The sequence below is a fragment of the Hypomesus nipponensis genome, chromosome 14 (assembly GCF_054491055.1).
Source record: "Hypomesus nipponensis isolate SF chromosome 14, ASM5449105v1, whole genome shotgun sequence".
Lineage (NCBI taxonomy): Eukaryota > Metazoa > Chordata > Actinopteri > Osmeriformes > Osmeridae > Hypomesus > Hypomesus nipponensis.
In genome coordinates, this window is record NC_140374.1 from 12,255,208 (window position 1) to 12,385,450 (window position 130,243).

Below are 130,243 nucleotides of genomic sequence, written 5' to 3' on the forward strand. Positions count from 1 at the left end.
CTAGGATCCACCCTCACCCCCTCTCCGTCCCCCTCCCCCTCCCCTCCCCCTCCCCCGTCCCTCTCCCCCACCCCAGCCCGCTCCCAAGCCGTGTTCCAGTGCCTGGTGTGCTTCTGCTTCTCCTCTGACCGCATGGAGGCGTTGGAGCAGCACCTGAGCGCCCCCCGCTCTCTGCCCCAGTCTGACTGGTGCTCCCTAGTGGCTGGAGGCTGCCACTGCAGGCTGTGTGGCTACACCACCCCTCTCAGGGCTAACTTCAGCCTGCACTGCCAGACAGACAGACACCGCAGCAGGTACCAGCTAGCTGCTCACATCCGAGAGGGCGGAGCCACCAGCCAGGAGGAGGCCAACCTGGTTGCCAAGGGAAACCCCGTCCAGCTTAGGTGTAACCTTTGTGACCATGTGACTACTAGCGTGGAAAAGCTCCGGGCGCACTGCCTCGGCGCCCACCATGAGGCCAGTCAGCGAGTATACAAGGTCAGTACACACATCCACTCACTGACTGCCAGGGGATGTAGCACGAGTGCTCATTGTCTGTATAACATATTTCTGGTGTTTTATGTTCTAGGAGCACATTCATATGCTAACCCTTCACATGCTAACCCCAGAAGTAGGCCCTATGAGGTTTAGAACTCTGTAGGCGTTATTTTTTATTAGCGACTTGGAAGTGTAAAAATGTTCCCCCCCTCCCCCCCTTTCCGCTTGCTGTCGATGACATAACATTGTTCGGCTTGCCACTTTTGCTCCACGTGTCGGCTAGGTGCGCCGCATGTTTAACGAGGCCTGTGTATCCCGTTCTCTCCTCCTCCTGTAGTTTCTGCAGAAGTATGACAGTGCTGTAGAGGAAGGCTCCTGGCTCCTCCACTGTCTGCCCTGTAACTTCTCCTCCCCCTCCAAGCTCCATCTGACCAGACACACCCACTCTGCCGCTCACCAGCAGAAGGAGGGGCTCCTGGGGCGGCCGCCACCCACGGAGGGAGGTCTGATGGAAGGGGAGGAGCTGGCGGCCATCTTTACCATAAGAAAGTGTTCTACACCTGATGCAGGTATACAGTGGGGACGCGTCCGTGTTAAGTGTGTGCGGAGGGGGGGTGGGGGGGGGGGCGGGTGAAGTGTGTTTTGATTTCAAATGGCAATTGGCTGGAGAGTCCTGCCCGCATTGTGTTTTCCCCACATTCTAATGAGGATGTAAGTCTTGTAGGAGACACGTTTCCACAAGGGTCCCGTGGGCCACAGAGCCTCCCCCAGCCTCCCCCAAGCTAAGCCAGGCGGATCAGAGCTGGGACGTGGAGAGAGAGCGGAGAAACGGGCCATGTTGGTCAAATATTGATTGCATCAATTGATTAGTCAATATACATCCTTGTTACATCCCCAATCACCTCTGAAAACGGTCAACTAGCACCTGTTAATCAATGGTCCAATAACATCAGTGTATACTAATGAACAAAGAGGGATCAATTCTTGCCGTAAGCCTATCACAATTGAGCTGATCTTTGTATCCATTGAAGCTATAAAACCCACCCCAAATGTGTCAGTGTTTTTAAACTGTCATATTGTATACAATGCCGTGATTATGGATCGGATGCAAATTCACCCATCAAACAACTTTCCTTAAATACTACTCTGTCTCAATCTAATCTGGATTAAGCGATCTGTGTCAAGTCTGTATTAACTTCTTTCGACCCGAGACGGGCTTCTAATAGAGAATCAATACCTGATCAATAGTGTCAGTAAAAGAGAGTGCTGTCTCATTGAGGCCTATTATCTGGTTTAAAGTGAGTCCGAAGAGTGAGACTCAATGTCAGACCAGTGTTCTATGTCACCAAGACTTGTTCTATAACATTAGGTTCCTCTTTGATTTCCCCTCAGGAGATCTTAATGATCTGGAAGATTCCAGTGAGGACTCCAACTGTCTATCCGACAAAACCAAAGACACGGACACCTGGGGGGAGAGATGGGCCGCTAAAGAGACAGGTAAGATGGATCCTGCCACAGAAAGACCTGCCACCATAACGTTCTTTTAACAGGCACGCCAACGGTTAAAACCCCTTTCTCCATATGTTCGACTGAAGTTTCTCCTTTCCCCCCGGCTTGTACAGACTTCTGAATGTGTTGTCACTTTGTAGATGATACCAGTGGAGAGGACAGGGAGAGGAGAGACTCAATGCCCCCAGCTAAGCGTCCGTCCCCTGGGTCGGAAGAGATGGAGAGCCCCTTCCTATCGAAACGCCCCAGAACACACCAGCACACTGCCCACCAGCAGGTGCGTGGCTTCTTTAGAGAAACTCATTCCTTTTGTGTCAGACGACTTTCCTCTAGAGCGAACCATGCGAGAGGGCTGGAAAACGTGTATGGGCTCGAGGCCTTTCGTGAATTGGATGATTGACATCCCCCGCACCACCTTCTCTCTCTCTCTCTCTCTCTCTCTCTCTCTCTCTCTGTCTCTGTCTCTGTCTCTGTCTCTGTCTCTGTCTCTGTCTCTGTCTCTGTCTCTGTCTCTCTCTGTCTCTCTCTCTCCTCAGCTTGTCCAGTGTCCTCTGTGCCAGGTCAAGTTGGCCCACACACACTTGAGACACCACCTCACACACCTCCACAGTGTGGCCCAGGACTGTGTGGATAAGCTCATCAGCACGGTCAGTTTGTGCGTGTGTGTGTGTGGGTGTGATTAAAGACAGGCAAGCCGGAAGGATGGGGGGTGGGGTATTGTTAGATACACCGAGACAATTACATTAAGAAAGCACTAGAGAAGAAGGTAGCGCATGTTTAAGCAGCTGCCCACTGTCGCCTTTGAAGCCGTTGAGCATTGAGGATGTGTATATGTGTATGCATTGTATGAAATATATAAATATGTGACAAACGGTTTGCCAGAGGATGTGAGTGTGCTTGAGTGAGAGAAAGGCAGTGCTTTCATAATGCATGTTTAAGTAGCCCCTCTATTAGCAGAAGTGCAGTCAAGCTCAAATGGGCCCCGTGCTTTTTTCGCCTGCGTCTCTCCAGGAAACAAAGAGTGGTCATCTATCCACATCACCGCGCTCCATCTCGCTAGCCCGTATGCTAAGTGGCCTTTGTCTCTCTCTGCCTCTGCCTCCACTTCACTGCCTCCTTCTTTTCACCCTTTTTACTCTTGCCCCTCCCCTCCCCCTCTTTTGACTCTCATCCCTCCCTCCGCTTGCACAGCCCCCCCCCCCCCACACCGCCCGCTTGCTTGCTGTCGCTTGCCCTCTCTCCCTCTTGTTCTTAACCCCTCCCTTCCCCTCTCCAGGTTGGCTCCCCTGCGTCCCCCCCCCTCATCCTTTTCTTTCTCCCTTTCTTGGTCTTACCCCTCCCTCCCTCCTTTTCCATCTCCCCTTGCTGTCTCATTCTCTTTTTCTTATGCACCTTCTCTTCTCTTCTCCTCCCCCCCCCCCTCTCTCTCTAATAGTAATTGAGGTTCATTAATTCAGACTGAGGTGATGATGGCCATTATGTACCTTGCTTTCCAATTACGCTCTCTAGATTAAGCCTGACCTTCAGTCTCTCTGCAACGGCTGTGTGTGTGTGTGTGTGTGTGTGTGTGTGTGTGTGGTGTGTGTCGCTTCTGTCTCTTATAAAGCTGTTATGCCGAGAATACTCTTGTCATGTAAATCCCTGTGTTACTTCTCCTCAGGCTAGCTTTTCTGGTTTATATGTGTTTAGTGCTTTGGAACCGGAAACCTGGCTGTTCCTATAAGAACAGATCATTTATTTCTTCAGAATTCATTATTGAGTTCAATAAAGTTTTATTAAATCCCCAGGGTTTTTTAGAGGGCAACGTTAGAGCTCAAGGGCAGAGTTATACCTCCTGCACCTATAAATATTGGCCTCCATACATGCAGGTTCTTGGTATTGCATCCATATATTCATACACTTTTACTAGGTGCTTTCACATATTGTACAAGGGTCTAGAATCAGAAGAAGCATCTCTCATTTAGTACAATTTATCACAATGATCAGGAATCAGAAAAAAGTTGAATTAGTGTCCACCCATTTAACAATTTTTTATTCCAATTCAGCCTCCATAAATGATTCAAAATAACAAAACTGAAAGGAAACCGTAGTTTCATCATGATTTTCATCATTGGCATGTGAGGGAGAGAGGTGACCAGGACAGATTCTGATTGACATTTACAGTTTTTTACAGTCGCTAGGACACATTTCTCAATACTTAGGTCACTTTTTCAAAATTCTTCACACAGTTCTCCTAACCAACTTTCAGCTCGGCACAGCAGTTAATTTCACATTCAAAATGCACTAAAACTACCAAATCACTTCATACATGTCTCAAATCAACTCATTCTTTCATAACACTAGCAAAGGTTGACAGCCAACAAACATACTTTGTCACCCACAAAACAATGACCTAAAAATCACTAACAACCGGTAGCATTATACAAAGTTTTCTTAAGTAAAACAAGGACACCTCTACTGTTTTGAATTCACTGCAATATATGTTACTGGAATGAATCAGACATGATGCAGTATGCTTCAATATGTTGTATATCTTTCTTTCTTTTCTCACTCATTCCAGAATACAAGAATTTGTATACACACTGATACAGATACAATAGGAATGGTACTGTAATCTTCTGCATTTAGCCATAGGTTCTCATCCACATCACATCTTATGTCATCTAGGGCAATACACCTAGGAAAGAATCTTTTGGCATGCCAGGCATTCAGCATTCATTGCATCCAGGAGGGACATTTGATCATGTGGATGGTGGTCATACTTTCCACCTCCATGAGGAAAATGATTATTCTATGGGGTTGAGGAATGGAGAGTAAGGTGGGAAGAAAAGTGACACTTTTCTGGGATGGGCTGCAAACCACTCAGTGACTGCACGGGAGTAATTAAATGCCACACTGTCCCATACAAATGTTGACTGATATCTTCTCTCTGCAGCCCTTTCCTCACGTAGCACAACCCTTCCATAGAGCTCATTTTATAGCATTTTATTTTTTGATTTGAAATATCTTTCATTACAATATTATTGTAGAATTTTAGCAAATTTCTGTCTCATTCAGTTTTGGATTATGTTATTGTTTTGAACTGAAGTTTAACAGTCTTGAAAACAGTATGTTAGCATGTGCAAATTGGCCTGTAGGTACATAGAGTTTTGGCAGTTGTTGTCGAAGTGAGAAAAGAATGAATGTAATTTGAAATGTAGTCATTGAATGCATTTCGTGCCAAAGCAATGATAAATAATCCACAGTTTAGCCCACATGTACTTCTGTTGTGCTCACTGTGTGAAGAGTTTTGAAAACGTGAAGTATTGAGAAATGTGTCCTAGCGACTGAAAAATACTGTAACGTCTCCGACCGTTTGTTCTCCAGGTGTTGCCATCGTCTGAGCAGTCAGAGGGTCCCTTCCTCCCAGAACCGGATCCACAACAACAGAATCCTCAGAATGCCTCCAGCATCAAGGATTCTTCCCTCCAAAATAATGGTTAGCGGTTCCGCTTGACCTAAAAAATTATTTTGTTTGAATTTATATTATTTAATGGCTTACTTAAATGTATTATTTTGGAATACAGTAAAACTCTCCTGTTCTTATTGTGTGTTCAAGGCACGTTAATGGAGGATCTCGAACGAGACTCGACCACACCTAAACATGTGCCAGCCCTCCTCACCCCCCCGCTCGAGGAACAACTCTCAGCCGAACCTGACACCCCCAACGGCCACGCTCAGTCCCTCAGCCCCCTCCTCCCCCACTCGCCCCCCTCCCCGCCCGGCGACCTCGCCCTGTCCGATCGCCACGGCTACAAGTTCCGTTGCAGCAAGTGCAGCCTGGCGTTCCCCACCCGGGAGAAGCTCCAGGTGCACTGGCAGTACCACGCCATGAGGGCGGCGACAGAGTGCCCCCTCTGCTCCAGGCAGTGCCGCAGCCAAGAAGCCCTTCAGAGGCACCTGAACAACACACACACCCCACAGGAGACCTCGGCCCTCGGGCAGAACGCCCTCCTGGAAAGAGGCCAGGCAGACCAGGGGAAGAGTACAGCCTCACTCCAACCCCCTGCCACAGCTCAGGACCAAGGCGAGGACGAGGCCCTGGAAGACGCAGGAGAGGGGATGAGTGGGGAGGGAACCGTGGAGCCCAATAGAGAGGGCGGAGGGGACGAAACGATGGACGGCGAAGTGGAGAAAGAGGACCGTCCTCTGGAGCTGGCTGGAAAGCCTGGTCTGGGAGCGAGCGAGCCAGGTCCGCTAGCACCACAGCAGGAGGAGAGCGGGTCGGAACCCAGCCACAGCCTTCCTCCTCGAAGGAGCTCCAGTTCCACCATGGAGCGCTACATGGACCCCACCCGGCCCTACAAGTGCTCCGTGTGCTCCGAGTCGTTCACCCAGAAGACCATCCTCCTGGTCCACTACAACTCCGTCTCCCACCTCCACCGGGCCAGACGGGCCCAGCAGGACTCGGGCCCGCTGCCGACCGATGCTCCCCGCGGCGCCGACCCCAGACCTTACCGCTGTAAGGTGTGCGGGGTGGGTTACAGCCAGAGCTCCACCCTGGACATTCACCTCCGCTCGGTCCTCCACCAGTCCCGTGCCCGCGCAGCCCAGACCCAGGCGCCGCAGTCCTCGGCCCAAACCCCTGCCCCGCCCTCGGCCCGGGCCGCGACCTCCAGCCCCCTGCCCAGGGGAGGAGAAGAGTCTTCCAGGGGGCTCGGCCCAGCCAGCCCCTCCCTGTCCTCCCCAGCAGGCCCCAGCTCACGGTGTGACGGCCACGGGAAGCTCTCGGGTCAGGCGGAGAGCCTCCAAGCCAAGAGGAGAGTGGCGGACCTCATAGCGACCAGAGGCCAGCAGACGTTGATGCTGCTGCAGCAGCAGCAGCAGCTAGCGCAGGCTCAGGCCCAGCTCCAGCAGCACACCAGCCTGCTCCAGTCCCAGCTCTTCAACCCAGCCCTGCTCCAGCATTTCTCCCTGGGCCCGGAGGCGCTCATGAAGCAGCACTTCAGCATCACTCCAGACAGCCTCCTGTCACTGCAGCAGCAGCTGCTTCTGCCCTTCTACCTCTCTGGCGAGCTGAACCTCAGCCCGGAGTACACCCCTAAAGGCCCGGAGACGAGGCAGACTGCCTCTGCCCCCTCCCCGGACTCGGAGCAGCCTCGCGGTGAAGCCAACAGAGATGGCCCAGTCCCAAACCCAACCGAACCTCCTCAGGAGCCCCCCTGTGAAACAGCAGACGGCTACTCCCGCACGGACCAGAGACACGGAGCGCCGAGCCCAGGGGAAGAGGGCGAAGAAGGAGTGAAAGTCATGACTGAGAGAGAGCCAGAAGAGGGAGAGGCACGTGTCGGCCATCTTGGCTCCTCGGTCAGCCACGGTGACTGTAGCTGTCCTCCTCCCAGGGTGCCCTATGCTGCTGTGAGCGGAGGGGCCTTCAGAGCTCTGCTGGGGAGCTTCGGCTATGAGCTGGCCCTGCAGTACACCCAGGGCACGCAGAGGAGTGCTGCACAGCCGCAAGCCGGGGGGCAGGAGGACTGTGAGAACGCACGGCTGGAGCGACAACCGGAGGTCGACTTGAGGAACGGCAAACTGGAAAACGGAGAGACGGAACGTTGCCCGGAGGACAACGGGAAGGAAGCGGAGAGCGGCGAGGCGACAGGATGTCCGGAGGAGAGGGAGTGCGGAGAATGCGGGAAGCTTTTCTCTGATTTCCTGGTGCTAAAGAGCCACCAGGAGTATGTGCACAAGCTGCTTCTGCCTCCCACTATGCTGGAAAGCTTTTCCAGGCAGTACAGAATCAAGTATGACCGTCTTTACCCGCTCACACAAACCACCATGTCTGTGGAGAAGGCTGCCCCTGCGGCAAGTCCAACTCCAGACCCGGAGACAGCCGCTTCCCCGCCCAAGCTTCTGCCCCACCCTGCCCCAGCCTCCACCCCATCTCCAGCCAAAGCCCTCACTCCAGCTCCTGCGCCAGCCACACCCTCTCCTCCTCCATCACCTTCCCACCCGGAAAGCTCTCCGCAGCAGGAGGCTGCGGTCCCGAGCACCCCTTCACCAGACTCCTCTCCCCCTGCCCCCCAGCCCAAAGCTTCCGTACCTCTACCCCTCCTCCCCCTACCCAGTCTCCCCATACCCCCTATGCCCTTCCCCATAGACCTCCCTCTGCTCTCCCCTGCTATGATGCAGTCCATGGCACTCCAGTCCCAAGCCATGCTCTCCAACATGGACCCGGGCCTGAACTCTGACCTCACCAAGTTCTACCAATCTCAGCTCAGCCCCGTGTTGCTCGGGCAACAACCCCAGCTAAGTCCAGCGTTGCTGGGACAACAACCCCAACTCAGCCCTGCGCTGCTAGGTCAACAAGCCCAGCTGAGCCCAGGACTGTCAGGCCAAAATAAAAGGGCGCGGACGCGCATCTCGGAGGAGCAGTTGAACGTCCTGCGGCAGCACTTCAACATCAGCAGCCTGCCCAGTGACGAACAGATCAACAAGATGGCCGCCCTGTCCGGCCTCCCTCACAAAGTCATCAAACACTGGTTCCGCAACACCCTGTTCAAGGAGCGCCAGCGTGACAAGGACTCGCCCTACAACTTCAGCAACCCCCCCATCACTCCCCTGGAGAAGACCGCAGAGGAACCACCGGCTCTTTCTCAGTCAGACCCCCCACTGTGCCAGTCTCCAGCCCCCCCAGCCCAACACCCCTTCCAGCCCCAGAGACAGGAGACCCCCAGGGGGGAGCACCACAGGAGCCGGCGGTCCTCTCGTACCCGCTTCACTGAGCAACAACTGGAAACCCTGCAGGGGGTGTTTGAGGCCAGCCCCTACCCCAGAGAGGAGGAGTACGACAAGCTCTCCGCGCTGCTCTCCCTCCCCAACAGGGTCATCGTCGTGTGGTTCCAAAACGCCCGGCAGAGAGCCCGCAAAACCCAGGAGAGGGGGAGTGACGGAGGGAGAGAGGAAAGACCCGAAGAGGGGGCGAACAGGAACCGTGGAGACGGCACCCAGAGAGGCCGCCGACGCAAGCGGGACCAGAGCGACGACGACGACGAAGGCCAGTGCGACAGCCAGAACGAGAACTCGATGGACCTCGCCTACGAGTATTACGCCCACTCCGACTCCCCCGGCATCACTCCCATTCCCTTTGACCCCCACGCCATCCCTCACCACACCGACAAGGAATGCACTCGAGACGAAGTCGAGTCGAGCCATCCCGGAGATGCGGATTTCAAAACCCCATCGACATCTGAGAAGACCCGAGAGGCGGAGGGTGAGGCCCTAGACTCTGAGATCCGGTCACAGAGAAGAGAGACCCCGTCCCAAAAACACCCAAAGACTCCTCAGCTCAGCTCCGACTTCTCTCCCCCAAAGCCCAGCACCACCTCCCACTCTGGCTCTCAGTCCAGCCCCGCAGCTCTACAGAGGTCCATCCCTGCTCCAGCCCCAGTTAGCCCCCACTCTCCCCCACCTCCAGCCCCAGCCAAGTTCTTCCCCCCTCCAGGGTCTCCCACAGATTCCCACCAGCCACAGTCCAAGGCCCAACCCCAGACCAAGGCACAAGCCCAGCCCCAGTTCCAGTGCTCTCTCTGCCCTATATCCCTGCCCTCCTTCCAGCTGTGGCAGGAGCACCAGACCAGGCACCTCCTGGCAGCCCAGTCCCAAGTCCAGCTCCTCCACCCGGGCTTCACCGACCGTCCTCCCCTGCCCTACATGCTGCTCCACCCCAGTCAAAACCTCCTGACCAGCCAACTGCTCTCAGGGGCCATGTCCCAGATGCATCCCGGCCACACGCACCACATGATGTCTCACATGAGCAACGCGCACGCCAACCTCGCCCACGGCAACCACGCCCTCGCCAACCTGTCCCACCCCTCGCTTCCCTCGCCCAAGCAAGGTTCCAAAGTGGCGCCGGAGGTCCGACAGGGGTGCGAGGCGGGTTCGAGAGAGAGGGAGGAAGAGCAGAGGAGAGACAAGCGCCAGCGGACCACCATCACTCCCGAGCAGCTGGAGGTGCTGTACCAGCGCTACAGCCTGGACTCCAACCCCACCCGAGGGGTCCTGGAGGGCATAGCCCGCGACGTGGGCCTGGGGAGACGCGTGGTTCAGGTAGCTGCACTTGCGCTTACTCCCGTCTACGTAGAATAGAGACTTCCAGTCTTATGTCGTAGTAGCTACAAGTCTCATCAGTCTCGTCTTCGATACACTGCATGGGTGTTATTTCTATGACGACATGCAGTGTGGGGAAAATGAAGGCGTTTGTGTGTTTGCTTGTTTGCTTCTGTACAGGTGTGGTTCCAGAACACCCGAGCCAGAGAGAGGAAGGGCCAGTTCCGGTCTCTAGGCGCTGGTGCGGGGCTGAGTTTGAGTCACAGCCACCTCCGCTGCCCCTTCTGCAGGGCTCTCTTCAAGGTCAGGAGTGCCTTGGACGCCCACATACGGTCACGTCACGGGGCAGAGGCCGAGAGAGTTGGATACAGCCTGCCCATGGGTGCTGCGCCCCTGGGTAACTTTGGAGATCTGTCTAGCTATGCCTACAAGGAAAGGCAGTGTTCCTCCATGTCCCCCTTTCTCCCCCCAGCTCTGGGGCCATCACCAACACCAGAGATCTAGAGTCTGGCAATGCAGCCCTGACCTCTGACTCTCTAGCCTTTGACCTGAGCAACCAAGAGGGCGAGGACGAAGATGAGGAGGAGGTGGAAGAGGGGGTGGAGGAGGAGTACGGCTGTGAGGAGGGCTCCAGCCTGGCGGACCCTGCCTCCCCGAGTCCCGAGGCCTCGGGTGCGGCCACTTCCGCCTGGGGAGACAAGCCGGCCCAGCGGCACCACCACCACAACCAGCAGCAGCGCCAGAGGACCCACATGAGCCACCTCCAAGTGCTCCAGCTCCGGGCCTTCTACAGGAACCACCGCACGCCCAGCAGACTGGAGTGCGAGGCCCTGGGCCAGGACCTGGGCCTGGCACGCCGAGTGGTCCAGGTGAGGGTCCACTCCCATAACGACATGGGTTGAGAGAATGGTTATCCTATGAAAATAGAAACCATTGAAACCAAAAAAAATGTTGGGGGGGGGGGGGGGGGAAAGTCCTTGACTGTGTTCGCCATAGTACAGCCAATGTTTATTGTAAGCATGCCTCTCCTCCAGGTGTGGTTCCAGAATGCCCGTGCCAAGGAGAAGAGGGCCCGGAGCCTGAGCAACGAGCCGCCCACAGGAGAGAGGGATCAGATGGAGCTGACTGCCCGGGCTGGGGAGAGAGACAGAGCCTAGGTAGGGTGCAGCACTGCCCCACACGAACAAGGCTGTCCCTCCTAACTCCCCCCCCTTCCCCCCTGCCGGTAGGAACGACTTCCATCCATGCTGCCAAACCTCCATCCTCAGCACCCCAAAGACACAAAACCCCAGAGGCCCAAAGAGAAGCGCTTTGAGCCAGCAGCAGGCACTTTCCCAACTCCCCCCACCCCCCTTTTCCAAAACCTTATGGAGAATGTGCCAGCCCAGCCCGACTCCCCTACCAAGTACCATTGTCACCAGCCCTCTCCCTACCCCGCCAACTCCGCTGTTCAACCAAACCGACCGACCGGATGCCTCCGAGGCCAAAGACCATTGTACCAGTGTTTGACCTCGCTCCGCTAGCCCCAAGCCATCCTCTCTACCTCTTCGTCTGCATGGCAGACTTCCCTCTCTCACCCCCCTTTCCTTCCCTCCCCCCCCCCCCCCCCCCCCACCCCACTTTTCAAAGACGGCATTGTCAGGTCGCTGTGTAGCATTTAGGAGCAGTCCCCACAAAGGCTGTCAAAGAGATTGTCAAAGAGATTTTAATGTAAATATTTGACATTGTTTTAAAGAAAAAAAGAGAACTCCCAAGAGTCAAAACTTGAGAAAAGCAAAGCAGTTAAAAGAAAAAGAACCTTGAAAATGGACTGATGTATTCACAAAAAGAGCTTTTGTAAAGACTGACTCCAATTCCAAAGCTCGTAACCAAAATTGTACATGTCCGAGGATTGTTTTTCAACATGCTGGTTTATTAATATCAAGCTGCAGCGCATATGTCTGTCCAGTGATTGGGCGAGAGCTGAAGCTGGCATAGCCGAGCACCAATAGACTGTCATGGTGCTTAAATGTAGCTCCGCCCTCTCAAGCCAATGATAAGTCTTCTACTGTACATGTACACTGTCTGTTCCTCCAGTCGATCCTCCCAACCCAAATAGCACAGAAAGCAAAGGCCAGTTTGTCTTGTACAGGGCAAGCTATTTTTTTAAAGCACTCAACCATATACATTGAAACTTTAACCAAACTCTACCCAAAATTGTGTGTATTTCGTATTTGTTTCTTGTTATAGATCTTATTGATTGAGATTAACTGTCATGCTTCAATGATCCTTCGAGTCTGAATATGATGACAGCTTTATGATATGTCGAGGCAAGGGTTTGCCTGTTACTCCTGTTTGACTACCAATGGCTTACTGATGTAATGTGATTTAGTGTAATGTCTTCTATTCTCAGGTCAACAGCTCACCTGGTCTCTGTCTCAAGTATGTGGTCCTAATAATATACAGCCTTCTGTTCAACAGCTGAGATGTGACGAGTCCTTAGACTACGCAAGTTCTATTACCTCTGCAGAACCACCTCTGCATGCCAGAGATCAGGGCTTTGGACCTCTGAGAAATGGGCTGTTACCTGAAAAGTGATTCACTGAATGGATTCCACGGTGTGACGAGGGGGTTAATGTACAGTATTTAGCTTTTGTATGCTTGACTCGAGACTTGGATGTTTTGAACATTGGGCGTTTTTCTACTGTCTCCGCAGACAGACTTGCCTCTCAGAAAAACTTTGGATGTTATTGATGTTTATGTGCATTTAAAACTTCTCTCTCCCTCTATCTTTCATTTCTCTCTCCTCCTCTGTCATCTGTTGCCAGTATTATAATGACTGTAATAATGATAACAATAATACTGTAGCTAATACAATAATTAATGCTTTAAGACAAGATCCAAAGACGTAATAATACTTTAACCATATAGGTGCATACGACCTACAAGAAAGCTATTGTTTACTTGATGATGTACTGCTGTTTCTGGTGAAGGCTGGAGTCCCTGTATCTGAGCTACTGTTAATGCCTCTCAATAAGCACACTGGAGACTGTGTAACCAAAACCCCCCAACCCAGACCCCAGACCAAATCCCAAACCCACAGCCAAACCCCCACCCAGCCAAACCCCCTCAAGAGCCATTAAGGTCTGTAAAATAGCGGTTTACCTCCCTAATATTAATGTAATGTTTTCAAACTTTTGCGATTCAGCCCTTAATAAGGAAGTCCAGTTTGCTGCTAATGTACTGTAGTTAATACTGATACTGTAGAGAGATGCATGCTCTGTTGGCTTTTACCACTAGGCTTTAATGACGACAAACTGTAGTAATATAACTGTGACACTGTCAATAACCTGCCCTTCTGTTCCGGTAGGCCTCAACTTAGTCAAACCTGCAGTTATGCCATCTGTCCTGTGGTAGAGATGTGTTTGAGCTCGTCAAAAGACCAGTATGTTGGAGAAAGATGCTTCCAGTTTTCAGGATAACTTGTGTCGAAGCAGCAGATTAGAAACTGCATAGTCACTGCTGTGACAGGTTTGACCGAGTCCGGCCCTCCTCCTTCCACTAGGCTGCTGTACATGTGTTGTAGCTTCCATGTCTCCATGCTGGAAGCCCAAACAGACAGCCATGGGGTACTAGCAGAATGCAGAGATGGTCTGGCACCACTGCTAGCCTTCCAAAGGTTGTTGACTGACTGACTCTGTTCTGTTTTTGCTCCTTAACAAACCAATGTTTACTACAATACCAATGATCTTACTTCTGTACAGAAATGTGCATTCCAAATACCACAAGACAGTTTTTGTATACAAATTATTTTCTATTTCCTTTTCATCTGCATTCCCGGGGGTCTTAGTGACGTGTAAGATGTAAATATTGGGTCCTCTAGATGAAGAGTCTCTGTTATACTACTGTAGACCCAGCTATTAACTATGATTTTCTTTTTTCTGGAGATGTTGTTGCCATAGTGATGATGACCAAAAAGATACCTGTGATGTGCACCTGTCCCTATGTCTTGCTCCCGTGGTTTTGTGCGTTTCCCCCCCCCCCCCCGTACCCCACTGGTGTGTGTTTCTCCTCTCCCCTCCCCCCCTATGCCACAGAGCTCAAATAAAGTCTGGTTTGGTGCATGTCTGCTTCATCTATCTGTGTCTGAGAGGCAGAGGGACTTGTGTTTGTGGGAGGGTGCACGCCAAGATCTTCTGTGCGCTTATGTGACCGCTCTTATATGTGGCTTTGTGTGTCTTGATTTAGGGGTATACTGGTTGTGCATGCATGTGTGTGTGTGTGTGTGTGTGAGAAGCTCATGTTGTGCAGCGTGTGTGTGTGTGTAACTCGCTGATGTGTGTAAGGCGTTTGGTGAATGGATCCCTGACCTCTGGGGTCACTTCATTAATTACGTGTGTGACATTCAGCCAGATGAGTTTCCTTTGTGACTAAATGATATGATGAATATTAACGACCTCGGATGAATTACACTACTGCTCCTGCCGCTGATGATGATGGTGTGTTTTACGACCCTGCCCGAGCTGATGAAAATTGCACCATGCAGCACATTTAAGGGAGCGAGAGAAGAGAGAAAGACATTTTCATCCTTCACATCTCTGGAGTGGAAAGCCCCACGGGGCCCGGTGCAGGTTTGGTCAGTCACATGTGAAAGGAGTCCTCGCACACGGAGGTGCACGCTAGTCATCCGTGAACGTCTGTCTCATCTCCTCTCGGATCGCCAGCCCGTTATCTCTCAGCCACAGTGAGGACCCTGCTAGCTGGTAGGAGCCTGTGCCGATAGTACTACGGGGGGGGGGGGGTACGAGCATGGGGCCTAGTTGGTTGTACGAGGGGGGGGGAGTTGGAGAGAATGGTGAGGCTCTTAACTGAACTGAGAACAAAAGCAAAAGTGAATGTGTGGAGGGGGCAAAGGGACAGAGATGGTCATGTGGCTGATAGCCATCTTGGAAAGTCACCCTGATAAAGTGATCCCCCCCCCCCTCCCCCTCTTAATCAAATGAGTACTCTGCAGCTGGTGGGGCTGCGGCAAAAAGGGGGGTACAGGGGGTGGGCTTGAGGGATGGCGTGAAATTATTGCCTGCTGGTGTATATGTGACGCTGGGGGTTGGTGGGGGGATGGGAGGGGGGTGTGGAGGGGGGTGTAATATCATTGCCTGCTGGTGTATCTGTGATGTGGGGGTGGGAGGGGCGGGGTGGGGGCTCATTTAGATTTAGATTGGTTATGTGAGGAGAGAGCTGAAAGGCCAGCTCATGTTTATGCATGAGTCCCAGAGCGTAGTTCCTCAGCTGAGCTCCCAGTTAAAGGGACAGGGCAGAAATTGCACACGCACACTTCTGTTTCACATGATAAGACTCCAGACCCAGTATTACACGGTGTGCTATCAGATTTCAATCTCTGTGTGTGCTATGCATATGCATGTCTGGTCAGGTAGTATGGCTTGGTAGACATCAACAGTGACCATTTGTACTCGTTGACGCCTCTGTTCAACAAAGGTATGATTTTTAATCATGACAGGTCACATCTGCCGAGAATGCTCTGTGTCTGATTACTCTGCTGTTATACTTTCAGAATATACACACTCTCAAACATACACACAGACACACACACTCACATATTATACTGTAGGACAGTAATCAGTAAATGTCTTTGAAGGAGAGTTTGTTCAGCACTTCATCAGGTATAAAGTGGTTTTTATTTGGAGATGTGGTCCCTATCCATCTTTTAAATGACTTTTTAATGGTCGTCAGGCCATACTAATCAATCATCAGAGAGAGCTTCCCTGGTAGCTTCAAATAGAGTCCATTTATAATAGGAACTTTCTGGAGCAGAAACAGATTCTCAGCACATGATTCCAGGGCTATATACTATATATCCATGCAGTTAAACAGTAAGAATGTGCTTTTGAACGGAACATTCTCATATACTGTATGTATTGCCTTTCCCCAACGTCCTACATCGAGCTGGACGACAAGAGCTGTAAAACCCCTTTGGATTCTCTCTCTTTGTCCTCCAGTCTGTGTATCCCCCCACACAGAGTAGATACAATCAGTCCATAAAGATGGTGTTTTCATTCCCCTTTGTCACAACACTCATTTTTATGGTTCTGTTCTGTGCTTTTCATGACCCCCCTTCCATACAAGCACACCCACACATCTGACCCCCCCCAACACCCACTCAGTACTTTACATCCATAATGAGATCCAAATAAGCATCCGCGGGGCCGATACTATGCCACGCGTCACTGTGTGAATATGACTCACACTTATTAGCTGAATTATGTTAATCTTTACACCCTCTGCCCACAGACAACAGAATCACCATCACGGGGGGTGCAGTCGCGTGCGCAAGTGTGTGTGTGTGTGTGCGCGCGCGCGTGTCAGCTTTGAGCGACTGTCATGTCGTTCAACCGATCTGCATGTGAAAGGCGTCGCTAATGACATCACTTATGCTAAAGGGAATCGCACACACCTTCACGTACACACGCGTAGACGAGGTAGGGTCACAAAGGCAACGTGAGATATGCCTTGCCTGAATCACATATCTTCCACTCCGGCACCAACCAAAGGAGGCATCACCTCTAGTCACTCAGGAAGACATTTGAAAAGTCCCATTACATTATTCATTTAGGTCAATGGAAGGTTTCGATAATCACAACCAGGTAATGAACATAGTGAATAGGTTATTGGTGAGTTTTCAGCCCTTCATACAATGCTTGTCCTCCCTTAGCCTGAGACATTGATGTCTCAGGCTGTTGGAATGACTGATTGAGTCTGACACATTTTAATTACGCCCAAATTAAATGAATCGGCTGGCAGACTATAAAACATTGCTGTTTAATAACGAGTCCTTGCCTTTTTCTCTCTCCTCATCCAATCCCATTTCAGCGGCCCGCACCACATAACCTCTCTCTGTTTAATGATATGCAAATGAATTTGCATGAACCCCGTGATCCCGTGCGATGATTAAACTGAGATGACATTAGCTCCCTGCCGTGCTCAGGCTCCAGTCAGTGTGTCTGTCTGGCCCCATATCTCCCCTATCTCCCCCCCATCCACACACAGCTGAAAATGAGTCTTTATGTCTCCAGTCCATCAAGGTATTTTTCATGCTACAGGCTCCACATCCAGCCGGAGAAACAGGCTTGGTCTCATGTGAGCCTCTTGTTGGACTCTTCCATAGATGGTGGTGAATGTTGAGACCTATAGAGTGTAACTCAAATGAAGGTTTCGCTCCTTCCTTATTGATCGGAGATACGTAGCATACTACAACACACACTTTTGTGAACGGTTTGATGTTAAACAGAGGCAACACCACTCTCCTGGTAGAAGCATCGTGTCACCCCCCCCCACCCCCGCCTTCTCTGTTTTCCCTCCTCCAATGCTCTCTTCATTGCAGTGTGAATCTGGCTCCGCCTCCTCCGTCGTTTATTGTACTCCATTTGCATAATGAAGCCCGCTCTTAATTAAGATCCCACTGGAGTCTGGAGCCAAGGATGAAGGGAGGACGAATAGGGGGACAGAATGAGGGGAGGGAGGGCGGGGCTGGATGCTCCTTGGTTGCCAGAAAGATAGAATTAGCATATCCGCTCGTATCCAACTATGAGGCGCGATTAAAAAGAATAAAAAAAATAAAAGCGTTGACGAGCGATTAAATCACTAATTATGATGGGCTGTTGAAATTAGTGTGTGTCTGTTAATTAGGCGTCGATGGGATGCCCAGACACGCGCCCGCCCCTGGTGCCTGCAGCCGTCTGACTGGCAGGAGACACCCTCAACCTGACAAACCCCCCCCCCCCTCTCCCTTTAAGTCTGGCAAGTCTGTAGAGTATCCCTTTAAGACCCATTCATTCCTGTCAGTGTGCATCGGTGCTAACTCCTCTTCCTCTTCTATCTCCACAGCCTCCCTGTTCTCTCCTTCCCTCTCACATCTCCTCTCCTGGAAACATGCAGTTGATGGCCCAGATGACCATCCATCTCCTTCCTGCTCCAGCTGTGCCCGGCTGTGCCATAGCATGAACAGCCGCGGGCTAGCTAGCCACGTTGGCACAGCGGAGACACATGTCTCATCCCGCTTGCCCGCCGTGGACTTCGGTCGCATTCGCCAGCCTGTTCCGAAACGTTCTGCGACCATGTGGTGTGTGTGTGTGGCACCGTTTTCTATATGCATCTGGTCGTGCCTGTGGCTGTCTGCTAGCTTGACGTTGGCACACTGCCATATCTCTGTCAGCTTGTTTTTCACCCCCGGAAGAAATGCCATCGCGGAATCCATCGAAAGCGCCTTGGGAGCTCCAGCCACCGTATGGGTATGGAAGAGTGTGTTATCTCGGTTTGGCACGATGCCATCCTTCTCTGTCCTCGCCGATCCTGAAAAGATGCCATAGCTGAGGCGCTGGCAACGGTTGCCCGGGCACCTTCTTGTGGCTCAGCGTACAAACAAACAAATGTTGAATGGTGCCAAGTCCTCCAAGGTGAGTCCGCTGTCTCTGCCGTCAGCTCTGAGGGCTCTGGTTGGCAACAGCACCCACAAGCTGGCACACGATGTGGGCAAGAAGAGGGACGGAGAAAGGGGAACGGCGGCGGAGGACCCGTCTACATTGGCACCGTTCCCGGTTGGCATCAACGGTCTTCGCCGTACCCGACCACAAGCCTCATATGATTTCGCCGTTTGTCATTCCATTCATCCCTCCATCCACATTCTTCTCCTTCTCCGTCCTCCCCCAGCTCAACCTCGGGTCTCTCTCCCTCTCTGAGTGGCCAGTCTGTCTGTGTGAGGATCCTAGTGTAGCAGCATGGAGGTTCTGTCTATGGTCCTCCCCGTTCCTCTTCCTCTCTTATCCGCCTCGCCCCCTCGGCCGTGCCCATGCCCGCCCCTGCTCCAGCCCTGACTGGATGGCACTGTGCCAACCTGCAGCTGCCATAGCTCTCATTTGTAGCTCATCCCTCGTTCGCCCTTCCCCCTGTCTCCATACCTCCCTGTTTGCTCTCCCTCCCTCTCCTCGCTCTCTATGGGTTTCTTGCTCTCTCTCTCTCTCTTTCTCTCTCTCTCTACTCCCTAACTATCTCTCGCTTCTGGACTCCCCTTAACTACTGCATTTTCCTCTGACATCTTTGCAAGATTACCCCGGGCTTCTGACCCCACTCTGAAATCCTCTGCTCGGTCTTCTTCATCACCTAGCCTCTACGTCTCTAATCTGCTGGCTGAGGGAATGTCCTGTGTGTGCAGGTAATTACAGTAGAGCTGCCACAGCTCCAATGTGACTATTCTTATTCCACAGAGAGATGGAGCCCTGAGTTGGTAGAAAACCCTTATGTTGTTTTAATTAACCAATCCCAGTCCCCCATCCCCCATGTCCCCACTCCACTCCTGAGCTCCAGCTGTAGCTGGAACGCAGAATGCTGTGATCACGGGCTAATCTCCCAGCAAAATCTTTGCACAACGCGCTCTTCCGCCTGACGATACACGATCTCGTGTTTTTCCACGAAAGCGCTCTTTTGACAGCAAACAAAGACCCCTACCCATGTTGGCAATAACGGGAACACTTTCATTAGTATACTGCATAATGCTGTGGGTATGCAAATGAGATGTGAAATGTATGCAGGGAATGAGGGGAGCGGCGAAATCCCCCATTCTGCTCTCTGTTATCCCTCTCCAGCCCTTAACCCTCTCCACTCAGCGTCCTCGTCTTATTCACGGCTTCTTCCTCACTCTCCTTATCCACTAGACTTTTTCTCCACCTCGCCCCCCAAGCTTTCAGGGTTGCCACTTGGTCTCCAGCCGGGCTTTTCAGCTGGCTTCGTCCTCAGCTCCTCTCCTTTTGTCTTGGGTGTCTGTCTGAGCTCAGGAGTGTCCTTTGCAAACACGTTTTCCCATTGCCTGCAGACACACACTGTATAAACAGTCGAGTGTTTGAACAAGGTTATGAACACGGAATTATCTACCCGCGTGCATGAGTGCGCATGTGTATGTTTGTGTGCGTGTGTGCATTTGTGGACTGTTAACAAAACCCCTCTGGTTCCGGCCTTTATGTATTTCTCTCTGTTCCTGTGTTTGTGTGTTTGAGTGTGCTATCATGTGTGGCCCTCATTTACCGCTGATACAAATTCTGTGTGTGATGGGACCATGTCAAGACACCCTATGAGAAGCCTTACTGCTGTCTAAGATAAACACCTTTATTACCACCGGCTCCCTTGGCAATCACCATAGCAACACACCATGGCACCCACGTGAGGTGCATAGTAAGAATCTTTCCCGAGTCAGACTGAGAGACAGCCACACACGACATTTAACTGAATCAGAACCTTGCAACGCACAACGTCCTCCAATAATGTAGAAAACAGTGGCCACATCTGACTTGTTTAGATAGCTTTTCAACCACCGGGTACCCCCAACACTCTCCTTCTCTCTCTCTCTCTCTCTCTCTCTCTCTCTCTCTCTGGTCTTGACTTTAACAGGTCCTGATGAACCACAGTCAATGATTCTAATGAGCTATCGATCACTGTGGGAAAACACAGCGACACAGAAAGAATGAGAGGACAGAGAGAGAGAGAGAGAGAGAGAGAGAGAGAGAGAGAGAGAGAGAGAGAGAGAGAGAGAGAGAGAGAGAGAGAGAGTGAGGGAGTGAGGGATAGACAGACAGACAGACAGACAGACAGAGACAGGAAGACAGAAAAATGGAGGGAGAGTATAACAGAGAGAAAGAGATAATCAGACAGGAATGAATACTGCAACGGTGGACATGCAAGACATTATGTGCAGGACAGTTTATTAAAATCTGCCTGCATTTATATGACACTTTTCCATTCTCTCAAATATACTTCCACGGGCTGGAATGAGGACTGTGCTTTAACCCCGACCCGAAAGAAAGAGGAAAAGCTATCAACGGCCTCTGAACAAATGTCCGACTGCAGTTTGGTCTTGACAAAGCCCAGATGCCATGAGAGTAGCAGTGACGTTGTGTCTCTATTCCTCTCGCTGTCCTAATGTGGTACATGAGGAGGCAGCCGGCTGGGAGGGGGAGGTTCGCGTGTGTGTCGTGTGTGTGGTGTGGTGTGCGGTGTGTGTTGTGTGCATGTGGTGTGAGCGGTGTGGGCTGCTGTTGCTGATAATGAAATGCAGCGGGGAACAAAGAGCTTGGGCCTCTATTCTCCTCTCTGCTGCCTCATTTCAGTCAGTCTGAGGGACTGTGTGTGCATGTGTGTGCGTGTGTGTGTGTGTGTGTGTGTGTGTGCATTAGTCCTCTCCCCTCCTCCTGTTAGTATTCTGCATGGTAGATCCCCCTAATGTAATAACTGTGTCTGCATGTCTAATTTACAGCAGGAGAGAGTAAATAGCCTGTGGTTAATTACAGTATGTTTGTGTGCATGTGTGTATGCTCCTCTGTATGTGTGTGTATGCATGCGTGTTCTTGGGCGAGGGGGGGGGGGTTGGCATGTATATTTGTGTGTCTTCATGCGCGTGGGTGTGTCAGAATGATTTATGAGTTGCAAATAGCTACACCAGTGGCCGTTTCTCCTCGCTTAGTTTTTAATCTGTCTTTCCATTAATTTTCCTTGAGACGTTATTATGGTTTTATAGGTGCGCGCACAAGTGTGTGCATGCGAGTGCACGTGCACGTGTTAATGAGACATTGCTGTGGACATGTGCACCTTTTGGAAGAATTGAGGTTTGGATTGGACATTGTGTGCTGTCTTCCTCTTTTCTCTCCTATCCTCTCCACTCCACTCCTCTCCACTCTCCTTTCCTCTCTTCTTCTCTCCTCTCGACATCCTTTCTCCCCATCTCTTCTCTTGTCTCCCCTCTCCACAACTCTCTTTTTTCCTCTCCCCAATGAGAACCTCTCTGAGGACAGATCTTTATTGACAGTACATGGCAGCACATGGAAACAGCAGGTCAATCCGTTTAGCCCGGAGGCCGATTCACCAATTCACCAATTTGTCAGTGTTAGTTTGAGAAAGAAAAGCAGCTAATCTCTCCTCTCTGCTCTCTATTGATCACACACTTAGACTCCACTTCACTGTCTAAACACTATCGATCCCTTGCTCTCTCTCTCTTTTTTAACCTTCTACAGCTCACTCTCTCATACATTTCTTCACATAGACTGGGATTCTCAGACAGTGCGAAGGTCTATGGTAGAGCTGAGAGATTCACTGCCTATAGTACACTGGAATTGGAAATGGAGTCTGCTTACTGCAATGCAGTAGGCCTATGTAATACAGATTGTTTTATAATACTGTTTTATGAAACTGGTTCATGAAAGGATGAGCAGGGAATTTAAAAGACTGGAAAGGGAATGTTGGCATGACATGAAATATTTTCAGTTTTATGACTTGAATATGACGAGAATTCTCCACAATCTTTCGAAGTCATGAAGCCTTTTTTCCAACGATGAAACAGGTTTTTGATAAGATCCAAATGTTTGACTTGTGAGACCCCTACTGGTAAAACATTGTAGGTGGAGATGCATTTATTTCTACAAGAAAGTATCGTCAACAGTCGATTATCTTGTTGCTATTGGAACATCTTCGCGTTCAACGAATCTACCTCCTTGATTGGCCAGTGAATTCGTTGTTTTGGATGTGTGCACATGCTTTCGATAATTGCGTGAAAATTCGACAAAACATGTTCAGTACCTACCAGTAAAATAACCGGAGTTCTCAAAACATTGCTGGTATTTCTGGCACGGTCCAGATAGAAATAGTCGAACAAACTCTAGACGGTTCTGACGCAAATAGCAGTCTCGTTGTAGAAGAACATCTTTGTCGCTTACAAAACCCGTATGTGAAGGGCTTGTGTAACTGAATCAGCTGTTGAATAACACAAAATGTGTGTTATGTTCAGTGGGAAGAACAGTGAAGTATCTGACGTTTTCCCCCGATATTATGAGCAGCATATGATTAGGTTTTTTCCGGCTAAGAAAACATCGGAGACTTCGTGAAAAGCTGATCTTGAAAAATGTCTTCAGCAGACAGCGGTGAAGACACTCAGACCTTGGTTCGGCAGATGCTGAGAGAGCTCTTGTTGGGTAGAGAGGATCCGCAGGGCTTCTTCGGTCTGTGCGTGTCCCTGATGGGACACCACGACACCCGGGCACAGTTCCTGTCCCTCATCCAGCCACTGTCCTCGGCACACAACGCCCTACACTCCAACCTCACCTCCATGTATTTGGAGTACTTCTCTGTGGTAGGACCAACGTGTGTGTGTGTGTGTGTGTGTGTGTGAAAGAGAGAAAATTACTGTTAGAATTGTGATGTTATAGACATTGGCTGTCCTTTCGTGAACTATTCTTTCTCCCATCACAGGATGAGAACGACGTGTTAGAAGCTACTCTGGCTCTCTCATTACTGGAGCACAAAGACCGCCAGCAGAGGCCGGCCAAACCTCCTTCATCCCAGCCTGGAGCTCAGGGTTATAGACATTCCCAGACACAGCCAGTAGCCCGGGGTCACACCAGCCCGAACTCAGTGCCCCAGCCTCTGGTGGGGAGCTATGCAAAGGTGGTAGTGGCAGGCAGCCATGCACAGATTCTGGGCTCTTTGATAACTCCACACAATGTAGCATATTGTTCTGCTGACTCACTAGAGTCTAAGCATGAAAAATCCAAAGATGATGTCACGACAGAAGAGGGACACATGAACCAATCAGAGAAGCCAAAGCGCTCCAGGAACCGGCGGCGGCGTAAAGGGTGTGGTCAGCAGGTTGTGGGTTTAGCCCACAACCCATCACCCCCTCCCCCTGTGCTGCTCTGGTTCCGCAGGGATCTTCGTCTCTGTGACAACCCGGCTCTGATTGGCTCACTGGAGGTAGGCGCTCCTGTCATTCCTGTTTTCATCTGGAGCCCTGAGGAGGAGGAGGGGCCAGGGGTTACTGTTGCGATGGGAGGAGCCTGTAAGTACAATTGTCAATTATAGACATCATGTTTGTGTTTCCCTAGCCTCAGACTCTCGCTGTATGTATGTCCTTTGTCTCTCGCCCCTTCCAGCTAAATTCTGGCTCCACCAAGCGCTGGCCTGTCTCAGTTCCTCTCTGGAGAACATCGGCAGCCATCTTGTCTTCCGGGAGGAGGCAGGAGAGGGGTCGTCTCTGAAGGCAATCAGGGGACTCCTTAAGGAAACAGGGGCGAGGACGGTGGTGGCCAGCGCCCTGTACGAGCCCTGGCTGAAGGAGCGGGATGAGGAGCTGGTGTCCACTCTGTTGAAGGAGAAGGTGGAGTGTAGGATGGTCCATTCCTACTGTCTGAGGGAGCCCTACTCTGTCAGCACTCAGGGGGTGGGCCTACGAGGTTGGTCGACACTTCACACACGGGTCGACTGGAGAGCTCCACGTTGTGGTGTCGCAGCCAAAGGGCTAAGGTCTCAAATAGTTAGCCGATGATGTCTTGCTCCTCTGACCTCTCCTGGTTCCTGCTGTGCCCGTAGGAATTGGTTCAGTGTCCCACTTCATGAGCTGCTGTCAGCAGAACCCGAGTTCTGGTCTGGGTGCTCCCCTGGACCCGCCCTCCTCGCTGCCCTCCCCCTCCCTCTGGCCTCAGGGCTGCCCCCTGGACAAGCTGGGACTAGCACGCATGCCGCACAGGAAGGATGGCACTATGGTCAGTAACCAGATCCCCCCCCCCTCACACACACACATTAAAAAAGCATACGCACCATAACAGTGAGCATATGGTGAGGACTGTGTTGTGTGTGTGTGTGTGTTCAGATTGACTGGGCAGCTAACATCCGTACCTCTTGGGACTTCAGTGAGGCGGGGGCCCAGGCACGACTAGAGGCTTTCTTACAGGACGGTGAGGCACCCTTACGCGAGTGAGCAGTGCACACTCGCATGCCCTCCAAATGTGTTATCACTGTGCCATTGACCTGCGTTCACGAGTCGGCACTGTGGATCCAAATGAGCGTGTATGTGTTGGCGTCTGTCTCAGGTGTATACAGGTATGAGAAGGAGTCCGGCCGGGCGGACGCCCCCAACACCAGCTGTTTGTCTCCCTACCTCCATTTTGGCCAGCTCAGCCCACGCTGGTTGCTGTGGGACACCAAGGAAGCCCGCTGCAGAACCCCCAAGTTCCAACGCAAGCTGGCCTGGAGGGACCTGGCCTACTGGCAGCTTACCCTGTTCCCAGACCTGCCCTGGGAGTCCCTGAGGCCTCCATACAAGGCAAGGACAACCCATAATACTAATGAAGGAATACGATTCTCAAGGCCTTTCTCGAAACATTGAACTGAAGGGGAACTCACGTTTCACACCTATTATCTGTTATTACCTGTTATCTCTATAAAATCCCTGCAGTTGGTCAGTCGTGCACTTCAGGTCTGCAGTTGGTCTGTCACAAACGTACTTCCTGGTTTCTGCCCTATCAGGCTTTGCGCTGGAGTAGTGACCGTGGCCACCTGAAGGCGTGGCAGCGAGGGAGAACAGGCTACCCTCTGGTGGATGCAGCCATGAGACAGTTGTGGGCGACCGGCTGGATGAACAACTACATGAGACACGTGGTGGCCTCCTTCCTTATAGCCTACCTCCACCTTCCCTGGCAAGAGGGCTACCGCTGGTTCCAGGTGAATTGTCGCCTCCTAGTGGTAATGTAGTGTCACTACAAGCCAATCCCCACGAAGGGTATAGATCGTGTATAAACGGTGTATAAACAGAGGTGTGTTTGTGTAGGACACCCTAGTGGATGCAGATGTTGCTATAGATGCCATGATGTGGCAGAATGGAGGCATGTGCGGGCTGGACCACTGGAACTTTGTCATGCACCCTGTTTCCGCGGCGATGACCTGCGACCCCAGGGGCACCTACGTGAGAAAGTGGTGTCCTGAGCTGGCAAGGCTGCCTGATGAGTTCATCCACAAACCCTGGGTGTGTCCCGCTTCCATGCTGCGACGCGCGGGTGAGACACGTCAACACGGCCGTCGTCATAATGTTCCATTGCATCCACATGGGGCAGAACTCCATCCGATCTTTCATATCATGTACGAAATATGTCTATTTTCTCTCTGACCAAGAACATTATTTTTCTTCCTGACCCGAGCAGGCGCCGTGTTGGGCCAGTCTTACCCAGAGCGTGTGGTAGAAGACCTGGAGGACAGGAGGAACCGCTCACTCCAAGATGTGGCCGTGGTGCGGAAGCGCTTCGGCGAATACGTAGACCCCCATTCAGGGTGTGACCTCATCCCTCTGCCCCAGCGCCTGCTCTCCGAGGCCCTCGGTGTTTCTGAGGGTGGGGTGGTCAACCCCGGGAAGCAGTTCCTCCTGCCGGTCATCACACGAATGGAGTTCAAGCACCAATCAGATGATCCCGATTCGGACGCCGCCTCAAACCCCTACAACGCCGTTCTGAAGGGATATGTGAGCCGCAAGCGGGACGAAACCATTGCTTTCCTCAACCAAAGAGATTTCATGGCCAGTGTGATGAACGAGGGCGCAGAGAGGAGGGAGAGGCTTGAGAGGGACCATCGGAAGATGGAGGGGCTCCCTCCCCCCCCAGTCGCCCGGGGAAGGGCCAGGCCGACCCCCACAGCCAAGGACAGGTCCTCCACAGGGCCAGGGGGGGTCGGCACCGCACACAGATGACCCCCCAAAGTCAGGAGTGAAAGCTCACATCTGCAGGTTGGGTTCAGAGACTTACCGAGAGTTTGGGGGCATAGGTCTGTTTTCAAATGTGGGCGGAACAGCTTTCGTTTATGACTCAGGGTGCGGCTGTTAATTAAAGCTTTCTTATTCAAAAGTGTGTGGGGGTGGGGGCAGATAAGCTTTTTTCAATGCTGTGACGTCTCATGTATAATGAAACCCGTGCTCCTGCTATAGGTCTTTACTATCTTTTTTTTCAAGTTTATGTAAGGGCTGCATGTTACGGGAAAAGTTGTTAAATCTATGACCATGTTATCCTGCTACAGGAACAAGTTGCTGCACACACATTTGTTTACACAGGGACTTGTGTCCTTAAAAATGTTTTTATTCAAACTGTCCGTCAGTGAAGACTTAATGCTGAAACTACAATACCTCAATACCTCTTGTTCTAAGGGAAATTAAATCTGAATTACGAAAGATGATGTGTTTAATGGAAGTTTATTTTCATTGTACTGGTCTCATGTCCCAACTGTTGTGACAGTACGTGCAGTATCAGCCCAGTTAGCAACAAGATCCAAAGTGCTTTCACAGTTTTTACCCCCCTCCAACCCCCAGACGGTCAGACAGGTAATACTAAGAACTCAAGTCCTAAATCATACATCAGTGATATGGACACTGCATCACTCCTCTCCTTGCGCAACATCTGGACCCATTCATGTAGTCATTGGCATCCCTTTACTGTATTAACTATAGAGTGAGGATCGCTAACATTCATAAAACTATCATACTGCTCAAGTCCATGATGAGGAGCTCTGCTGTAGTTCCTGTGAGAGACCCAGCTTCTCTTTCTTGTCCAGACGAGACAGAAGGTGGAGGGAGGAACGACCAGGGGAGGGCCAGGCTAGTCCTCGATGGAGCGGATGTATCTCTCGTACGCTTTCTCATCCATCAGAGCGTCCAGCTCAGCTGGGTTGTCAATGGTCATCTTCATCAACCAGCCTATAATAACGATAATAATAATCATACGAGATGGGTTAAGTCAGGGGGTCAAGACTACAGCTCCAATACACAGGACGGAGACAGCCAGTCTGAGTGAAATCCAAGACTGTGTGCCGTGTGTGCCACCTCACCGTCTTTGTAACAGGACTTATTCACGAGGCCAGGACGGTCTGCCAGCAGTGTGTTGACCTCAGTCACCTCTCCAGTCAACGGGGAGTAGAGCTCACTAGCAGCTTTCACACTCTCCAGCGCACCAAACTCATCTGTGACACCAGACAAGACTGGTTAGGTCGGATGCAAATTGGAAGTTGATGTAAATGAACTAAGGAAGTGAAGGATCTGACGTGTTTTGTTGGACTTCTTGTTCTTACCTTGCTGGTTGAGCTTTGTGCCCACCTCAGGCAGCCCACAGTAGACCACATCTCCCAGAGCCTCCTGCGTTGCAAATATGGGGACTCAACGCTTAGTATACACAGGAGTTGACTATGTTATGATGCAATCATCAGAAGTGCACAAACACATTCAAATGTAGACAGTCTATGTAAAATATAATCCAGACCATCGAATGGTGGTTGTTAAATACCGAATGGACTAGCTACCTGTGCAAAATTGCTAATCCCAACTGTACCCACTCCTTCGTCCTCCACTTTAATCCATTCGTGCTTGTCTGTGAATTTGAGTGCTGTGGAATCAAGTAGATTAAAAAGATAAACACAGGCAATCTAAAGTAGCCAGCTAATCCCCCAAACAATCGGTGACACCAATGTATTCTAGTAGTATGCCTGTTATGGCTTCTTGTGACGTTAGAGTTGCAGCTCATGTCCTTTAGCCAGCGGAATGCTAACATGCTATTACCCATTTTATAAAACCCACTAGACAATACCTGTCGATAGTCGGCTGGCCGTCGCAACAGATCGTTGTATGTATGCTCGTGGTGCCAATCGATAGGGCAGAAACGGTGCCGACCGAGTAAGTAAGGGAAGGGCAGAGTTGAAGTTGGAAGTCAGACACCGTAGTATCACACACGCAGTCATGTTCGTCGCCTACTTATGATGACTGATGCTGATGATTACTTCATATGGTCGCAGACTTCAAGCGTCATCTCGGGGATTTCGGGGTTTCACCTTTGTGTGTGTAGACCGTATTAACTCTATGGTGTAGACTAGACTAACGCCTAATTGCTAAAAAGTAGGCTTAGTACTTGGATGGATTGCGTTTCATACCATGAATGTTAACAGAACATTTGCAGCCTTTTAGAAATACCCAGTCTATATCACAGTTCATGAGGTTCTCGCTATATCGACCCTCCTGTTTGATCTGACCAAAACATAACAAAACAAACTTATGTAGGCTATATATTGTTTCCAGATGCACATGCTCAATTTCCTTATCGCCCCCGTCCCAATCAAGCCCAGCATGAAACCCTTTTGTCAATCAAGGTCTTGAATCCAAGTCATTACTAGGCCAGCAAAGTCAAGCTTGTGTACACAATTTACAGTCTGTGGGAGGATGGTGAATGGTCTTCCGTCAGAATGTAAACTGATGGATTGTGTGCATTTATCAGACAGTTACTTGAACGAAACTACCCTTTGTGATAAAAGACAAAGTATAATCATGTTAAAATTATATTTATTTTAAAGAAGAGGTTTTGTTTCGAAGAGTAACACAGGAGAAATGAGTACAAAACAATAATCTACTAATCTGCAGACACTATAACCAACCATACTTAAGAGTTGGGTTCATCACAAAAACCAAAAGGAAATTCTAGTTAGCATTTTTGAATAAATGTAACTTTTCTCAAACCTTTCAACAACATGAAGTCTGTTAAGTTCAATTGTAACCTCAAACTCAGAGCAAGAGAGCATGCTTGAGCATCAGTGGGGAAAAAAGCAGTTGGATTTCATTCATATATTATTTTTGATCACGTTGGAAATTCATTTATAAGAAATAAGAACTGTTTGTGTGGGTTCGGACGAAGACAGCAGGGTACTCAGAAGTCCCAGGAAAGGTGGCTCCCTTGTACCATTTCTGGTATCTACAGATCAGATCAAACTAAAGACTTACTATCATCAACAACTTACAAATTAAGTTAATTTATTTTTATTTATACAAAACAATATAATTATATATAAAGAAAAGATCACTCTCACACTTGGGAGTTCTAGTATTGCTCAAAAAAGGGTTAGCTAAGGAAATGGCATATTTGAGAAAGAAAAAGAAAAAAGAATGAAAAGCAAACTGGGTGTTTCACACACTATCCTTGCCCTGGGGATTCCCAAACTAAGCTTCAAAACTGACTGAGGTGTGGGGTGACATGTGTCACTCTCCCCATACATGGGCTGAAAACTACAAACATAAATAACAAAAAAGCACATCAATTTGGCCTTTACAATACACAGCTTCAAGAGTCCATCCAGTGTCCACTTTTCCATTCTTGATACTGAAGATTAAAACAACAAAACAACAACGACAACAACAACAACAACAACAACAACAACAAGCATGATGGACATCTCTTTCATGGCCTGTAAGAAAGGAGGAGGGAACAGGGGTTGCAAACTCTGTGTGAGTTATTTTTGTCCCTCCGTTTGATGTCCTCAGAAGCCTGCTAGCCCCGGTGTGTGGCGTATAACATGTCTGTGTTAAAGGTTGCTCCCCAGTGTGTCTGTTGTGTTGGGTCTTAGGGTGAGTACTGGTGGTGTGTGGCAGCCAGAGGGCACTTTAGTCTGTAATGTCTGTCTCTTCTCTGCAGATAGGAACAGCAGGGTTCAGGAAAACCAGGAAGTCCATCTCAGACTACGGCAAAGTCACCGTGTCTACATGTGCCACAGTCAACGCACTCATGCACAATATCTGATGTGCACATTCACACTCACACTCCCAAAGCCAGACACCTCCCCCCTTTCGGGCTCTAGGTGGTTCGCTCCTCCCCATCTGCCTCCTGCTTGGTCCTCCTCAGGTTGCTCTTCATCTTCACAAACTCAGGGGTGTTTTCTTGCTCCTCCTCATCTTTCTGTTGCTCCAACTCCAGCTAGGGAAACAAAAAAGGCACACATCCAGTTAAACCCACATGGAATCGCATATATGAACATGTTTGATTCAGCTGTCAAATCATGACTCCCTTGTAGAGCAGTGATGACAAACAGGCTATGATCCCCTCGCTTCCTGTAGGAGCGGTAAATGCGCTGATGTAGGTCAACTTTCATCTTTATGAGCCTTTTCATGCTCTGATTAAACCGCTCTTATCTGTTTCTCTTCATGAATGACTTCCAAAACATCTGATCTACAATGTATTGTATTGGTCTGTGTTTGAAACAGTTCGGTGTGAGAGAGTGTTAGAATGTCATATATGAACCTGTTCCAGCTTCTGTTGTCTCTTCATCAGCTCTATCTCCAGGTCGCTCCTCTTCTTGTGAGCCTCCTGTTCCTCCTTCTGGGCCTTGAGAACCTGCTCCCTCTTCCTCTTCTCCAGAACCTTCTGGAGCTCTGGCTTGTTCTGGGGAGCCAGGCCTCTGTGGAAGAGAAAAGGCCGATGACAAAATCGGTTATTTACGTCACGCTTACTCAATAGCCGATACCAGCAGCATGAACATGTTTACCTGCTTGCTGACAGACATGCAGTTCTTATTAAAACATCTTTCATTTTAGGGAGGATTACATTGTGCAGACATGGGGCACATCCCGGATTAGCCTACATCCTGTAATCTGTGCATGGGTGGGTGCAAGAAAAGGAGTTGAGATCGAAGATCATGCTTCTGCTTTAAAAGATAGGTTGAGACCTTTCCGATTGATGAATATCCATCCATCCGTCGACAATATGATATCTACTAGAATGGGAATGGGGGAAATAACAGCATTGACCTTTGTTTTGCAGTTGTGAGTTTTGTGATAAAACCATAATTGAAGACAGAAATAGATTCACAAATGTATAAATAAGATGATTTCAGAGTGGAAGAAACCTCTGGAAAAAGCCTGAAAACCAAATGTTACAATTACGTAACTCAGAAATCCTTACATTAAAGCATGCAGAAAGAGGTTAAGAGACAGATCGAGGGCAAAAGCGAACGAGAGAGCAAGGGAGATTAATAAAGAGAAAAAATGAAGAAACAAAGAGAGGGCGAGTAATAGAACAGACAAGAGAGTGAGAGAGTTTTGTTCGAAACAAAAACAAGTCCAATCATTTTGTTTCACAGGGTTGATTTATCTTCTGCACTGTAGAATCCTACATGGACATCCATAGAGCCAGGGTAAAGTCCAGAGGCTTCCTTTGACCCGTTGAAAAGCCTGATATTTAGCTCTCATTATGTGTGACCTAAACTGAGACCAAGTGCACAGACAAGCAGTGCAGGGGGAGGGCAGGTCGTTCAAATCCCACTGCTGTGGGAGGCAGAAGGTCAAGCTCATCTGGCAGAATAACAAGAAAGGCTACAGCAATGTTTTATGTAATCAGGGAGTCCCACTCCCACGCACCCCTCCAGCAAACTAGTTAGTTATCTAATAACTGCAGAATATTATTGTGTGTGTGTGGACACTACAGCCTGACGTGAGCCCTTATTTCATGCGTGTGTGTGTGTGTGTGCAGTACAGGTGTACAACAGCTCAGGTACAGTAGCTAAGGCAGGGAGAGACCCTCAGTCAGAGATGTTGTTGTAATCCTGCTTATATAACTCTCCTGTTTCTTTCCCTCTCCACCCCCCCCCCCCTCTCTCTCTCTTCCTCTCATCACCATGACTAATCCAGCCAAACATCCTCCACTCCCCTCCCTTCACCGGAACCGAACATCTCTCTTTCTCTTTTCTCTCATTCTGTATGCCAGTCTATGTATCATAGACCAGTAGTCACGCATTTGCTGTACTACACTATCAGAAAATGAGCTCGTACACAATCACGCACGTTTGTTTACTGTAGTGCCAATTTCCATAATGCACTGGCACTACAGTAAACAAACGTGCGTGATTGTGCACGAGCTCATTTTCTGATAGGGTAGTCTGCCTGCTAAAGGACACCGAGGCTCCTGTGATGTAACAGCTGTCAACAGTGTGCATTTGTTTGTGTTTATATATAGCCTAGAAACAGAGCTTAGGGCATCTGTGCATTTTCTAAAAAAAACAATAAAAAAAAAACAGCCAGATCGCCAATGACACAGATAAACGGACACCAAACTTACACCAACACCCTTTGTGTTGTGTCAGTCTTAGATGTAATCTCAGTATTTTTATATTATAAAAGGTATTTTTATAATTCAGTGAGTCATGAGAGCTCATGTATTACTTATAGTGATAATGCGAGTGCCCATGACCTTGGAAATAGCTTTTTCCTGAAGCAAAGTTTGGAGATAGCTTTCTGACCAAATAATGCACTAAAAGGATAATGGCTCCTTTAAAAGTTTTATGCATTCGGCTTTACGCAACCCTGCTGATGCATCCAGTCTTCTGATTTCTCTGTGATGTCACCCACCAAGAAGCTGTCCAGAAGCAAACGGTCACTGCGTACTAGGGCACAAGCCAGAATGCTAATCATCATAACATTTAGAAAGCAGTGCATTGCACTGCATTGCTTTTACAAGCTAAATGGTGTTCCCTTGCACAGTATGGATGGGTAAAAGGGACAGACTGAACTGCTTGACACATAGACCACTCTATATATTTGTACTGCTATAAACACAAACAAGGAGACTGTGGGTCAACCTGCAGTAGAAAAATATTGGGGGAAAGTGAGACTTATGTTTATTATATTTGTGTTTGGCTTGGAACACATCCATGAAACGTCAGTGGCTAGTAGTTTTTTTAAATTTGACTATACAAACTAGGATTACCTTGGGATAGTCAATTAAACTACTGTAAAGTAAATACATGAGTATCTTCGAGAGCAAGAGAGAGAGAGAGGGAGGTGGAGAGAGAGAGGGAGGTGGAGAGAGAGAGAGAAAAAAATGGGGGGAATCAATGGTGGGGGGGGGGGGGGGTAGAAACAGTAGGTTGAGGCGCTCACCTCTTCTGGTTCATGAGCAGCTCTCGGTGCAGGTCCTGGTGGTTCCTGGAGGTCTTGACTGGGTTGAGCAGCTTCTTGGGCTTGATGAGCTCATCGCAGTCTCCCTCCAGGTAGTCTGGCTCCGCCATGACACTCCTGCCCCGGGACAGACACAGACAAGGCTCCACACAGGGATCTGGGGACAGAGCAGGACCGTTAGCATCGTCCTCCCACTATCTTAGTCTCCAGGCAGATATACAGACTGGGAGAACATTGGCTACTCCAAAGGCCCAGTGTGTTTTCATGGCCAGCACATTTGGCCATTTCGGTGATAACTGAGGCTGAGTCAGACCTTCTGGAATTACATAATCGTTCCACAGTGAGAAAGAACACTTCATTTTGCTGTCAGCTGAGTCACGAAGCATCGCTTAAGCACCACAGCAGACTGAGTTGTGGGATCAGTACAGACACAGTGGATCATAGATGACTTTACTGTGTTGGAATGTTGTTTTGTACTGAAAATGATAATAGGGCAACAATTATTTAAGAACTGAACATTTTTCATCTTGGCAGAAATCAGCTTATTACATTCTGTCATATATGTATATTTATCCCATTGGACAACACAATCTAGAGGGTCAGAAGACTAGATCAACACAGATGACCTACTGCAGTACAATATTATTATTGGCACTTATTTGTCTTTGTCTAGTCAAGCTACAAACAAGCCAGGATACACACACTCAGCACTTCTGCTTTGATAACAGGATTGTATCATACCAATGTTTTTTGTGTGATTTCATTAGTATGTTTTCCATGCAAGGATAGACTACAAATCAAATATTTGATCAACTTTATAATGTAAATTATAGTAACATTACTTAAGTATTTGATGCTGTTATTTGACTAAACTAAAACACTTCCCAACTCACCCTGCAGATGAGCAAATACCGGATACCCAAACATCAATGCCATTTCTTCTGTTGCTTTTATTAGTTTGTATAAGAAATGCTACAAAAAAAATCTCTGACTGAACGGCGAAATTAGGAAAACACGGACGAAAGCGATCCCGTTGTGTGTACGCCACTGTCTAGCTCTGAGGTTTGAGTCCAGTGGCTGGTTCTAGCAAGCTTTGATGAGCGATATTACCTAACAACAGCCGACTTTTGCTGTTTCTCTCTCTCTTCCCCTCCATCTCTCTCTCTGTCTCTCTCTCTCTATCTCTCTCTCACACACACACACGAGTTAGGCCTACAGTTATAAACTGCAGACGGTTTATCACGTGAAATCATTTTCCATTTAAGGAGCAACACCGGCTTATTTTCCATAGACTAGAGTTCAGAAGTTGGGCTATCGTGTCGCAATTAAAGACAAAGTGTGTCACAAGGGTGTTTGAATTGCGACCTAAAATAGCCATTAGCCCACTGTACCTTAAAATATATCTTGAATACTTATCTATGCAGAGGTGTGGAAACAAAGATCGATAACGATGATTGTATAAACTGTGCGATGACCACATGGTATCCGCATGCATAAACAAATATGCTACTAATGAGTAGCCTAATAGCTGGATGTCACCTTAGGCTGGGTAATAAGCACTTGAATGTAAAGTCGAGTTGCGCCATCAAAACAATGCGCGGAATATGACTGTAATGTTCTCAGATCACCACTAGAGGTCCCCATTCGCTAGTTTTAAAACAAAGGTTTGACTGCCAGTTACATAACAAAGGAATGCAGATAAACAATGTCTCATCTCCCATGCACGTTATGACAAGTACTGCATCTACAGAGCAGTAGCACATTTTCCGATATAGAGCAGAAAATACGATTACTAACTATTTTTTGACACACTAAAATGTACTTGTTGCTGTCCTTTGGGACACAATTTGGTACAATGTCTTTTTGACTAATTTGTATAGAAAAGGAACTTGCAATCCTGGAAACTTTGTGCGTACTTCAAAAGGATGTAATCGTCAATTACAGTGGCAGGAGGGAGAGGAACTAACAGACCTGTAATGTTGCGAAAGCATCCGCAACCTTGGCACATCTGTTGCTACTTCCTGTCAAGCCCCGGGGTGGGAGGAAGTGACACGGGGAGTTCAAAGGGCTCAAACTCAGCACCATCTCTCAGTAATTCCAGATTGGGGCCCACCAACAATATCATCAGCCCTAACCCCTCTTCCCTTACACCCCCCCTCTCCTACAAGCACGTGATGAACATGCCCCATAAATGGGCATGGACATGACTGTGAGGCAGGACATGAAGTGTGAGCACCAGGGGTTCAGTCAGAAGGGAACCTGCCCTCTACAACTGGCTAGAGAGAATTTCAGACACACACACACACACCTCCTCACTTCTAGAGAAGCACCACACACTCCTCCCTTCCCCATGGGTCACATCTGTCAACACCCTGACCAATCACTGGCACCTGAGACCACAGACAAATATAAACAACGTTCAGCTCTGTGTGTGTAAAGGCCTAATGATGGTTTTGAGTCCGTGCGAGTGTGTGCCCGTAAAAGTGAGCCTGCTCAAAGACTTTTCATGGATTATACTTCCTGCTGTTCCAGGAATCTCCATTAAAACGGTTATTGCTTCTGGAAACACCATCCCAGTGAGCCCTGCTTATGGAGGGTGGGAGAGAGAGGAGAGCAGCGGGCCTTCTCAACGTTGTTTACTCTGCTCGATCCTTGTCATCCTCGTGACCTCCCTATGTGACTATGACCTGACATCCTGTCAGAGGCCACCGCCTCAGTGTCCCGTGATTGAGGGGTTAAAGGTCAACATCAACACAGGGAGAAATAAACAGGGTGGGGTCAGAACTAGGTTTCGTATGGATGGGGTTGGAGCTAAACGTCACTAATATGAAGAGGGTGATGGCGGCAGGGAAGCAAGAAGTGAAATGGTGTGCGTTCTAGTGGGTATTAGGGAGAGAGTGTGAGGCTGGCTGAGTGAGTGAGTGAGTGAGAGAGAGAGAGGTGGAGAGAGAAGGAGAGAGAGAGGTGGAGAGAGAGAAAGAAGTGGAGAGAGAGAGAGAGAAGGAGAGAGGTGGAGAGAGAGTGAGAGAGGTGGAGAGAGAGAGCTACCCTTGCAGGCTGCATTAGAGCTAATTGAATGACACTCTTGGCAGAGTTACCCATATTGCACCGGGCTATTGCATCAGCACCGTCTGTCCTTCAGAGGGACTGCATGAGCTAACCGCACACAGGGCCGCATGTCCACATTCACAAACATGTGCACACAGGAAACACACCCACCCACTCCCAACACATTACACACGTACACCGCCAACTTTGATGATAAAAACAAAGACCAATGGGTCTTATCTATCTCACAACACCAAGCACACAGAGTCATGTGCTCACCAAAACAATCAATAACCACATTCTTTTGTCCAACGGTCAAGGAGATAACAGACACCACTCAAGCCTCATTCGCATGAGACAAGGCCCATCGGCCCAAAACTGCACATTATGCGGGCGCAGGCTCATTTCAATAAGTGAACCTGAACCAGAAGTACCTCTCGCACACAGGGAGAACACACAAGTGCTTGCTTGCATTCTCTCAGGCAGACCTCCTGGCTATAGCCACCTCATTTGAAAGAAGAAAAAAAAAAAAACATTGCTAATAAACTGCTCAACTGAGGACAAACATGCTTTGTTTACGAGAGGAGCAGAGAGGAGGAAGACTCGCACGAGGAAGGATCTGATGACGAGAGGACGCGATTGGTCATTATCGAGGCTTCCCCGTTACCATAACACAGAGACTCAGAAGGGACAGGAGACAGAGAGAGACTACCAGAGGGTAGTATGAGGGAGAGGAAGAAACAAGGCAGGAAAAGAGTGAAGGATCTCCCTTTGTTCCAGTGATTCCGTTGCCCTCATTACTGACACAAAGAGAGAGAGACAAAGAGAGAGAGAGAGACAGACTGCGAGGGAGATTGGATTGAGAGAGAAAGACACACAGAGAGAGTAAGACAGTAATGGAGAATGAGAGACACGGAGTAAGAAAAAGGCCCGGGAGAGAGAGACCGCAGCTGGCAGCTTGCTTCACCGTCTGCCCCCCCTGCCCCCCACCGACACGAAAGCCTTTCCTTCCACAGCATGAGAGCAGGGTCCTGATTGGCTACACTGTCTTGTCTTTCGCAGAAAGGCCACACCCTGTTTCATGTATTGGTTTCTCTCTTTACCAGTTCCCCCTCTCCAGCTTTCCCCCTCATGCAGCAAACACGCGCTTCAGTTTCAAAACGCACCGCCTTCTTACTTCACTCCTTCTCTGCCCTGATCCGGCCACTCACGCTTTCACAGACGGGAAGTCCACCCCTCCAGTGAAATGACGTCGTCAACACCGCAAATGCCCACCCCGTCTGCCCTCCCAGCAGAACAGACCAGTCACTCAGTGTCTGCGTTAATAAAGCGTCGGTTTGTGGCCATCAAGAGAGGGGGGAGAGAGGGCCTAATTAAAACCCAAGGATGGATGGCCTGTTAACGGACAGCTGGGTGGATGAGGGGGATGGAGGATGAGGGTGGGGGACATGTGGGATACGCAGTAAGATCATTCTCAGTATTTGGATTTTCTTCTGCAAAAGTCGGACTCCACTTCTCGTTCAGTGAGAGTGTGGTGTCTGGGGGCCGAGGCCTGGTTTGTATTTCCTGTCTCAGAATGGGGGGGGGGGGGGGGTGTCCTGGGGCCTCGGCATCAACAGACCCTCAACAGTCCTGTCCCCGCCCAGCCCCTGCCCTATACATGATGTCACTGAGGGAGACACTGGGGTGGAGGCCTTTAAGGGGGTGCAGGAATTTACCACACACACACACACACACGCGTACATACAGAGCATGCCTTAAACATGACAGCTCATGGCTCCCTCCCTCCCATGAGTCACTGTTACCGCCCACTGCTTCCATTAAGAAAGCAGGGCTCCATACAAGGTTACAAACAGCTCCCAATCAAACGTATCTGCCGAGAGAGAGTGAAGTCGGAGACACAGACACACCCTGTACAAACTTGAGGGCATGGGACAGATTCACACTAGTTATCCAAACATAAACACTACCCTGGAGAGATTAGCCGGTCAAAATGAGCCAACCTATTCTATTGAGCATAACGGTGGCTATGCAAATGCGAGTTCATCTGAGGCCTGTGTAACTCCAGCACTCTGCTCTGGTTCACTCCCTCGTTGACCAAGTTGTGTTTTGTGAAGAGATGACCTGCACCATCTCTGTCTTCTGATGTGACCACTTCCTGTATCCTACAACTGCAACGTGCTGCGTTTTAATGAGACGCCGTTTGATTCCCTCTGACAAATGAATGATTAGCCGTAACGATAGGGAACTTAGAAGTTCCCTCTATTTTGTATGGAGGGATTCAGGGTGAAGTTTGTGTTTCGCCGCCCCACACACACACACACACAGACAATCACACACATACGATGTGACAACCAGACACAGATTATAGACTGAATGGGACTCACTGAAAAGAATGAGCCATCAGTCAGGCCATAGGAATGTGATGAACCTGCAAAGCTGTTCTAAGTTTTGAACACACACACACACACACACACACACACACACACACACACACACACACACACACACACACACACACACACACACACACACACACACACACACACACACACACACACACACACACACACACACACACACACACACACACACCACACAACCCCCTCACTCCTCTGAGTGGCAGAGACAGTTGGAGTTGTACTATACCATCCACCTGTCTTCAAACACAAGTGAAAATCAAAGCCCACTTTCCCAGTCCGATCTCTGACCTCCACACCTGCCCTCCATGTGTGGGGCTGAGGGGCTGCGTGTGCGTTTGTACGTGTGTGTTTGTGTACGCACACACCCATGTCACAAGCAGACACTTTTAGGGGTCACAGCTGTCACTCTTCCCTGCCTCTCTGACACAATGGCAGTTGTGTATGGAGAACGTACGGAATCTTCCACACTCCTCCTCTAACCAGTATGGACACCTGCTCCTGGATAGCTGAGGTGCCCTATATGTCCATGGGCAGACCTGGCTGGAACTGGGTGGTGTGTGAGACAGGGGCATGTGGGGGGGGGGGGGGGCACTGCTGGCCTCCACTTTCGAGCCCTCAGCTTGTCTAGCCTAGCCAGAGTGCAGACATCCACACACATACTTGAGTAGAGGAACACAAGTCTTTGTCTGGGCTCCCGCGCACGTTTACAACCGGAGCTTTGTGCTCTACTCCCGTTCTCCCTCAAAAGCCACAGGAGAGCAGAGGCAAGCCCTTCCGCGGCTCCTATTGGCTGAAGCCAGCACCAAGCTGAGCTCTCATTGGCCGAGGGGCACGTTGTACTGGGTTAGGGCAGGTCTCCTTTGTTTACATGTAGTTGCAGAACAGAGCCTCAATAACAACTGTTACTGAGGGCAACCGGACGGTTTGCCGTTAGAGACAGAAAGATGAGAGAGCATGTGCTGGCATGTATACAGACACGCACACACACACACAAAGGAGATCTCCAAGGAAAAATCTCTCACGATACATCCTTTTGTCTTGAACAACAACCCTAACCTGAATGTCTTCTCAGCACAAGAACAGACTTCCTTGTATTCATTGTAACTTCAGGTTTTTTCCCCCCGTTGATCTTAGATAGCCAGTAAGGACGTCTTTTTGTGTGTGTGTGTGTGCGCGACTAAAGCAGGAGCATACGTCTTGAACCAGCCTTGGAGATCCAATTCTTAATCCAATTCCGGCAGATCAGACTCCCAATCACTCCCAATCACTACTTCCTGAACCCTAACAAGCTCCCGCCCATTCCTCCATCTGTACTGACTGTCTGGGTAGGTCATCGTGTTTGAATGTCCAGTCTGGGTGAAACACAGATAGGCCAGTATTGTACAGTAATGGATTTTTATTCTGATTGAAAGTTCCTAGCCCAATGAAGGAAAATCAATGGTATGTTAAGGGGGGGGGGGGGGGGCGCTGAGTGTATGTGTGAGTCCTAGAGAGACCGTGTCTTTGTTCCTGACTATAAAATACATTTTTGCATTTATTGCGTTTTAGATTGTCATGCACACAAGCACAACCGCACACACAGCTCTACAGTTCGAAGGTGGAAAAAGGATACGTGTCCCCATGGGCAATGTTCCCCTCAGGCTGTCCGTCAGAAGTTCATATTCTTGAGCCATGATATCACACCCTAACAACTGGGATAACGACCAGGTATAAACATCTACTTTGTGCTCCAGGATTCTAGCATGACTGTGGAACGTCCTCAGAGCTAGGACGATGGCATCATCATGCCCAATAAAATATATCCAGATCCACCGTCTGTGAACCAGTGGTGAAATGATCCCGAGGACATGTTCAAACTTGATCCCTGGATCTATTGTTGAACAGAAAACGTGCCTGATATAAACTAAACATCAGATGTGACCATGCATGTGAGTTACAGTAGGTACAGTACGGTAATCACAGGCCAAAGCCATCTTCTCTGTTCTACACAAAGAGATCACTGCTTGGTTCACTCTTTTAAACCACAAGGTGTAGTGAGAGATTTACGGAATGTGTGGATAGATGATTGTTCCAACATGAGCTGCAATGAGCTAGGGTTCAGAGGACTGGCAACACAGACAAAGACAGACATGCTAGCTTCTCCTGACCCCACACAGGTACTGTAGATGTTTAACATGGGACCATTTGTGCTTGGAAACCTAGATGGGGATGGTAGCAATGGGATGGGAAGGTAAGAGAGAAGAGAATAACCTAACTGGACATACACCCACTCACACATGGCCATAGTGCAGCATGTGCAGTATAGGTCTGGTCTAGGACTCAATGCAGCGTGCTGACTAATGAAGATGCTTGTTTCCATCGCCCAACGGCACTAAGGGAGATAACACCAGTCATCTGGAGGCCCCTATCGACACACCCAGACCTGAAAGCACACATACACTGTCGGTTGTGTGTTTACCATGGACACAGTACACTTCAGAAAGGCTCTGTTTAAACACTGTCATACAGGAGGGTAACGGGAGATTGCGAAGATTCCATGTGAATTCCTCCTCCCCTTTTCTGTGTGTGTGAGTGCATCGGTATCTGACCTTATGGTAAACAAGAACACAGCAGGGGGAGAGAGAGAGAGAGAGAGAGAGAGAGAGAGAGAGAGAGAGAGAGAGAGAGAGAGAGAGAGAGAGAGAGAGAGAGAGAGAGAGAGAGAGAGAGAGAGAGAGAGAGAGAGAGAGAGAGAGAGAGAGAGAGAGAGAGAGAGAGAGAGAGAGAGAGAGAGAGAGAGAGAGAGAGAGAGAGAGAGAGAGAGAGAGAGAGAGAGAGAGAGAGAGAGAGAGAGAGAGAGAGAGAGAGAGAGAGAGAGAGAGAGAGAAAGACAGAAAGACAGAGAGAGAGCAAGAGAGACCCAAAGTGAGTTGAAAGAGAGAGAGAGGGGGGGGGGGTAGTTCAAAGATCATAAAACAGATGTAAAGCATATAGCAAACTCCCCTCTAAATGACTAACACATGTGCAGCACATTAGCCCTCTCTTCCCCACTCACTCTCTCTCTCTTTCACGGGCTGGGCCGAAAAACAATACTTATTTCTGCTTCCTCTGCCTGTCTCTGCCACTCAGCCCATCCCCGTAACCTCCTTGGTTTCTCACACAGAGGATGAGATGACTTAAGTGAACTTTGTGTCAGTACCCTGTTTGCTGCCATTGTAACTTGTCTGGCTGATATCGGCTATACCCTGTGTCTGGGTCAACTCTGGTTAAAGTTTGACAACATTATCTTTCAAGTCTTGTCAACATTATTCGTTAGGGTGGTTTTAACCTATTTGACTAACAATACATTCATCGTACAACTTTGTTACAACACGCACAAATCAGCACGTACTACACATCTTTCTGTGACAATGACAGAATGGCCCGTGTGTCAGATAAGCAGCGCCATGTGCTTTGCTGGAGTGGCCGCACTGTCACACTGTGACACATCATCTTACTTACTCACTCACTCCTCAACTATACTCATTTCCAAATGGTGAATACAGACAGACTCGTGAATACTTCGAAACATCACATATTTCAACAACAGCAAATCATACATCTACTGACTGTGCAGTATAAATGATAGATACTTCATTCTGATAGTTAATACATTCTGTTTACAACACTTGTGATTTCATCTTGTGAACTTATAGTTTGAGTGCCCGAACATTTTAATTAAATGTGTCCTAATAAATCACAATGGCATGCAGTAGCCTGTAGCCCAGATCTCAGTCTCCTGTTGTTTCTTAACGGTCCCGTCCGTGAAACACGCTACAGCACGAACCAACGAGCCAGGAGTTTCTGTTTGGCAATCTCTGTTTCGATAGACTCCACTCATACCGCTTCGGTATATCTGTGCAGTATTTTCAAAACAGGCTAATAATGAACACACGCGGCCCATCCGATAGTGGACGTGCTCTTGCTTTGTTGGAGCGCTCATGAAACAATCATGTGAAAACACAAGCTCAGACATACACACGTACCTTAAACTCGACCCCGACGGTCCTTCTCCTACTCAAGTTGCTTAATTATTTAAATGACAAAGTGGTTTTAGCCACTTCGGTGTGTCTCCAGATTCACTTCTAGGTTTAGGTGTGTCGGTGCTTTTCTCCTTCTTGGAAACTGTTCAATAGCAATAGCACATTCTCAGGAGGACCCATAGAAAATGTAAATTAATGCTGGGTGGGAGGGTTGACGTGATGTCACGCCCAGAGCCCCTCCCCTCCTCCGGTTCTTTGCTCTCCGGATGGGGGAGACCCCTCACGTGCGGGGCGGGGCGTTCGATAGAGACAGAGGCTGGATTACAGCAAGGCGCAAGAATGGAGTACACACACACACACACACACACACACACACACACACACACACACACACACACACACACACACACACACACACACACACACACACAGACACATTTGAGAATCACACTTTTGCATGTTTTAAATTCAATTTTGACCCGTAAAGTCCTAATTTTGCTACAGGGGAGTTTATACAATGCATCCATGACAGTCTTTTGTGGTATCAGTGAACAGACTGGTCATTCATTGTGATGTAAAGTAATCAGCTTAGAGATGAAGGGCTGCTGGGTGGATTTATCTACCCCCCCTCAGTTAAATGTGTTCTTCTAAACCGCTATTTTACAGGAGATCTGCTGGCTTACAGGCACTTGTGTCCATCTCCTCTCTCTGACTGTGGCTAATCATAGATGGAGCCTTGGATGGTTCACACGGTCGTGTATAACTGTATGTTATATGATGGCTGGGCTGTGGAACCAGAGAGGGGGTAGGACCACTGTATTGGGGTAGCTGATGACACACAGCACCAAGGCTGGAGTGAAGGACAAAGCAGGTGGGTGGAACTCAGGTCACCGTGTCAGTGTGCATGACATTCCTATCCCATGTTGACACCTGGGATGTGTGTGTGTGTGTGTATTTCAATACTGGAGGAGTCAGAGAGGGGTCCCCTCTGACAAAGAGATGACACCCACCAGCCTCCCACCATACAGGAAACAGATGTGTGGGTTTCCTGTAAGTATATGTGAGTAAGAGATCACAGTTACAGTTTAATTACAGAAAAAACCGAGAAAGATACCGAAAGAGACAGTTCTTAAGAAAGAGATAGATATATAGGGAGAATGTGTGTGTCTGTGTGTGTGTGTTCGTGTGTGTGTGTGTGGGGGGGGGGGGGCGTGTGAGGGAGAATGACACGGATTAGAAAATTGCCGAATATACTTTGGCAAGTCGTAGTTTATTGGAGACAACTTTGCATCAATCACGTTTGGATCGCCATGGTAACGTGTGTGTGTACGGGGACAAACACCCGCATTGATCAGAACAGTTATCACACATCTGTCAACGGTTTCCGTAGAGAGTTAGCGGCTGGGTGGTTGCTGGGAAATGAGAGTTCATTTCCCCACCTCTGAGAGGGTGAGCTGCTAAACCCTCATGACTCTGCTGGGACACATCCACTCTGGACTGCTCTACTTTTACATCATAGAGACAACATACAAATGTGAAAGACTGCTTAAAAATGACCCCTTTTTGTTCTAAGGAAAAGCAATAAAAAACTAAATTCCAAACATGGTATTATTCAAAACTATAATGATTTTGAAATAAACCTGAATAGTCTTGACTTACCGATTAATTCAAAACATCATGTACTGTACATCTGTTAAAAACCCGACATTACTGACCCTCTCTTTTCCCATGGTCACCCTCTACTTCTTTGTTACCTCTCGTTTTCGCTCCCTCTTTCTCTGGTGAGCAAGTTCCTGGCCCTGTATGACTGCCTCATATCTTAACCAGATGTTTCTGCTATCAACATGCTTTCCCACAAACCTAGAAAGTGTGTGTGTGTGTTTGTGTGTATGTATGTGTCTGTGTGTGTGTGAGCAGCCCCTGGTCCCTATCCCTTCCATGTCAGCCCCCACGAGCCTCTTCTTAAAACAGGAAGTGGCAGTTATCTGATACCATGGTAACTGTCTTCCTGTGAGAGGGGGCGGGCTTCAGGGCAGATGATAGTGATTCTATTCTGACACACACCACAACTACTCAACTACACCGCAGTTGGACCAGAGAAAGGACAAACTTTCTCTGGTTTCTCAGTTCATCAGTTTGTGCTTAATACTCGGAGGAAGTAAAAATACTGTACATCTCCATCTATATATACACACAGGGAATGTAAGAAATAATGTCTGTGATGCTGAAAAATAACCCAACTGATGATGGAAAATAATCACAGATTGACTTAAATCCATCCAGCTGCAAAAGAGAGTGTTTCAAAAGTACTTAATACTTAAAAGTGCAGTAATTCTGGGACGTTTGTGTGTATGCATTGGGTTTGTGTCTGACCTACTTCTGTATGGCTGGGGGCTGAGACACCAGTCTGATGTATAATACAAGCTCCCTAGTGATTCGAAAACTAATTGTAACATAGAACAAACCACATTTTATGAACACCACATATCTTATAAACCTAAGACTCTTCTGACCTCATCTAATTTGTTGTTCTTTTCGTTCACCCTCCTTCAACTAATCGACCTATCGGTCTTTTAGCATCCAGTCTCTTTTGCATCCCTCTATCTTGCTGCTTCATCTTGTCTCTCTCTCTTTCTTCATCTCCATCACATTGCCTGCTTCAGTCCAGAGAGACTCGTCACATTCTTTCCACTGTTTCCCTTCTCTGTCTGTCTGACCCAGCCACCCTCATTGTGCACTCTTACTTCTCGGACAAAAGAAAACTAATGACTGGAGCAATACAGTGATGTTTTATTTAATGGATGGCATATGTGTTCTCTGAAGAACACAAAGCTGGCCAACAATGTCAATTGTGATCTAGACTGTTTGTGTGAGTGCCTCTATGTTAGTGCTGGTAAAGTTTGGAGCCACTCTCTTTAGTGCCTCTGCTCAAATATGAGCGTCCAGATATTGTTTCTCGGTTATCGCCACCTCTCAAGGTGAAGATGTGTCACTTCCTCCTGTCCTCGACCACTTCTGCTCCAGCGCTCATGAGGGTGAATGTCAACTTTGGCTGGTTCAATCACTGCTGGATGACTCACGTTACAATGGCACACACATACACATACACACATGGACACGCACGCACACACGCACACACGCACACACACACACACACACTCGCACACACACACACACACACGCACACACACACACACACACACACACACACACACACACACACACACACACACACACACACACACACACTCTTCTCTCAGTGAGTCCTCTGTCGCAGGGATCAGTCTCTCTTCCTATATTTTCCATCCCTCTTTCAATGCCTGTGTTCCACTCCTTCTGTTGATTTAATGTTTAACCCAGCCTCATTCATTCTTTTACCAACCCAGTTTACACCCCTTGTTTTATTTCTCATCCACTACTTGTCTTTTTCATTCCACCTTTTCTCTCTCCTTCCCTCTCTCTAAAGGTTCATTGATGGTGCCTCGCATAAATAGATCTAAAAGTGTTTTTCCCTCTGTAGTGCATTCTGGGAAGACAATTATTTACACCTGCATCAGGTTTCTGCTGGCCTATACCACATATAAAAACATCTATATATTAGACTTACAAGGTAATTTTCCTGTGAGGCTCTTTTGGTTCCCCTTAGTTAGAGGTCAGATGGCTGAGGATGGGTCAGAACTTGCCTCGGGGGAATGTCCCTTTACTCACTGTAAGTCGCTCTGGATAAGAGCGTCTGCTATATGACAAAATGTAAATGTGGTCAGTACAACTAGACACATTTGATAATTTGACGTTGAATGAAAGGCTTTGTTGTGAGATTCTATCAATGTATTCTCGTCAACCACAATTGTAATCTGTTGAAACGGGCAGTTGGACCGCAGACCACATATATTGAAATCACAAACGTCATTAATTTGCATGCCTGTATGTGTGTATGTGCACCTTTGATACAGTACGTACTGAATGTCACGGCCTGGAATAAAGGCCCTCTCAGTGCTCAAATCTACCGTCCCAAGGATTTACTGACCTGCACCATCAACAGATGCTTCACTTAGCCTAATGGTTTCCAGTAGAAATTGAAACAGACCGTTCCATTAGGCCTACATTGAGGTTAAAATGAGATCTGATTTAAATGAAGGTTGTCATGCAGACTGGTCAAAGTGTGGCATCAAAAGGGATTCAACTCTGTGTGTGTTGTCCTCATGTGTGACTGTAGGTCTGTGCGTGTGTGTGTGACTATGTGACAAGATAGAAGGGGAACTGTGCTGGAAAATACAGACACAAGGAAATGTGAGGGGTGAAAGAGGCAGCCCAGAAGAGAGATAGAGAGAACAATGGAAAGCTATTTATCAGTCTGTCCCTCCATCCGTCCACCCGCTTGCCTGTCTGTGTGTTTATATGAATAAGCTGAAACAGCAGGATTTCCAACACAGAGAACAGGAAGGAGAACATGGTGAGGTGCTCCCAAAACACACACTACGACCCACACACAGGACATGGGGAAATCAAGGTCAGTGTGTGTACGTGTGTGTGTGTGTGTGTGTGTGCGTGCGTCATATTCACATATTCTCAAACTGCCGTTTAGGAAACGGAGACCACATTGTTCTCTTAGAGCTCAGAGGAAATAAAGAACCACAATTCGAGCGTCTGAAACCACCTGACCTCAAACCTACACTCCAAAAGTAGAGTCTACATGTGCCATGGGCAGCAGAGGCTGGGATCTGCCAGCATATGTGTGTGTTTGATTGTGAGACACAGAGAGCCATTTGAAGATGTTGAGCCATTGAGGGCTTCAGAAACACCATAAATGATTGTTGCCATGGTATACTGCAAATCCCCAACATCTACCATTTCCATCCACCACTACAACTCCATCACCACACGTATACCCTCACATATACATATGTCCAGCCAATCAATGCCCCCTCTGCCTCCCCTCAGAATGTTAATCCAGCCTTTGTGACGTTATCATTTGGGACCAGAGAACAAAAGGCTTGGCTGGACTGCAGATGGGACAGCCTAAACCCAACCATGCTCAGGCTTTGTTACCACACACTCCCCTGGGTCCTGTGGCACCTGATAGATGCACACACACATGCATAAACACACACACACGCACACACCCATGTACACACACAGGCACCCAACCCCCTTTGCGCACATTCATTAAAACACTCATACCTAAACTGAACACACACACCCTACACAACCACAACAGTACAAGCACTGTTGAGTCCTAATTTGCCCCGCCCCTAATGTGCCCCCGAAACCCATCTCCAAGGTAACCGCCAGCACTCAGCTACTTCCAGACATTCTGGCAAGGTGCTTTCCAGCAGACACACACACACACACAAACACACACAAGCAATCACTAGTCGTCAATAAAACAGGATGTGACATTGTGTCATTCCATGTCAGACATCAACATTACAGTAACACAAAATACATTCAACAATCCAGTTGAATGTTAGTCCAAGTGTGTTTTTTTACAGGCATCTGAAAAAAAAGAGGTTAAGTTGACTGTGATGCTGTCCTCTGACGATATCTCTTGTGAGTAGAGACACAGAGACAGAGAGAGAGAGACAGAGAGAGAGAAAGAGAGAGAGAGAGAGAGAGAGAGAGAGAGAGAGAGAGAAAGAGAGAGAGAGAGAGAGAGAGAGAGAGACAGAGAGAGATAGAGAGAGAGAGAGAGAGAGAGAGAGAGAGAGAGAGAGAGAGAGACAGAGAGAGAGAGAGAGAGAGAAAGAGAGAGAGAGAGAGAGAGAGAGAGAGAGAGAGAGCTGCATAGATCTGTAGGAGCAGAGGAGAGAGGAAGGCAGACCAGGAGGAAGCATGTGTTGTTTTCCTACCTGATAACCTTCCATCGTCCGTTTTTCCATCATCCCACTTGTCAGGTGCTGCTTCCTGGAATTCTGATTCCTGACGGGAACAAGACAAGGATGTCAGGGTCACCCCACACCAATACACACGTTAACCCACCAGCCACCGCATGCTATTGATTCTGATTTAGTCAATGACTCAACATGATATTGTGTTTTAATGTTATAGGCAGGGAGGGGGGGGACCATGTTTGAATTTGTATGAAATCATTTTTATTTTCAACCAGTATGTACCCACTAGAGGAATAAATATCAACATCATGAAATGACCTGTTATTTAACATGTATTTACTGTCACTGAATGTTTTTTAAATGTGTGTGCTGCACCTCTTGGTCTTTCAGATAGAGAGGGACATATCCTCTTATTTGCTCTCCTTTCTCTCTCCACCTGTCTTCCTCCTCTGCCGAAACTCTTCACTTGCTTTATGACTGTTTATGAAACTGCCCAATGTTTTAACTCCCCGAGAACAGAGTGTACTTTATCTTATGACATATCAGTGTGTGTGTGTGTGTGCGTGTGCGTGTGTGCATGTGTGCACTTGTATATTTATCATGGTGAATCAAAAAATATTGCGGTGGTTTCCCCACGTCCTTTGAATCTGATAAAGCAGGTGGCCTATGACATCCTCCTCTGGGTTCAACTAAGACCGCTCCCAACAAGTCACACAAACACACACACACAAACCGATACAGATGAAGGTTAAGGGTTAGGAGATCAACGCTACATCTGCTCTGCTTGAAGGCTTAACAAAGATATCACGACTAGGAGGGTGACACTTGAGAAACAATCTAGCAAAGGATGTAGTCTTGTACGCCTTGCATGCTGGTCCACCACACACCCTCCTAATCATCACAACACACACACACTCACACAAACCCTCAACCTAGAAACGCCCATGTCAATTCTTCTCCTTAAAACTGAACAGGGGGTGTACATAAGTGGCAAACAGGGGCTTGAAGCTGATTTGGGGAACTTGTGGAGGAACCTACTGAATATGCCAGTTACCACACATGTCCAGAGTCTAGTAGGTCAATCAATCTACACTAAGCCTTATCATATGGGAGACTCGCTCTGTTTAGAGAAATCTGTCTAGGATTACATAAAACCCAATACTGACACTGGAACACATTAAAAAGACAGCAACCAAAGAAGTATCAAAACCTCAATTCTCATTTAAAATACATTGATGACATGCCAGAACAACCACATTATTCAGCCACTGGAGTCAGAAAACTGGTTATTGTGCACCCACTGCTACTGTTGCTGGATTTTATCAGCGAGCGATTGCCCATCTCGTTTTAAAGCACATGAACATTTTATTACGTGTGCCTTCCAATTGTTATCACTAATAATACTAGCTCCAGGTCTGCTATAGCAGTTATCTCATGCCTCTGCTTGTTCCCTTCCAGCAGTCTCCACTAATCAACATTATTGATCAGCCAGTAGACCAATCCCAAGGCCTTCCCTCACATACTTCCAAGACGAGGAAGAATGAGGCCATTTCAGCCAAGTACACAATACCAGGAGTTAGTTAAGAGCTTTCCTTGCAAAGCAGGGTTGGCAATGACTGTTCCGACACACAAATTGGCAAGGGACAATGTTCAAGACAAACCACAGCTGGGACAGTCACTGAAATACTGTGAAATGATCCATGGCTGTGTGTGTGTGAGTGTGTGTTTGTGTGTCATGCTTTCTTTGTATATGGTAAGAAGGTAGACAAGTTGATTCTACTAAGACTCGAGGCCTGCTACAGCGACCCTGTCATATAGTTTAGGCTCTGTCACCTCCTTGTGGCTATTTAGAGTACAACATCACATGGGTGACATGACTGGATAGAAAACAAATCTCCTCTCATTTGCTTTTTCTAGAAATTCAATCTGTCTGACCCTTTCAGAACTTACCCGGGATTGTCTGATGATGGAGGGCCTGGGAATGTGAGGGTACCTCACCCCCAGTTCTTCTCCAAAGCCCAGATCCAACTCCACATCCACATCCAGATCCAGATCCAACTCCACATCCACATCCAGATCCAGATCCACATCTAGCCCCTCCTGTGCAGAGCGCTCAGGGGGGCTGTGTAGGACCACAGGCGCCTGGAAACATGGTTCCTCTATCTCCTTCAGACAACAGTCAGAGCTGGGGTGAATCCCATTCACACTTCTGCTCTGGGTGGATATATAGCTGACTCTTCTCTGGTGTGGGTAATCCACTGGTCTGTTTACATCCGGCACCGGCTGGGATAGAACCAGGTCCACAGTAGGGGTCTGTAGACTTGTTCTGTCAGGTCTCGAGTTGGTTCTGTCCAATGACGGTGTCGGCTCAGCCACAACTTCAGCCGGACCACTGAAACAGTGACGTAGCGCAGAGCAGGGCAGACCATGCATACCGCTGGAGAGAGAGGGTCACTGGGACAAACTGAATCTGAAAGCAACACTGCAGTGACCAACAGGACCCGTATTTCCCTGAAGCTATAGCTTCAGCTCCAGGAGAAGTGGTACCATGACCCCATACCGACTCCAGGCATTCGATTAGACTCCAAGGGTCTGTAGGTCAGCATGTCCTCACGTCTTCTCCCAGTCTATCAGTCCAGGTGGCTCCTCTGGCTGGATAACTCTGCAGGCTGAGATCTCTCACCGGAGGTTAGTGTCTTAACAGATAAACATGTTTGGACATGCACTCGACACACACAGCAGCTCAACCGCATGTATCCTCCGTGGTAAGATCAGATAGATCTTTATTCCTCCCCAAAGGAACATTCAGAAGTGCCTAAGATGTCCCGCTCACTCCAGAGCTCTGCTTGTCATTCCTCATTTTGTCGCTACAGTTCTCTGTGTCTGTTTTTCCCACTACATCTCTCTCTCTCTCTCTCTCTCTCTCTCTCTCTCTCTCTCTCTCTCTCTCTCTCTCTCTCTCTCTCTCTCTCTTACTCGGAAAAGGGAGCACACGGCTCTTCGTCAGCCCTTCAAACTCCCCCTATGTGCCCCACCGTCCAAACTCCCTGTCTGCAAGCTTTCAGTGAGAGAGTGATGTGTCAGGGGTATTGTGCATGTTTGTGAGCGTGTGCGTCAGCCCGGTGCGTGTGGGTGTCTGGTTCCGTGCAAAGGTACTTCCCAGCCTGTTGGACAGGTGGAGACTGGTGCAGGGGCACACTCGTGCTGTGGGCTCTGGTTACATGCTGACCCCGAATCAGCTACTAATGCAGCTGTCTGAAAGGTCACCACTGCTGCCTTAAGGACACATCTTACCCTGGACCTGGTGTTAGTGTACAAAGAGAGTTCACCAGAGTGTTGTGGGTGCGTGGCTCTGTAGGGTCATGAGAGGTCTGGTTACGGGTAAACTTGTATGCGATGGGCTTTGGATGAGACAAAGAGAGAGAGAGAGAGAGAGAGAGAGAGAGAGAGAGAGAGAGAGAGAGAGAGAGAGAGAGAGAGAGAGAGAGCGAGCGAGAGAGAGATCCCCGGCATCCCTCCACCCGAAGTGAGAGAGAATAGAGGAAACAGGGTCAACTGTCTTGGATGACTGGTATTTAAATATTCATACAACCACATAAAGCATCCGTTTATCAGTCCTTCTTTTCGTTCTGCCTCGAGGCATACATATTTCATGAATTTTTAGAAATGAGCAGGACAGAAACAGTTTGTACTGTATTGTTTGTGGTATTTAGGTTAGGTGTCCATTAGATAAGGTTTGTTGTCATAGCTGGGTTGGCTAAAAATACAACAGCATGACTCATTGATAAAGCCATTCGTCTGAACTGACAGACCGACGGAGCCTGGTTGTTTGCGTCCCTGAAATCTGATACGCTATGCTCACAAGCTCAACTATGCCTGAAATAGTCTGATACATAAATATGCACTCACTCACTCACTCTTTCTTTCCGTTTCTCTTTTTCCTTCTCTGCCATTCAACCTTCACCCCCCATCCACCAGTCAAACCTCCTTTCACCCACAATGGTTGCTTCCTTGTGAAGGGTGCATTACACAAATTGACAAATTGAACCGCAGTGATAAAACATGCATGAGTCTTTTGTCTGGGAATGTAAACAGTGTTACAAACACACACACATACACACACACAACACACACACACACACACACACACACACACACACACACACACACACACACACATGTGCCAGTCGGATCAGTCTGACAAACCTCTTCACTTCTACCCTGCTCCAATCATCCTATACACTTGGTGTCCTATTTAATGGCTTGTATTCATATGGGTCGGTCAAAACAATTGCATAGGCCGCTGTGCAGCCAGCAGAATCCCTGATGTAAAATACCCTACTTTCATTTGATCTTTTAAAAACCATACTTGAGTGATCTCTAGCGGCCATTATAAGACAATGCATGTTGATTTTGCCCGGCCTTAATGTATAAATATAATGTTTGTTTACAATTAGGCTATGATATCTATTCATGTCAAAACAAAATTACTATTTTAGAGGAATCCTGTCTATTTTTCTTCAAGGTGTTATTCGCACAAATGATTTCAATTGTAGGCCTAATATAATATAAATTGTTATATTGTATTATATTATATATATAATATAATATTGTGATTCTACCTCAACTTGATTTATTGTAAATATGCAGTATTTCTAAACAATTACATGTTGTCTTTCTTGTTAATCAAAATAAATACAAAACACTTTTTTTATGATAATGAACATTTCGCCCCCGGCCAATAGATGTGATGACAAACGTCACTGGCGCGTCAACACCCGGTATAGATGCGCGCACGAGCGACTCCCTGGTCCCTACACGCAATCACAGCAGGTGAAGACGGGAACCAAATAAGCCTTAGAAGCCGAGGAGATTGGTTTTGTTTATTTAACAAACATGTGCCTTTACGAGTGAATAACCACTCAATGTTTCTATTTAAGCCGCTTCGACGTCGTTTTTTCTTCCGAGGTGTCTATTATGCCATCCTTAGTATGGGTTATCGGTAGTTGCGCTCTCATCCTCGGCACGCTGCGATTGACTGTCGAGGCCATTGGACGACAGAAATGCACAGAGGTGAGATAAGGTTGCCCCGAGGTTTGTAATGTTAATATGACAGCTGAAGAAGCAAGCGTTTTATTAGGCTGCCTTAGAAGAATAAGCTTTGGCTTTGCCTTTACGGCTTCAACGAAACCTTTCACAGACCACAGGAGCAGCGCGGATGGACTTGTTAATCCATCGACCATGGCAAAATACGATTAAGAATTGACGACATACTTCCGGACAGATTTCGGTTTGCATTTATGTTTAGTGAAACCTATGTGCATCATCCAACTCCATACAGACAGGTGATCGTCTCTTGATTTCTGTCAGCTAAAATAACTTTCCAAACATCCAGAAATGTCAGCATCATTGGCGTTAGGCTACTTACAAAATGTCAGCATATAGGCTACTGCCAGTAAAAAGGCTGATTCAAAATGATATTTGAATAGGCAGAGATTCCTCATGATTCATAGTTTCTCACTGAAATAGGGTCTCTTTGTTTGACCAAAATGCTTTCTTATTGTTTACTAATCTGTAAATATAGATTTAGTTTACGTTGTTAATTGGGGTTACTGTTGGAATTGTCTACAGGGTTCCGTGTTTAGCACTATATGTGCGTGTAAAACGGTTGTGCTTGATCCGTCTGGTTAATGTTTACTTTCGCACCTCTTGAAGCTGAGTTGTTATCAGTTTCCTGCCTGGTTCAGCCTTCCTCTCTCCCAGACTCACTCCGCTCCACTCAGCACCTCACAGCCCACAGCCTTAACCCGGCAACAACTTATTATGTCACGCTCAGCCACAGGGCACTTCTACACAGGGTCTAGGGGTGACTCTGAGCCATTGCGTTTCTGTTATAGGTATAGTAGTGGTTTCAAATGCATAATCAGAAGACATGCTCCCAAAAACCTATGACCAACCAGGCTGATATTACAGAGTATGGTAAATATATTCAGATTCATTCCATGGGTAGCCTACATCATATATATCACATGATACAGGAAATGAATTTAAAGCAGGGAACATTGTGTCATAAATAATGTATTTATGGCCATTGATCAATGCTCTTAAGTGACTACATTGGAGTGACACATAAACATCTAGAAGAACCAATCAGAGTGACAGTTTGTATTTCTCCCAGACCATCAATCTGCTGCATCATACAAGGTGGTTTGGCTCGACCATCTCAGATCTGCTGGCTAGCCCAGCTCTCGGGTCCGAACAGGAATGTTTCAGAAGATTTGGGGTTAACAAGGCCACAGTCGCTCCTCTATGAGTCAGGTGGTTGAGCAGTTAGGGAATCGGGCTGGTGATCAGAAGGTTCGATTCCCGGCTGTGCCAAATGACGGTGTGTCCTTGGGCAAGGCACTTTACCCTACTTGCCTCGGGGGGAATGTCCCTGTACTCTGGATAAGAGCGTCTGCTAAATGATTAAATGCAATATAATGTAAATGTATGAGGGGATGGAGGGAGGGAGGGACACAACGCTGTGCTCAGGTCATGCTACTCTCCTACCTGGTAGGTTTGTTCATCGTCAGGTCTGTCGCACCTGCCTCACTGACCCAGAAGCCATTGTGTCCCACTTCTCATTGCCATGGCAATAGAATCGAGTGTACCCAGGGCAGGGAAGCGGGTGTGGAGAGCGATAGAAGGAGGAGGAGGATATGACTCAGTATTTTTGGTGGAGACCTCTGTCTGGTGTTTCTGTTTATTGGGCTGTCTGAGCTGAATCTCTCTCTCTCTCTCTCTCTCTCTCTCTCTCTCGCTTTTCCATTACATTTAAGTCATTTAACAGACGTTCACCCAAAGAGACTTCCAATAACTTCATTTGTCTGGAGTATTTGCACCAGTTGGAGGCTACCTCCCAGTCACTAGGAGCCCAGGTGTGCTTTGAAGAGCTTAGACCTTTGTGAAAGACAGGTCGAGACTAACCGTGTGTGTGTGTGTGTGTGTTACAGGCTGACTACTACTACGAGTATACAGAGTGTGACGGTACAGGCTCGCGGTGGAGGGTAGCAATCCCACAAATCCCAGGATTCTGTGAAGACCTTCCTCTGCCGGTGAAAGGGACAGAATGCAGTAAGTTGTTTGTGTGGGTGTATGTGAATGACTGTGTGTTGGTGGGCCTGTCAGTTTCAGAGGAGGGCTTTATTTCCCACACCCTCTTATCAGCAGGGTGGAATTTCCTCCCACCGCAGCTTGATTGGCTCTCCTTGGCTCTTTTCCAGCCAACCAAAGAGCACGACCCCTGGCCATTAACCTTAGACAAGAACACTGTTCCAGACACTTTTACTGCATGTCTGGAGACTGGGTTGACCCTTTGCTGTCAAGACACCCTTTTCAAAACATACCAAACTGCTCTTCACCACAGATCCTTCTCCTTCAGGTTGACCAAAAATGCCCCATCTCAGCTCGGGCAGACGTCACGGGCCTCACTGATCATCTCAGATCCCCTGATGAAAGATGTGATTCATGTCGTAGACACCCCAAGAGCGATGTTCCCAACGAGCTGTGATGCCTGTAATTCTGCCAATCTATGCCTCATTCAAATATGCTGAGTGCTAACATGAAAGGCTAACCCTCTGGTGGCTCGCTTCAGTCAGTCATGCTGTTGGACCAGTTCTCTGGATTTTCGTCTCTGCTTCCTTCTCCCTGGCATGCGTGGGCAATGCAGCTGACACGCGGAAAGGGAGATGTCAGAGATGTGGAAGATAGTATTGTTCCACAAGACAGGTGTTGGTCGTCCATTAGGCTGTGCCTTAACCCCAGCCCGCCACACACGCGGGTACAAACGTTGAAAGCTGTTATTGTTTCTGTGTCGGGTAAGAATGTGTGAGTGGATTAGGTCGGGGATGATAAATTTCTGTCACAGGTTTTGTCAAGGCATTGGCAGACATGGGAAATGTAGAAAAAAAGTATTGTTGTCACATGCAGCAATGCATTTGAACACACGCACCTTCAATCAGATGCCCAAAACCCTCACAGGATGTGAAAACCAGAGTGATGGTGCTCTTAGTTATGTTGAGGAGCGGCATACGGGTGGCGTGTTGTGTGTTTGTGCAAGTAGAGTGTGGCTGTGTGTACTTTATGCTGTTAGACATCTGACCACTAATCGTGCCGTAACTTGAGCGGAGAGCCCAAATGTGTCTGTGATTAGCATTGCCTACTATAATGTGGCCTGAATGGAACAGAATGGAAACCATCGCTGTCATTGTTTGAGGTCTCCATTGATGATTGATATGATTGCCCCCCCCCCCCCCCCAGCATTCTCGTGCGCGGCGGGGGAGTTCCTCGAGATGACGGCCCAGGAATGCACCCTATGCGCCGCAGGAAGCTACTCCCTCGGCAGCGGAGTCCGCTTCGACCAATGGGACGCCATCCCGGCGGGCTTCAGCAGCCTGGCAACCCACCTCGACAACAGTCCCCACGGGGACGACAGTGTCACCTGCAACAGGTGAGCGTAGGGGAGCGGGTGCGCACGCGCCTTTGCTGTTTTCCGTTTACTCTTGACGCGCATGTCTGCGTGCGCGAGACGGCGCCGGTGAAAGCGCTGTGTCGTCAGCCTGTCCCCTCTGTGTTCCCCAGTTCATCGTGGGTCCCCCAGGGCGGCTATCTGGAGTCCAACAGGGACGAGTGTACCGTCTCCCTCATCTACGCCGTCCATCTGAAGAAGCAGGGGCAGGTCTCCTTCCAGTACCAGTACCCAGACAGCAACCTCATGTTCCACTTCTTTGTGAGTGTCTGCATTCCCAAATGGTCGTGAAACATTCAGCCACAATGAAGATGCTCGTGAGTGGGAGGGATTTCTTGATTGATGGGTCTGAGGACTCACGGATGACGTGGATGAGACTGAGGGAGGTAGTGAGTTGTGTGCAGGAGGAACGAGGTTATTGTCTCTGACAGTGATGAAGAGCTGAGGTGACTGACGGGCGGGTGTGGTGTTTCTCAGATCCAGAATGATCAGTGTCAGGAGATGGACGAGACAGCTGATAACAAGAGGGTCAAGCTCACAAGCCACGGGGAATGGGCCACACACACCGTAAGAGCTGTCTGTCTGTGTGTGTGTGTGTGAGCCTCATAAAAGACTATAGCACCCTCTAGTGTCCGGAGAGGCAACTGCATGATAATCTCTCTGTGTGTGTGTGTGTGTGTGTGTGTGTGTGTGTGTCCCAGGTAAAATTAAAGTCCGGCACTAACATCCTATACTGGAGGACTGCAGGGATGCTAATGGGATCCAAAGTAGTAAAACCCGTCCTTCTGAAGCAAGTCCAAATCGAAGGTATGATCTCTCTTTCTCTCTCTCTCTCTCTCTCTCTCTCTCTCTCTCTCTCTCTCTCTCTCTCTCTCTCTCTCTCTCTCTCTCTCTCTCTCTCTCTCTCTCTCTCTCTCTCTCTCTCTCTCTCTCTCTCTCTCTCTCTCTCTCTCTCTCTCAGCTGAGGTGTGTTGACCTTTGACAAACCCCTCCCTCTGTGTCTGTCTCAGGTGTGGCGTACACATCCGAGTGTTTCCCCTGTAAGCCCGGCACTTTCAGTCGGACCCCAGGCTCGTCCTCCTGTGAACCCTGCCCTCGAGACACCTTCTCTGGCCAAGGAGCCAGCTCCTGCACCCCCTGCCAAAACTCCACTCAGTACGCCCGTAGGTCCCCCCCCCCCCCACACACACATACACACCTGGGTAATGTTGGTGGGCTGGAGCTGCATATTCAGTCGCATTGCAGCACGGAGCCAGGACAGTATATCCTACTCGGTGTACGTTGTGTCCCAGTTTCACACATCTGTGCCCTGTCCCCTGAGATAAGTCTCCTCTCCTGCTTCTCCCCCTACAGGGAAGACAATGACTGTTTGTGTGACTACTATATTATTGATGCCATTCCTGTGACATTGGAGGCTGGGGAGAAAAGCATGCTTTGACACCGGCTCTCGCACGCGCAATGTTGTGCAGTGACACCGATGCTTTCTGGTGCAGTATATGCTTAATAGCTGTATATCTGCCCCTTAGCTGAGGGCTCTGCTGAATGCCGAGAGCGACCTCCCTGCTCCGTCAAGGACTACTTCCAGATCCACACCCCCTGTGACAAGGAGGGCAAGGTGAGACCCCTCCCACAGCCCTCCCTCCCTCGTCACCCCACCGTCTGTTTCCATCACGTCCGCGTGGCTCTCCATGTCCTTTCCTGGCCCCCTGTTCCTCCATCTTGGCTCTGCCGGGTCCTGACCCTCCATTCTGGGTCTGCGTGCGTGCGTGTGTGTGTGCAGCAGACCCAGGTCATCTATAAGTGGATCAAGCCTCAGATCTGTCTGGAAGGTGTGGACGGAGCCATGCCGCTGCCCCCTAGCGGCAAACGGGAGCCCTGCCCCCCCTGCAACCCTGGTTTCTACAACAACGACACAGCCACGTGTTCGCCCTGCCCCCCCGGGACCTACTCCGACGGGGTCAAAGGTGACGACCGCACCGCAAGCGCTCTCCGTCCTCATGTCGTCCCAACATCTTTTGGGTGGGGGCTTGGTTTCTTAAACGTTTGATCGATGTACTGAAGCTTCCCTTCCTCCCCTCTCCCCAGCTTGCAAGCCCTGTCCAGCCGGTACTGAGCCTGTTTTGGGCTACCAGTACAAGTGGTGGAACGTCCTCCCAGCCAACATGAAGACCTCCTGCTTCAACGTGGGCAACACCAAGTGTGACAACATGAATGGTGGGTGCCGCTCCCGTCCTCCAACGCTAGAGGGCGCCGTCTGCCGGAGAACAGCCTTTTCTTTTCACCCTGCAGGACACGAGACCGTTTCAAGGCAACCACGAAGCCGGATTTGTTTTTGTGCTTTCAAGCGGTGTGTGTGTGTCCTCTGTTTCAGGGTGGGAGGTGGCGGGGGATCACATCCACAATGGGGCAGGGGGCTCCGATAATGATTATCTCATCCTCAACATCCACGTTCCAGGATTCAAGTGAGTGTCAACGCTCTCGCTCGCTCGCTCGCTCGCTCACTCTCTCTCTCTCTCTCTCGATCTCTCTCTCTCTCTCGATATATATATATATATATATATCTCTCTGTCCATCTCTCTACATATCTCTCTCTCACCCTTTCTCTGTCTCTTCCTCTGTCACTCTCGGTCTCCCCCTCTGTCCATCTCTCCCTCCTCTCGTCTGAGGGTCGTCCAACCCGGCTCTTGTCTCTCTCTCTCCTCCAGACTCCCCACGTCGATGGCGGAGGGTTCCGGGTCAGAGTTTGGACGCATCACCTTCGTGTTCGACATGGTGTGCCAGGCAGACTGCGAGCTCTACTTCATGATGGTGAGAGCTCCTTTCAAACACGCACGCCTCGCATCCCTCCCAACACGCCGGTTCTAACACGGCGGCTTCCAAGTGTTCCGTGAAAGCTGTCTGAAGACGCCCTCTCTGTGGCCCAGGACGCCAACAGGAAGGCCACAACCGTGGTGGAGTCGTGGGAGGGCAACAAAGAGAAGCAGTCGTACACGCACGTCATGACCAGGAACGCCTCCGTGTCGTACACCTGGGCCTTCCAAAGGACCAACCAACCCTATGAGGTGAGCACACACACACACACACACACACAGAGAGAGAGAGGACAGTGATGCCACTCAGCCCCTCCTCCAGGAACGTCACCACGTCAACGACCAGGTGCGCATCTACTCCATCTTGGTGAGCAACGCGCTGGACGGGGTGGCGTCCGAGTGCCGGGCGTGCGCCCTCAGCGCCCTGCCCTCCAGCTCCCTGTGTGTGCCCTGCCCCCTGGGGCACTACATCGACACACGCACCAGCCAGTGTACCGAGTGCCCCCTCAACACGCACCTCATCCCCCACTCAGCCCCCGGGATCGGGGCTTGCAAGCCCTGCGGACCAGCCAGCAAGAGCAACAAGGTGTGTGGGTGTGGGTGTGCTATTGTTCTGTAGGAATTGTTAAGCCGATTGCGCAATGCTAACCTTTTGTGGGAATAGTTTGAATGGAATTGCTTTGTGGTAAACTGTGTGCGCGCTCTATTGTTATCTGTAGGAATCATTTCGACTTGATTGCTTAGTGCTAACGTGTGTGGTCTGTGTGTGTGTGTGTGTGTGCGCGCAGGAGCACCGCGTATGCTACAGCGACTGTCTGTTCTCCCACTCGGACGGCAACGTGACTCTGAGTTTCGACTACAGCTCCCTGGCTCCCGTGGCCACCACCATGGTCGGACCCAGCTTCACCTCCAAAGGAACCAAGTTCTACCACCTGTTCAACATCAGCCTGTGTGGGGGAGAGGTACACGCACGCACACGCACCGGTCCGTCCCCTTGCCTCCCCGCTCTGTTCCAACCCCTTTGCCTCCTCCCCTCAGGGCGGGAGGGCTGTGTGTACCGACAACGTGACGGACATATCCGGCTCCGACTACCAGATCGGCGAACAGGCCAACGCCGTGAAGACTTTCATCTGCCAATCGACGATCATCCCCGCCAGTGGGAGGGGCTTGAACACAGCTCTCTCCTCGCAGTCCATCAGTCTAGCGGACACTTTCCTAGGTTGGTACATGGGAGGCGCACACGCGCACGCGCGCGCACAGATGGATCCATGCCAGTGTGTGTGTGTTGTTCCTGTAGGAGCTACAGTGGAGAGTACCCTGGGGAGAGTGCGAGCGAGTCCGGAGTTGTTCCCCCGGACCTCCAGCAACGTCCCCGACGTCAACTTCTTCTACCGGTAGGCCCCTTCTGACGTGGTCGCCACACTGCAGATGCTTCCTTCCCCCTCGGTCTGGATTCCTCCTCGACGCTGATTGTTTGTTCTTTTGTCTTCCCCCCCCCCCCCCCATCTGGTGCGTTTCTCCCGGCTAGCTCCCTGGAGGCCACCTCGTCATGCGATGCGGGCCGTAGCGTGGTGTTGACGCTTCGCTGTAGCCCCACGAAGAGCACGCAAGGAGAGCTCGTGGTGCCTAGGTACCTTCTGTCTGTCTGTCTGTCTGTCTGTCTGTCTGTCTGTCTGTCTGTCTGTTCTCACCCCTCCCTTCCCTGGCCTGACGGTCACTAGCAAACAGGGGTGCGTTTCCCGATAACGATGGATCGTAGCAACGATCGAGCAAAAAACGAAACCATCGATATTTCTTACGTGCGTTTCCCTAACATGCCCGTAAGGAATAGGGTAATCTATGCGCTTTATAGAGCTACGAATTTTCAACAGACACTTTAGCTATGATGTCTTTGGGAACGGCCCGTAAAACTAAGATTCGTCCTACGATGGATTCTGCGATCGACTTAGGCTTAAGATGCTTTCGGGAAACGCACCCCAGTTTGACTATGTATCCAACCCCCCCCATTCCCCCAACCCCCCCTTTTCGTCGCCCCCTGCTCAGAGGAGCCCCAGCCAGTGTAAGGGAGCAACACTGGCTCCATCCCAACCCAAGTCAGAGACAGGAGACGAGCTGCAGACTTTACTCAGCAGGAACTCTTGAGCCCCCCCCCCGCGGTGGTTTGATAGGTGTGGGGGAGGGGGGGCTAAAACACACAGGAGGGTGTCTGTCATTAGGAACATTAGGGTCTGCTGTCAGCTAAGAATCCCCCCCTCCTCCCCACCTCCCCACCTCCCCATGGCAGATCACATTAGCGCTAACGATGATGAGCGCGTCCCAGCTTCCCTCCCCTCCCTCCTCTCCCTCGCAACAAGTGTCCGCTCGCCGTGACGGCGCAGCCTCCGCGCTCTGCCGGTCTGAGCCGTGTTCAGACGGAGGGAGGAGATGAGGAAGGGTGAGGGGGGGCTGGTGAAGATCCGTCGTAGCTACTGGCCCCACAGAGCAGGGAGCTGGCGGAAGGCGAAAGGGGGGGGGCGTTTTATGACATTTGTTGAAGTGTTGTCAAGTGGAGTTGTGGACGGTGTCTGTGTCTGTAGCAGCTGTGTCTGGGTGGAGTGACTGGGCATCGTGTTTCCGTTGCAGCCACTGTCCGGCGGGGACGTGTGACGGCTGCACGTTTCACTTCCTGTGGGAGAGTTCAGGGGCGTGTCCTCGCTGCACCGAGGCAGACTACCACCAGATAGACGGCGCCTGCAAGGGAGGACAACAGGTGTGTGTGTGTGTGTGTGCGAGGAGCTCAATCACTGAACTATTCCTTTCAAGCTACACTTAATATCATAATAATGACCTAACACGGTTCTCTCTGGGTGTGTGTGTGACTCCCCAGGACCTGCTGTTTATGTGGACCGAACCAAAGCTGTGTGTGGGGGGCGTGGCCCTGCCTGACAAGAAGAGTTGGCCGTGTGAGAGCATGGACTTCTGGATCCACCTGGGGGCGGGGCTAGGAGCCTTCTCTGCCGCGCTGCTCATCTCTGTCACGTGCTTCTTCTGGAAGAAAAACAAGAGGTGTTCTCATCCCCGCAGTCACGCAGGGATTCATTACTGTCCTTCCTTCCTTCCTTCCTTCCTTCCTTCCTTCCTTCCTTCCTTCCTTCCTTCCTTCCGTCCTTCCTTCTGTCCTTCCTTCTGTCCTTCCTTCTGTCCTTCCTTCTGTCCTTCCTTCCTTTACTCCTTCTGTCCTTCCTTCTGTCCTTCCTTCTTTTACTCCTTCTGTCCTTCCTTCTGTCCTTCCTTCCTTCCTTTACTCCTTCTGTCCTTCCTTCGGTCCTTTCTTCCTTTACTCCTTCTGTCCTTCCTTCTGTCCTTCCTTCCTTCCTTCCTTTACTCCTTCTGTCCTTCCTTCTCTCCTTCTTTCCTGTATCGGCCTCGTCCCTCCGTTCACTCGGCCGATTTGTCTCCATGCGACAGGTTGGAGTACAAGTACTCCCGGCTGGTGATGTCAGCCAATAAGGAGTGCGAGCTGCCCTGTGCCGACAGCTGCGCTGTGATGGAGGGGGAGGAGAACGAGGGGGAGATGGAGGACGAGGTGGTCTACTCCAAACCCACCCTGATGGGCAAACTCAAAGCGATGGCGTCCAAGGTGAGGGCTTCAGAAGGGTGCCGGGCTCTGTCGGGTGACCCAGCTGCATTTTTGAAGTGTTTCGCTCACGCGTCGGGTGTGTTTTGATGCGTGTGCGTGTGTGTGTGTGTGTGCCCCCTCAGAGAAACGGAGATCCATACGAGAACGTCCAGCTGAGCTCGTCGCAGTCACAAGGCTTGGTGTGGGGGTAGAGAGGGAGAGGGGGACGGTCAGGGAGCGAGGGAAGCACAGGTGAATAAAAGGAGAAGAGAGACCCCCCCCCCCCCCCCACAACATCCGAACCCCAGTGGAGACTCTTTCGACACAGCACCCCGGACTGAGCGGACGGAAATGGAATGCGCACACACGCACGCGTTCGCTCAGGACCCGTCTCTGAGAGTGTGTACCGCAGCATCTCCCTGACGCTGTGGACGCATGTGTGTGTGTGTGTGTGTGTGTGTGTGTGAGTGGGGGGGGGGGGGGTTGTGTAGTGGCGTTGTGCCGTTTGGCTGGTGACTGTGTGACTCGTGCTGCCGTGTGTGTGCTGGTCTCATGTGACACACATGGTGTGTAGATGCTCAGGCGCACCGCCTGCTTGGGATGCTTCGAGCTCTATTCCATACCAATGATCAGCCATACTTAGTTTCACTCAGGTGCTTTCCCCTTTTATATGCTTATGTATCCCTTTATCTTTGACACACACACACACACACAAACACACACCCCTCGAATGTGGACGTCACTCCTATTATGTGTTTGTATTGGAACTTTGGGTTGATGAAGCGCATGGTGATGGGAGGTGTGGTCCTGCATCTGCTACTTGAATCGGGAACGGAGATGCTGAATAGCACAGACTGAGGGACTGTGGTTCTGACTGTGGAACTGTCGTAGAAGAAGAAATAAATGATCCTTGTTTTTCTGTATGCTCGCGTCCGTCTCATTCTTCTCCGCTGTTTGGGTTCCGCAGGCCTCTTACTCTGGAATCCGCGCGAATAGATCTACCCGGGTGCGTGTCACCGGATTCACCTCTAGAGGGCAGCGGTGCACACGTTTCCATACTGCTCCAACTCCCCCCCCATCTCCTGCCTGTTCTTTCTTTCCTCTTTCCCTCCTATCTCCCCTTTGCCCATCCTTTTTCTTTTCATCTTGACTACATACTTTCTCACACACGCATGGCGTCTGTGCTACCCTAGCAGGAGAAAGGCTCCCAAAAGTTGAATGGGGGAACCATCCTTGTTCAGAGAGCTCATGGACTGGCATCCTTGACCGGCAAACACTGAACAGTTGTACTGCCATACTGCCCCCTCACTCATCACCTTAGCAGATCTCTCTGTCTCTCTTCCACCTGCTAACCTCTATCTCTGTCTCTCCCATTTCCCATGACCTGAACCGTTGTTATGAGTAAGGAGGACATATGGTTTAGTGGACATTAGGGAGCGCAGACACACAGATTCAGCAGACAACAGCAGCTGTTCACTTGTTATTGTTTATTAAGATGTCATCGTGTCCTCGTTATTGCACGCATTGTGAGCACGGCACTATTGCTTTGTGATTGGCCGCCTCCCAGAGTTCGACGCGACCCTTTGATTGGACCACGGAGAGGCTTGGTCTTTGTCACATGTTCTCGTCTGGTGAGTACCTCTACCTTCCAGAATGAGACCGTCCCTGTTGCCCTCGGCCGGGATATGGAGGACAGAGTATTTCTGTCAACACAGCAGACCTGGCACACCCTGGATGGGCCTAATGTGTTTGTATTGGATAGTGAAATGAGACAATCGTCAACGTATACATCACTCGCCAAGCCATCCCATCAGAGAAGTATGTCAGAGCCGGGCTAATGCTCGTAAGTACCAACTCCATTACGAAGATGGTGTTTTTTGCGCCAAGTTTAGATGAACGACTTATTCGACTTTACTCCCTACCTGTCTCCCCGTTTCTCAGTCTCTCCAGCATCTTCCGTCCACCAGCCACCTATTTTCTGTCCTCCACTGTTTCCGTGCACACAGTCTCCTTCTCCACCTCCCCTCTTTCAGACATCTGCTGTTGTGAGGCCAAATTGTTGGTGTGTGTGTGTGAGAGAGACGTGTAACCGGTGTGAACTGGTGAAACTCACTCCTCAGGTATGTCATGGTCCACCCGCGTCAACGAATAGCTAGCTTTTCTTTGGTGTAGTTGGTAGTGGTTGCGCTTGGAAGTCGAGAGGTGGCAGGTTCGACTCCCAGTGGGAGTATACATTGGCCAGTATGTCTTGGCGGAGCTTGCAGGACCACGTCCGTTACATACCCGTTAGATATGCAGGGGCTCCCAGATCAGTGTGTGTGGGGGTATGGCTGTTGGAAGGGGCTTTGGGTCTTCTGGCCTGGCTTAAGTGGTCTTGGCTCAGCCAAACACAGCAACAAGTTCCAAAGAACAGGGAGAGAGTGAGCGAGCAAGGGAGAGAGAAACTAGGAAACCATACTAGTTGGAAGTCCAAGATAGGTGACTGGACTGACTGAGAGGAGAATTAAGGTTAAGTGCCTTACTTGCGAGTGGAGGGCTTGGGGCAGAGGAAAGGGGACAACTCTGCAAAGTCCCCTCCATCTGGGCCAACTCCAATCGGCATACCCCCCCGCCCCTCTCCCTCCGTCCCTTCATCCTCTCGCCCCTTCTCCCTCCATCCCTTCATTCCCTCTCGCCCCTTCTCCCTCCATCCCTTCTAACCTCGTCTCCCTTCCTCCCTCCTCACCCCTGCACCACAACGACAATAGACATTCCCGGAGCAGATGTGGGAGCGGTTGTCCGTGGCAACCCTGCATGCGGGAGGCGCCTTGCGGGAGCAGGGCTGGGGGAGTGAATGGATAAGCCGAGAGGCAACAAAGCCCTCCCAATCTCTGGGATGTTTTCAGCTGTGACTTGTAGGCTGTGGGAGTGCTTTACATAATCCTGCTCCCCTCTGCTGCAGTTCTCTCCCAGCACACCAGCGCTCCGTACGTCAACGTCTGCTCTGGATCCATACCGCAAACTCCCTCTGTCTCCTCTCTTGTCTCTCTTCTTCTAGCCCCCCTCCTCCTCCCCCTCCTGTTTTATTTTCGTCCTCTCCATTTTGGTCAGTCTTTGCCTGTTTGATGCAGTTTTGCGGGGACACGTGCAACTTGGCAGGGCGCGGACTCTAGGGGCAGCGCTCCATCGTCTCAAAAGACGTAGGCTATTAGAAACAAACACCGCGGTTTAAAACACTCCCCCCGTTCGACATGAAAGGAACGCGATTTAGTTTTTATTTTCATCTCCCTATCCCTCCTTCTGTTTGTCTCCCTTTCCAGAGTGACAGAGGAAGTCGGGCATATTTGGAGCCTTCAAGGAACTGACATGCTTCTCTAATGTTGCGGAGGTTTTGTGCTAATACCCTCCTGCTGTGGTGGCATCACCAGCAGCTGACGCGGAGCTCTCTGATGCCCTGTGCCAGCGACTGAGCCCTGCTATCGCCAGCTGCTGCATGGTCGGTCCCTCTCAACGACACCAAACACTGACATGTAAATGACTTGCTCTAAGGCTGCGTCTCAATAGTTTCCTCCTCCTCTGAACTGTCTGTGCAAGTGGAGAAGAGGCGATGAGCCAAGTCCGCAACTTCAGACTATTAAGATGCAGCTTCTCTCAGGTAAACACTTAACACTCGCCGTAGGATGATCTTGCTTTTTGACCTGGGGCCAGGTCAAAGCTCTACCCCTAGATGGTTTCCATAGCGATGTGGGGCGATGGTGAGCTGTCCGTAGGTCTGTCCACATGTGCAGCGTCCACCTGGAGCCTAAAACTAGCAGACACACGCTAAGGCACATAGCCGTAACAAAAACATATCACATGACCACAGGATGCGCTGAGATAGGTTTAAAGACACACATGAGTCATGTCTTCAACAAAGCAAACAGTTCATGACAACATATAATATATCTTGACATTCCGACGTGAATGGCACAATTCAGATCAGAAATATAAATGAGCTATTTGTCACTGAGATAACTGTAGGATCGTAGCTGTAACGCTGTTATGCTCTATGGAAGTAACTTTTGTAGTGGTCCAAAAAATGAGCATTTATTAGCGATTATTAGATCATTTTTGCTTTGGTGAACACAAGCCTGGGACTAATGGCCACTAAGATGAAGGGAGCTACAGAACGCTTTAGGAATAGAATTAGAAGAAAGGACATTTCTGTTAAAGATGATTGGCAAAGGGGGCATGTTGGGTGATCAATTAGAGTGATGAGTCATTTTACAGATGCCTGACCACACCTGTCTGAGCACAGCACCGCCCTTCCCGGTGCACATGAAAGACAGACTCGAAGGTGCTTCCACATTACGTCGATGACTCATGGATTTCGGAGCTTTGCATGTCTATGTTCTATTTATTCTACATCTATGCTATGCACCTCGCCAAGTATGCGTCGTCCACACTCATTCTATTAAGGTTACACAATACTGTCAACATTGTGCTGTTTGAACCATCAGTAGTATTATGTACAAATATACAGATACGACATAGAAATGCATACTGAATCGATTATTACAATGAGACCTACAAAAATGCACGAGAATAAAAAGTCTATGGGATATTGCAGGTGAGGCGGGCAGGGCCACTAGTGCTTCATACCCAAGTCACCCTCCTAACAAGATACAGCTTCTGTTTATGTACACAGTGTCATAACAAAGCTATCAAAAACAAAGGCTCCAAAAATTTCCTCCTAGAAATGTTCTCGTTTTTTTTTTGTTCTTTTGTTTCTCTACTTACAACAACGTAGATTCCATGTATTTACATCCCTAGAAAATAACTTTGATCAATAGATACACACTTTCTACAGACGGTCAAACGGTACAGTTCTACTCCATGGGGAGGGGTGGAGAGGATGGGCAGAGGTGTGTGTTTGTGTGTGTGTGTGGGGGGGGTGGGTAGGGGGATAAGAGGAAGGGCGGGCAGCACAATGTGTGCGGATTGGCTAACAGTCGCAAGTTAGACTCGTGGGGTTGGACAGTGAAGAGGGAGGGGCTGTCACAGAGAGGAAGTGGTGGAGTCGACGATCTCTCTCCCGTTACACACGGTGGGAACAGAGTTGGCACTCACTGAAGCTGAGGAGAGAGAGAGACAGGAGGGAGGGGAGAGACAGGAGGGAGGGGAGAGAGAGGGAGAGACAGAAAGAGCGAGAGAGAGGTACAGGGAGGGAGAGAGAAGGAAAGAAAACAGGTGAAGGCACGATAACACAGGGAGGGAAAACTCGACACGGTTCAACGTGGAACGCAAACACAGCGAAGGGAAGAGCTCTTACATAAACCTTTGTGAACCCAACAGCTCAGTGGGGCGTGTCTCTGACCGCAGGTTGACCATGCGTACCATGTGATGCGTAGGTGGTGGCGGGGCCGCTGACGCTGAAGCGGTTGAGGTTGAGCCGGTGGCTGGTCACGTTCTTCTGCGGTTGGAACATGATGATGTGGACCTTGGGAGCAAACATGCAGCCAAGGACCACAAAGCCACTCAGGCTCACTGAAATGCACATGGTGGTGGTCTGCACCTGGAGGAACACAACACAGGACCATCACTCCTGCACACTGGGAGATGGGTAGAGCTCAGGGGGTAAAGGACTTGACAGAAGATCGAGAGGTTGCCAAGTTCAAATCTTACCCCCTCTCTCACTTGAGGATCAGTGCGTCTTCTGACTGAATCCATCATTATTGTGACACTGCCCTCAAGATATAGATAGAAGCCCACACGAAATCATCGTGTTCCCTGTGATAAAACCAGTCTAGTTTGTATGAGAGACATTCATCATTTGCTTTTACATTAGCACCCTGACTGTGAACCTACCACAGTGAGACTGTGGTAGGGGAGATCAATTAAAGCGCTGGTCGATATACCACTTCATCAACAGAGACCTTGTAGCTTACTGGCCAAACTCTACTGTTCCTCAATAGAAACCCTCACTGTGATTTATTATACTATTAAAATATTAGCTGGCTAAACAAAAAAAACACAGTAGGAAAGACAAGAGAAACGAAAGACTTCCTTTCTTCATTGATCACTGGTCAGGCAGCGATGGCTGGTGGCCCCCAGGCAGACACGTCCCTGCTATACTCTAGAGCTCGTTGCTCGCTCGCTCGCTCGCTCGTTGCTCGCTCGCTCGCTCCCACCCACCCAGCCACCCAGCGACCCAGCCACCAACCACCCCACCCACCCACCCAGCCACCCACCCACCCACCCACCCACCCACCCACCCACCCACCCACCCACCCACCCACCCACCCACCCACCCACCCACCCACCCACCAACCCCCCCACTAAGCCACCCCCCCACCCACCCAGCCCCCCACCCACCCGGCAAAGCGTGTGTGTCTGCACGTGGATTTGGGTGTTGAAGTTTCCCACAGCCTGACTAATCATAAAGTAAGATTGCCAAGGCCAGGGAATTTTCCACTACAAAGTATGTGTATGCAGTAATACTGTGTATATGTGCGTGTGTGTGTGTGTGAAGTCTCTTTTGCCTTGTAAATGTGTGAATGTTCAAGGATCAGATGAACAGGCTGGCATCAGCACTCTTTCATGCCCCTGCGTAGCTGAGCTTAGCCCTAAAAAACCCTACTGACAATCCCAGTGCTGGTTGGCAGCTCCCTCCGTTGATCCAGACGTATTTCTGTGTGTTTACGTCTGCTCCCGTGCTCCTGTCGGTGCCAGGAAAGTGTGTATTGAAGACAAAGAGAGGTCTTCTCACCTTTCTGAATGAATTGAATGAATCCTGTGCGTCACCCACCAATCAGGTAAACCCACTCGGTCCTCGTGCTGTTAAACCTGAGAGTGTGTCAGCAGTTTGACGGGATATCTGACAGGAGGTCTGTCTGTCAGTGACTGCGGCAGAGCTGGGACTGTAGCTAGCTGGATTAGCATGTACAGAATGGGCGTGCACACCTCAACAACTGACGTTGTCTGCCCATGTGCCACTGCAGCAATCCGGGATGTGTGTGTGTGTACCCGTACCCTGTAGTCACTAGACGTGACGTAGAAGATAGGAAGGAAGGCCAGCCAGATGATGCAGGTGGTGTACATGGTGAAGCCGATGAACTTGGCCTCGTTGAAGTTCTCCGGGCATTTCCTGGTCTTGAAAGCATACCTAGACAGAGACAGGCTGTCAACAACCCGCCCACACAGCTCCCCACTGGGCTTCGGCTCTAGGAGCTCATGCATGTTGCCAAGTCACCAGTGGGACTCTGGCTAACACAGACGCCGTCCACTGGACCGCCTCTGCTGCACCTACACAGTACACAGGATGACCAGGAGCACGTCGTATCCGAGCGACAGCAGCATGCTGGAGTCGCGCACGTTGCACTTGAGGATGACGGTCTGCCGTCGCTCTGGTAACGTGAAGCGTCTGGTGCCAGGAACCTCCAGCAGTAGCCACACTGAGACCATGACCAGCTGGACAGAGATCAGACTGAGACAGATAAACACCTGGAGACAGACAGACAGACAGACAGACAGAGAGACAAAGGAGAGAGAGAGAGAGAGCAGGAGAGAGAGATAGAGAGAGGGATAGAGAGAGAGAGCAGGAGAGAGCGGGAGAGAGGGTGAGGGTGAAATAAAGGGAGAGAAAAAAGAGAAGGAGAGATAGATGGAAAGAGATATTGTTAGAGAAATTAAAGGGAATCTACCCCACCCCACTCATCTCTCCGTCCGACATTTGATTGACAGCTGGCTGACCTGAGAGGAGGGGCTTATGAAGCGCGGCCTGGTGGCCCCGTCCTTCACCCCGCTGAAGATCCGGGCGATTCGATTGGTCTTGGTGAGCAGGGCGGAGTAGCAGACGGCGAACGAGGTCCCGAGGCCGAGGCGTCGCAGGGCGCAGATGGCGGGGGAGGGCTTGGCCAGGAACAAGAAGGTCAGGGCGTAGGACAGAAACACTCCCAGCAGCAGGATGTAACACAGCTCCCTGCCTGAGGCCTTGACCAGGGGCGTGTCGTTGTGGCGCACAAACACCCAGAAGACCAGAGCCGTGCACATGAACCTGCCGCACCAAAACCAAACCACAGAGTAAGGACACCTTCAGCGTTTCCCATTCTCAACGTCGCTCTCAGATTCCACGGCAGATCATCCTCCGGTCAGCCTCCTCCAATCGCAGCCAACTCACCCCACGCAGGCGATGCTGATTGGCCCGATGGCCCAGGCGTCTTCCCACATGATGTAGTCCTCGGGCAGGTCGTAACAGGAAGTGAGGTCGTCGTTTGGCCACTGGCCTGGTGCGCACGGGGAGCAGGTGAACTCGTCCGCCAGGAACTCATGAGGCTCACAGGCCGTGCAGATCCAACAGCAGTACTCCCCTGGAGAGAGAGAGAGGTGGAGAGACAGAGAGGGAGAGAGAGAGTGGGGGAAAGAGAGAGAGGGAGAGAGAGAGGGAGAAAGAGAGAGGGAGGGATGGAGGGAGGGAGAAAGAGAGAGGGAGGGAGAAAGACAGAGTGGGAGAAAGAGAGAGAGAGGGTGAGGGAGAAAGAGAGAGAGAGAGAGAGAGAGAGAGAGAGAGAGAGAAAAAGAGAATGCTTAAACGATTAATTGCAGAAAAAACGACACACACCGTTCTGCTGGGTGCCAGGCCTCCTCTTCCTCCTCACCCGCCTGCATCTTCTTCATCTCGTTGCGAGCACAGGGGTCGCTGCACTGCGAGGTGGGCACTACCTCCCGGGGCCATCGAATCAGATCGCTGCTCAGGCTCAGAGTCTCCGCCCACTCCCCGACCGGCACGTAGCCGTAGCGGTCGCCGGAGTGCTGGTAGCTGAAGATGTTGTAGCGGCCTATCCCGTCACCGTTGGGGTCAAACTTCACCACCGCCTCACTGCCCGGGGGGAGAAGGGAGCTGCTCGGGGAAAGAGGGGTTGGAGGGGGTGGGGTGAGGAGAGGAGATATGTTTCATTTGAGCAACGCCTCATTGACATCCCTACATCGTGGCGTTAAAGCGTGAGGACATTACCAGCGCCTCCATGACTGGGGGGCAACGCCGCCTGTGTTGATGGAGACACCTTAAAGGTTTCGGCTCTGGGTTCAATGACCATCCTTTATCCTTTCTCTCTCTCTCTCTCTCTCTCTCTCTCTCTCTCTCTCTCTCTCTCTCTCTCTCTCTCTCTCTCTCTCTCTCTCTCTCTCTCTCTCTCTCTCCTCTCTCTCTCTCTCTCTCTCTCTCCCTTTCTCTCTCCCTCTGTCTCTATCTCTCTCTCTCTCTCTCTCTCTCTCTCTCTCTCCCTCTCTCTCTCTCTCTCTCTCTCTCTCTCTCTATCTCCCTCTCTCTCTCTCTCTCTCTCTCTCTCTCTCTCTCTCTCTCTCTCTCCCTCTCTCCCTCTGTCCCTCTCTCTCTCTCTCTCTCCCTTTCTCTCTCCCTCTGTCCCTCTCTCTCTATCTCTCTCTCTCTCTCTCCCTCTCTCTCTCGCACACACACACACATAGGTTCCAGTCTCCAGACCTTCCCTCAAGGCTAGCCAGCATCTGGACCCCTCATATGAGTTTGTGGGGGGCAAATTTCCCCTAATGGCTCTGTAATCTCATCTTTGTAACATCACAACCCACCCCGAGGACGCAAATAAAACAGATGATAAAAGTGGAAAGAAAATGCTTCGACTGGTATCAAAGCAATTAGAATTTGAGTCATAAAAAGGACACTTCAACATTCGTGCCTCGTCTTGGCACCCTCAGACTAGATGCTGTTGATGGAGAGCTAATGTTTACCACTGCTGTTTCTGACAGAAGTTGTTGTTCCACAGCTTGCCAAGACAATGCTCCTGTTTTCTCTCGTCTGTGGCTGACGCTGAGCTGAACACGCTCTGTCCTGGCTCTTAAAGAAGATTGTTTCGAACACTGGTTTCCCAGAGCGTGTCAGAGTGCAGCAAGGCACTCCAGCCATAGTTGAGTGTAAGCCGTCAAACTGGGCTCTTCTCAGTAAGACAACAGAGTGGATCACTCTTGATATTCCTCTCGAACCAGGATGGAATCTAATCAGAGAGATAGGTGGACTCACGATTCACTCAGTCAGGGGATGGCGGTCAGACAGTGTTTGAATATTACCGACTGTGTGGGACTATGTTGGTGGTGTTTTCTGTGTGTGTGTGTGTGTGTGTGTGTGTGTGTGTGTGTGTGTAGGAGGGATGCCTTCATCAGGTCCTGAGGTACTTCTGATTGAAGCGCACAATTAAACACAGCTCTGACGGAACAGAGTGCTGACAGGACTGAAGCTGTGTGTGTTTGTGTGTGTATGCATGTTTATGTCTGTGAATGAGCGCGACAGTGACAGGAACTAAAGCCGTATGGGTGTACGTATGTGAGCATTTGTATTGGTGCAGTGAATAAAGGTGTGTGTGTGTGTGTGTGCGAATGTTTATAACTCTGACAGGGACTGCGATTGTTTGTTAGTGTGAGTATTTCTTAGCGTGTGTGTGTTTGCGTGCGCATGTAAGTGTTTGCAACGCTGACAGGGACTAAAGCTTTGAAATTGTGGCGAGGACTCAATGAGCTGAGAGAATAATGGCTTGCCACACAGGACAGGGGTTAGGGCTTATGAAATCCATAAATCACAAAGACAGCGTAGCTCTCTATCTTCTCTCCTCTCTCAACACTGTCTTTCAAGCTCTCCTCACTGCTCCATCTTCCCAGGGTTCCACCAGGAGTCAAGCGTAGACACTGTTATGAATGGGCTTGATGGTTAATGCATCACTGACAGTTGAATTGATATGATTTCAATAAGGATAATATATTATGAGGGGATAATATATTTAGACTGGGGGTTATTACAAATTCCTTATGAGGCAATTCAGCGTAGAACACAGCAACACCCACAAATGAACAGACACCCTATCACAATATTATTATAACTGCTGCCTATAATACACTAGACGTGCGCAGCCTGGGCTAATTAAGCAGATAATTATATACTGTACGATCCCGCTAGAGGTATCGTTTTACGTAGGTGTTTCCCTAGAGGGCGCTGTTACATTTTGTGATTCCATCTAGCAGCCATACCCAAGAGACAGGAGCAAATTGTATCCCTTGAGCAAACGTCAGCCTTGACTGATGAATCACAAGCCCTCATCCAGCGAGTGGATGACACTGCAAGTTGAGGAAGGTGAAGGCCGTTGTTGTGAAGATGCTACAGAGCTGAGACAGGCAGGTTTTGGGGCTTGACTGACTCTCCTCCATTCGTCCGACAGAGCCATGTTCGTTCACGCAGCGCTCTGTCATAGCTCCAGCTAGAATGATTGACGGGAGACCTCAGGTCCAATCTGCACTCAGGTTAAAGGAAACCCTGTGACGTCTCCTTGCTTCCTGTTTGGGAAAATTGGACGACATTGTGTGCTGCGGTTCACATGGAGGAGGGAGAGAGGTCATGTAGGAATATCATAAGATCTACTACATGGGAAGTGTTTTTCAATCTTCACAGCAAAAAAAGCCTTATATTTGCCTGAAGCCTTATGTTCGTTATTTGTCTGTCTAACCTCTGCCCACACACACACACCTCAAACCCCAACCCTGGAACAAACCCTGGCTGACTTCTTCCCCGGGCTGGGCAGAAGGGACCCATCTGGGACGTGGAGCCCAGAGCAGTGGACAGCAGTGGACTGGGGCCCAGGCACTTCCCACACAGCAGCCACTCAGAGAGCCTCTCCATGTCCTGGAGGTGGCTAACACTGCGAGGTGAGAGGTGCTCTCCAGCAGCGCTGCTTCTAGAACATCGCCAACACCCTCTCTACAGCCCTTCTCTGCGAGGCCATGCGCACTGGGGTCATTCTGGGTTTTACCCATCGCTGCCTCTAATCGTGTTCTATTGTTCTCTTGTCGCTGGCAGCTGGATATCAGAACACGAGTCGTCACGTGTTTGCACGTATTTGCTGTTGCAAGATATCCGGTCCAGACAGGCTGTAGAAACAAGGAATAGAGTTCTCAGGTCTGCTCGTAGCGGCTGAAGTAATCTCACTAGAGAGCTAAGAAAGAGAGAGAGGGAGAGGGGAGACGGGAGGAATGTTCCCATCTGCAGAGCAAATGCGCAGTTAAATGAATTTAAAAAAAGAAATCATAACTTGTGTTTGAGAGAATCTTTATTATTCTCAATTAATTAAAAGTAGACGGAAAACATAGTTTTCATTCAGAAGCTCTGAAATTAATTACGCTCTCAGCCATGTCGGCCTAAAGTGCGGCCCAGAGGGGATTGTGGGTATTAAAGGGAGGAGGGGAGGAGGGGGGTTGTGGGTCTTCAGCAAAAGAGCCAATCCCCTTTAATCCAGTCAACTGAGAATGAAGACAGAGAATAAATAATCTGATATGCAGACAGAGAGACAGGCAGACAGAAAGAGAGAGACAGACAGACAGAGAAACAGAGAGACAGAGAGGCAGAGAGAGAGAGGAAGAACAAGAGAGAGCGAGAGAGAAATAGAGACAGAGGGAGACAGAGGCAGAGAGACGGAGGAGAGAGACACAGAGAGAGAGACAGAGAGAGACAGAGAGAGACAGAGAGAGATAGACAGAGATAGAGAGAGAGATGAGGGTCATGGAGACAAAGGTGTTTCAACTAATCATCTGAGGGAGAACAGATGAGGAGGATTGGCTCCAACCCCTGGTGTGTTCCAGTGTTCTATGTCCTCTCCCTCCCTGCAAAACGCTTTGATTTATTACCGTTAAAAAGAACATGAAGGCATGAAGAGAACCAGGTACAGGTGTGTGTATACGTGTGCTGTGTGAATGAACTCAACAACAGCTGGCTGTGACTGACTGTTAGCTGGGCAGTAACGGTTCATATTGGATATCAGTTGTGCGCCAATTGATTTAATGAGAATCAATCATTCCCACACACACGCACACATGCACACACACACACACACATACACACACACAAACAGCAGAGAACAGGTAACATTTAAACAGGATCATTCGGCTTTGCAGAGCATATGTTCAGCAACCCCTTCCCCCCGGGAACACCCCCCACCCTCCTCCACCCTCCAATGCCCTCCTCCGCCCCCCTCCACCCTCCTCCGCCCCCCTCCACCCTCCTCCGCCCCCCTCCACCCTCCTCCGCCCCCCTCCACCCTCCACCGCCCTCCTCTGCCCCCCTCCACCCTCCTCCGCCCCCCTCCACCCTCCTCCGCCCCCCTCCACCCTCCTCCGCCCCCCTCCACCACCTGCCCCGCCCCTCTCCTCTCACCAGGGATGGTGACCTCACACATCTGGGTCCTAGCGAGTGTGCGAGATGACAGGGAATGGGACATGCGTGTCACAGGCAACCGACAGTACCACGTCATAGCGAGGGTGTACACGGAGCTTACACCCCTCCATCGCTGCACACACACACACGCAGACACACACCCACACACACACAGCTTGTTCGCTCTAGGGACCCAGTCTCCTGGGACTGAAGCACAGTCTGGCCAGCAGGGCAACAGGCCACAGGAGGAGGAGGAGGGGGAAGGGGTGAGGAGAAGTCACGGAGGAGAAAGAGGAGAGGAGGAAAAGAGGGAAGAGAGGCAGAACGCGGGAGGGGAGGGGCCGCGAGAAGGGCCCAGCGAGAGGACGACAGACAGTGGAGAGAAAGGCGGAATGACGGGGCCAGACAATAGAACCAATGGCAGGGGAGACGAGAGCAGGTGGAGAGAGCAGAGGAGGCGAGGCGGAGGGGAAGAGGGGGCCCGACAAGATAAGAGGGGGGAACGCAGGGGAATGACAAGCGAGGAGAACAAACAGGAGCATAAAGGAGAGATAGGGCGGAGAGAGAGAGAGAGAGCGTGGAGAAAGGAGCGAGGGGAGCGATAGCGGGGCGGGCGAGAGACTTTGGAGAGGGAATCAATAGGAGGCAGGCGGGAAGGGAGAGATAGAGGGATGAGGTAAAGCCAGCGGAGAGGAAAGGGCTAGACTTGAGACGCGATAATAGCGGCGACTGAAGCGGCTTGTGAAGTAGCCACGAGTGGGAGGTGCCGTCTCTCTCTGTGCGGAGCAGAAGGGACGGCGAGAGAGGACGTACGAGGAAGAGAGAAAGAGGGCGAGGGAGAGAGAAAGAGTGAAGGTTGTTCTCTGGCATCTAACCATTACAGTAAGCTCTCAGCTCAATATGGCCCTGAAGGCACACCGCCTCTGCTAACACAGACATATTACACGCACACACACACACACACACACACACACACGCATGCACACACACACATGCACACACCTGCACAAACACAAACTCATAAAAGAGCAGAGGAGAGGGAATATAACATCTATCACAGCTATTTGAACAGAAGGGATGTGTGTGTGTGTGTGTGTGTGCGCGTGTGTATACTGATCTGTTTGCCGCAGATGGGGGGAGGTTAGTGGGTGGGAGTTGAATGATGGCTTTGAAAAGTGTGTGGGTTGGGGGTGTCTGCGATTTCATGCCGGAAAAAAACCCAACATATCAAGCTGTGTCTCTCTGCAAGGCAAGCTGACTATGTGTTGATGTGTGTGTGTGTGTGTGCTTGTATAAGTGTGTGTCCCCAAACCGTGTACATGCATGTAAGTGTGTGTGTGAGTGAGCATGACAAGTCCACTAGGCGTTCAAGTTGTGTGTGCTGAACGGCTGGCAGAGACACACACACACACATATTCTACAGGATTACTCCAACAATTGGCAAAAGTGTCAGGATCATTACCATAGCAACACCAGAGAGCCAGAGATGGGTTCACATGACGACTGCGGGAGATGAAACGAAACACACCCTCTCGAAACGACCAACTACACCACAGCCTCGCCATGCTGACACCAACACGGGTCTACAGCTTATGGATGTCACCGTGGTAACACACAGAACATGAACCCTCCAGGACACATCGAGGCGAGCGCTGGTGACCGGGAAGAAGAGAGAAGGTTCGGAAAGGGGATGCAAACAGAGGAGAGGGTGATGGAAGGGAGGCGAGGAGGGGGGGGTGGAGGTAGGGGAAGGGGAGGTAAACAGAGGAGAGGGTGAGAGAAGGGAGGCGAGGAGAGGGGGGGAGGGTGGAGGTAGGGGAAGGGGAGGTAAACAGAGGAGAGGGTGAGAGAAGGGGGGCGAGGACAGGGGGGGGAGGGTGGAGGTAAGGGAAGGGGAGGTAAACAGAGGAGAGGGTGAGAGAAGGGAGGCGAGGAGAGGGGGGGGGAGGGTGGAGGTAGGGGGAGGGGAGGTAAACAGAGGAGAGGGTGAGAGAAAGGAGGCGAGGAGGGGGGATGGAGGTAGGGGAAGGGGAGGTAAACAGAGGAGAGGGTGAGAGAAGGGGGGCGAGGAGGGGGGGATGGAGGTAGGGGAAGGGGATGTAAACAGAGGAGAGGGTGAGAGAAGGGAGGCGAGGAGAGGGGGGGGAGGGTGGAGGTAGGGGGAAGGGAGGTAAACAGAGGAGAGGGTGAGAGAAGGGGGGCGAGGAGAGGGGGGAGGGTGGAGGTAAGGGAAGGGGATGTAAACAGAGGAGAGGGTGAGAGAAAGGAGGCGAGGAGAGGGGGGGAGGGTGGAGGTAGGGGAAGGGGATGTAAGGAGAGGAGAGATTAAAAAGACAACGTCAGTCGTGAGAGACAGTGGGGTGTGGCAGGCTGGTAGACAGACATACGGACAGACAGACAGACAGGTGACTGTGGTGAGTCTCCTAAGAGTCTCAGTGACGAGTGAACAGGATGTTTTTTTTCCCACTGGTTCTCCCGGTTCAGAGGGAGAGCACTGCAGATGGAGACACTGCAGTATTTACACCCCGCGTTCCTACCCCATACTCTACCTCAGCTAGGCTTCTCCACAGCGCGCCTGAGACGAGCTCACAAACAAGCACCACTCCCTACTCTTTGGAATGGACGACCGTCCTCATCCTCATCCGCATCATCCCTTGTTCTCCACAGGGATATGTGTGTGGTGAGTCCTTTTTCTTTCTTTCTTTCTTTCTTTCTTTCTTTCTTTCTTTCTTTCTTTCTTTCTTTCTTTCTTTCCCTTCAGCTCACTCTCTTTTATCTGTCCATCTCGTCTTTCTCTCCTCTAACTTTCTTGACTTCTGTTTTCACTCTCAACCAGTCTCTTCTGTGAGCGTGTGTTTATCGTTGGTTTACTCTGGAGGCTGCGGCTGCCTGGCTCTCTCTCTCCACCTCCCTCCCTCCCTCCTTCCGTCTTTCTCCCTCCCTCCCTCTCTCTCTCTCCCTCCCTCTCAGACAGCAGAGCTCTGAGCCTTTTTATTCGAGGCAAAAATGAAGATGAGGAATTTCAAAGAGAATCCTCTTCTGCTGACGCATACTGTCCCACTCCGACAGTACCTCAGCTCTCTCTCTCTCTCTCTCCCTCTCTCTCTCTCTCTCTCTCTCTCTTCTCTCTCTCTCTCTCTCTCTCTCTCTCTCTCTCTCTCTCTCTCTCTCTTTCTCTCTCTCTCTGTGTCTCTCACTCACTCTATCTCACTCTTCTCTCGTAAACTTGCTCTTGTCATTCTCCTCCTCCGAGACCTAATCTCTCTATCTCCATCCCCTTGGCTTCTCTCTTTCTCTCCCTCACTTCCTCCCCTCCTCCACCTCCTTTCCATTCCCACCTTCTCTCCAGCCTTCCGCGCCCCCCTTCATCTCTCTTTCTCTCGCTCCCTCCCTCTCCTCTCTTTCCTTCCTCTCTCTGTGAAGCTGCAGTGATTGAGGTGTTTGTGCGTCGGTGTGGGTGTGTACCCCCGGTCATGGTCTCAGGGGGGGAGGTTTGGGGGCGGGGGTAAGCACCTTAAAACCTCCGTCACTCCTTCAAATACACCAGCACCCCATTTAACCCTCCTTCCTTTGGATATCCCCTCCCGTCGTTCCCCGCCCCCACCACACGATTTCCGTCACTTAACCCAATCATGCCCCCCCCCTTTCCCCTCATCCTCGGTCAGGAGAGAGGGGATGGGAGGAGGGAAGGGGGACTGCTACAGCTATTACAACACACACAATCTCATTAGCGGGAGAGGAGAGGCTTCGGGTCGGAATCAGCAAGCACTGTGCTTTCTCACCTCCAGCACACGCGTCAGTCTGTCAATGACAGCCAGGTGAACAGTACTTAAGCCCCCCACCCCTCTGTCAGATCCACCACCCCTTTGTCATCTCATAGGTATGTCTCTATCCCTCCTCTTGGTACAGCCCCCTCCCTCTGTCCTCCTCTCTGCCACCTTACTCTTCCTTCAGCTCCCCCTGCTCCTTTACCTCCCCCCTCCTCCTTAACCTCCTCCTCATCCTTCACCTCTTCTTCCATTCCCTCCTCCTCCTCCTCCTCCTCCTCTTCCTCCTCTTCCTCCTCTTCCTCCTCCTCCTCCTCCTCCTCCACCCACTTTATTCTCTCCTCTTGTACCTCCTCCTCCTCCTCCCACTTTACCCTCTCCTCTTGTACCTCCTCCTCCTCCTCCTCCTCCTCCTTTTCCTCCTCCTCCTCCTCCGCCTCCGCCTCCTCCTCCTCCTCCCTTAACGCCTCCCTTCCCTCCTCCTTGGCCTGTAGCTTCTGCTCTATGGCCTCCTCCTCCTCCTCTACTGACCTGTGAAGCTGACATTGAGGATGTAGTCCCTGTAGAGCTTGCGTCCGTCCAGGGCCTTCATGCTGTCACAGAGGCGCGTGGTGTTGGAGCACAGGCTGCGCTGCATCCTGTGGAGGGCCTGTGCCAGGGCGTACACGGCGTTCACCACAAACATGATCTTAGACTCCGGCTCAAAGTTGCTTTTGTCCACCGACAGGCCCTTCTGACAGTGGGTCGGAGAGAGGGTTCCCAACTCCCCTCCCCCTCCCGCCGCCGCGCCCGCCGGCCCGCCCCCGCCCAGCGAGCACTGGAACTTCTGCTCCCAGAACTCCCGGTACCAGGGGTTCCGCCGGTTGTTCGCCGGGTCCAGGCTCAGGAAGTAGCGGTTGAAATCCGGCACGGGATTGGCCGCCAGCTCCAGGGTGATGGCGCCCTCGGCGGTGCCCTCGTTGCCCTTGACGATGCTCTCCTGAGCGCCCCAGCCGTCGCTGGCCACCCAGATGAAGGAGGCGTTGAGGCGGGCGGCGGCCGACAGCAGCTCCCGGGCGTCGTCGCTGCGCAGGAAGAGAACGGCCACGCGGGCGTTGGGCTTCTGCAGGAGCTGGCGAATCACAGCCTCGTAGGACTTCTTGGCGTTGGAGCGGCCCACCTGGAGGGTGGGAAACACAGGTGAGCCACAGGACATGGCAGGAGTGGCTTCGTAATGCAGTGGAAGACACACAATACTGTACAGCAGTGTCGGTCACAGCGGCCAGTATGGTCGTAGGAGCCGGTTCTGATGTTTCTGAGAGCTAGAGAGCTGTTCCTGAGAGAACTAGAGCTATTCTTGAGAGAAATAGATATATTCCAGAGAGATCGAAAGATGTCCCTGAGATAACTCGATATGTCCCTGAGATAACTCGATATATCCCTGAGAGAACTAGAGATGTTCCTGAGATAACGCGATATCTCCCCAAGAGAACTAGAGATGTCCCTGAGATAATGCGATATCTCCCCGAGAGAACTAGCGATGTCCCTGAGATAACGCCATATCTCCCCGAGAGAACTAGAGATGTTCCGGAGGTTTCCCCTCCCTCGCCGGGCCCTACCTTCTCCGAGGTGGCTATGCAGATGTTCCTCATGCGCGCTTCCTGTTCGAAGGCCTCGATGCCCGTCTCGCCGTAGTCGCCCTCCGACGCCACGGTGGACACGTAGGTCCAGTTGAAGAGGCGCAGGATCTCCGCCATGGCCTTGGCCTGGTAAAAGTCGGGGGGCACGGTGCGGGCGAAGTAGTCGTAGCGGGTCTTGTCGCTGAGCTTGGCGCTGGTGGAAGCGTAGCTGATTTGGGGGATCTGGAAGAGCCGGAGCAAGTTGGCCACCTGGGACGAGAGATGCACACACACACACACACATGGGCACACACACATACACACACACGTGCATATTTGAAGAGTTGAAAACGTGTCCCTGGTGGATCTATAATATCACATTGGAACGCTGGTTTTGGAGGTCATATTGATTTTGGGGTCTTTGTGAGTCATTGATGAATAAACAATTATGTTAAGATCAAAGCCATTCACAAAGCCACACACACACAGGAAAACAAATAAACTCAAGAGTTCAATAAATCCTTGACTCTCATTGGTGCCGGACTTCAGGTCTGGTATCCATATATTACTTGCTTTTACCACTGATTGAGTTTGGTCATGTGCATTTCATTATCCCTGATGTCACACAAATGCAAACGTATGCACACTCACACTCACTCATCCACACACACACACGCACGCACGCACACACACACACACACACACACACACACACACACACACACACACACACACACACACACACACACACACACACACTCACACTATCCTTAGACCCACGTCTCACGCACACAGTTATGCGCCACACGAGCAAATTTAGGTACACGTGCACACACACAGACTGCACGCTAGCTCTGATTTAGCTCCAGTTTAATCCTGTTAAGGTCTTGCCACTCTGGGCTCATCTATATTTCTTTCGCAGCGCAGCTGATGAACTGTTTTGACAACATGTCAGAATCTCATTCGATTAATAATCCCGAAGATGAAAACAAACATCACGCGGCATGTGCACACGCACACACCAATCAAACCTGGGGCCCAGGTAGACACGGACACGGACACGTGTATTCATGTGACACGCGTGTGTCAGCAGGGTGTGGAGGCTGTGGGAGGAGACAGACGAGCTTCACTCCCTGGGAGGGAGGTGGGAGGCGGGTGGGGAAAGGGAGGAGGGGGGGGGATGAGAGAGGGGAGGGGAAAGAGGAGAGGAGGAGGGAGGCAAGAGGGTCCGGAGGGAATGAGACGGGCTGGGAGGGAGCGCGGTCCTCAGAGCCGGTCATGCGGTGTTAACTTGAACCAGCTACGTCATAGAGCTCCTGGTTTTTTGTCTGTATTTTTGGTTTCTGGCACGGTGCTCGTGTCAGTTCCCAGAGGCAAACCAAGCTGTGTGGTTAAAGGGCAGCGGGTCTGGAGAGTGGCCAGGACTTCAGAGGTGGCAACGTAGCAGGGGGGGGGGAAGCAAGAGAATCTGCCCCTGTTCGTGAGAGGAGAGAGATGTAGAAATGGGCAGAATATGAGAGGGGCTGGAATGAAGGAGGGGACGTTGGTGCAGTGGAGGGGTGCTGTGTGGTTTTCGTTTCCCACTTCTAATGCGGGTCACACACGCACAGTCATGCCCACTGACGCGCGTTCATCTTCCCTGGGCACGCACGCGTCCACACATGCACGTGTGGACACCGGACGAAACACACGCACGCCTGCGCACGCACGGCCACACGCACGCGTAGAGACCAGACCAAGCCTGGCGACGCAAATGGCTGCTAGGCATGTCTTTTTCTCTGGGCATGGTTAAACCTAAAATGACTTAATGTGCCTTCATTCAGAGTCAGCAGCAGAAAGGCAGCCGGCGAGGGCTGCCCTCCCATCCCCGGCAGAATGGCTCTCGTAAACCAGAATAGAACCTGTCTCGCAAACAACTCTGCCTCCAGGAAACCCGCTAAGACAACAACAACACCATGGAAAAGCCAATGGGAAAACAAGGGATAATGGTGTATGATGAAAGACAAGAGATGGAGGGATAACAATGAAGGAGGAGAGGAGTGGGCTGAGGTCAGCATACGCTCAGCTCTCCCCACGGAGCAAAGGAGGGACGGCTCTGAATACAGAGAGGGAGGGAGGGAGGGCTCGGAGAGAAAGAGAGAAAGAAGCGATTTAAGGCAAACCGAACTGCAAAAAGGGAGACCGGCGAAAGGGATGGAAAAAGTCAGAGGTATAGAGGGAGAGAGAGACAGAGAGAGAGAGAGAGAGAGAGAGAGAGAGAGAGAGAGAGAGAGAGAGAGAGAGAGAGAGAGAGAGAGAGAGAGAGAGAGGGGGGGGAAAGAGACAGAGAGAGAGAGGGGGGGGAGAGAGAGAGAGAGAGAGAGAGAGAGAGAGAGAGAGAGAGAGAGAGAGAGAGAGAGAGAGAGAGAGAGAGAGAGAGAGAGAGAGAGAGAGAGAAGGAGAGGGATGGAGGAATGGAGGGAGGGAGAGAAAAAGGCAAAGAGGGAGTTGGAGAGATTAGGGATTTGACGACTGATAGGGGGGGTGCTTTTGTGCAGTCACAGAGGAGTAGTGGAGAAGGAGGTTTTATGCTAAACTATGTAAATCACCCAGCTCTCTGACAAGAGCTACTGGAGAGTAGGAAGACACACAAATACCACACCACTGGAACTCCATTCACACATATCAACACTGACAGGCGCGCACACACACACACACACCCATACACACAAACACACACACACACATAAACACAAACACAGACAATGCCATAGACTGGAAGCCGTTTGGCCGTGGGAGAATGCCATAGAGGGATGACAGGTATGTGTGTCACTGCGATGATGTATGTGTGAGTGTGTGTGTGTGTGTGTGTAAACATCCCAGGTAGTGTGTGTCTCACCTGAATGGACACGCTGCTGTAAGACCCTCCTATAACTCCAGCGATGGCGAGGGGGCTCTCGTCCTGCAGAGCGTACGAGCCGTCTGGACAGATGAACTCGGTGTCGTCTACCTTGGTCAAAGACGCCCGCACAAACTCCAAAGCCTGGGGAACACAGCAATAAAACCATAGTCTCCCCTCTCTCAGACTCTGCGTGGGTCGGTGTATGTCAGCGTGTGTGTGCATATCAGACTGCGTGCGCGTAAGTGTGTGTGTGTCCATACCTGCTCCAGTGCGTAGGTGTCCCGGGAGCAGGTGTCCAGGATGTGCACACCCAGCGTCACCCCCGGCAACAGGGTGGGATCGGAGTTGATCCTGTCGATGGCGAACAGCATGGCCTCCAGCCTCTGGATCCCTCTGTCCTCGTTCACGCGGCCACACTCCTCCATCCCGGCCCCCTTCTCGTGGACGGGGAACAGCCCCCCGAGGACCAGGTCCCCCTCGATGCGGATCTCCCTGCGGGGCTGGGGGGGGTCCCCGACCGACAGCAGGACCCCTCGACACAGCATGGCGAGGAGGAGGCCAGGGGCGCGGGACAACATGGTGGGAGAGAACGAGAGGAGGAGGAGGAGGAGGAGGGACGGGGTGGGGGCGGAGGTGAGAAAAAGATTGAAGGAGAGGGGTGAGGGGGTGAGGGTCGGAGGGGTCAGGGGCGAGGGGTTAGGGGTGCGGGGGGAGGTGGGGTCGAGGCCTGAGAGAGGAGCGGTCGTGGCAGATGCCGGGTCTGTTTGTGGTCCATGAAAAGGTCAAAGAGAGCTGGACTGGGCCGCACATGGGGGAGCACGCTGCCTGGACATCAGTCCTGGAGGAGAGGAGAGGAGAGAGGAGGAGAGGAGGAGAGAGGAGGGGAGAGAGGAGAGAAGAGAGAGGAGAGGAGGGGAGAGGAGAGGAGGAGAGAGGAGGGGAGGAGAGGGGAGAGGGGAGAGGAGAGAGGAGAGAGGAGAGAGGAGAGAGGAGAGAGGGGAGAGGAGAGAGGAGAGAGGAGAGAGGAGAGGAGAGAGGAGAGGAGGAGAGAGGAGGGGAGGAGAGAGGAGAGGAGAGAAGAGAGAGGAGAGGAGGGGAGAGGAGGGGAGAGGAGGAGAGAGCAGGGGAGGAGAGGGGAGAGGAGAGAGGAGAGAGGAGGGGAGAGAGGAGAGGAGTGAGGAGAGGAGGAGAGAGGAGGGGAGGAGAGAGGAGAGAGGAGAGGAGAGAATAGAGAGGAGAGGAGGAGAGAGGAGGGGAGAGGAGAGGAGAGGAGGAGAGGGGAGAGGAGAGAGGAGAGAGGAGGGGAGAGAGGAGAGGAGAGAGGAGAGGAGGAGAGAGGAGGGGAGAGAGGAGAGAAGAGAGAGGAGAGGAGGGGAGAGAGGAGAGGACAGAGGAGAGGAGAAAGGAGAGGAGGGTAGAGAGGAGAGAACAGAGGAGAGGAGAGAGGAGGGGAGGGTAGAGAGGAGAGGAGAGGAGGAGAGGATGAGACAAGAGTGGTGGAAAGGAGGAGAACAGAGGGATAAACGGAGATGAGAAGAGAGAAAAGGAGAGGAGAGGCAAGGTGAGATTAGAGAGGAGGGGACAGGAGAAGAGAGGAGAGGACAAGAGAAAAGAGGAGAGGACACATTCAAGTTAAAGAAGAGCCGAACAATCAAGGTGACTGTCTGGGATTGTTTCTTACTTTCAACAGATTATCCTCAATAAGCATCAATGACTCAGAGTGATCCATTGAACTCTGATTAATCCATTTAACACAGAACACATCACCATGTTGTCTGGAGTTGGGGAAATGCTTATGTAAGCTGTATGACAAAGTAGAAGAGCGAAGTGGGCCCTTTGTGGAGTTTGGGGCTATTGTTAACAAGGGCTCAAAGTCATTTCCACTCCACAGACAGTCAGGCCATGACTAAAGGGATATGGGATTGTTTGGAGCCTGCACCCCTCTATGCCCCTTCTCTCCATCCTTCTCTCTCTCTCTCTCTCTCTCTCTCTCTCTCTCTCTCTCTCTGTCTCTCTCTCTCTCTGTCTCTCTCTCTCTCTCTCTCTCTCTCTCTCTCTCTCTCTCTCTCCCTCTCTCTCTCGCTCTCCCCCTCCTATTTATGCTGCAGTAAACTCTCTGACGCTTCCCTCTGTGCAACACAGTCTGTGTGCGTGTGCGTGCGCGAATGCGCGTGTACACATGTGTGTGCAATGTGTGTCCGAGTGTGTGCATCCGGGTGTGTGTATGCGTGCGAGCGCGTGTGAGCGCGTGCGAGCGCGTGCGCGTGTGTGCGCGCATCACAGAGAGAGGGAGAGAGCGTGGCTGTGCCTCCGGCTGTATCAGGATAAGCCAGCTCAGATGGCTGACTGATACATAAGCCCAGTGTTCTGATGCCACAGCTCGGAAAAGCTTCTCTAATCTGATCTGTGTTCCATCCATTCCCCACTCACCCATGCATTCACACCCTCAGTCTCTGCGTGTGTGTGTTGCGTGTGTGTCACTACAGATAGAGAAGAGGACACATTGTGGCAATATGGGTAGAAAGCCCGGCACCCCTACCCCCCCCCCCCCTCCATGACAGTGAACCCTTCAGAACAATGACTCCATCACTCCTCAGATCGAGGTGTCCGTCTCTCCAAGCAGCCCCACCCTCATCCTGCTGATGGTCCTGGTCAACACCCTCAGGAGAATGACCCATGTTACACTGCCTATTTGGTTTCTCTCCTCTCCTCTCCTCTCCTCTCCTCTCCTCTCCTCTCCTCTCCTCTCCTCTCCTCTCCTCTCCTCTCCTCTCCTCTCCTCTCCTCTCCTCTCCCCTCCCCTCCCCTCCCCTCCCCTCCCCTCCCCTCCCCTCCCCTCCCCTCCCCTCCCCTCCCCTCCCCTCCCCTCCCCTCCCCTCCCCTCCTCTCCCCTCCTCTCCTCTCCCCAGTAGAACCGGATCCGTTAACCTCACAGTTCAACTGCGCCGAAAAGGACTTCTGTTGACAGCCAGGATGTTTTCCGTCTCATCCAATCCATCCCTTCGCAGAGTGGTGTGTGCGTGTGTGCGCGCGCGCGCGCCGGTGCGTGCGCGTGACACCGCCTCTCCCTCTCCGTCAGCAGGTAGGAGGATGAAAGCTCCTGACAAACCCAGACGCAGGCAGCTCAGAGGAGGCTGTAACGAGCTGGCTCCGGTGCCTCTCCACTCGCTCACACCCCTCCGGAGGGCTCTCGAACCCCAGCCTGTGTGGAGGGACAGAGCCGACCGGTCACATGGCAGCTACCGTTTATGTGGACTGGGATGTCACTTCTGGATTCCGTCCCCGTCCGTGGGGAACAGTTAGAGCAGTGAAGGAGACTGCTGCGGGAGGCTCGGGAGTTCGTCCCCCCCTCGCTCGGATGGAGCGGGATACCGTTCCGACGCCTGGGTCAGTCCCACGCGAACACTTTGAGGGTCCTGAGGCGTTTATAATGGATGCTCTTTTTGTATCATCAGTCACACGACACTGGCGCCCGTTTCAGGAAAAAAACACCCAGCTGAGTTTGGACTTCTAAATGATTCAAACTCATTTCCAAGCTGGTGTCACCCCCCCCCTCCTCAGTGGACAGTTATGTGTGTGTCTGTGTGTGTGCCTTAGGAGCAGTTACAGTAGAAGCAACAAGGGGGTCTTGTTTAACCACACTCTTCTGCCTTTAAAGACGTAGAGCAGTCTAGAACCGGTTACATGAACAGGAAAAAAAGAGGATGGCCCAAAAGTGAACTTAGTTTGCTTCGACCCTGTGTGAGAAGCTTCGGATAAACTCCTCAATTACTGGAACGTGGTTGGCCAACATCATTAAGAGAGCACAGAGTCAAATGTATGCGAGTGTGTGTGTGTGTGTGTGTGTGTGTAACGTGTATATCTGCAAGTCTGTCTGGGGGTGTGTACAGTATGTAACTGAGTGTGTGCGTGTGCAAGTGTGTGTGTGTGTGTGTGTATGGGTGCGTGTATTTATGGGTGAATGGATGTGTGCGTGCGTGTGTGTGTGTATGAATCTATGCGTGTCTGGCTCTGAAGTGCAGAGAGAGCTTGGGACTAACAGCCATCTCACTCAAGGCCTTCCTTTAACAGCATGCTTTAATTTAATTGGCAGCTCATGAAATCAATTTTCGTATGTGCCAAATAATTTCTCCCAGCATTCCTGCACCACCCTCCCGGTGCTCACTGAAAGTGAATATTTTCGCCTCATTATAACCTCTTGGAAAACTGCCCAAATGTGACTAATAAGTTACTGACCTAATAAGTTACTCCACAACAAGTATTTACAGAGACTATGACACCAGATAGAAACACTATCTTCCAGCGTTCCTAACGACTGAATATCAGTGTTTGATGGGAGCGTGGACTAGATGGGCAAGGCTGGCGAAGCTTAGCCAACTAGAGCAGGACAGATGCTGAGCAGTCACGACACGTAGCAACATCACCACATAGACCTGCACAACACACACACACCAGCTGGTTGTGGACATCAAACAAGGGTTTCAAATGTAACAATCCACACGCATACACACAGTTACACATACATGCAGCCTGGCGCACACACACACGCAAACACACCCACACAGAAAAATACATCCCGACCCATACACACGGCTGACTTGTTTTTCCCTTTCCTAGTGGCAGGGATGGAGATCTGAGTGTATCTCCTCGATGTGTGCTACAGGGAACAGGAGAGAGAGCACATTCTTTCATATCCCCGACCCTTACAACAGATACAAGGTACGTGACAACAGTGTCACGCTGCCCTTTCACCTTTCATCCTTGGCCTGCGCTGACCCTGAGGACGGTGAGGCTGAAGACTGCAGCACTCACTGAAGACCAGAACATTCATTACCTCTTCTCTCTCTCTCTCTCTCTCTCTCTCTCTCTCTCTCTCTCTCTCTCTCTCTCTCTCTCTCTCTCTCTCTCTCTCTCTCTCTCTCTCTCTCTCTCTCTCTCTCTCTCTCTCTCTCTCTCTCCTCCCTCCCTCCCTCCCTCCCTCCCTCCCTCCCTCCCTCCCTCCCTCCCTCCCTCCCTCCCTCCCTCCCTCCCTCCCTCCCTCCCTCCCTCCCTCCCTCCCTCCCTCGCTAACAGGCAGCCTTGTTGTTGATGACACACATCCTGCTGAGAGCAGGCTAGGGTCGATGGACCACAGTACACAGCGTGGAGAGCTGCCCCCCTTGCCCGCCTCTCTTCTCTGTGTGTCTGTTTGGGGGAGAGAGAGGATGTATGTCTGTGTGTGTGTGTCCGTGTGTATCTGTGTGCACGTGTGACAGCGAGGGAGCGATGGGGTTTGCGGGGTGTGTGTTTGTGTGCTTGTTTATCTGTGAGCTGTTTGTCTTAGCGAGCCCAAAGCTGCACCATCGGAGCGGATCTCTCATGTCAGAGGCTGAGTGTGTGTGTGTGTGCGCGCGTGTGTTTGTGCGTGTGTTGCTGGGTGGATCTGTTAGTGAGACAGGCTCTGGTGGAGTGGTGCTCCTGACCCCTCATTACAGGAGCAGCCACTATGAGAACCTCTCCCTGCTCTTCTGCCTCTGTTTCTGGATGTTTCTCCTCGTGCCCGCGTACCCCAAGCCTAAACACAGCAGTGTGTGTCCCAGAGAAACAGGGGGGGGGGGGATACTAGACATCGCAGCAGACTGCAGCAAAAAGCACTGTGAGCTAGCGCCCAAAAAAAAGAAAGAAAAGAAGCTGTGAACCTTTGTACAAGTGTGTGAATGTGTGCACGTGTGTGTGTTGACTGGACGTGTGTGCGGATGTGTGCGCCCCTATGTGTATGTGGGTGGACATGCTGTCCCAGAGTCCCTGACATTCTAACGGGTGCGATGGGCAGAGGACATCAATTATTTACAGGGCGTGTTTTAGGCAGGAAAGACTGATGATGCGTAAATAGGACAAGAGAGGTATCGAGAAACTCCCCAACAAACTAGCCTGCTCCCCTGCTCCCCCAGTCACACCAGGAACGCAGGGAGACTGGGGAGACTTCCCTGTTTGGTTCTGCAACTCTCCTATATGTCCACAATGCATGGCTGCAAATCACTGAAAATCTCTGATTATGACAAAGATCCCTAATGATCTAAGAATGTTTTGCCGCCCGACCACAAGAATGATGAGTCTGACGTGTTACATACGTCAACATGACTAGATATATTGTTTCTCGTACTGATTCTTGTATTCAGTGAGTAACGGGCATTTCAAACTGCAAATGCTGTTCACCTGTCACTGTTTGTCATTTATCAATGGTCGATTGGCCATTGAGGTTTATTGAAGGTCTGCACTTCCTGTATCGATCTGATAGACCGGTCAGCAGTCTGGAGTTCAAAGGTCAAAACAGGTCAGATTGTTTCAATCCACCGTGCTTTAATTTGAATGTAATCTTTGAAATTGATACTTTGGAACAAAGGAACCTGACCGATCAGATATGATATAAGAATGTGTGTGCATTCATGCAAGAAAAAGCTGAGAGGAGGGTGGTAGCACCACACAAAAATAATGACCACATCAAAGACAGCAAGGTCATCAGTAGAAATGTCTCTCTGGAGTATGAAAGCCAGGGAGCCCATTTGCACGAGGGAAGTCACGGTGTCACATTCAGATCACAATTTGGTTTTTCACAATACTACAACCCACGCCGACAAAGTTTGATGTTTTCAATCGTGAGATGGCCCCTCTGAATCACTGTGTTTACAGAGCGCTGCTCCGACGTGAAAGATAAGAGGCTAACCCATGCATCACAAACAAGACAGGCCTGCACATCATTTCCAGAGGGTTCTGTCAGCTCTTTTCCTGGCCTTGGGAACAAATGCAGATTTGTCTAAGGAACAGACAAAGCCCCTAAATGTGCCTCGGGGCCATCTGTAGACCCTTGACCTAGGTCTTGACCTACGTGTCCCCTTTCCCACCCCAAGGTCAAAATACCTCCTGACCCAGGAAACCTTCTCCAGCCTGCACACAGGGCCTGAACAGCTGCACAGTCACAACAGATGAATATATTGCCTAAGAAAAGGACAAGCATACAAGACTGACCTTCAATAATCAATGTACGTAAATACATGCGCACTTTGCAATTGATTAAAGAAGTGCAATGAATATAATATTGTGATATGTGAATGAATACTCAAGACACTATACTTACAATACTACTTAAGTAATACTGATTATGGATTAACATGCATATGCTACATTTAAACAATAAATTCCTATCTATCACAATTTAGTGTTTGTATGTATATTTGTAGAGATGCTTTCAGGGTTTAGCTATGTGTTAGCCAAGCCTATGTCTGCTGAGAGCTGAACAGGAGCCGGAAAAAACTGAGCTTTAACCTCAAAGCAGCACTCTGTAAACATAGTGATTCAGAAGGGCCATCTTGCATTTGAAAACATACAACTCTGTGGGTTGATGTGGGTTGTGGCATGGTGACACAACCAAATTGCATTCGGAGTGTCACATACTGGTTGGAGTCCGGAGTATAGGTGATAGGTTCTGAGACTGCGGTAGCTTATCCACCATTTAGTATGTCAGTGGTGTCATTTGTTGTTTCTTGACTCCGTCTAGGACTTGTGGCATCTCAAATTTGGTATGTATCCAGTGTAACGCCGCACTTGTTAATTCCTGTCGGATCCGTCTTGGTCCCAGAAGGGCTGTAAGTCTCTGTCCTCTGAGGACTTCTCTGCAAAACTGAACTGACACCGGATGATTACAAATGGCTGCTCAGCCTAAAAACAGACTGGGCTTGAGGACGTGTGAAACCAGTCATCAGAGCAGTATTTCATGTGTGCCGCCGCCACAAACAGCGGAACGAACCCCCGATCGACAGAATCTATCACCCCGGCTGTCCCCTAATGACTGCATGATCCATCAAGACGGCCTGACAGTCCGACGACACCATTACAGCATGCTTAACTCATGTTCGCAACCCGTCCTGTCAGGAGGAAGGACGAGGGTCACGATGAATGGACAAAGAGAGGGAGAGGGGTGTACAGAAAGAGGGTGGCAGAGAAAGAACGAAAGAGGGAGAGAGAGGGAGGGCTAGGGTAGGAGGGAGGAGAGAGGGATGGAGGGAGGGAGAGAGAAAGAGGGAGGCAGAGAAAGAACGAAAGAGGGAGAGAGAGGGAGGTATAGGGTAGGAGGGAGGAGAGAGGCATGGAGGGAGGGAGAGAGAAAGAGGGAGGCAGAGAAAGAGAGAGATAGCGAGAGAGGGAGGGATAGGGAAGGAGGGAGGAGAGAGGGATGGAGGGAGGGAGAGAGAAAGAGGGAGGCAGAGAAAGAACGAAAGAGGGAGAGAGAGGGAGGGATAGGGTAGGAGGGAGGAGAGAGATGGAGGGAGAGCGACAGGGAGGGAGAGACACCACAGACATGTGGAAATGGTTGATGGATGATAGCTGTGTTAAGTAAACAGACACTGATGGACCATCATACTGTACATGTTCCTGTTTGGACCAGTGGAGCCCTACTGGACATGGAGCAGTCTCAGTAGCTTCACTTCTCAGCAACACCAACGACCAAATACCAGTAACATTACAATTTGGTTCACCGTTTAATGCAACAAGTGTCACCGAACCCTCCGCCCAGGCATTGCGCGGCAGAGTACAACAGAGCGGAGGCGCAACATGAAAAGCATTCAATCTGCGTCACTTTGGCCTCGATACTGCTCTCGCCTACCGCAAATTGTCCTTAACTGTCACGGCTGGTGAGTGGTGCAGGGAGTGTGGGTGGCTCTGCTCCTGGCTTTGACAGACAGCTACTGCAGCCAGCCAGTGGGGAGCAGAGCTGGCCTGGTGTTGCTGTGTGGTAGCTGCCTCCGCTCCAGGCAGGGGCAGGGCGGGTCTGAGGAGGTATCGACAGGAAGGCCTGCTGGAGGCAATGTGGGAAAGGTTTGACAGGTCTGATGCTGAGGTTACGCGGGCGGTCGGGAGTTGTGGGTGGGAAGGGGGGGGGGGACTAGTAGACCCTGAGGTAGGGAGGCCGTAATGACAGGGCCCTCTGTTGGGTAGCCTCCACCACCCCCCTGCATGACCAGTCGGTGGAAAAGCAGACACACACGCACGCACGCACGCACACAAACAAAGACACACATGCAAGCATCTTTGCTCAGCCTCATCATTTATTAACAAGCCTGATCTCTCTCTGAGACACACCATCACAGCTGTACATCCCACTGCCCTTTCGTCGTCTCATTCCCTGAGTGTGTGTGTGTGTGTGTGCGCGGGTGCACATTGGTTCACAGACAGCGCTGCTGCACCTTTGTGTTTCCTAATAAATGGGCGTATGAGTGTATGATCATGTGTGTGTATGTGTGTGTGACCTCTGGTCGGTGTGATGTGTGTGCGTGTGTGTTCTGCGGGTCTGTTTGAAGACGTTTCCTCGATGGAGAACATTCCAAGAGAAAGAGATGTAGTTCAGAAGCATTGCAGACCAGACCTGTTCAGAAATGGTTCAGCACTAAATGTGACCTCGGTTCAAACTTGCAGCAATAGAAACATTCTCAGACCACACAGACCTCAAATGACAGATCCCTAAGACCCCCCCCCCCCCCTGCCCCATGTCTCCTGGCTGAATTCTGTCCAAATATCAAATGATGTTGAGGCGATCTGCCTGCTCCAGCCACATGGTGCTGGCTAATCCCACTGATACCATCACCTCATTGGGTCAAAATGTGTTCCGTCAAACACTTCCTGTCCTCTGGTTGTGTCCTGCGGCGATGTGGCTGGATCACATCTGGCCAGCCTGCCTGAGTCTGCTGCCTGAGTTTGCTCTATCTCCTCTACTGTCCCTCCCTGGTCGGGTCAGGACATCCAGGAACAGAGAGACGGGAGGGAGGACTGGGCTCCGACGGGGCTCAGGGTTGGGATAACAAACGCACGCAAACACACACACACGCACACGCAAACCCCTCCTCACAGCACCCCACATTGAACAACTAACGTGACCCTCTGCAAACACACGCACACACACGCACACACACACACACACACACACACTAAACACTTGAGTGTGCTCCTCACACAGTAGCAGGAGGCTGGTGCTAATGATGAGGAACCGTGCTGCATGCAGTCCATGGAGTGTAGAGCTGCATGAAAAACACAAAACCTGTCAGATACACACACCACACGTCAAGCACACACCATGCTCATGTCACATACACCCCTTTAAAATTACATTACATTTAGCAGACGCTCTTATCCAGAACGACTTACAGTAAGTACAAGGACATTCCCCCAGGGCAAGTAGAGTGAAGTGTCCTGCCCAAGGACCCACCATGTGCACCAGCCATGAATCGAACTGGCAACCTTCAGATTACTAGCCCGATGTTCTACCCGCTCAGCCACCTGACTCCCTAACATACAGTTAAAGTGATAGGTAGTGTTTACAGTAATCAACTGCCTTTATAGACAGTGACTAAATTATGTATAGGCCTAATCAAAAAACAGAAATACATACACACAAAGATAAGAACCTAACCCTGTACCACAAACATCCTTTGCAGCCTACCGACTTGCCTACCAAAACAATCTAAAGTTGGAACCCCCTTCCTTCTAGGTAACTACAGAAGCGAGGTGAAATCAGTTTTATATTCGATATTCAACTGAGAATCAGTGGTTTTAATAGACTGATTGACACTTGCCTGCGAGGACAAGATAGCCAGACATCCTTAACTTAGCTTGCAAAAGTTGCACCGATAGGTTATAGGGAGTTTAGCACCCAAAACAAACCTCCGACACTGTAATTGATTTGATCAAGAAATGTATTTTTACTTAGCCTACACTACAAACACAACAAACATCTCGCCCGCCCTAGCTTTGCGTCCACCTGTAACGTGATACTGAAAATAAGATTTGCGCTGCTGACGCTCACCTCCTCTTACAAAGCTATAATTAGGAAAAATGCACCTGGCCATATGTACGGCCGATGGGAATATACTTCTCCACACTGCGTATACGCGACTGCAGTGAAATCTGGAATTGTTAAGATTGAGATCCTCAGAAGTCTAACATCTTCTTTTACAGCTTTAGACTTGAGCTTTGTAATTTGGGTACAATATCCCACCTCTCCCTCCTCGACCACATCTAGGCTACCGTTTCTGATGGTCAAGAATTCAGTTGCAACTTTGCTCGCATGCGTTTGACCACCTTTTTTTAGATTTAGGCTTCTGCACCCGTTTTCCGTTAAAGCGTTCGCTCATTGTTCAGAGACGGCAGAAAATTGCAGGCTTACCTTGACGTCTTTGCAAATAGCAGCGAAGAAATCTTGCTGCTGTTGCAACACTTGTGACAGTTGGGTTTTTACTCCTGATCCCTCCGAGGAGTCGCACTAAGAGGATGGGTGCCACTGCTCTGCGCGCGGTCTGAGGAGAGATAGAGAGAGAGAGAGAGAGAGAGAGAGAGAGAGAGAGAGAGAGAGAGAGAGAGAGAAAGATAGAGAGAGAGAGAGAGAGAGAGAGAGAGAGAGAGAGAGAGAGAGAGAGAGAGAGAGAGATGTAGTGGGAAAAACAGACACAGAGAACTGTAGCGGGCAGCCCGTGCGAAAGGATGCTTCAGTCTCCTAGCAACAACAATCGATCTGGCAAGGAGACATTTGTGTTGGTTAAAAGAAAACTTGGCGATTCACCCCTTTAAGCACACACGTTGACAACAGAGTGCACAGAAAGAAAGAGAGAGAGCATACAGAAATACCTGTATATATGTGCACATGTGTAATACATGGATAATATTATTTTCAAACATGTTATCCAAAACCAGTGTAGAATTCATGGGAATAATGAATCTTAACTCTGTTTCTCTGTTTCTCTGTTTCTCTGTTTCTCTGTTTCTCTGTTTCTCTGTTTCTCTCTCTCTCTCTCTCTCTCTCTCTCTCTCTCTCTCTCTCTCTCTCTCTCTCTGTCTCCTTATTGATAGAATGTGGCTTTTCAATGATTAAGGAATGTACTGCTAGAAATTTGGAATTTACTGTCAATGTGTGTGCTTCTTTGTGGGGCCATGTGTGTGCCTGTGAATGTGTTCCATTAGAATGCCAGTATGTCGGTGAATCCTCATGAACAGAATGTTGAATGTAGTTCACGCATGGCAGAACCTCTGAGGGTCACCCCTCTCTCTCTGTCTCTCTCTCTCTCTCTCTCTCTCTCTCTCTCTCTCTCTCTCTCTCTCTCTCTCTCTCTCACTTTCTGTCTCTCTCTCTCTCTCTCTCTCTCTCTCTCTCTCTCTCTCTCTCTCTCTCTCTCTCTCACTTTCTTTCTCTCTCGCCCTCTGTCTCTTTTACCTCCCCCTCCTCACATACACGCACTCACACATGCACGCACACACATGCACACACACCAGACAAGAAACACATTAAGTCGAGAACTTTCATTAAGCGAAGGGCCTTATCTGTGTTGTAAAGGTAGTCAAGTGTACAGAGACATTTAAGGAAGAGAGAAAAGCGGTTTTCGATTGCACACTCTGTCACGTCCGTAAAGGCTGAACTTTGAAGTGAATCCTGAACCAAGTTCAGCTTGTTCACCATGACAATCTGCTGTGTATCCCCGTACAGCCTCACAGTTACCAAACACAAACAAGCATATGGATAGATAGATGGACTTGTAATACTTGGAAATCAATTATTTAAGAGCCTATGAGCACCCTAAGGCACTCAGAGAAATCTGACACACACACACACACACACACACACACACTAGTGTCAGTCACAACTCTCCCAGACCTCATCCAGCACCAGTCCTGAGATGTTGGCTTCCCTCATAAAGGAGCCATTGTCCCAGTGGCATGCATGTATGCAGAAAGCCCAGAAAGCCAGCTTTGTCCCATAAGGGTCCCTCAGCGAGAGAGCTTTGTGCCCTGCCTCTCCCCATAGGCCCCATCACAGCAGCGGAAACACTCAGAGGGGAGAGAGGGATGGAGAAAGAGAGAGAGGGATGAGGGGAAGAGAGAGAGGGAGGGATGGGGGAAGAGAGAGAGGGAGGGATGGGGGAAGAGAGAGAGGGGGAAAGAGAAGGATGGATGGAGGAGGATGACTTGTCCGCCTCACTGTTGCAGGTTCGAGGCAGACAATAGCGAAGAGTCATCGTCCTGCATCATCCCTTTTCGGTTGCGGGATCCTTCCGTGCGAGTGTTCTGTCTCTGCCGGTGTGTGGGTGCGCGTGCGACACACCGAGAGATTGTCTTTTTCGCCAGAGCTGCCGTGAAGCCGGTTTAACGCTTCCCCCTCCCGCCAAGGGCCACTCTGCTCATGCGGCAGGAAGTTGGTCCGCCGGGATTACGCCCCCCCCACCGCCACCCACCCAACCATAACCCCCCCACCCCACCCCACCCCCCCCACCCCCAGAACGAGCGCCTTGTCTTTGATTCCCCACAGATCGTTTGTGTCCCAGCGCTAATAGAACTAGCCATGCTTCATTTCCCATGCTCCTCTGTCCTGTCTCGGCATGGTGATGGATGGAGCCTTCCCACAGAACTCTCAGTGTGCTCAGACGTGTGCCCACTGTCTGGCAAACAACGGAGCCGGGCACTACCAGGCTGGCCCGTTAGCTTTGGTCACTGCGGTCCCTTGGCAAAACAGCCTCGCGAACAACAGATCCATTTCAAACAAGGAGCCTTTGATGCATTGGATGTGAATCACTTTATATTGCTGTAAGGATCGAGTTAGGAAGGGAGCGCTCAATTCCTTTCAATATGCGCGTTTCTCCATCAACATACGGTTGCCACGGATATTTTCGGGGTTGATGTGGGTGTTAAGGAAGATGGCCTGAGTGCATGTGTGTGTGCTGTATCATATGGTTGATAATGGACTGTTTATGACTCCTAACAGGGGGTTGGTCTCTAATTGTCTTGGTTGCAGAGGCATGGCCGACAGATTGCTGGGCACACACAGTCCACTGGACAGGTACTGACCTGAGTCTTGTTCGTCTGCTCCTCAACAAATGTACACACACATATTTACACACACACTCACACACATTTACACACACACACATTTACACATACACACACATTATTTCGCACGCACACACACACACACACACACACCCACACGCTCACTCACTCACTCACTCACTCACTCACTCACTCACTCACTCACTCACTCACTCACTCACTCACTCACACAGACATTCTTGTGTATTATTAAAAAGAGTAGCTACACTTCTCCCAACAGAGTGCTTTTAGTGTTTTAAGAACAGAAACACAGCACTATTGACTGTAAGACACAAATTCCTCTTCACCTCAGCTAAATAAGTCTAAATCAGCTTTTTTACATTCACACAGATATAAAAGCAGACTCTCTCTCTCTGTCTTTCTCTCTCTGTCTTTCTCTCTCTCTCTCTCTCTCTCTCTCTCTCTCTCTCTCTCTCTCACACACACACACAATATCATACACACACAAAAACACACACACACACCTGCCTACACATGCCTACCACTCTAACTGACTGGGATTCTCCACCTAGCCTTCTAACCACAACCACATTTCATTAGTAATTGACCACAGCAGCCTCACTCATAAAACATTAACTGGCTCCTGGTGAATTATTGATTAATAATATGAGGCGATCTGCAGCAACATTCTGACAATACAAGAGCATCATTGAGAGAGGAGAAAAACACTGAATCAATGGACAGCAACGCTGTCTATAGCCGACGCTGAGTGATTGACACACAAACACACACACTCACAAGCACGCCCACTCTCACACATGCACACAAACACACACACAAGCACAAAGTGTGCATACACATGCAGAGCTGCACCTACTGTAGGAGTAAGAATGAGAACACAGAACTCCAGTCAGCCTGCTTGGGTAACACCTGTCTTGAATGTTCCTTTGTCGAGGTGGAGGAAAAAGAGACAGAGATAAAGAGAGAGACAAAGAGATGTAGGAAGAGAGGGAAAAAAGGGGGAAGAAAGAAAGAAGGAGAGTGAGTGAGTGAGAGAAAAGAAAGAGAGGGAGAGAGATAGAGAGACAGAGAGATGGAAAAGGTGATAGAGAGAGAGAGCAAGAGAGACAGACATAGAGACAGTGAAAGAGATGGGGCGGTGGTGGGGGGGGTTGGAGAGGTAGATACATTTCTATGTAATAGGCAACACTGAGGAGAAAGGCAGGGGAGAAGAAATGTCAGCATCCCAACAGAAAGAGGACAGGCCCCTAAGAGCTCATTTCTCCACCTGTGGGGGAAACTATCACCTTCTGACAGTGGGCTCACACATTCATCCCAATCACAACACCGCCACACCAGTCTGGTTCTCCCAGTGGAGTGGACTGCTAGGATGTACCATTACGCTAATCAAGGGAATCACACACAGACAGACACACAAACACACATACCCACCACACACACGCACATACACGGTGAAAATGAGGATAATGATCGTCATTTCACAGGGAAATGAAGGTCTGAAGACCTCAGAGAAGCAGCTCATCAAAGGCAGCAGAGAGAGAGAGATATGTCCACTGTCAACACTGATGACAGTAGCCCGGGCTTGGGAACATCCAGTCGTGGAACAGTGTGCGACAACGTGTGTATGTACGTGTGTGTGTGTGTGTGTGTGTGTACATCGTCTGTCATGGCTCATGACACTCAGGGCAGTTAAGGAGACGAACCATTTCATTATCTCACGCATTCATATTTGATTCTACGATCTAATAAAAATGTTTCATTCATGAGGTGATCCATCCAGGGACATCTGAACTTCACCCTCGCGAGACAGTTCACTTCCATTGGCTATCTCTCTCTCTATTTTCTTTATCTCTCGCTTTACCATTATACCGGGGCTTCATGAGTGTGTGGTTGTGCATCTACTGCTGTGGACGAGATGGGTATATGTGTGCATGTGTGCTATCCTAAACCCTACATCTTCTACTTTGATAATTATCCATGTTGCTGATTGGAAATCTCCCGAGGAGCGAAAGAGATACACGGAGGGAGAGATGGTGAGAAAGAGGAACGAAAGGGGCGGTCGAGAGTGCTGCGAACAAGATAACTTTTGAAAGAAATGGAAGAAACTCGTGATATGAGTTGATTAAAAGGGTTCAGTGCAGCAGACTCTCCAAACTCGAGGGACCTTCGCACCGAGCAGACAGGAGAACCAAAGTGCCATTTTCCACTCCGAATGTAATTATCCCCACTCTATCAGTGAGCAATGGGTACCTTGGCAGCCCACAGCGTTGGCACAGCTCTGCTATTCCTGCCTGTGCCAGTCACAGAGTGAGCAGGCCCTCAGAATGTGGCTTTGAGGACCCGTCCAGGTGACGCTGTGGCAAAAAGAAGTTATTTAAGCTCAAAGTTCTTTGGGCGCTGGAATGCCTCTCGCTCTTACGGCTCACAGACGTGCGTGTATGTTCACGCGCATGTATACACACGCACAGACTCACACTCTCGCTGTTTGGGGAACATTCTTCTTTTGCCTCACGCTTTTTTGTTGTTGAGGAGGTGGCAAAGCTTTTAACTCCACTGTTCCTTCTTCCCCTCCCTTTTCTCTACCTCCTCCCTTTTACTAACCAGTAAAGTCACACAGAGACTACAGATGAGGACATTGTGAAGGTGTATGTGTGTGTATGTGTGTGCGTGCGCATGTGAAGGCATTGCGAGGAGCTGAGCTGGTGAAGGGAAGCAGAGAAAAGAGAATACACTGCTTGACAGGGTCTCAATGGCCCTCCTAGAATACTCACCCCGTCTCTCTCCGAAGGAGAGAATCCACTCTCCTTCCTCTCGACCCGTTTCTTTTTTCCCCTTTAAGAGGCAGATCCTCTGTGGAATGTCGTTACCTCACTGCCGGGTCCGCTGTCTCTGTGTCTCCATCCGACGTCCCTCTGTGGTTTTGTGTGGAGTGGAGGCTTCTGAACAACATCCATCACTGGACAAGATCCAAACGACTCCACCGCCGTCTCGTCTCGTCTCCCACCTCCCATCTCCTGTCTCCCATCCCCTCGAGTCTGTCCCCAGAAATACTGTATGTTTTCGAGACCCAAGAAGTGTTCTTGCAGCCAACCTCCATTTCATACTCCAATGACAAAGGGGTTTACAAGTCAAATGTATCACTGTTCTGTTTTGCCACTGTACAAAGTCCACTCCCCACTTTATTGCTTGGGAGTACACTTCAAAGTCAACTTCACAGCACACATACCAATTTCCCTTCCCGTCAGAGTGCAATTTCGATTTAACTCCAGCTATAATCAAGCAAACAGCTTCTTTCTCCACACTTCTGAACATGCCACAGTAATACTCACACATACCCCCCCCCCCCCCACACACACACCCACACACACACACACACACACACTGTGACACCATGAGAGGCTGGGTGCTAGAAGGCAGATATGTCCCCCTCCAGTGGCTGAGGTCATGCAGGACTACAAATCCCAATGTGGCCGCTGAACTACAATCCCCAAGCTGGGTGTGCATTAGCACACCTGAGGAGAACTGAGACATGATTGCCACACAGGGGGGCTACATAGGCTCTACTCTTCTCAGATCTACTCTTCTCACCGCTACGTAAGTGGTGAGAAGAGTAGATCTGTGGCCTGATTGCAGCGTACTGGAGGAAAGTAAAACCATTTAAAAGCCTTTTCCCCTATTTTTCAGTTGTTTATTGCCTAATACTTTTGTTGGCATTTTGTACTGAAGAACCCTGAGTTATACCTTTTTTTTGTGTGGCAACTGTGGATATTAAAACGTCTTTTTTTTTTAATCCTTGCTTTGTGTTTTTCTTGGCAACCACGTGACACTACTAAGACATACAGAGGAACAGCCTATGGTGTTACAACACACATGCACATTCACACACACTCACACACAAAAGAAGACACACAAACACTTCTTCACCTGCACAAACACATACCAACACATACTGTATGGCACTGTACACAAAAACGTACATGCATATGCACAACACACATGAGCACACACACACAAACACACTACAGACAGCTATTTAAATTGAACCCAGATCAGATCAGCAATAAATCATCTCTCACTCACATAATCTCATTTAAGAAAGCCTATATTTAGATCCGAGCGCATGTGTGTAAATCTGTATGTATATCTGTGCGTGTGCGTGAGTGCAATAAGCCTGATCCCCGTGACAGGATGACGGTTATTCATTTCCTGTGTGTGTGCGTGTGCGTGTCTCCAGGGGGTACAATATGTCTTGCGCTGGTCTTCTCACTCATCAGGTAAACCACCGTGGTTACCACGGTACCACAGGTGGCCACGGTAGATTTGATTCTCTATGTAGAAGATGAGTCATCAGACTTTGGCTGGTAAGGTCGGGTCGTGCCATGTTGAGACCCAGTTCAGATGTACAGGAATCGTCTTGACCCTGATGAGGAGCACAAACTCGAACCCTCCCATCAGGACCATCTTTCATCTCACTTTACTCCAGTGGCTTCCTCTACGCCAAGTGAAACTTGGCACTTCAGCCTGCCAGCTCTGTCACTGACATTCCCAGCTCTGCATTTAGTCCTAATGACATTCCCAGGGTCTATTTTCTGCACAGTTAGACAGGCCTGTGGCAGAGCAGCGATGTCACACACTCCTGCTGGCTCCATTCTAAAGCCCTGATGATAACAGTGCCACCAGTCATCTAGATACACTCAGGTAATTGAACGCCCAGGGCTCTCTCTCGCCCTGTGAGTGTGCCGATCCATGTGTGTGTGCGAGTGTGTGTGTGTTAAAGGGTGTGTGTGCCTGCCTTCAGACACATCTGAAGAAAGGAAGAGGTAAGCAACATGATGGATGAGGGGAAAATATGATGACTTTGGTCTTGGAGTTTTACATGTAATAGGCTTTTGGTGTGTGTGTGTGTGTGTGTGTGTGCGTGTACGCCCATGGGTAGTTGTGAGCATGTGTGTGTGTGTGTTGTGTGCATGCAAGTGAGTGCTCATACAGGGAATTATAAAGATCCAGTGTATAAATATGTATATGTACCACATTTATGATGCGTAGAATAGGTACTGTCTCTCTGAATGGTGCCGTCCATGCAAAGTGTGTAAAGTCATCAAATCCCAAATCATGTTTTATTTTCACTCAACCTTCGACTGTCTTCGGCATGAATAAATGACAGATATCAGTTAGATGAGTATCTGGAGCGGCATTCATTAATCATTTCCGATGTTGGTGTCCCAGTGTGACACTTTGGATCACATCAGCATTTCCATAAACAAGTAGAGCAGGGAACGTGCCCAAATGACGTGCTATAAACTATGGATGACAAACAGGAGTCGTATGATTATACAGGTGTGTATACCGGTGACAAGGCTAGATAGAGACAAGGCACACATCATCACAGAGATGGGAGGATGGGGTTGCTCTCTCGAATCGGTGCAAGCAAATAGTGCTGATGTTGTGAACGTCTCGAGCGCATTTATGTCCGGGAAATGGGTGTGATCGTTGAAGTGTAGAAGTGTTTTGTATGTGTTCCTAATTAGAGTGGTTAATGCTAGACTAATAACTCGCCCAAACATCATGATGAATAGAAACACCAAACAAATGTCTGAATGCAAATACCATAATCTGCATGTGTTGACTCACCCCTAACGCTAATCTCCTTAGAGACTGTGAGCTAACTGGGTAAAACACACATGCATGCGCGCACACACACGTTCACACACACACCCACACATGCTCACACACACACACACTTTCGCTCTCTCTATTCATGATGAAAACTGTTAGATGAGCAGGTTTTAGCATGTTTTGAGCAAAAGAGAGAGAGAGAGAGAGAGAGAGAGAGAGAGAGAGAGAGAGAGAGAGAGAGAGAGAGAGAGAGAGAGAGAGAGAGAGAGAGAGAGAGAGAGAGAGAGAGAGAGAGAGAGAGAGAGAGATTGTTTGTTACTAATCAATAGCGTGGAAGAAGGTGTTATCTCTGCTCATTTCACTGAGTGATACATTTGGGAGAATGTTTTCTATCATAGCATACAGTATACAAGTAGAATGTTTTGCCTTTGTGCTGCTGACTTGTGTGTGTGTGTGTGTTTGGTGTGTACTGCATGTGCATGCGTGCAGTATGTCTTTAGTGTGCTTTTAGCTCTGTAGCATTATGTCCTGGGGGTAAACAGACTAACTGCCGCTCAAATGCTTGCTGTGTTGAATACATATAAACCATCCATATTTACACACAGTCCACTCTCTGTCTCGCTGAATTAGGAGTGTTGGGTGTATGGACTGAGTTTGTTTCCTTATCTGGTTCTTCAATCTTCATTGGATTCCTTCCTTTTTTTTTGCTACCTTTCTGTGCTTGGAGTATGATATACTGTAAAGGGAGTTTGGTTGGTGGTTTGACCATGGAGTCTCTCTTCAGGGACAAGGTAGAGGGGAATCCATTTTCCATCAGGGCTGGCTTTAGGTGTGTACCTGACGCTCTTTCGACTGTGGAAGATGGGTCAGGGGTAGGAGGAAAAATATTAGAGTTAATTGCCTCAGCTCCACAAATAAGTAAGGTTGTGGTAGAGTTTTGGAGCGCCAAAGGTCTTGTGAATGTTTTAATGGGAGAATGGCCAGTGGGTAAATGAGGTGTAGCCTGTGTTGCAATCTCGACCATCTCTTCTCTCCCGAGACAAAAGTAACTGTTTCAAATGAGACATAACGCTTGCAGAGTAAGCTTAGTAGGCCATTGTAAAGTCGGCAAATGCAGATCCCACCGGAGTGTAGAAAAAGACGATGTATCAGCACATTAAGTTGTTTAGGGGACAGACATGTATGGTGTAGTCTTCTTCTGAGTTAAAAATGGGTCAAGATAGTAGGCCACTACTACCAGAGTGCGTTGTTTTGAGTTGATGAGAAGAGGGTTGAGTTGGTAAACTTCATACGCATTCAATCAATAGATTTTTTTTCCAATGCCTTGTATTTGGCAGTTTTGACTTTCAATTTTCTACCGATTTCTCTTGCTGTTTCTTTTTCTCTATTTAAATGTTTTTCTCTCTCCCTCTATAAGACCTTTAGTAGCTCTATACAGACAAATTTAGAACGTTTGTTTTTCGAAAAGAACTTCCTTAGTATTTGTCTGTAAAATGTAGTGTGTGTAGACTGTGCGTGTGTGTGTGTGTGACTCATGCTTGAGGAGGTAGAGGTGTGTGAAGTGTAGACCCCGGTGGTTCAGTTTTCTACAAGAGTCCTCTGGGGCTGAATCAGAAGAGGACTAGTGTCATGTCTGCAAGGCATCGTGGGTAGATGAGTTCTGTATATGATCTGAGCAGAAGGCGGGATGCTGAAAGATATCACCCTTATGGCCATGTGTGATGGTATGTGTGTGTGTGTGAGAGAGATAGATAGAGAGAGTGTGTGTGTGTGTGTGTGTGTGTGTGTGTGCGCATGAAAGCGAGAGAGAGATAATTTTACAACTGCAGTGTGATTGGATACAGGTGCAACATCTTATTTCCAAATCAATCTAGCTTGTTAGCTCATTTGGTGCATGAGAGATGTGAGGATGTGGAGTTGTGAGGTGTAGTTTATGTATGTGTGCCAAAACAGTAAATAATCTCTGTCTAAATAAAGTCCTCAAAATGGGACTGATCTGTACTGCTCATCTCTCTGACAATGCACCTGGCTCAGTCTCAAACGAAAGCCTTAGTCTGAAACACAAAGGGTGTTTTTGGCCTTGGATTTAGAAACTGCGTTTCTCCCTCTGTCTTTATTTTCTCTCCATCTGTCTCTGCCTCCCCTCCATCTCTCTCTCTCTATGTTTCTCTCTCTGTTTCTCTCTCTGTTTCTCTCCCGCTCCTGCTACATGTCTGTCTCTCTTTCTAGCTCCCCCGCCCCTCTCTCTCTGTCTCTCTGTCTCTCTGTCTCTCTGTGTCTCTCTCTCTCTCTCTCTCTCTCTCTCTCTCTCTCTCTCTCTCTCTCTCCCTCTCCCTCTCTCTCCCTCCCCGTGCTGGGCAGGGTAAGAGAATAACTCTCCCCTCTCAGAGAAGTGAACAGTTTGATCTTCAAAAAGTGAGATCTGGATAGCCTGCCTCGCTGTGCTTTAGGGACGTGTGTGTCTGCGTGTGTGAGTATGTGTGTACTAACCTTGTGTGTGTGTGCGTGCCTGAGCTGTATATGTGTGGGTGGTGTTTCCATGTGATGAAGAGAAAAGGGAACATTCACACAGGGCTTCAAAGTGCAGGTGAGAGCAGTCACGGCAGCACCAGATCTGGGGGAACAGGATCCCAGGAAAGCAGATCTCGCCTGGCAGACGAGACGCTCCACAACACCCCTATTTGCTCCATCCAAAATGACTGCTGAAACGCCACTAAAAGCCACTCGACAGACACATTAGGTCGGAGGGGTGCGAAAGGGGGTCGGCAGGTATGGATGTGTGGTGGTATGTCACCAATTGTCTCTAGATCCTATCAGACGAATGTGGAATTATAGATGTAAAGCATAGGAGGATGGAGGAGGATGGAGGAGGGGGTGTTTAAACAGATCACATGCCTATGTTTGCTGCCATACTTCATGTTCCCATGTTCTCACAAGTCAAACTCCCACAACTCCCAGTATTCATTCAACACTTCCCTTTCCTGCCCAGGTCTCTGGCCTGGACATGGGCATACTTCATGTGGCTGATCAAGGGTCCTGGAGGCCCTTGGAGGAAGGATGACAGGATGGGTGAAAAGCAGAGAGAGACTTTCATCAGTGGACACCTGAACGTGTGTGTGTGTGTGTGTGTGTGTGTGTGTGTGTGTGTGGTGCTGTCACCGATCCCTCCACATGTGTGTATGTGTGTGTCACACTGCATGATCCATAAAGGTATCTTCTTCTTCTGAATTCTACATCCCATAGACTATGACCTATGGGAGTTTAGGGAGTATGAACTTTGGGAGGATAAGCACACTGTACAGTTAGATGGTGGTGTGCAGGACTTCTGCAATGTGTGTTTCTTATATCAGGTGGGTGTTTCCCGAGTTCATGCAGTTTTTGAGTGAGGCCCATGTATGTGCAGAATTGAGGATTTGCGTAAGCATGTTATGGGACTGCGTGATGACAGTTGAGATGTTTTGAGATGCAGGAGCATGGAGGCAAGCAGGGCTCAGGCATGCTGTCGGCAGGCTTTGTTGCTGGATGAAACAGAGAGAGAGAGAGAGACAGAGAGAGAGAGAGAGAGAGAGAGCGAGAGAGAGAGAGAGAGAGAGAGAGAGAGAGAGAGAGCGAGAGAGAGAGAGAGAGAGAGAGAGAGAGAGAGAGAGAGAGAGAGAGAGAGAGAGCGAGAGAGAGAGAGAGAGAGAGAGAGAGAGAGAGAGCGAGAGAGAGAGAGAGCGAGAGAGAGAGAGAAGAGAGAGAGAGAGAGAGAGAGAGAGAGAGAGAGAGAGAGAGAGAGAGAGAGAGAGAGAGAGGGAGCTCAGACACAGAGGCAAGGAGGTGAACTCAAATAACCTCACTACAATCTCACAAGGATACGAGATGCTGTGCTTGATTTTTCAAGAGAGACGATTATTTTCACTCTTAACTTTGCAGATTATTTTCAGCTATGGTCACCTGTACACCAATAGAAGCCACTATGATGTGAACACAATTAACAGGGACTCCCTGTATTGTTCCGCCATAGTTTCCCTTTATTTTGACAAATGTACCGTTTTACTTGGGGAATTGGACAGGTACATTTTTCTATCCGAGTGTTTATGATAGGGTTGGTGTGTGAGTCTGCTACCCTCAGGAACAGTGATTGTCTGTGTGTGTGTGTGTGTGTGTGTGTGTGCGCATGAGTGTGTATGAATGTGTGGCTCGATCAGCACACTTACGTAGCTAATCGAGCCTGGTTAGACTGCAGCTGCTCAAAACTGACTCACAAGATTCACACTCTACACCCTTGACGAAGACACACACACACATACACACACACATGAAACTTTCCTCAAACAGAAATTTGGAGTTGCTTTCGCTTTCAAAGCAAAGACCCCAAAAAACCTTTTCCATCCCCATCCCATCCAGACACTCCCATACAGAGGAGTCTTTTTATAAAGTAATGGAGTCATTTTATCTGTCTCCCCTTCTCCTCAACCTCTTTCCCTAATTTCCCGCTCCTCCGTGAATGCAGCAGAGTTGAGAGCGACAGTGGTAGAGATGAGTTGGCTGAATAAATCCTCTGGTTTATCTCTCTCAGCATGCGGTCCTGTTTAGAGTCTCTGAGAGAGAATTCAAATAGACTTTTCTGGTTCTGTATCCAGTATCTTATTGTGGGACTCTCCTCTCCTCTCCTCTCCTCTCCTCTCCTCTCCTCTCCTCTCCTCTCCTCTCCTCTCCTCTCCTCTCCTCTCCTCTCCTCTCCTCTCCTCTCCTCTCCTCTCCTCTCCTCTCCTCTCCTCTCCTCTCCTCTCCTCTCCTCTCCTCTCCTCTCCTCTTCTCTTCTCTTCTCCTCTCCTGGTCATGATGTTATGTTGAGGTGACAGTTGGCGTAAGTAAGTTAATGGTCGGCCACACCATTCATCAGGGAGAGGGATCGGATGGGGAAAGAGAGAGCAAAGAGACAGCGAGAAGAGGGAGCGAGGGAACACAAAGGACTCACGACCAAGGACATGGGAAGGAGGAACCTTGATTTGCTCTCTAGGGAGAGTGAGAAACAGATTTGTCATTGTCGCCATGTCAAACTCTACTGAGCCAGAATATAAAGAGTGGCGCCGTCCCAATAAGGCAAACAGCCTCTTCACCGACCTCCTCTCCTGCTCTCGTGCTCTCTCCTCCATTCCTCTATGTCGCCTCGCAAAGACAAGGGAATTAGGCAAAAAGGGACGCAAATGTCATATTCTCTGCAATGGGCTGCTGTGGATGATTAATTGAAGAAGAAAAAGCCCCCAGACAAGCTGTCCAGTACTTGGCCTGACTGGGATGAGCGAGAGGGCAGTAATGATGTAGTCGACTGCTCGTGTATATGTGACAGAGATGACTGGGCTTATAATCGAAGGGCGGTCTCTGTGTCCATCCTCACATTAACTATTTAACCCTGGACGTCTATCCATCCACGCTATAGGCTTCACGAGTCAAATATTCATTAGCTCTGATTAGGAAATTCATATTTTAGATGTGACTGTGTCTCTTTCCTCTCACCTCATTAGCTGACTTTCTTCTGAGACGTTCCCCTTAGGATCCCATGAAAGACTGACGGCAGAAGTTTCTGGAAGAAGGTGCAAAATGTACCAAATGTTTATTTGTATAGAAGTGTTTGTTCCCATTGCGAAGACTATTCCCATTTGGGTGTTTTCGAGAATCAGGGTGCGATGTGAGGGATTTCACGACTTCATAATGAGGTCCTTCTAGGCCTGGGAAAGATCTTTTGGACAAATGAAATCCTTGAGAGAAGCATGTTGGGAAGCTTGGGGTCTGGAGGGGGTTTGGAGGGGCCCCCCAGTTTGCCCCCTGCCTGGCAGTGATGAAATAGACCAGGGGTGCCTGTGGCTATTGAGTGAGACGTGTTGTGTTTGATGGTTTAACGGGGGGGCTCCCTGTTGGACATGATGGAGCATGGGAACCTGCTCTCTCTGAGATGCTCCATTTGGACCGCTGGACGCGACAGAACCAGTTCCATCGTACCACCCGGGACCACCATTCACAATGCTCTGCTCAGTGTCTCCTCAAGGGCCAGGATTCAGGGCCTCGAGGGGTTCTGGACCCCAATGCAGACCTCCATGGAGGGCTGGGAGACAAGGCCAGTAGGAACATGGTCAGAATACAGACCCACATAAACTGAGTGCAGCTCCTGCAGTGACGGTACTAGTGAACATGAGTGAAAAAGTGTTTATGGACATGTTTGAAAGCGACTCAGCACATGAAATACAACACAATACAACACAAAAACTGCGTGTACAACTGTGTCTATCACCCTCTGTGCAAGTGTCCTCTCTTCAGTCCCACAAAGTCAACATCATGGGACGTGGAACATGGTAAGGATCTACAAACACATACTTGGCCGCAAAGATAGTATGGATTCTTTTCAAGGAATCTATGGTCTGTTTGTGAACCAATAGTAACGGTGTGTATACTTGGAATCGATTGGAAATGCATTGTTGGTGAAAAAAATAATAACAGCTCTTAATTTTGTAATAATTTCAAACATTCGCTAATGAACAAATCCTCACATCGGGGAAATGGGAAAGTGGGCCAAGATATGGGCCAAGATATGACATCTAACACAATTTTGTTTGTGAATAAACTAACAATATGAGGCATTACTTCAATTAAGCCTTCTTTTGGGATTGGCTGATTCGCAATCCATTAAGCAATATGCAAATGATTGTGTTTGTTTGGGGAGAAGGGGGAAGGATGGAGAGATGGGAGAGGAGAGGAAGGGGAGAGGGGGGGAATAGAGGAGAATGTGGCATAATTGGCCAGTCTGCCTAGTTCTATCGACTTAATGAGGCACAGAGACACACTCACACACATACAGGGCCAGCCGCACACACACACACAGACACACACACACAAGTGCGCTCACACATGCTTACACAAACACACATACGAGCACACACACAATTGCACTCTGCCTGAACTGCAAAGGTAAAATGTGTTAGGTGTTTGGGTATCAATTTATGGGGGTAAACATTCATAAAGTTGATTCAATGGAGTTGAGATCTCATGGGAGACATAATTTGAAATGAGTTATCTGCTGGCACCGTTAAATATCTGTGCTATGATCAAACGAGAAAGACGTCCATAATAAAGTAGACTGTTGCCCTACTATTGGGACTAAAAACTATTTTACTGTTGTCACTGTGTAATGTGTGTGTGTGTGTGTGTTTTTATGTGTACTGAAATATCAGTGCCTGTGTGTGTGGAATTGCATGTATAATTGCTTGTGTATGTCCAGTATATATGTGTGTGTGTGTGTGTCTAGGTTTGTGTGTGTTCTGAGAGAGAGTGTGCATACGTGTGTATGCGTGTGTGTGTGTGTGAGATTGTGCCTTGTAATGAGCTAATCTGGGCGTAGGGTGCCTGCCAGAGGCTCAGAGGAGAGACTGTGCTCTCTCAGGCTGAACCATGGCACTGCTCTCTCCTCGACACTGCTAAATGACTTTCTGCTCAGGGACTTAGCCCAACCACCAAGATTATATAAGCGAGAGAAGAAAGGCGAGCAGCAGAACAGCATGTCGGGTCCTCTGAGGTCCTCTGGTCTGCAAGGCCGACAGGTGCTCCAGCCCTGCGCGACATTGTGCCACGAATCCAATCGCCCATTTGATGCTTCGGACTGACCTTGATCATTAGTTGACAGCAACTTGAGTCCGATTGGGAGCACTTGTTTTGATGTGAGCACTCGTTTTGATGTGAGCACTCTAAGATCCTTTTCATCGAGGATTATGAGCGACTGGTCCCTGGCGTAACTGGTTCAGTTAAGTCCTGTCATCGTTAGTTGAAAAGCGATACACATTCCCACAGCTTTGGGCGTTGACCACAGCCACATGAGCATGAATCATTTTCAGAGCCGTGATCTAAATATGTACTGAGCCGGTTCAGTTGTGATGTATTGGTAATTGCATTGACACACCACACCAGTAGGGGATGCTATGCAATGTTTAATAGTAGATGGATGCATTAAGAAATAAACCAGTGTAGAACTATAACCAAATGTGGTCGGTCGTCACTCAGAGTTGTCTTGCATACTGATGCTATATAATAGTGAATAAGTACACTATAGTTGACTAGGAAAGTCATCACAGGTTCTATCTGGGAACAACACTGCTTTATACAGACAGATGTTCTCTAAAAGCACCTGATGAAGAATACGTATGTATTGATTTTCAAATACGTGTATTTGTGCTCCCGGAGCTTGCGGTGGGCTCTCACCCCGTTACGAACACGGTGGATTGTGTCTTCCTGCCTGGGCTGGTCCATCGGGCTCATTCTCATGCTAAACAACTTTTCATTTGCTAACAACATGGCAAAGCTTCAGTCAGACCGGGTGAATACAGACGCAGGAGACAGAGAGCATGGAGTGGGTTCATGGACATGGAGATCTGCCTCTTTGCTCCATAGCCGCTAAACCCTGGGCGCTGTCCTGTGTGTGTGTGTGTGTGTGTGTGCGTGCGTGTGTATTGCTGACACATTCAGTCCTTATGTGGTGGAGGAGAGACCTTCACAAAGGGACCTTTCTGTGATATGGTAAAACAGACGCGGAGGGCACCTGGGATTCAGATGCAGACGCTCACAAGCCTCTCATTGCCTGTTGTTTTCATCCAATAGGAAACCACTTGTGATTTACAATGGCGTGCGCTTTGTCTTTTTGTACAATGGTTTAATGAGTGTGTTTGTACTCTTCAAAGCAATTTGTGTGAGAGCGTGGTGGTGTGTGCATGTGTGAGTGAGTTTGTGACAAGTGTTGGACGAGTGATTTTTATATTCTCTACAGCTGATGATGTTAATATGGACAAGAATTTACATCCCCTTTTCAACATATGTATGAGACAAACTGTCGATGTGACTCTTTATATGAATTTTCATTAAACCTTTTCAACATTGGTAAATCTTGTCAATGTTTCGTTTTGAGTGTCTCCTCTCCTCTCCCCTCCTCTCCTCTCCCCTCCTCTCCTGTCCCAGACCAGCCCTATCTAAATAAGATCTGCTGTGTGCTCACACGCCTGACAGGAGCTTTCTTCTCACCCCCCCTCCTAATCGATTACTAATGCCTGACAATGAGCTCTCCAACATAGATAAGTTCTGTCACCCAAAGGTCTAAATCTCTCTCACTCTCTCTCTGCCGTTTTCTCTCTCACACATATATTCTCTGTTTGGCTAATTTGTCACAACAAACACAAACTGGAGCAATTTCCCCAACATATTTTTATTCCAGTTCAGTGAGCTCTCAAACAATTTGGTCTGGACTTTGATTACTTACTATTAATTTTCATAGCCTCCCTTACAACTATTCTGTCCTTAAATGCAGTGGAGGTCATGTTTTTTTTTTAACACTTCAGCCTCATCAGCCTCTCCAGTCTCTCCACTTCAGCCTCTCCAGCCTTACCAACCACCCCAGCCTCTCCAGCCTCACCAACCACCCCAGCCTCTCCATCCTCACCAACCACCCCAGCCTCTCCATCCTCACCACTTCAGCCTCTCCAGTCTCTCCAACCACCCCAGCCTCTCCATCCTCACCACTTCAGCCTCTCCAGTCTCTCCAACCACCCCAGCCTCTCCAGTCTCTCCAACCACCCCAGCCTCTCCAGTCTCTCCACTTCAGCCTCTCCAGACTCTCCAGCCTCACCGACCACCCCAGGCCTCTCCAGTCTCTCCAACACTTCAGCCTCTACAGCCTCACCAACCACCCAGTCTCTCCAACACTTCAGCCTCTCCAACACATCAGCCTCTCCAGCCTCTCCAGCCTCTCCAGCCTCTCCAACACTTCAGCCTCGCCAGCCTCCACAGCCTGTCCAGCCTCCACAGTTTTTCAAGCCAATAAAACCCTCAGCTGCCCCAGCCTCCACACCATTTTATCTGTGTACGGAGGAATATTTGTTTACATAGTAACACATTTTCAAGCCATCTTGTGTGCTCGGGATTACCAGTAGAGTTTCCCAAGGTTAGTTATGTGTTAGGTCTGCTATATTTGAGTTGGCATTGACATTTTCCCCCCGTCTGACTGCAGGCTAAGGTGCAATACTGATCTCTAGTGGTCAAGCAGCAGAACAGTTTGAGTTGAACTCTGCCTTGAGTTGACCACCGTTATTGATTAATATAGTTGAGGGCGCCATACTCTTCATCCAGATCCTCTGCTATGTTAAACTATGAATGTATTCATGCTGTTCGAGTGTTGCTGTATGGGTATCTGTGGGTGGGTGTTTGTGTCTGTGTATTAAAGAGGGAACATTAGGTTCCTCTGTGACATCAAATTGATTTAATCAAATCTGCTCAACCCCAGCTGTCTAATTTCAAGTGTTTCTCAATTATCGTAATATGATTGGCTCCCTACAGCCAGTTGAAACAGTAATACTGATTAGAACATTATAAGCTGCTGAGCACACACACACACTCACACACACACAAACACACTGACACACTGCTGCTTCCGACCGAGTAACTAATGGCTGAACAAGTCGTGACGAAAGCGGGGGCGAGAAGGCTACAAGGGAGACGAACCCCACAAGAGGAAGGATGGAGAGGGATAGAGGGATGGAAGGATGGCGTGAGCGAGCGAGTGATGACGGATCCAAAGACGGACAGAGGGAGAGAGAGCGCGCGGGGGGCCCTGGCGGAGTGCTGAGGGGGCCAGCAGACGTTCCACTGTCGTCAGCCCGCCGCGAGAGCTGGGTAAACGGCAGGGCACATCTGCTGCTAACGACTCGCTGACAGAGGAGAGGGGAAGCTTAAACACACATCACAAGCAGCAGCACAGCCCCGGGACTGTGTGTCTGGGGGGACGCCGATAAAAACAGGGAAGACAGATCGATAGATCACGGCTTTGTGTTCTGTAACCACCCACGTTCCTACGGGGCTGGGAGGGGGTCTTCCATCCCCTCCCCCTCTCTTTACCGGGTGGAACTGCGTGGTGATTGGACGACAGGCAGGGGCCCCCGGATGAACAGCTCCAGAGGTGGCCCCCTTTGGGGCCCGGGCCCCCTTGTGACGATGGTGTGAACGCCGCTCAGATAGGGCAGAGAGCCAGGGACAGGACAACACTGGGGTTAACAAGATGGAGAAGTAGAGTGGCGCACGGCCTCCCGCAGCACATGAAACGTTTGTGTGTGTGCTTGTGTGTGTGTGTGTATGTATGTGTGTGTTATACAGCCAGTCTGCTGTCATCGTAGAAGCCTAGTGACTAACGAGAGGAAGAGGAGACCGTCAGGGTTCAAGGATGGGGAGGTTGTTGCTCTCGTGCGTTTCCCCTCGACGTTCTGTGGAGACCGGAAGAGACCATCCCCCTGTGAAACGGTACTGACATCCCTCTCCTCCACCATCTCCATCCTTAACCCTTTCCACCCTGGAGTTTGGGGAGCTAAAGTCGATTATGAAATGTTGACATGAAGAGTTGAGACTTCATTTTCCCTTCCTCTCCTTTTCTTTTCTCTCCTCTCCTCTCCTCTCTTATCTTCTTGTCCTCTCCTCTCCCCTCTTAAACTATATATAATGCTTCTCTGTCCTTGTTTGTTTCCATGTTACTCTATTACTGACTTGGCTCTGAACAGGCGACACCTGTTTTTGGTTCTTCATGAAGATTCTGTCTAGTTGAGAGTGCTCTCATTTGGAAAGCACTGTTTTGGATTGTTGTTGTAACTGACATGTCACTCAAGCTTCAGCTCTTGTTATGCATGCCATAAGTGTTCATAGGAAATCAGACGTTAAAAACAGTTGAAAGCCAATTAAGGATGCTTCAGTATGTGTGCAACAGTGCATTGGATTATGTTTATTAGGGTTGTGTCTGACCATTCTTGGGTGGCATCAATGGAGACTGTCTGTGTGGGATAGATCTTCAGTTGATAAGCAGTATTCTAGTAGCTTTTACTGCTACGTCATTGACCTCATAATGGGATCCCAGTCACTGCTTTCAATTTCACAGTCAATGTCTTCCATGTGGTGGAGTATAATTGGGTCTTCGTAAGGGAAGTGTGTGTGTTGTCAAGTGTTTGTGTGTGCGAGTTAAGCATCCTGCTGTTTCACTGTTAGAGAGGGTTTTTTTTTAGAACACTTTAATGCCTCTGGCGTCAGTTGTGACACGCAGACACGCGCACGCACGCGCACAGCCACTCCTGATGAAGAGCCACTTTTACGATCACCTTAAACAAACATCACTGACTTCATTATCAGAAACAGGCATCGAGCAACACAGACCCATCTGGAATGAAAACAGGCCGAGCTGTGGTTACTTTGCAATGCTGCCATGAAAGTGTTTCTGCTCGACAGATCACCTCAGCCTGAGCGGTGCTAACCATGCAGACGAATGGTACGAAGGCTGACTGCATTTCTGAACACTAAAGAATGACGTCCATTGTCCTCATGAGCAGAGTAGAACCTACCTTTTTGATTACAAAAAAAGCGTCAATCATAATAACACAATCACGGGCGTGCTCCATTGATGACACAGCACCAGCAACGTGTGCCTGGGTGTTTAGGAAAATGCCAGATAAGTCACTCAAATTCTCAAAACACAAATTCTTCACCTCTTATTCAAGTAGTTTAATGTCAGGATTCTTCCTCAATAAAGCCACACTGAACAGTCACCTGAAGAACACGACAGCTGGACCTTGAACTTCTGCTTTTACTTTGTTGTCGTTGTTTGTCGTTGTTTGTGGAGCAGTATGTGTCAGAATTTCACTTCCCTTCTAATTAAGCCCCTCTCTCCTCTCCTCTCCTCTCCTCTCCTGTCCTCTCCTCTGATACAGTAGAATAGTATAGAACAGAAACAGATCCCCTTGTAGAAATGACAATCCCTACAGCCTGTATCAAACCTCCAGACATCCCTCTCCCTCCTGTGTTCTCGATGAATATGCTCAAACAGAAGGTTTGTGTCAGGGTTACGGACCGACTTTTAAACAGACGAGTCGAAGCTGGCCTCGAACATGAAACCACTCAACACTGATGTGACTGACCTCCCTGGGTAACTGTGAACAGGTCCCATCTCCTCTAAAGGACACGGAGGAGCGCCGGCCTGGTTGCGCCAAGGATCGGACGAGGGATGACTTGACCCACTTCTTGAAATGCAGGAAGATTGGCCCAGTTTGGGAATAACGAAGTAGGGTCTACGGGCTGGTTGATGATGAGGTCACCCAAAAAGGTCGCTCACCTACATGTGTTTAATGCTGTCCGGTATTTACATTAGCATGAAGGAATGCATCCATGTTTGAGTTCTGTGCAAGCTATGTGGATGTAGTGTATACACACTGGTCGGACAGATGGCCAGGTGGCTGGATTTACAGAACAGAGAGAAGGGCCCTCTTGAAGTTATTACTTGCCGCTTTGGCATATCACCCTGCAGCGCGGGTTTCACATGGGAAACACCCAGACACACACGTTTTCGCTATGTGCTTCTACCGATAGAATGGTGTAACCTTCCAATCTAAGCAACAAAACCGATTCCCATCGCTTGTTTGGCCTAATGAGTTTCTCTCCAGAGCGTATGGTCAGTGGGGCTCCAGTTTCAGCGCCATGATGGAGGAGACCCTGCCTCATGTGGTGAGATGGCACATTAATAACTGCCACCACACTCGACCATTAGATAGGCCCGAGTGACTGCGAGAGAGAGAGAGAGAGAGAGAGACAGGGAGAGGGAGAGGGAGAGGGAGAATGTGTGTGTGCGTATTTGTGTGTGCGTGTGTGAGAGACAGGGAGAAGGAGTACTGGTTAACGAAACAAGGAGAGAGAACACAGTTTTGTAGGGCTTTTCCTTAATTCAGCTGAATTGGTATGTGAAACAGGTGTGAGGTTTCAAACTTCATGTCCACGGTCAGAAAAGGTCAAATGTATTCATAATCATTTCCAGAGTGGTGTGTGTGTGTGCAGGCAGGAAGCTAATCAAATGAAATACACCCCGTTCATGTTAATGTGATTTATAACCTCCGCGTGGCCAAAGGCTGATCTGCCTCTTAGTCTTTCTCTCTCTCTTTCTCTCTCTGTGTCCGTGGGCTGCAGGAATACATCTTCTTCATCTCTGACAAATGAGCTGTGTCACCGAAACCAGGAAGTGTTTGTTTCCTGTTTGCTGAGATTGGCCTGCCTTCCCCTGTTGGCCCACGGGAATTGGAGGAGGTACGGGAGTTGTAGTGCTCCGCTCTCTCCCCAGGAAGAGCAATGGAGGGAACCCGGCCTCTCACTGGTGTAAGATAAGTAACCAAGAACAATGCCACAGTCAACAGGCAGAGCAGACATGAGGTAATAGCGTCTGCGCTATATGTTCTCATCAGATGAACCAGCCAGAGCCAGAGTCAACACGACACTCGCTCTTATCGTGTGCTCCTCTGGGAGGCGTTCAGGAATGTTGTGGCTGTGCCGGATGCATTTGTGATGTCGCAATGAAGCTTCTTTGTTGTGTCTGAGCACATGCGCATTCCACGCGACACCGGGGAGTCACCTGCGACGTGCCTGAGGGCGCGAGCCGCGCTTCGCGCGGTCCGTCAGTCGATCTGAGCTCCGTTTTCCCGCCGTCGTATCAAACGGTCAAACTAAAGGCGAGTCTACGCGTCGTCTGAGGAGCCCGAGGCGTCGATGAACGAGCGATGGAATCGCATCCCTCTCCCTCTGCCTGCCTGTCACCTCCAGTGCCGAGGCCAAGTCCTAACCCCGCCGCGAAGAGGTCGCGCAGCGATCGTTACCACCGCCCCCCTCCCCCCAGCAACGGGAGGTCGTCTAGCAATTGTGACCTTAGCAACAAAGGTCAAGTCAGCCATAATGAGGCTCCCATTCGTCTGGTGGAGTCAGAAGTTCAGCCTGTCCGAACGAGCTCAGACTGTGAGGGTGACATCGCAATATGGGGCAAACCCGCTCCCTTGACAGGACCGCCTGTGCCTGTGTCGGACAGCGCCGATTGTCGCCGTGGGGATGAGGGATGCGGGGAATGCAGCGCTTCTGCCCAGCGCCTTGGCTGCCACGGGGGGGGGGGGGGGAGGGGGGGTGCAGACGGGGGGGGGGGTGCAGACGGCCAGACAGACAGGACCACGCACGCGGACGCACACACCGCCCCTCGCTCCCAAGCACCGCCGGCCCCGTCACGCGCCGTTGATTGATGAGCGCCCTAAGGCTGCCTCTCTCTTCTTGGACTTCCTCTTATGGAAGGAGAGCTTCCTGTGAGGAGCGCTGCCGTCTGTGATGTGATTAACTCCGGAGCGAGGTCACGAGTCACGGCCAGGGGGGACTTCAAACGGACGGTGCCGAGACTGCGGCCCCCAGGTGGCCTGGGTTAGAGGGCTGGGGGGCCCTGCGGCCTGGAGGATGGGAGAGTCAGGGGAGCTGATGGGCCGGGTCAGAGTGGGGCTATTGGAGGAGGAGGGCGGAGGTGAGGAGAAGAAGGGAGGGGAGCAGGTCAGAGGAGGGCAGAGGAGGAGGTGAGGGGGTATGAGAGAAAGTGTGTGGGGGGGTATGGGAGGTGGAGAGAAGAGGGCAGAAGAGCAGAGAGGAGGGGAGAAGTGGATTGTGGGAGACGGGCGGTTTGTGTTCTGCAATACCGATGTTGTAGATAGGGTCTTGGGTGAATACATTGATCCTAATGGAATATAAATGTTTTCCATTCAACAGACACACAAAGACTTTCCTAATTAAGGCACACTGAATCTCAACAAGGCCAAAGCCTCACTTTAATAAACACACTTGGAGACTTGGTATCTATGTCGAAACATGTGTCTCTCTCTGTCTCCCTCTCTCTGTCTCTCTGTCTCTCCCTCTCTCTCTCTCTCTCTCTCTCTCTCTCTCTCTCTCTCTCTCCCTCTCTCTGTCTCTCTCTCTCTCTCTCTCTCTCTCTCTCTCTCTGTGTAGATGCTGTACACTCTCAAATGACCTCTAGCTCACTAATTGAATTTCTCCTGCTAGCAACCAGATGGTATTGGTTTCTATTTCACTACACACACTTGAGTGTAATGAGCGATCCCTAATAAAAGAAACTACTTCTTAGATTTATAACCAGCTCCCTCCAATGATCCTAATGAATGACCCTGTGGTAAAAAAAAACTTAGAAATATACTACAAGCTCACACAAACGGGACTAATGACCAGTCCTGGAGATGAAAAGCAGATACTGAGTTTCATTTCCTCAACTTTACCACCATCCCTCCCTCTCTTCCTCCCTCTCTCCCTCCCTCCTGTCCGGGTTCACGGTACCCTGGCCTGATTATGGGTGTCAAAGAGTCAGGCTCGCTCACACTTCCCAGGTGGCCACAGGCTCAGCAACAGCTTATGAGAGCTGCGTTCACCATACCAAGGGACACAGCAAGACGCGGTGTTAACCGGTGAGCCTGCGCACATACCTGTTCAAACAGTCCAAACTCAACACTTTCTCATCCCGCAAACCCCTCGACCAGTCATGTCGAGACCTTGCACACGTGAGGCTTTTACTTCTATTTAGTTCATGGACTTAGTTTGGTCCACATTTTCCTCGAGCAGTATCACGGTATCAAAGCTGTTTATGCAACCCGCCTGCAGCGATGTCGTGTGCAACATTACACAATGAGGTGTCGCAGATGCGTGGAGAGAAGAGAGCGGTGCGTGCCCAGCTCCAGGGGCCGGTCCCCAGAGCCGCATTGGAGCGGAGCTGCCTACGATGCACGAGACGCCCACTGCAGCAACAGACACACTGTTAGCAGGAGTGACAAGTGGGTCGCAAACGCCATCACTCTGCTCTGCTTCTCTGACAGCTGTGCCGGGCGGGTCCAAACACAGGCCAGAACCAGCCCCAGCCCCAGCCACCGGCTCCGATCACCCCCTTCCAGCCCACTTCCCCCTCACAGAGGCCTATTGTACCAGTTATCCCTCGCTCCCCCGGACGGACGGCTGGAGCTGGGTCCTGCCAGTTCACACAGGGGGCTTATTATGTCCTAATGGAGGGAAAGGTGTTTTTATGGCTGTGTCTGCCCCAGTCACAGTCAGGTACACACACACACACACACTTAATTACCCCGCATATTTCCCACTTCACTGACCCCCAGCAGGACTTTTACACATTTTTACCCACCCCTCCATCCATTCATCGATTCTGCTCTTTCACTCTACTGTACAGGGTGGGCCTGGTTTAATGTTTTTATGGAAACTTATAACTGCCTCAAATTGTCTCCAATTAGTCCTAATTGTTCACGCACAGAAGGTTTATGTGGCGGTGTTGGATGTCAACGCAATGATTGAGTTGGTATGAAATGGAGGGTTTCATATAATGTTGTTTGCCCTGGTGCAATATGCTCCTGTGCGGTTAATAAGATAGTGCTCCCTTGTATTCCTGGTTGTGTGAAAGGCGGAAAAATAATTAAATTCATGGCTTCTTGCAGAGTCTCGGAGGCCTTCAGAGTCCAGCACCAGAGTCCAGAGTCCAGCACCAGAGTCCAGAGTCCAGCACCAGAGTCCAGAGCCAGAGCCAGAGCCAGCACCAGATTCCAACACCAGAATCCAGATTCCAGCACCAGAGTCCAGATTCCAGCACCAGAGTCCAGAGCCAGAGCCAGCACCAGATTCCAGCACCAGATTCCAACACCAGATTCCAAAACCAGAGTCCAGATTCCAGCACCAGAGTCCAGTCCAGGGTCCAGCACCAGAGTCCAGCACCAGAGTCTGTTCCTGGGCAGAGTCAACACCAAAGTTGCCCAGAGGCTGGCGTAGAGGGTTTAAACACACCAGAGTCAGGGAGGAGCAGGCTTCTGGGACAGCAGACACCTGGTAGAGAGCACAATGAAGAGCTCTCTTCTAGATCCACGGGTGGGTGTTGCCTGTGTGAGAGGCAAGCTGATTACGATAGCATAAGCTGCACAGTTTAGACCGTATTCCACACTGTAATCAGATCAGTGGGACTGTAAGCCAAGCTTGACCACATGGTGGTCTGCCTGGTGTGGTGGAGGGGGTGGCAGGTCAGGAAATGAAGAGACATGGAGCATGTTGACACCTGGAATTGTATAAACCTCTGCTATGTGAACGTGTGAGTGTGTTTGAGAGTCAATGGGTGTTTGTGATTGTGTGTGAAAGAGAGCGAGTGCGTGTGTGTGTGTCAGAGTGTGTGTGTGTGTGTAACAGCAGTTGATGACAGGTCAGACATAGCTCAGGCAGGGAAAGCTGTGATCCTTCAGAGGAGAGAGACGACTCGTCAACATGGAGATGCCCTCTGAACCCCTGAGTTTACTTAACCAGGGACAGTGTTTATCGCAGAATCACTCTGCCTCCCCTCCCTCTCTCTCACTCTACCTCTCTCTCTAGCTTTAGTTCTGCTTTTCTCTCTCTCTCTCTCTCTCTCTCTCTCTCTCTCTCTCTCTCTCTCTCTCTCTCTCGCTCTCTCTCTCTCTCTCTCTTTCTCTCTCTCTCTCTCTCTCTCTCTCTCTCTGTCTCTCTCTGTCTCTCTCTCTGTTTCTCTCTCTTTTTCTCTTCGCTTGACTAACCGCAATTAAGGACAGCAGCCATTAGGGCCAACACAGGATGCAGAAATGACTTCAACTGATTCATTTGGAGAATGCAGAGAGCTGACACACAAACACACAAACACACAAACACACACACACACATCAAACCCTCTCTGCTCCCTACCGCACACCTGAAATGTAAGTGTTTTCTCTTCTGGTACTCTGGACTACCCAACAGCCCACGTCTGGAGACCTGTTCTGACGCAGCTGAGGATGGGATCACCCTTGGGCTGCCCGCTCCCTCGTTCCCACTATTAGTCAATTGTGATAGTAGACACTGTGTGAGAACTATGTAGTGGGTCCTGTGTGGCGAGGGCAGGGACCACAGGCATAGCTCCTTCCCTACTCCCTCCCTCCCCCCACCCCCTCCCCTTCCCTGGGTCTAGTCTAGCAAGGTCTAAACTTGGCTGATGGACTGAAACTCTGATACTTATCAGCGAGATACTGATCAAAATGTCAACAGTTACAAATGTTACAAACTGGAGAGAGAGAGAGAGAGAGAGAGAGAGAGAGAGAGAGAGAGAGAGAGAGAGAGAGAGAGAGAGAGAAAGCGAGAGAGAGAGAGAGAGAGAGAGAGAGAGAGAGAGAGAGAGAGAGAGAGAGAGAGAGAGAGAGAGAGAGAGAGAGAGAGAGAGAAAGCAAGAGAAAGCAAGAGAAGGCAAGAGAAAGCAAGCAAGGGCAAGCGAGAGCAAGCGAGAGCAGCAGAAAGAAAGACCACAGTAGGCTTAGCCCCACTGGCACACAGCAATTATGTATCCGCACAGGAAGTCAGATACACATGCCTCCCATCTCCACTTCCTGTCTCTGTCACAGACTGCCGACCCTGAACCCTCTCCAGCGTCGACCCGGACACAGAGCCTTGGGACGACCCCCTGGTGGCATCATCATCACCTCACTAAGTGGACCAGACAGGAAGTCAACAAAACCCATTTCACTAAATGTAACTGACTATACTCGGTGTTGTCTGTTATCTATTATCTGGTATTATAGAGTTCAAGGACTTAAAGGGGGCTCCAGACACTACGTAAACCCCTTTATCTGGACTTCCAGAGCACACAATAGTGACAGAAGCATCCCAGGCAAAAGGGCTAGTAAAATTTCCAGTTTTTATAAGGTCTGTCTCTGAACTAGAAACGGGATTTACGAACTTAAACAGCTGATGAAAGGACGATTGGTCTCCTTGATAAGACACAATTAAGTACAAGCATGCAGCTGTATGCATCTCTCCCTAACATACATACACATACACACACACACACACACACAAACACATGCACATAGGGAGGGGGCTCTTTGATCAACTCAGTTCAAATGCTCGTGGGAGATCCATCTTAGGCAGTGAGTCACCCTCCCCAGCAGAGCAGATGGGTTTGGTGTCACAGTGTCTGCCTGCCTGCTGTTTGGCCTGTCGTCCTCTGAGAGATGAGGAGGAAGAGAGCCCAGTGGATCAACAACTCCCCATGGGTTTATTTGATTCGGGACACGATGACAGTTCAACTGCTCAGAGACGGCTGAGCTGATAAAGATAGCGTTGACGTCGTCATTTTATTGTCATAGGGGGTGGGGATTTTTGAACGTGCAATCTCTTTGTAGTGAAATGCTCAACACAACCTTTCTGGATGGACTTCGTCTTGAGCATGGAGGAGCTGAAACAGAAGAGGGCCTTTTTCAAATGCCACAAAGTTTGAAGCACATCAATTCTGTAGAATTACATGTTATGTTCCAGATTTAATATTTCCCCTACTAAAACTAAAGACGCTAACCCAAAACGGTTCCAGTAGCCAATAGGCTAACTTTATGTCAAATGTGAACTTTAAACGTTTTTTTTCGTCCTGTCTCAACAGCATTTTTAAGGAGACATATTTTAAACAGGACCTTGCGTTCACCCACACCTGATCTGCCCCAGGACATACTGTACAGTACATAGGTGAAACACCTGTCCTCTCTAACTCTGCACCACCCGCCTTCTCTTCACCTGGTCTTTCTCAGGAAATGTTCTCCTAATGTTTGTTCTTAGAGCCCTCTGAGCCAAAGTACCAGGTGGTGTGTGTGAGTTTATGTGTGGTTTGTGTGTGTGTGGTGTGTGTGTGAGTGTGTGTGAGTGTGTATGTGTGGTGTGTGAGTGTGTGTGTATGTGTGGTGTGTGTGTGTGTGTGTGTGTGTGTGTGAGTGTGTGTGAGTGTGTGTGAGTGTATGTGTGGTGTGTGTGTGTGTGTGTGTGTGTGGTGAGTGTGTGTGTGTGGTGTGTGAGTGTGTGTGAATGTGTGGTGTGTGTGTGCGTGTGTGTGGTGTGTGTGTGAGTGTGTTCTTTCCGGACAGGCCGCAGCCTGACAGGCAGCTGGCTGAGATTACAGTACGGTCACATTCTGCTGAATTGCAGTGTGTCCTCCACATCTCGGCATGTCAGTGCTAGATAATAGTCCTGCATTCCCCTTGACCATCCCTCTCTCTCTTTCCATCACTCCATGGTTCTGTCTTCCCTCCTTTCCTGCCTCCTCTCTTCTGTAAACTGAGAAATGAGAAGTTAAAGAGATAATGATATTGATATTGGCAGCTGGACGAGGAACCAGCCTGATGATGAACTGCAGACATACGTGTGGTTTTTCTAGTTATTTCTCCGGCAATGTCTCACTCATTTGACAGCAGACTTAACGATGCATGGCCATGTTTGCATAGTAAAATAGTTGCAAAGAGTTGAAGTATTGGGGTTTTAGGACTTGTTTCTTTACTTTGATTATTCTTGTGTGTCTATTTGGTTTCTCACTGTCTTTTTCTCTCCTTTTATCTCTCTCTCTCTCTCCCTCTCTCTCTCATATAGCTCCAGGCTTCCTCTAACTAAACCTATCCCACCTGTTTCCAATTGAAGTTATGTTCCAGATGAGGATTTTCAGTTTCAAGCACACAGCTGCACGTTTGGCTGAAAACAAACAAATAGTACCATGCTCAGACACTTGCCTACCACTAACAATCCAAACGCATAAACAAACACAGGATAGAAGGAGGTAAAGCCCCCCCCTTCTCTCTCTCTCTCTCTCTCTCTCTCTCTCTCTCTCTCTCTCTCTCTCTCTCTCTCTCTCTCTCTCTCTCTCTCTCTATCTCTCTCTCTCTCTCTCTCTCTCTCTCTCTCTCTCTCTCTCTCTATCCCTCTCTCTTTTCCTATGATTGCATGTTATTCTTAATGGGGCTGTGTGTTTAGTGTTTACCTTTGGCTGCCTGGCTCTGTGAAGTCTGAACACTTGTTTATTTATTCTCTCTACAGTCGGTCGCGTGTCCCAATCTGGGTTCAGAGACTGTACAGTATGTGTGTGTGTGTGTGCGCGTGTGTGCGCGTGTGTATGAAGTGTGTACATCATTTGAAATGTGTGTGTAAATGTGTAACTGAGCATATGCAAACAGGACTGTCTGCAGAGCGGGCGGTCGTGATTGTAGCACAGTGGTGTCTGTGTGTCTGAGATCTCAGCCTGTGAAAAACCTCTCAAGACAGGATTCAGGTTGTGCCTGAGGGTTCCCTGTGCCGCAGGGGAATGCTGTGCAACACAAGCCCTGTTAGCGCCATCATCCATCCTGTCTTCACCATCCACACAGAGACGACGCCAGGAAGTGGGTTGACACCCGTTTCACTGGTGGTCATGTCGTTTCATTGTGCTCACTGACAGCACTTCCATTGTACATTAAAGAGTTTTACAATCACTTGTCCAGGGGTGTTAGGCCTAGACTGGATCGCCCATAAACACCTCTCATCTGGACTCCACGGACAACACAATAGTGTGTGTGTCTGTGTGACTGAATACAAACCACGTCAGGGCAACACTAGTATAGCCACCAGCTTCGGCCAACAATGAAAGCAAACATGCAGGGAAATGCATTTGATACAGTTTGAGTGCTATACATTTAAAGTTCAATTATGGTCCAATTGTGCAACTTAGCTGTGAATTAGATGCAACTTGTCATTACATGATGATTGTAAATGATATTTGACCTTTTAAGGAAAAACACATGAGATCTCTATAGCCCTGCTAAAATAGTGTAACAGCTGAACAATCTAACAAGGCAACTTAATTTCCATACTTCCAACTTAGTGGGTGGCGTGTCCCTATTTGTACAGTATGTGTGTTTGTTTGTGTATGTGTGCGTCACACAATGCATCCGTACATTCTAGAAAACTCCAGGGAGTTTCAACATTGGTAAAATTGTTCACAAACTCCATGACACGACTGGCTGGGACCTAATGATTGATTCTTATCCCTTATCATTAATATCTGATAATGATTGATAATTAGTTCTACTTTGGCTGTGTCAGAGCTCCAAAACCTGGTGGCATTGTGCTCATCTAATAGTATGATTAGCTAATCAGCACAAGCCTGTTGACCCTGATGTGTGTGTGTGTGTGTGAGTGTGTATCTTATGTGGGTGTGTGTGTGTGCATGCGCGCGTGTGTGGTAAGTGTTCCCCGGGTGACAAGAGCTGGCTGACTGCCTCCTCGCAATGTAGATCTGTCCATGATTACTGGAGAGGCAGAAATTACTCACAGATTGCCCTGCATTCTAATTCAGACGATGTGTGTGCGCGTGTGCGTTGGTGTGTGTGCGTTGGTGTGTGTGTGTGTGTGCGTGGAGAGTGCAGAAAGCATGGGCTGAGAAAAACGGTTTCCGTTTCTAAACAATTGAAAAACGTTCCCTTACTAATGGAACATTACTGCCCAGGTCTATAACAGTCCAGACTTACCACCACCTCCTGCATTCAGCCTCCACATTATCACCTTCGTCAATCAAACCCTTCCAAACCCCTTTGAACAACCAAAGTGTACTTTCCAGTGGTGTAGGGTCCAGAGCCCTGAACAGAACCATGCCATCAGTAATGTAGTTTAATGTCGCGAGCACAAACGTATGATGTGCCGCCAATCTAATTTAGTCATGTACATCCAGTTCCACATGGAGCTGATCCACTGACAGAGACCAGATCTGGGTTTGTTGTACAGTCAAGTCCATATCTCTCTGGCTTGCTCTGGCTTGCTCTGCCTTGTGCTGCTTGCTCCCATCTTCTGGCTCCCCTCGTGTTTACACCAGGGTAATAAACCGGGAGGATTCATAAACAGCTCTTTATATAAGAACATGGACAGTATGTATATCAACAGCCAGACAGCCACAAGTCTTCTTCCTCCTCAGACCACCTCAGACGGGGAACACTTGGTCCTCTGGTCTCTAACTGAGAAAAGGTGGAAGAGGAATCAAAGACGAGGCTGGTCTGTCGTTTGATTCATGCACACACTTTTTAAAACCAGAACTGGTCTCTGTCATTTGATTGATCATGCTTTTGTGGCAAAACAGACAAACCACTTCAAATGTTACAGTAATATGTTGAGGCATGAACTCTGCAATTAAATAAGTGTACTTGTGTGCATGTGTGCGTGTGTGCGTGCGTGTGTGTGTGTGTGTAATAGCGGCTGCATCCAAAAGGTGTGCATTCATGCTGTCATGGATGAGAGGTCACAATTTAGACCAAACACAGACACAGTCCAGCCCTAGGTCCAGCCCATACTCCGGACAGCCAAGATGATGTGTGTGCGTGATAGTGTGTGTATGCACGTGTGTTGTCTATGAGGAAGTGCACACACCCAGTCATATAACCTACCACACCTGCTTTGACCAAGTCAAACTGCCAAAGCAGCCCACCCTGAGTCAAGTTCACGTGGGGCTGAACGCTATGAAAACATGCTCCAGCACCTCCTATGTGTTCCCTGACTGTGTCCATGGACAGGGGTGGACTGGCCACCGGGGGTATCAGGGGAATCCCCGGTGGGCCGACGGGGTTGGGATGGTCCAAAATACCGGCCCACTTCCATCACCAACCGGCCCTCCCTCTGACATCGCTGGCACCTCCAACTATTTTCCATTTTACACAGCTTAAACACATAATTTGCTCTAAGACCGTTTAAAACACTGACTGACTTTGTGATCTGTATTCACACTCACTGTGCCTATGTTTCGAAAATGTTCTGACTGTCTTCTGAAGTGTGTTCTTACGGACGTTCAACATAAAAAAAGATACATATGATGTAATTTCCTTGTAATCATCCAAAATAATGCTAAGTCTATGGGTATTTTACCAAGTAGGCCACTGATTGGTCGATACGTGCGATGCATTGAGTGGGCAACTTGCCGTGTACTGAATGGGCCGCGAGCCGTGTATTGAGTGGGCCGGTCTGACAGTAACTCCCGGGCCACTTTTTCCCCCCAGTCCGCCCCTGACCATGGATGTCTGTGCACAATATGTGTGCGTGTGTACAGTATGTGTGAGTCATAGTACATCAGAACATCTGTAAGGAGGAAAGTCTTACATCAAGACAGCGTGATTCCTTGTAAATATTCCTCTGTGACCCCATCATACCTGTGTGTCTGCCAAAGCAGACCTGGCTCTAGAACTGACAGGACTCCACGACTGACACACACAGAGAACATGGAAGAATAATAAAAGAGGAAAAACACAGAGCCCAGCTGTATGGCCCCGGATATCAGTCAGTATCCTTTCCTGCCTTTTTCCAGACCTGAAACAATGTTTTGAACTGAATGCCATGTGTGTATGAGTGTGTGTATGAGTGTGTGTGTCTGTGTCAGAGACAATTGCGTGTGTGTGCAAGTCTTCAGCGTGTCATGTCAACCAGCACCCACAACTCTGGTTTTGGGCAGGCCAGGAGGAGCACACCCTGCAGGGCCAGGACAGGGCAGGGAGAGGCCTGTCTGCTGTCTGTTTAGCAGCTTGTATGGTTATCTAAACAAGAGGTGTCAGTCGTGTTTGTATGAGGTACAGGTCAAGATAACCCACCCTGCTAGCTATGAGGAAGTACCTCTGTCACAAACTATAACGCCACCTTTATCATTTACAATTCATTTCAAACTAAATAACGATAATAAATAATAATAATAAATAATAATAATTTAAAAATAATAATGTAATTAAATTTAATCATTTAATAATATTTGCATTTTGTATGCATATTGAATATAGTAAAAATATTGCATGATACAACACAGAAAGCAAAAAGCAATG

At 49.6% G+C, this 130,243-nt stretch overlaps 6 protein-coding genes across 9 annotated transcripts in view; 3 read left to right on the forward strand and 3 right to left on the reverse strand.

The window, feature by feature from the left end:
* Positions 1–11,648, forward strand: part of LOC146258641 (zinc finger homeobox protein 3-like) — a 15,811-nt gene extending 4,163 nt beyond the window's left edge. Inside the window, 10 exon segments of the mRNA XM_084672029.1 lie at positions 1–477; positions 815–1,046; positions 1,870–1,974; positions 2,127–2,263; positions 2,523–2,633; positions 5,353–5,464; positions 5,585–10,071; positions 10,252–10,530; positions 10,533–10,940; positions 11,106–11,648. The exon segment at positions 1–477 is cut by the window's left edge and continues 62 nt beyond it. Of these exon segments, the coding sequence (XP_084528155.1) occupies positions 1–477; positions 815–1,046; positions 1,870–1,974; positions 2,127–2,263; positions 2,523–2,633; positions 5,353–5,464; positions 5,585–10,071; positions 10,252–10,530; positions 10,533–10,940; positions 11,106–11,228 (6,471 nt within the window). The 3' untranslated portion in view covers positions 11,229–11,648.
* An 11,046-nt stretch (positions 11,649–22,694) lies between these two features.
* On the forward strand, positions 22,695–27,091 carry LOC146258642 (uncharacterized). Its single transcript, XM_084672716.1, has 9 exons — positions 22,695–23,233; positions 23,353–23,938; positions 24,033–24,332; positions 24,469–24,641; positions 24,749–24,833; positions 24,969–25,201; positions 25,405–25,599; positions 25,706–25,931; positions 26,076–27,091. The coding sequence occupies exons 1-9, from the start codon at positions 23,006–23,008 to the stop codon at positions 26,612–26,614; spliced, it is 2,565 nt and encodes an 854-aa protein (XP_084528842.1). The 5' UTR covers positions 22,695–23,005; the 3' UTR covers positions 26,615–27,091.
* Positions 27,092–27,093: 2 nt separating this feature from the next.
* On the reverse strand, positions 27,094–28,683 carry gcsha (glycine cleavage system protein H (aminomethyl carrier), a). The gene is made up of 5 exons (XM_084672717.1): positions 28,494–28,683; positions 28,210–28,292; positions 27,982–28,045; positions 27,742–27,873; positions 27,094–27,610 (listed from the first exon to the last, which is right to left on the reverse strand). Exons 1-5 carry the CDS (start codon positions 28,642–28,644, stop codon positions 27,513–27,515), a joined length of 528 nt encoding a protein of 175 aa, XP_084528843.1. The 5' UTR covers positions 28,645–28,683; the 3' UTR covers positions 27,094–27,512.
* Positions 28,684–29,222: 539 nt separating this feature from the next.
* fam107b (family with sequence similarity 107 member B) lies at positions 29,223–50,968 on the reverse strand. 3 transcript variants are annotated; one of them, XM_084673093.1, is made up of 5 exons: positions 50,870–50,968; positions 48,938–49,007; positions 33,599–33,773; positions 30,966–31,122; positions 29,223–30,641 (listed from the first exon to the last, which is right to left on the reverse strand). In XM_084673093.1, exons 3-5 carry the CDS (start codon positions 33,724–33,726, stop codon positions 30,522–30,524), a joined length of 405 nt encoding a protein of 134 aa, XP_084529219.1. In that variant the 5' UTR covers positions 33,727–33,773; positions 48,938–49,007; positions 50,870–50,968; the 3' UTR covers positions 29,223–30,521. The 3 variants fall into 3 exon arrangements, with proteins under 3 accessions (XP_084529219.1, XP_084529221.1, XP_084529220.1); XM_084673095.1 differs by lacking the exons at positions 48,938–49,007; positions 50,870–50,968 and adding an exon at positions 43,092–43,267; XM_084673094.1 differs by lacking the exons at positions 48,938–49,007; positions 50,870–50,968 and adding an exon at positions 34,510–34,928.
* Positions 50,969–53,735: 2,767 nt separating this feature from the next.
* elapor2a (endosome-lysosome associated apoptosis and autophagy regulator family member 2a) lies at positions 53,736–64,313 on the forward strand. 2 transcript variants are annotated; one of them, XM_084673089.1, is made up of 22 exons: positions 53,736–53,992; positions 55,915–56,035; positions 57,221–57,410; positions 57,542–57,689; positions 57,906–57,995; positions 58,130–58,235; positions 58,439–58,591; positions 58,955–59,043; positions 59,209–59,392; positions 59,514–59,642; positions 59,800–59,890; positions 60,134–60,236; positions 60,353–60,490; positions 60,561–60,824; positions 61,027–61,200; positions 61,277–61,457; positions 61,536–61,632; positions 61,767–61,868; positions 62,861–62,987; positions 63,105–63,283; positions 63,686–63,857; positions 63,980–64,313. In XM_084673089.1, exons 1-22 carry the CDS (start codon positions 53,897–53,899, stop codon positions 64,046–64,048), a joined length of 3,003 nt encoding a protein of 1,000 aa, XP_084529215.1. In that variant the 5' UTR covers positions 53,736–53,896; the 3' UTR covers positions 64,049–64,313. The 2 variants fall into 2 exon arrangements, with proteins under 2 accessions (XP_084529215.1, XP_084529216.1); XM_084673090.1 differs by having other exon boundaries at positions 59,212–59,392.
* Positions 64,314–68,776: 4,463 nt separating this feature from the next.
* grm3 (glutamate receptor, metabotropic 3) lies at positions 68,777–85,840 on the reverse strand. Its single transcript, XM_084672359.1, has 11 exons — positions 85,523–85,840; positions 85,260–85,403; positions 82,382–82,651; positions 81,311–81,942; positions 72,452–72,696; positions 71,974–72,163; positions 71,547–71,850; positions 71,104–71,297; positions 70,827–70,959; positions 69,192–69,369; positions 68,777–68,929 (listed from the first exon to the last, which is right to left on the reverse strand). Exons 1-11 carry the CDS (start codon positions 85,838–85,840, stop codon positions 68,853–68,855), a joined length of 2,685 nt encoding a protein of 894 aa, XP_084528485.1. The 3' UTR covers positions 68,777–68,852.
* Between the last annotated feature and the right edge of the window lie 44,403 nt (positions 85,841–130,243).

Coding starts and splice junctions, on each gene's coding strand:
- grm3 (XM_084672359.1), bottom strand. CDS start 85,840: ATGTTGTCCCGCGCCCCTGGCCTCCTCCTCGCCATGCTGTGTCGAGGG. Junction 82,652..85,259: donor ACAGCAGCGTGTCCATTCAG/GTGAGACACACA, acceptor CTCTCGTCCCAG/GTGGCCAACTTGCTCCGGCT. Junction 71,851..71,973: donor ATCAGCATCGCCTGCGTGGG/GTGAGTTGGCTG, acceptor TTGGTGCGGCAG/GTTCATGTGCACGGCTCTGG.
- fam107b (XM_084673094.1), bottom strand. CDS start 34,552: ATGGCATTGATGTTTGGGTATCCGGTATTTGCTCATCTGCAGG. Junction 33,774..34,509: donor GGTATTTGCTCATCTGCAGG/GTGAGTTGGGAA, acceptor CTCTGTCCCCAG/ATCCCTGTGTGGAGCCTTGT. Junction 31,123..33,598: donor CTGCTCATGAACCAGAAGAG/GTGAGCGCCTCA, acceptor TCTCTTCCACAG/AGGCCTGGCTCCCCAGAACA.
- gcsha (XM_084672717.1), bottom strand. CDS start 28,644: ATGACTGCGTGTGTGATACTACGGTGTCTGACTTCCAACTTCAACTCT. Junction 28,293..28,493: donor GGCCAGCCGACTATCGACAG/GTATTGTCTAGT, acceptor TTGATTCCACAG/CACTCAAATTCACAGACAAG. Junction 27,611..27,741: donor TAAGTCCTGTTACAAAGACG/GTGAGGTGGCAC, acceptor TCGTTATTATAG/GCTGGTTGATGAAGATGACC.
- elapor2a (XM_084673089.1), top strand. CDS start 53,897: ATGCCATCCTTAGTATGGGTTATCGGTAGTTGCGCTCTCATCCTCGGC. Junction 58,592..58,954: donor AAACTCCACTCAGTACGCCC/GTAGGTCCCCCC, acceptor TCTGCCCCTTAG/CTGAGGGCTCTGCTGAATGC. Junction 59,891..60,133: donor ATCCACGTTCCAGGATTCAA/GTGAGTGTCAAC, acceptor TCTCTCCTCCAG/ACTCCCCACGTCGATGGCGG.
- LOC146258642 (XM_084672716.1), top strand. CDS start 23,006: ATGTCTTCAGCAGACAGCGGTGAAGACACTCAGACCTTGGTTCGGCAG. Junction 24,642..24,748: donor ACAGGAAGGATGGCACTATG/GTCAGTAACCAG, acceptor GTGTGTGTTCAG/ATTGACTGGGCAGCTAACAT. Junction 24,834..24,968: donor AGAGGCTTTCTTACAGGACG/GTGAGGCACCCT, acceptor CGTCTGTCTCAG/GTGTATACAGGTATGAGAAG.